A 144,179-nucleotide genomic window follows, 5' to 3' on the forward strand; every position below is an offset into this window, starting at 1 on the left:
GAGCTGCTGAAAACCAACTGCATCTGAGCATTTTAGGTCAAACTGGCTGCAGACCCATATTTAATATTAAACCCGGGCCAGTTCCTACCAGAAGAGAGCTCCCATATTCCTTACAAAGAGGTTGCTCAAAATTGGACACCCAGCAGTTCATACCATCATTAAAAATAGCTCTTTTGTAAGCAGATACTAAAATGATCAGGAAGAGGCATCCTAAAATATTATGGAACTTTTGGGACTGCAACCAGCATAAAAAGCTTATCAGATAATTTTGACCTCTGAGTTCCAAAGGCAATGCCTGGGAACTCTGCCCTTTGCAAAAAATTGAGACTTACTTTACCACAGGAAACCCTTAATAAATCATAAATGAAAGAAATCCTGCCTCTGAATTAAAGTACTTTTTTAATCAGTACCTTTACAAAAAGACATTTTTCTATTAAGTTTAATTTCTTTTCTAAAGCTAAGAAGTATTTTTCAAGAGGAAAAGCTACCCAGGAAAAAAATGCTTCACTAACTGCTGGGAGGAGCATGGTTTTTTTTAAAATGGAGCTAAAATATTCCAAATCACTCTGTGATGAGAATAAAAAATATTATAGGAATGGTATGTTTAAAGAACATTATAATGTATATGAAAGCCACACTACTTTAGTTATATACTATAATGCTATTAACTGCTATATAACTATTTTACATGCAAATAACTATTAGAATAATTTTTAATATTTAAATCTTATTACATTTCAGTGACTTTATTTTGAAAGGATTTTATGGAGTGAAATCTGGGATAGGTTTCCTGTCTTTATTACGTTCTGTAATACATTACATTCTTTATAACATTACATACTGCTGTATTACTGAAGCAAATGGGAGCTTTTTCATTGACTTCAGAAAGAACTGAACTTTATAGTTCTAATCAAAGGGAGAGATCTCAGCTCATCTTGATGAAAAGTAGGCATTTTGGATTGCTAAACACAGTTTTTGACAACTTCTGGTCAGATTAATATCTCCAGGCAGTTATCAAAAGAGCAGGCAATACATTTTCAAGTTTTTTTAAACCTGAATTTGATCCATGAACTGTTGCTGTGGATTTTTAAACCATCGTGATGTTTCGTTCATGTCATGTTTCAGTCCAGAAGTCCTGCATCTCAATACCAGAGATGCTGATGCTGTATCTGTAACATGGCTTGCAAAGTGCTTTGGGTTCCTTTTGAATGGAATATCACATAGATTTCAGATTATCAAGCTGACCAGTGTAACACGTGATAGAGCTGGCATAGCCAGTTATATTTGACCAATGAAAATTGCTCTTTCTATTAAAAAAAAAAAATTAAAAAAAAAAAATTCAGCAGGTTCTATAATTTTTCTCTCAACGGGAGACAAAATGTTAGGTTACAGAACCCTCAAAATTCTCTGCTGGAACTCACAGAATCTGCAAGTCCCACTCCACGGGGAATGCCACTTTCCAGCAGTTGCTGCACATTCCCTGAAAGAGTTCAGATTCTTTACACCAATTGAACCCATTTCTCATCTCGTTTGAATGGCAGACTGAATGGAGACACTTGAGAGTTCTTGGTCGCAGACATTCTAATTGATCTCTTGGCTGCAGTATACTGTAATTTGTATGGAAATATGCATTTCTCTGTGTAGGCTGTCCTGCAGTGGACTAAGCATAGTCATGTCACTTAACAAGAGCACTTTATGAACCATAATTTTCTCTGTTCAAATTATATCTCTCAACTTAGGAGGTACATGAAGAACCTTTCCATATACACACACACAGGAGAGAACCTGTCAAAACATGTAGCTTTGATAACATTGACTCAAAACCTGAATGCTTAACAAGAGCTCCCTATGAAAGAAACGGGGAAGAGGCTAAAAATCTTATTTTCTGAGGTTAAAGTGCTTTCCACACTATCTGTAAGGCAAATTTAGCTGTGGCATTTGTGGGACATCTCTCACTGGGGAAGCTGGAAAGTTACTCACACAGAAACAGACTCGTAAGGATTGTTCTGCAAAGAGGGGGAATTGGCAGCACACAGAGCTCTTCCCTTCCCTCTCTCTGAGCTGTGGGATCTGGTGACTCCCCAGCTGTGCTCTAAAGCAGCCCTGTCAAGTCTCATGCACTGACTCAATCTTTTCTACCAGACTCTGGCACTGCACATTTATTTTTTTTTTTACATGGCAGTATCACGGCTGCTCCCCCACTTTTGGATCCCACACATCTGATGCAGGTGCTCAGCCTGCTCTGTGATTATCTGACCAGCTGCATCTGATGTCTGGGTCAAGGAGCAAAAAGGAGGTCATGGCTCTGCAGTTGCAGCTGGGGAATGTGCTGTTTGTTCAGCAGGACCCAGTGCTGCCAGGAGCCCTGCTCCCCTCTTAAGGCTGGGTGCTGCAGGACTCAGCTTTTTAATGACCAGAAATACGTTTATCACCTCACCTTGCACCCAAGTGTGTTCCACAGCACATGGAAACTCACATGTTTGAAAGACCAGAGGCTTAAGGGTGTAAATATATAGGTTTAGAGTTCTCATGAATTTTCTGCAGGAGGAAGATACAAGGAGAACCCTGAGATCTGCCCCATCTCCCCTACAGAAACCATTTGCTGACCCTACCTTTTCCCTGATGCTGTTATTGGTCACCTCTTGAAGATACAGAAACAAACACATGAATTCTGATCTTTTTTCTTCCCCTTGATTTACAGAATATAAAGGCAGTACAGGAGTACTTATGGTGAAGGTAACACTTGTGAACTGATTTATGCCTACTTATGAGCCTCTCTTTGTGGCAATCAAAAATTACATTTCATAAATACACGTTTGTATGCAGTTACTTAAAATGAAAAAGGTAAGTATTTCATTGCTGAGATTTTAAATGTCAACCACCCAAAGAAAGCCCTGTAAACCTTTTAGCTGCTCTCAGCAGAGAAGGCCAGCAGCTGACATATTTAAAGCCTCAAGGCTGTTGTTATTTACAAACTCTGAGTTTCTAGATTTTTTCATGTTTAACTCCCTTCCTCATCACCAACCTTCCCACCCTCCTTCATTGCTAGGCTGGTTAAAAGCAATTTTGGTTATTCCTTACATTTTTTTCTCTGGCCTGATTTTTCATCTCCACCTGAGAAATACCTCCATGGAGAGAGCTTCCATATGGATTTGTGTACCATTATTCCACATGCTGAAGGAAGCAGCAGGCTTCCACTGATACACATGATCCTCTATGGGACTCCCATAAAACCAGTAATAGCAGTGCATACAGAGAAGCATAATAAATTAGCACATTTATCAATTTTCCTCACAAAAAAAAATTCAGTAAAACAAAGCTGAGAAAAAAAAAAGAGATTGTCAATAATTAGGATCTTAAAGTTTATTTGAGAGCAGAACTCCCTTTGGCAAAATCTGCATTGACAACCACAACTAGTTCAAAGTATCATATATGCTGGGACACAGAAAACTGTTCTTTAAGGCATTAAATATTTCACTGCACATAAACCCCACAGTCCTTACACATTAGAAGGACTTCTGATCTTAAAGATCAGTCGTTTCTTTTACATTGCTTGGCTCTGTATTAGTCATGTGCAATTGCATTTATTCTTTATGTACTGAACCCTAAATATCTGCTAGGCTGGAAAATCTTTTTTGATTTTATTTATTTACTTATTTCATCACATCCAGAGGTGCAAACACAAAAAAACAGTAAAATAATATACAGTCTACCCTATCCCTAGTAATCTAGTATAATTAAAGTGATTTTGTTATTTTGTATGTGATAGTGGATAAAACTCCAGGAGATATTCTGTTTACAACTTGAAGTACTCTTCTACTGAGTAAGTTTTGCTCTCCATTACATCAGGTATGAAGCAGCATCAGTGTGTCTTAGAAAAGATCTAGAAATCAAGAGTCAAATACTTCAAGAATTCAAAGGGTGCTTCAAAGCCAGGTAGGTATCAACAAACACCCTCCAGTGCATGAGAAACTGTATGAGTATTCAGAGAACTAATGAATTAACCCTGTACTTGAGCTTCTATAGCAGCCTATTGGCAATACTGCTCTGCACATTTATCTGCTTTCTCTAAGTATTTTCCTCTTTAGTTGCAGCATTTTCAGCTACTGCTATTGACTGCTATTTCAGATAGAAGTGAAATCAGTCCCTGCAGATATTGTTCACCTTTTCTTTTTTCCCTATGGTCAAATGAACCCAGGCATTCACAAGTAGAAACAGCAGCCAAAATTCCACACAAGGTCTGAATCCCTGGGTAGCAGTTCCCACCTGGGAGCTTGAGCTTTCCTCTTCCCATAACTTCCTGACTTTCACTCAGAATATTCCACTGCCTTTGGAATAATGCTAATCCTTTCACACGTGCTTTTGCTACACTTCTTTCACTAACCCTAAATGTAGTGAAATGAGGCAACCAGGTGCCACTAATTGCCAGGGAGTGAGCATGAGCTTGTGTCAAGCCCACCCTAATTAGGCACAGGTGGGCTTGACACAAGCTCATGCTCACTCCCTGGCAATTAGTGGCACCTGGTTGCCTCATTTCACTACACCTAAAGAAACTGAGCTTGGTCCTTGAAGTGACTGTAGTTGTGGAGTCTCGGGCTGTATCTACCTCCCACAACGTGGCTTCAGCAAAACAAGGCAGAGGGGCATTACCCTGGAATTCTGGCTGTATGTAAAGTTGTATCCTGTGTGCAAGAAGGGCTTAGAAAATCCTAAAAAGTCCTCCAGAACAAAACTCCCCTTCTAACAACATTCCCTACCTGTTCACTTCTCTCACCAGAGTTCATTTAACACATCTATGGTAACACCAGTGGAAGAAGGAATAGGATCTACATTTCCAGTCCATCTTTGAGTAATGCATCCACATTCTTCTCTTTAGATGAGAAAATGCTGATGGCAATGGTTGACAGATAAGCCACCTTCTGTAAAAATCATTGTTTAAAATATTAGAACTAAAACCAAAGAAACACCCCCACTTTCTAGTCTTCAGCCATCATCTCCCCTCTTTCTCCCCTCTTCCCCAGTACCTCCAGTAGGCTGAGCAGTTCTCACACCAGCACAGCCATAAAACAAACCCATGATTACACTGGGTCTGTCCATTACAGTGATGACAAAAGAGATAACTCAGTTTATTCTGAGTTAGTCAAAACCAGCTTAACTTTAAGGGTCAGATTAGGATTCTTATTACCTTCCCATCATAACAATCCAGATACTGCATCTCTGTGTTTATTAACTGATAATTTATGGCATTTTGGATGTCCAGTACTTTATTTACTTAGTTTATCCAAGAGAGAATGAAGAGTTTCATTCTTGAAAGCTCTCTGATTTAACTCCTTTCCCAAAATTTAATTGGTTTCCTTCTGCTGCTGGATGCAGAAGGGCAGGACAAAAAAAAAGAGGGAGAAGGTGCTATGATGGCTGGGACTAATTAATAAAAAAAGGAGTATATCAGTGCCTCCTACTGGCAGGTTTGCAACTCTGTATTTTGCTTCACTGGATCCTTAGGAAAAGCTGGAAATATACACAGGGCAGGGAAATGAAAAACACGAACACAGAGGCTGCTCTTTTGTCTGGATTTGATTCTGGCTTCCTCCTTTCCACCACTCTTTCAAAATAAGGAAAGAAAAGATAAACACCACATGACCCAAATTTGTACTTATTTCCATTTTAAAGAAGATTCAACCCTATTTTTTTTTTAATACTTTAAAGGCTGAACACTCAACCAACCCACTGTGTTTAGGTTTCCCTGAGTGCTTCACAGAGATTTGTTAAAGATACAAACCAGCAACCAAACAATGAAAGAGCTTGTTTCCCCAACCATCTTTGTTGCAAGCTACTTTGTATATGTTCCTATGCAACAAAAATTAAGTTTATGTGTAGGTGTTCCATGTTTTTACAAACTCTACACTCCTTAGTTGTTATATGATTAAAACAATTTTCTCCCTCAGTAAATGCTTCCCTTGAAAACCACTGGAAGCACATAATTCATCTGTCCATTTATAGCTTCTATTTTCTTCTAGGCACTGAGAAACTGCTGATTGTGATTGTTGTTTTCCCTTTTAAGAAGCCAGTGTTGAACAAGTGACAGATAAGACAATTTAATGTTTCAGTGACCATACAGATCAATTTTTCATTTATTCTGGAGTCTAAAAGGAAAAAAGAAAAAAAAAAAAAAGATAAGCAACCAAAGTACGATTGCAGAGATTTTGTTTAGCAAATTATTCTTCTATACCCAGGAAATTTAACAGGCTCTCTCATTAAACCTGCAGGGAGTTTTAAGGTAGCTTTAGTCCTAATATTTTTCAAAAAATGCATTCAAAGATTTTTCCCCTGAATCATTTTCTTCTCTATGGAATCTATCAGAAAGATTTGGAGATACAAGACAAGTCTTTAACTGTGAATAATAGGGGAAAAAAAAGAAAGAAAAGAAATGTATTACCACAAGCTACACAAGATCTCAATAAAAAGATAAATAAATGAAAAGGGAACATTGTGCAGTTTCTGTATTGGATAGAGAAATGGAAAAACCATCTATATTTGAGGAAGTGTTTGGATGGAAAAGGTACAAAGGTACAGTATCACCTATTAACACTTACCCATTCCACACAAGTCATTGTAGGGTGATGGAAACCTGATTTGCTATGTCCACCCACTTCATTTCTTCTTGGTTTTTCCTCCTTGTAGACCTCTGCCTTCTGTCCCTCCAGCACCCAAGTGTGCCATCTGATGTGCAACCCAATTAAGCAAGTGAGCATTAGAGCATCATACGTGGGCTGTCTTCCATGTGTGTCCTCAGCCCACCCGTGATTGGGTCCCATAGCAGGATGATACAGGTTCAAACCTGCAGGCACTGAACACTGGTGCAACCTCTTGTTCTTCGTGCAAGAGACCTTTCTGAAGAGCAGAGAAGGCCTTGGGTACTGGACCTGCTGTCCTCAGAAGGTTCAGCACACCTAAGGCTGAGTTTCCCTCCTTCCATTCAGTCCTAAGGAGACTGAACTTTGATGCCAGGACTGTTTCCTTGCACTGCTGACAAATAAGATGGAACACTCAGGAAGTTATGCACCCCTCATCCCACAAAAATAAAACCTGGAAGATGGCTCATCAAGAGGAAATGGCCAGCAGTGACATCTGCACTGCTGTCAGTCCCAGCCTGTGCTCTCAGCTTAGTGAGCACAGGCAAGATATTTAAAATTTACAACAAGAATTTTATAGGGATGCCCCAAGCAATCATATGGAAGTCCCAGAGATATTATGGTGGTTTATCATCATCTTATTGCCTTTGAAACTTTAAACATTAGAGACATACTAAAAAAAACCCCAGAATTTTAGAATCAGAAATGTAAGAAGCCACCCTAGATATAAGCCTGCTCACTTTAAAAATTATTATATATAACAAGAAAGCTAATAAAAATAGCAGAAAATTCCCATCTTCTTCCTTACAAGGCAAAAGGTATTTTTGCTTTTGGGCTCAGTCCTGGTTATTTTACTGACTGGAAGTAAAATTTTACATCCCAAGGATGGATGGATATCTGTGAGAGTAATGCAGAACATGGGTCTATAGGGAGCAGTTTAGCTCAAGCATTCAGTCCTTTTCCATGGCCCTAACTGCTGTTCTCAAGTTTTAAACCAGTGCCAACCTTAAACTGTATTAATGAAGATGTTTCTGGGCAACTTTTGCAATATAGTACATCACTATCTGTACTCTATAAATAATATTTGGCTCTGCTACATGCTAGAACCAGCTTTTATTGCTTCACATATACTTCTCTTGATCACTTAATTAACTGCCACAAAAGCTAATTAATTAGACATCACAGTCTCTAATCATTCTGGAATTTGCTGTATTATGTTCATCTGGAATATCCTCTTTCCTCAACAGACCCCCCTGAAGTTTAGATGAAAACAATAAAGCACTCCAAATTTTTCCTTCTCATCTTTTCAGACACTCAGGATCAGGATGGGAATCATTTTATTACAGAGTTTCCCCAATTAACTCTGTCCTTACTTCCCTGGATGATTCTTGGAGCTTGCAAGGCTTCAGCCTTCATCAGTGTTACTGTTCTGAAGTTTTATAATATAGTGTTGACAAAAAACAATTCTTAAGAAAAAGAATCCCAGCAGTTCAACTCAGTGACTGCCCACTGCTGATTTATCACACCATGAATGTCACATCCACAGAGAGGTTATGAAGCAACTTTTTGATGAAGCTACAGAGCTGTAACTCCCAAATTTAACACTGATTTTCCAAGTCAGCTTGTGTATCGTGTTGGAATGAAAGTACCAATGAGACAGAAGCTGATAAATTGGTTTGACTAATCATTAAAACCCATCCAGTATAATCGTTTTAGCTGATCTTGTTTAAGTCATTCCGTGAAGCTGCCAAGAGAGTTCAGGGACAGGTCGATCTTCTATTCACATCATGCAAGGATCAGGCAGATAAAATCCGATCAGTTACCTGAGCATTCTTGCATTTATATGTAATTATTCTCTGTTGTTTTAAAGCTTCCATCTGGAGGAAAGAAATCTCTTCGGCTCCTGCCCTTTCCAGACCCTATGCCACTGTATTTAGCTTTAACAGATGGAAATAAATGCTTGAAAACGTGAAAAGATTGGAAAAATATAGAATCATTAAAGCCTTGAATCATTGCTCACTGCAGGTCAGTGGGTGAATCTTCACTGGATTCATGGGTCGTTGAGCAGGCCTCACAGTTTTGTCCCTCCCTAAACTGCAAAAGAATTAAAAGACTCTAAAAGAGGTGAGTGGCCCTGCCTTCCCTCTACAGCAAAAGAGAGGGAGAGCAGGAAAGACTCCTGACACTCACTGTATCTCCAAGGTCATGACTGTTCCTTATAGCCAGCTACAGTCTAAAATAAGCCCCAGTTCTGGTACTGCACCCAGATCCACCTCGTGTGAGCACGAGCAGTGCAGATTCCTGCAGAAGGGCAAAATTCTTCCTATCTGTGGGTGTCTTCTTGTTATTGGTCAGACTGAGGAAATCAACCATACCTTTATTGCAGATTTGTTCATAAAACACTTCAATAAAAGGACTTACTATCCCTTCATGAAAAACAAACAAAAAAACATGGAAAAAAACCAACAGCAGTCAATAGGAAACACTGAAAGAACTTCTCAGAACAACACACACATGAACTAGTCAGTCACAAAGCAAACTTTTGGAACAGCAGCAGTCATCTTGGGCATGCATTTTATGTTTAAGGAGTAAACAGGTAAAGAAAAGCTTCTAAACCTTATAAATGGAGAGGAAATAAAGAGCAAAACCTGATTCTCTGTCCTCAATTCAATTCACTTTGTCTGCTTTATAAAGATAAACTGCAAGGCAGGATGCTTGGACAGATGTATGCTGTAGGTTCATATAACCCCACAGAGTTTGGAATAAGCTACAGCAGGACCAGTTTCTGGGCATATTCCAAGAACAGCACAGAGCAGAGGAAATTTGTTTGTGAGAGAAGTCTTGTCCTCCCTGCACACTTATCTTAAGATTCATTAATTATACATTTTAAGGCTATTTGATGTGCTGCACTATGTGACTAGGAGAAAACAGGGAGACTAAGATCTCAGTAACTCTCTTAAAGAAAAAAAAAATTGCTTTTCCTTCACAGTGCTGTGCATTTTATATTTCTTTGTAATTTTAATAATTTCTCATCACAGCTTCACCTTTCCAGAAAGTGAACTTTCAGATATTAAGGATGGATGTTTGATGTGAGCAATTTTTCAGTGAGGGATTTGTATGTTGTAACATGGACAGCAACTAACATTTTTCAGCATGCAACAAAAATCTGTTGCCTACTCTTTCAGACATAAATCCATTTCTGATATTGCTGAGGACCTGAATATTTTATGACAGCAGAAACCAAACTACATATGAAGACAGAGGACAGAATAGAGATAATTACAATTTGGTATTAGCAAATTGGCAGTTGGTATTTTTGGTACTACCAGTCAAAATGGAACAATCAAAATGGATCAATCTGGCAAAAAAGTCACTGTCACCAGCTTTCTAAAACCAGTCAACATTACTAAAACAAGGCTAAAATTACTTTAGACTGCAGGAAACTGTTAATACAGAAACAGCAAGCATTCTGCTTCATGGTCTTTGACTCCAAGTATCAACAAAAATGAATCTATATTCATAATAAAAGGAAAACTACTTAAAAAAAAAAAATATCATGCCAACAGAAAAAAACACCCCCTCTAGAAACTACCCTGTGGGCTTGCCACCCAGGCAGCCACTGCCCTGCATTCCAACTTCTTTTTATGACAATGTAATGAAAATTGGGTGTACACTATAAAGCCAGAAAGGAAATTGGGCAAAATACTGAATGATGTGATTCATTAGATCTTATAGTTAAATTTTCTCCTACATGTCCTACCATTACCTTCCTATTTCAATATTAATCTCTTTTGCAAGTTAGGAATATTGTCTTAACAAACTATGTAACACAACTTTTAGGTCTCCCTGTTTGTAATGTATTGCTGCTGTAATAGTTACCCTCACTGAAAATTAGTTTTTATTAAAATACAGGAATGGAATTACACTTCAGTTGTTGCCCTCAGAACGTATAACTACTTCTCAGCTGTCAACTCCAGTTTTCTGCTGTTTCATAGCTACAATTTTGCTAAACATAACAGAGTAGTATTTTTTTCCTCTAGAGCTGAATTTCTTTCGAGTTGTCTTTTGGATCAGAGATAAGGGTAAAGGAAACAAAGAAAAAAAGTGTTTAACTTCATTAATAAAAAAGGATGCAACTGTTTCCTCTTAGAGTCTTCCTGTTTAAAACAGAAACCACTCACCCTATCATCAAGACTACAGCTATGAAGCAATATAATTTCCTTTATTATTTCCTGTCCTTAATATTATTGACCATTACTAACCAGTTGTCTGCTGTTATCCAACTGCAACCCTTTCACTTCAGCAGTGGTTTCATTCCAGAGAAACCAAAGCAATTCCTGCACATATTGGCTTTTATGTAAAACAGGGAAGAGAGAAATTCATCAGCTTAACTTGAGAAGTCTGAAATTTATTTGCAAGATCTGAAAACCAGAACATCTTTTGAAAAATTATTCATCTTAAAGAAACCTTGAAAATTATTTCAGCCTTGGTCAGCCTAATGCATTGTGCCATTTCTTGGGAAAGCATTTATAAATAAAATTATTTATACAATGGTCAGCAATGTGTTTATGTGTTTCAAGGGCTATTTTCTCAGCTGACATTAACCAGCATAACTCAGCTGAAGTCAGTGCTATTGACTGACCAGCTGAAGACATCTGTTCAAAAAAGCCAATTCCTCAAGATGCTGATGATCTGATTTCACATTGTCAGTTGCCAAGACACCTAAAACTGGCCAGCTATCAAAAGCATGTGGCCACATGAAAGTGGTCTATGGCTACTAAGAAACAGGTGAGGTCAAAGCAAAACTTTATTCTGTTTTTCTTGGGTTTTAAGAGAATAATTTTACTACAGTAGAAATTAAATAAAATTTTAAGTATGTTTAAGGGGGGTTTTTGTGATTCTGGGAGCATTTTATGGTCTTGAGAGTTAGACAGGGTTACTGTTTTGATGGAGGTATTTAATATCTGTTAATAATAAAGAACAGTGTTGCAACAGAGAAGTAGAAAATATTTTCTTTATGGAAGGATCTGCATTTATTCCTTCTCCCTTTGCTATCTGGACTGGCCAGTGCCTGGTTTCTGGAACCAGTCCTGTTTCTGCACCAGTGCCTGAGGTTTATTTGGGGAGGGAGAAGGGCTGCTAATGATCTCCCTGAGATAAATTAAATTGCTGATTTAGTCAAGCTCATTCTTGACCTTGACACAAGACGGGACAGGCAAAGGGAAGAGCTCAAAATAGAGCAAGTGAAAGAAAGGAAGATCAAAGGAATGCTCAGGTCTGGCTAAGACCCCCCCTACATTCAGCTAACACCTGGCTGAGTTAGAAAACATGACCAGCCCAACCTTCCTGTTGGAGCCGATTGAAGCTGTCAGCTCCCGGCTTGTCACCCACTGCATCAGGAGGCCCCTGGGCTGCCACAAGAGCCCTAATTAGGCAGAAATGGCACTTGGGCAACTGACCTGCCAGGACCTTTGGCAAAGCATTTAACATCATTAGTTAACATTTTTATTAAAAAAAGTGTGAATGTAAATGAACAGCCAATGCATTTCAATAGGGTTTGTCGGTGGCACTGCGGGCCCCCCCACTCTCCCAACCACACACACACTTTTTTTTGCATGAATAGTTCACTTGTTTTCTCCAAAAGGGGGATGGGGATGTGGAGAATGTTTTTCCAAGGGAACTAGACGTGTTCAAAGCAGAGGCAAAGTCTTAAACAATCAGACACAAACTCTTGCCTTTTGGGGAGTGTGTTGGTGAATGAACAACTAAATGCAATCTTACCTGCAACATGCTTGAGGGACATTTGGAAGGGAAAGTATGCACAACCCACATGGGAGACACACACACACAGTCACACATTCACCTGATTGTTCCAAGTGTATTCATTGTATTTTTTGTTCTTTTCTGTTGCATCCAAGAATAGGTACCTAATCCAGTAAGCCTGCAGCCCACTGCAGGGACTATCAAATGCTACAGGAACGTAAAAGGATGAATGTCTAACAACATCCTGCCCTCCTCTTTCCTTGTAAGTTCTTTAATCATTGTACATTACCTTTGACAGAAGATTATAAAAAAATAACAGGCATATGAACAACCTAATGTAATTAAAACCCCACTGGCAGCAATTTACTAGTGAGAATTTATTCATAAAGATAATGCAGCCTTGAGACAGTTTTAGTACTCATTATTTCTGTAAGTTCTTTAACTGAAGATTTTCCATAACATATTAATAGTTTGCCAAAATCCTGACAACATTTTTTGGAGATGAGAGTTGCAAGAAAATGAAATAATTACAAATACTTTTCTTAATAAGAAACTGGGCAGGACTTGGAAGGGTGTCCATTCCTCATATGGCTGCTTCCCAAAAGCATGCCCAATCCATGCTCATTATATATTCTTGGAACACATTAGCTCTTTCTTCTCTGAAGGAAACTAAAAAATATGGTACTGGGGCTGTTCCCCCAGGCCAGATAAAGACTGTATTACCTTAGTTTGGGGAATATCCATCAATTTATAACAGCTACATGTTACCAGCAACACCTACATTCCACTAAAGATTTTTTCATTTATTAGAAAATCATTGTTACATTGCAGCTGCACAGACTATCATTAATGTTTTCTAAAATAAAGTACAAAAGTAATAACTTACTAAAATAGAGCATCCACATAAAATACTTGGGATGAGGATGATGAAGACGTCAGTTCAAATCCCAGCTCATCAGATTTGCTCTGCAGCCAATGGGAAGTTATTCTCTTTTTCAGACCTTAAGTAATAGAAAGTGAAATAACAGTGTTGTCATCTTCTCACACACTGACATATCAGGAGGTTCCACTCCCTGCCTCTTTCTGAGCCATGTAAATGCCATATCAGGGGAAAAAAAAAAACTTCACTATGAACATTATCCCTGATAGTTCACATTGTTAAATAAACAACCTACCCCTCAACCTTGACATGAGTACACAGGGAGAAGCACTGCATCTCTGCACATCACCTGACAGGAAAAAACTAGGAGACCTTACCTTGAGATGTCTCAGAAATCTCCCATTCTGTGACTGAGACACAGCAAAGTTTGCATCCAAGAAGCCCCAGTAAGGCTACACAAGACATATTTTTACTCCACAGTGCAGATGCAACAATAGTCAACCTGTTCAGTCTCTTTTATCTTGTGTTTGTGCCATGCCTGGTATAAAAATGTGTGGCTGGGACTCTAGGACCTCTGTGCTAATAATAATTTGCATTCACAGCAACAGCTTTAACACATGCAGAGAAAACCAAAAGAATGTTACAGTCATGTACATGGTACCCAGGAATATGCTTGCACACACAAGTGCTGTCTGCTCACAGGATGGGTAAAACCTAAAACCCTCTTCTTTGTAAATACTTTAAGATCAATAAATTACATGTCACTTAAGTTCCTCCTCTCTCTCTGTGTACACAACCAAGTGCTTTCATTCCCTTTTTAAACAAGCATGTGTAGCTTTGAAGGGCATTCCAGAAACATTAAAATAACACAGGTTTCTAGATATGGACTTTTAAGGTACAATATCAAATCTAGAAACCTGTGTAGCAGGCCTGGCTTGATCTTCTGACCCCCTGGTGAAAGCAAGTGAGCAGCTAATTTGGCAGTATTCAAATCATTGTTTATCAGAGAATTAACAGAAACAAAAGCCCTATTTTTCTTTATAGAGCAGAAATAGGAAGAGATAGATATTTTAAAATTATGACAATAATCATTTGGTGACTTGCCTGTCCCGATGACACAGTTTTTTAGAGGTTAAAAAAAAAAAAAAAAGCAGCAGTTTTAGCAAGAAAAATGAATGTTTTTTAGGAATTGCCCAAAAAGCTGAATCATACAAGGCTCAGAAAGTTGGTAACAGTGAGGTGTCAATATCTGACCCCTTTTCCCTTCACATGACTATTTTCATCTGGTTCTTCAGCTTGGCTTCTCTCCTGCTGGGAAGCAGAGGGGTGACAGCTGATTGAAAAGCCTGTGTGCTCCCTGCCCTGTTCTGGCACATTTTCTGCAGGTGCCTGGCACTGCAGCCACAATGGGCTGGGGGAAGAGAGGATTCAGAGCTGTCAACAGCTCCAGGAGGCAAGTCCATAGCCCTGCTTTACAGATTAACTTCATTGTCTGCTGTTCTGAACTCTGCAGCATAGGCACCCCTTAATGAGCTGAGCCCCTTTTCCCTCTGTTTGTTCCTCCCTCTGTTTCCCTTGCCTTGCTGTAAATGATTTAACGTGATCGTATTGGTTCCTTTCTAGTGGGGATTGCTCCAGCGATCAGATAAGATAATTGCCTGTAGAATACTGCTCAGCAACAACTATTACTTCCCTCGGCTGAAAATGTCAGAGCAATTGAAAGCTCTTAGTGAGGTTCAAGAACAGAGAGGCAAAAAAAGCAGCAGCTCCTATGTATGGACGTGGCTGCACATATAGAGCAAGCTAGCAGTGGGCAGTTCTCCTGGATGGTCTTGCTTCATAAGCACCAATTTCAGCAGACTTTATATTTTCATGATTTTCTAAGGCAGCTGCACAACAGTAACACAGAAATTCACACAAGGGAGTTCTCTCATTCACTTTGAATTTGTATGGCATGTACTTTAGCTTTGGAAGCTGTATTATACAATCATCTTTTTTGAATCCTCCCCCCCCCCCTTCCCATTCCATTGCTTAGGAACCAAACTACAGCAATTTCTTTTTAATCTTAAAATATTGTCTACACAGACACAAAGCTGAGGGAAAGCCCAGAATGGATTGAAGAAGTGGGTGTAGTTACTGAACAGAGTAGCTTAATACCCTTTTGATTTAGTCACTTAAGAGTGACTTGCCAAAGACTCAAATGAGACCATGCTTTCTGCAGCTCTGCAGCTTTATGAAGTGCCAGAAAAACTCCATACCTTGAAAAGGTCGTGTAAATATCACTCTCTGAATGCAAGTACAATTGAAATAACAGATATAGTTCAGGCAGTGTTTAATTAATTTCTTCATCTGAAACATGTGCTGTCACTTTTAACAAGCACGGGATGTTACACACCTGTGAACAACTCAGAAGCACAGCCAAAGACATCTTGCTTTTTACCACTTTTTATGTAGGCTCTAGAGGTTTTGTATGAAATCAAGATCTCCATGCACTAAACTGACAGGAAAAAAAGCACTGCTCATTTAAGACTGCACAAACCCTCATCCTTTATGATTTCCCAAATCATAATTTTTCTATGCTAAAACTGCACTGTCACCAATAACACACCATTACAAAGTCATAAGCACCAAATCTTTTTATCTGAAATCCCATAAAGAATAAATGGCTTTTGGGAGCTTCTTAGAGATACAACAGAGAGCTGGACCAGCAGCTGGATCACTACAGGTTATTCATATGCTGAGCTGCTGAGGAAGCACCATAGGGAAATTCCTTATCCTTTGGTTAGGAACTCCAACATAACCAGCTGCATGATGGCTGGCTTAGAGTATCTCACAAGATTAGAAGCTCCCGGATTAGTGTGATGGAGATCTGGAGAGATCCAGGCTCTGGTCTTGCAATACAACTGAGCCAGATTTAGGTTAGTTTAGCTACATCAGGTACAGAACCAAATGCACAACTTGTTTATCTACACACTGACTGTTTCAGAAACTGGACTGCTATTTTAGAAGCAATTTCATGGTTATGTTTTCTTAAGTAGAGCTACATGCTCCCTGATAAGCTGAGTGAACTGTAATATAGGCATCTAACTAAAATAACCACCAATTGCTAAAGTCCAGCATATAACTTACTCAGAATTACTTTAAAACTTTTGCTGGATGATAAAATGTTTTACAGCAGTGAAGGAAAAGAGTTCAGCTGATATGTGAATTACAGTTTACTCTTACTCTTTTTTTTTGCAAGCATAGTGTGAAAACTCGATAATTGCAACAGGCTCAATTATTTCTAATAGTCCTACAACTTGCTGGTTAAATATAGAGTGGAAATTCTATATAAAATTTCAACATCAAGAACTGGGACAGAGGAAATTGAGAATAACTGCTGTTGCTTTGTGTCTGAAGCTGAGGCTACCAGTCTGGCTCTGAAGCCCTTGACAAAAACTCACACTTCCAGAGAAAAGCTGGAAGTGGTAATTGCTACTGATGCTTGTCCTGAAACAACATGGCCTTTGAATGAACTCCCATTACAGGGCAGAATGGTGCAGCAGCTTCACAAGCACTTCATGGCAGTCCTGAAAAAATGACCATTTAAAAATAGGAAACACTAAAGGAAAGCTCTACTATCATCTGACAAGTAGCCAGGGAATTTCAGATGTTCTTGTGCTCTTTTTCTTGCTTATTACAGTCAAAGCTCACAGAATATGGGTAGAACTAAAACCCAGAATTGCTAATCAAGAGCTATGATGCTTATTAAGATATTTTGATGCACGCAGGCAGCAATTAATCTCAAATTAAAGCCCAAAAACCTTTCAGCTTGTAGACTGTATGCAAAAAAAACCCAAACAATGCAGTGCTTGGTACCCACAAGAGGTCAAGAGGAGATGATCTGATAGTCCTTTGTGGATTTAACCTTGGAAGTGCTAGGATACCATTTAACTTTAAAAGAGAGCAACAGAAACCACAGAAAATAAATTTCTCCATGTTATTTACTTATTCAGCTTGCTCTGCTGGAATGTGCCCAATGGTTTCTCCCTGGGAGTGGAGCCAGTAACTGAGAATTAATAAATTGTCAGAGTCAAAAACCATAAATGTTTGACACTGTGACAGTCACAGTTGTGTTCACTTAGTTCTGCTTTTGGCCTCATCACTAGACACCAGCAGCTGACAACAAATAGAACCTCTTTCTTTGCTGAGGAAAATGGTGATTTTTATGCTGGAAGTCAGGACACATGAGGTGCACTTCTTGCCTTCTGGTTGAAGCTGCCTGCATCCTGTCCTGCTCATTGCCTCAGGTACATTTCATAAAATTGCATATGCACCACTTCCCTCCAGCTCTAGAGGGGCTTCTGCCAAAAAATTCTTTCTATCAGTCCTTCCCCTCACGTTCAGTAGTTATTTGTAAGAACTGGAGATGAGAAAGCAGCAGTCCTGTATCACAATGACAGGCACATTTCTACCAGTGCAATACACAGCAAGCAGGCAACTTTTCCATGGATAACATCCATGTCTTTGAATAAATATAAAAATCCTGACAGAAATTTAGAGTCTGAGACTGAATCCTGTTCTTAAGCACAATTCCAGTTATGCTCCATCAGCCCATACTCTTACAGTAACATAATAGCCATAAACATGTTTAGATAATTTCCATCAGTGCAATAAGTTCAAGAAAGACAAGGCCTTGCTGGAGTGAAATTCTACACAGGGGACAAAGGTGATGGAGGGCCTGGACTGTCTGCCATGATAGAAGCTGAGAAAAACAGAAGGTGGAACTCAGTCAGGAGAAGCAAAGGCTCAGGGAGGTCTCATCACTTTTTATAACTACCTGATGGGAGGAAATGAAGTAGAGTGCCCACTGGCAAAAGAAGAGGTGACAGGCATAAACTAAAAAATAGCACAATACACTGGTAAGACAGGAATATGCTTGGCTGTGAATGTGGTCAAATGCTGGAGCAGGTGGCCCAGAGAGGTTATGGCATCTTCATCTGGGGAGGTACTCAACCTAGGCAAGCTGCTCAAGCAGGGGAGGTGAAGTAAATAATCTCAGGAGGTCCCTTCCAACACAAATGATTCTGTAATTCACATCATAGCAGAGCTTCAAGAAAGAAAGACCAAGTTTTGTGAAAACTCATTTGAGAGCCATACCCTTGTGCTCTAGGAACCTGAAATGGGTTAATATTAAACAGAATTTTTTTCTAAACATCATGTTAGTCACTTGACTTATTAGGGATAGTTCTCAGTCATTACATAGAATCAAAAATATTTTCCAAAAACAAATCACATTCAGAAGCAGAATATTTCTACCTTTGCCCACATATATTTGATTCCAGAAATCTGACTATCAATGTTTAAAGAAGAAAACAAAGGAAGGTTTTGTACTGGAAACACTATCTCTATGTCTGTATCAGCCACTGATTAATTTTAGGAGACAGGGAGACCTGAAATCTGAACAAATCCCCTCTGTGCAAATGCACCATGCTGGGCTGTTTCTCCAGTTGTCACATCTTTTCCAAAACACTGCAAACCCACCATGTTCATAGATCTCAGTCATTTGAAGCCCTTCTGTAACAAATGCTATGGATTTACAAAGCTCATAAACATGCAGTGGAAACCAAAGGTGTTCGAGCTCGCTCACAACCTGGTACTTTTCACACAACCAGCTTTTAATAAAATTCAGTCAGTACACAGAATTTATAAAAACAGTATTTTATGAATGAATACAACCCCAAGAAGTCATTTCAGTCAGGAAATTTGTTCTCTTTCAAAATAAGGTATATTTCATTGCATCAGCTGGATGTTATTCATATGTATAGCTGAATATCTTGTATGAAACTGTGAATATTATGTATCCTCCAGAATACATATGAATCCTTCTGAAAAGCTTTTCACTTTACAAAATCACATCTAGCTTCTGAGAAATCTGTGATATATTTTTTAAGAATATGTAGAAGTATTTCCTTTTCCTTTTTTTTTTTCTTTTTTTTTAAACACTGAGTCTTGAACTGAGTAGAACTATTAAAAATAACAATAGGAATAGGGAAAAATAGAGAAATTAACCTCCACAATCCAGACAGCATTTCCTTAGCCTCAAGGGGACTATTTAAATCTTGTTTATAGCAAAAAGTAGGACCAAAATGGTTATAATATGACTAATACAAGATCTGAAAATTTTGATGGCTTGTGTAAAAACTACCAGCCAGAGAAGGCACATTCTTTGAAAAAATTAATGTAGATTTTATTTAAAGAAACCTAAATTAGTGCAAACGAAAAAATGAAGTCAGTTATAAATTCATCTGATCTTCTGGGCTTATCCCAAAATGATAGCCAAGCTTTTGCTCCAGATGGTGCAATAGTGTTTGTGACATTCACTCTGAGCTGCAATCTAGTTATGTGTCAAGCAGAAGAGTCCATTATTCACAGCATCAGTGCTGGGGAAAGAAGGTTAAAAGTTCAAGACATGCCCCAAGTGATTAAGGTTGTAAAAATCAGGAGATATACCATGGGGGGAAAAATGCCATTCTCCCTTTTCTTCTATACTCAGTTCGTCCACAAAAAATGTATTTAAGCAAAATAAAAATAAATTTTAAAAGTCACAGGATGCTGCAAAGGCCCAAATCTTAATACTAATGTGAAAATTACATTTTTGTTTGAACTCCTTAAACCCCTCTGCTACCAGCTTTGCTTTTCCTGGAAAGAAACAGAAAGGCTTCTCTTAGAATCTCTCAGCAAGCTACAGGACCTAAGAACTCAAATATCACTATTCCTCACTCGCTGAAATATTCACATCAGCTAGTACATACTGGCAAGCAATGCTGATTGCAAACTTTATTTTTCATGTATCCCACAGATCAGCAGTTCATCTGCACTTGTAGGGTTTTATTTCTCAGTCATGAAAGCCTTTTATCTGCTAACCAGTAACATTTAACCTACAGACTGCTTCCAACTATCCCAAAAGCTTCTCTATTTGGAACTGCAAGTAATGTTTCTCAGATAGTTGACTAAACTTAGGAGCTTTCTAATCCAATATAAAGGAAAGAGGAAGATTTAAATCCTGGAGGGTGAAACTGGAAAAAAAATAATAAAAAAATATATATATAATCTCATAATTCCCTATAGTGAAAAAAACTGAAAGTTTTACCACAAAAAGGTGATTTGGTGCTCAGAACTTTTTCAAAGATATCAAATTATATTTTTGAGAAAGATATCTCATTGTAATGGAGAGGTCAGAAAAGCAGAAAAAAAGTAACTCTCTTCTAAGCAAAATATTACTTTCTCTGTTACCATTAATTACACTGCAGGTTCAAACCAGAACACCAAGTAAACCATTCTGATCATTGAAAAAGCCCAACAAGATATCAGCTAAACAAGAATAAATTCAGCTTATTTATGTATAAGTGAGTTTTTCTTTATCAGTAATTATTCAGCTTCAGAACTAGAAAACTTAAGGACCTGGTCTGTGTTTTGTAACTCACTGTCTCCAAGTTTTATTGTTATTGTGCATAAATTGGTGTTATGGCCACATTACCTTTGAATTTATATCAATTATACCCAGTAAATGATCTATGAGCACACTTTTTTTGTGTGTGTGTGTGCCATAGAAATCATTACTATGAATTTCACAAAGCCTGAAAACATTCTCTCCACATATTTGTTAGTGTACAAACATTTCAGAGCATGATATTGACAATGTACTGATAAAACCCCCATAGCCCATCCTGTCAGGCTCCCTGAAGTAGGTAGGCTTCAATAATGCCTTAAAGCTCATAAGTTATTTCAGACTGCACACAAAAAGAAATCATGTGGTAAACTCCTGATATCCGAGACTGAACCTGGCATTCATCAATAACCTCTGCATTACATGTTAAAAAAAAATTTAAATTCCACACACTACAAAAACCCTACATTATATTATAGAAGTCTGATGGAAATCTTCTGTATGCTCAAAATTCAGCTCAAAACCTTGTTTTTAAACGCTGTGCATTTCAAATCACCTTTAGAGCTAGGATGATGAAACAAAGCCCATCAGCTCTCACATCTTGGTTCAGCAGGCTCCTTTGGAGATGGCTTGGCTCACCCTCACACAGCAGGAGATGAACAGACCCACAGGAAGAATCCTCAAACTTTAGAAAGAAATTAGTACTAAAGCCCACTCAACTTGAAGTAACCATTGGAGCAGAGAATGATTACTCAAGCAAATCAACTCTTACATGAGTACTCTAGAAATTAAAATAATAATGCTAAAGAGAAAAAAAAAACAACAAAAACCCTAAATAATTATTAGAAATTTCCAAATACCCAGTATTTACATATTACATAACTAATTGTAAGCTTTCTATTTAGACTCAAAGCCCAATCTATATGTTATGTTCAGCCAAAGGACCAAAGCTTTTGTTTACTCTTGTACAGAAAGTTTTATTTTGTTTTATTACTGCAGTTTATCCTTCATAGAATACAGAGTATGAAAAACTAAAAGCAGAGTACAGCAGCCTTTTTGGAGTCAAAAGAAGAAAATTTTAAAAGTCTTTTTTATTTAAGAAATTAAAATGCCACAGAACCAGTAATGTACAAGAGAATTCATATCACCAAGCTAAAAAGGCAACCCTGATTTTATTGGGAAATGTCATGCAGTTTTTATATACTCAGACTTGACTTCAGAGAAACCCTGTCAGTGGCATGAACACACATTACTCTGCAAAATCCTGCCAGAACACAGATGGCAGTGAGACCGTGATCTTAATTGATTTAAGGGACAAGTTTATATCTTTAAAGCAACATTTCCAAACAGCAAAAAGCAAATCCTTAATGGAACACTTCAGTATGACATATTATACTTGTTTTTACAAAAAAATTCTCAAGTGAGATTTGGAGCATCTCTGAAAAAAGGAATGCTCACAATTCAATATCATAAGTGAGGAATAGATGATCATAATTTATTTCCTGGCACAGGGTTATAGTAAAGGCAAGAGGTGATAAAAAGTTATGCCCAGCTGCTCCCAAAAGAAACATAAGACCCATATTACTATCTATCCAAAATACAATCTAAAAGATACTGGAAGAAAATCTGTTGAGATAACATGAAAATAGATGTTACTGGACATACCTAGGAGAGTGATGTTTGTAAGCTTATCCAGCTAGTTATGTACATTTTAACTGTACATGTTGAGATAAATCCTCATTATTTAAAAAGAAAAAGAACTACTAAAGAGCATGATTTGTACCTGGTCCTTTCTCAAGTCACACCAACCACACGCTTTTGCTCACAGGGTTTGCTCCTTAGGGCTTGCTACATATACTTCGATTAGAGAGTTTTTAATTACACTTTAGCCTGTTAGCACCATGGGGCCAATAAAACTAAGAGAAATAGAACTAAATTCTTTTCATTCAACACAACTGTTAACTAAACACCAATTAATTACACCCACAAAAGCCTAATGAAGATAATGGGGTTGCAGAGAGTTCACTGCTGGTATGAAGTGGCTTGCAGTATCCTAACCTTAATCAGTTAACTGCTTCATAATAGGTAGGATCATAGGATAAGCCATCCTCTGCCTACATGCTTACAATTACTATTACAGTTAATGGAAATTACATGGCCATGCTGATAATTCATGTAACATTCATTTGGTTGTGAAAGAAAAATGATAAATACTTGAGGGGAATCCATACCAGTTTTTCAAAATGTGTATTTAAAAAAAAAAAAAAAAAAAAAGTGCAAGGCTATTAAATAAACTTAGTATCAATCTACTCATTGCATTCCTCAAGGCAAATCTGACAGGTCTCTTTTCCCAGACAGATGACAATTACCAACAGAGTAGTAAATGAAGCTGCTCCTCTATGATGTATTTTATTTAGAGCCCTTTAAAAGGCAGAAGGTGGGAAACTCATCTAGAGGCACCAGAAATGCCTCAGAAGGTGCAGTTCTCCCACTGAGTTGCATTATCTGGTGTATGACCAGCACCACTACCAGCAGAGTTCTGTTCTAGGAATATTTTGTTACACAGAAGTATTCTGGGCCAGGCCTGTGTATAAAGCACAGATCTTGAATTATAATCCCACACAAACCCCTCCTGAACAGCAACAGACCCTAAGGAGCATCTTCCCACTCTGCTGACCTGTTCTGAAGGAGGGAAAAATGTAATGAGGGATTTTCTGTTTCCTCAAGGAATGAGGGGGGGGGTTAGTTTAGAAACTTAGTACAAGGGAACAGATTAAAAGAGAAACATAAAAAAAACAACCAAGCAAACAAACAACAACAACAAAAAAAGAATTTAACTCTCTGGTGAGGTACCATACTATTTCTGAAGGATGTGAAAGGAAAAGAAAACGATTCAGTAGGGATTTTCCTTCATTATCACCCAACCCAGAGAAGTGAACACACAATGAGCAAAGGTCTACAAGTATTGATTTTAGAGCAGAGGAAGTGTGCAGCTAACAGCTTTTTAAGTATCTCCATTTTCAGTTACTTCAACAAAATTACCAATGAACAGTGTAACAAAGTGAAAGTTTTTGTAGGAAATTGCAGGCTAAAAATGATCGTGTGGGCTGTGAAACGCTTCTTTTCATTCAAAGTAAAGGGCTTTTAGACGCAGAAGGAGGGTTACTGAGGCATTTTGCAGCGTTATCCTCGCCAGACATTTCGCAAACCATCATCTGGCTCTCTCCTCCAGAGCGACAATCTCACACAATTTTGTTGTTCGGAGACTTTTTAATAAAAACTACAGAGCAGCTGCCCGCGGCATCCCGACTCGGAAGACGGGAGCCAGACTCTGAGGGAAGCGCCAACACCCCACGGCAATTAAAGAAAAAAAACAAAACAAAACAAAACCCCAAACAACAACACAACAAAGCAAAACCGAACCGAACCCAAACACACACAAAAGGGAGCAGGGGGTTTATTAGCGGCTTGGGGGGAAGCAAATCGCTGTTTGCCGAGCGGCCGGGCCGGCGGCTCCCTGAGGGGAACGTTCTCCCGTCCGGCGCTGAGCGGGAAGCGGCTCTCGCGAGAGCTGGGGCGGCCGTCGCTTGGCAGCGCTGCCGGGCTGCGGGCACCACAGCCCCGCCATGGATCCGGGCTGGCGGCGGGAGCAGCGGGAGCAGCAGCGGAGGTTGCAGAGGCTGCGGGAGGAGGCGGCGGAATACTACCGAGAGCAGGGAGTCCCGCAGAGGCTGGAGGAAACGCTCAACGCTCTCTTCCCCCTCCGCCCCGCGGATCTCTACGGGGAGATGGTAGCGCGGGGAGGGGAAGCAGCGCGCAGGGCGCCCGCCCCGGCTCCTCCTCAGGGAGAGGCCGCAGCTCTGCGGGCAGCACCGGGATGAGGGGAGATGGTGGGGACTCTCCTCGGCGATCCTGGCCCCGCTGCGGGGGAGATGTGGCCTTTTTTCCCTTAATGCCCGCTGGACCGTGCCTTCCCTAGGCCTTCCCAGCTACCGGGGGCTCCGTGCCTGCCCTCAGGCAAGAGGGAGGCTGCCCGCCTGCCCACCCCTTGGGTTTGGTGAACCAACAGGTTGATGTGAGGACTTTGACGTCTGTGTGATTACAGTTAAGGTTCATTAATTAGTAAAGGTTAATTTCCTGATGGCTCAGGCATGGTCTGCGGTGGTTCTATGTCTGTGACTCCAGGCCAAGTGCATTTCAGCAGCCGTGGGGCTTTTTTGCCCTGTGCTGGTTTCTTGTTTCCATACAAAACACAAGTACCTGGCCATGAGAGGGCATTGACGGGCGTCCCTAATAAAACTGCTGCTCAGCATGGGCATGGTTTGGGCCAGCGGCTGCAAGAGTCTGGGCAGCAGTGCTGCTGGCCCTGGAAAGCAAGTGGGGTTCAGTGGAAGTGTTAAGAATCAGAACAATGTTATCAGTTCCCTGTTGGAAAAATACAGCAGACAGTAGTCCTGCTGAAACCTCTACCATTGGTGATACTGGAATTCCCAATACCACAAGAGTGAGCAGCTCGTGGAAAAAAAAAAATAAATGCAGTTTCCAGTGTGTTTTTTGATATGAAAGTGGCTGTGGAAATGAAACATTTCATAGTGCAATACACTGCATCTCCAAGTGTTTTGCCATCACCAGTGGGAGGAACTAGAACTGAAAGCATCTGTTCTTGTTTTGCTCAGTGTTTGGCACATTCCTCTTCTGTATAGCTCTTAGTTTTTCTCATTTGGTAAGTCATGGGTTGGTGACTGTCCCCAGCACTAGGCTGAAGAATGAAACTAGTAAGGAAGTATGTAACAAACCCCAAGTAGCAAGTTTAATCTGTTTTTAAAGCAACATTGATCAAGATCAATGATCAAGAAGTTCATTGATCAAGAAGTTCATTGATCAAGAACAGGATCCCCAAATACATACATATGTATCTATAAATATAGTTAGATGGTGTCAGTTCAGTTGGCCCATTGAAGGCCACTTTGGAAGAAGTAAGAGTATGCCAAATAGGTGCTGTGTGAGAGGAGTCTACACAAGGAGTGGTTACCAGTACTACTGGGGAGGTGGCTGACAAGCTTAATTTTCTCCCAGATTAAACACTCTGCTATGAAAACCTTCAATATTGCATTGGTTGGAGTGTTGAGATACTTGAGTCACTCTATATATGCCTTTGATAAAGGAACCTTGGAACATTATTAGATATCTGGGATGCTAAGTTCTTTCTATAAACAAGAAGTATATTCTGAAAATACTTCTCATTTTTTCTATCTGCTGCCCATGCAAAGTTTTATGCATAGCATTTCACACCTGTCACAGAATCAGAGAAGATCACTGAGTCCAGCCATATACCCAGGAGAAAGAAAAAAATAAAAATAAAACCAAACCAAAAACCACGAGAACTTTCTCTGAGCAGGAGGATTTTTGTTAATGAAAAAACCCTCCAATATTATTTTACAGATGCTTAACTTGTTGATAATAGATAAACTAATGCATGTTCCAGGAAGTTTATTATAACATTAGGATTAGAATGGATGTATGGATTTCTAAGAGGTTTTTCTCTTTAGGAATTTTCTTCTCCACTTCTCAGAGAGAAGGGACATGTATTTCTTCCAGATCTTATCCACACAAAAACCTATTTTTTTATAGCATCTTACTGCATGGGAGAGGTGAAAGCTATGTGAATTCTGGTAGAAATTAGTTTCATGAATGAGCACCATGGTTACTATTGTTGTTATTCAATGTAAAGCCAAATAAACTTTTTCCAAAGGCCAAAGGGAGGGTTAAGGATTGTCATCACTAACTTTGCCAAATAAAGCACAAGTTCCTCTAGCCTGGATGTGGCTTTGGGCTTCAATGATTAAGTATGAGTTGGATCTGTTCCCTGGAAACTCATTCTTAAACAGATGATACAAAAGTAAATGTGCAGTGTAACAGAAGTATTTTGAATACTGGAATGTATAAATGTGATTGCTCAGTGATGGATTTGATTTAAATACATTAATGTAATAAAACCCTCTTTTCACAGAAATTCAATTTTAATAAAGTCCTTTTCCCTTTCATTTAAGGCTAACTACTTTTCTAAATTTTCAAAACCTCCAGTAATATGCAGAGTAGTTGGAAGAAAAGTTCTTGATGGACTTGGTCTGCCAACATTAGAAGTGGAAATTCACTGTACAGTTAAAAACTATGAGAAGGTATTTGCTGCTTCTTCCTGGTTTGTTTATTTTCATAATACACTATCAGAGGGAGGAACTATTCTATTCACACCTTAAGGAGCATTTTCTTTTCCATCTTTAATGAAAGGATCTGAATTCCTGTGACTTAACAGTTGAGTGTTGTAACTAAAAAAAAAAGTCATTAAAAGTTTGATAGTGGCAGCAACTATAGCAACTTCATTTTCCATGAGTCAGAGAATACTTATCTTTATTTTATGAGTGGGGTGTGACAGCACATCTTTGTATTGAATTTTTGTCTGAATGATTAAGTAGGTTTTCCTTACAACCCATATCTGATCTTGTAAGTTCATTTTCTTTAGACATTCTTTATTTTAAATATATTTTCAGACCCTTATATTTCTATTTGTATGAGAGTGATTGAGAAAAAACATAGTAAGGGTGAAAAACACAATATAAGTGAAGGCAATTTTTTTAGCCTGAGGTGATAATTAAGCTATTTTAGCTATAGGTGATAATTAAGCCACTGGTACCTGTCTAGCACCTGGATGCAAACCTGATGGTTCACTGCCATCTCTCTCCCAACCTGAAATATTAAAAAAGAGGTCCTTGCCCTTCTTTAGCTATTGTGGAGTAGTTATTTCTGCTTTCCCTCACTTAAACTATAGTTCAGTCTTGAATTAAATACCATTTCACAGATACACGAGGTAAAGTTAATACTATTAATTCAGGGAACTCTGATACTTACTAAGGCTGTCTTAATTAAGTGAATTTTCTTAAGTATCATTTATTCTTCAGCAATACAGAAAGATAACTTTAAGTTACTTAAGTAAGATAAAATATAACTTATCTTGAAGGATGACATTAAGCATGAATGCTGATTAATCACAGTACAACAGGCTATCAACAGTGCAACAAAAGATGTCATAATGCCTGCATGGTCTTTAAAATAATTCTGTTCTGATGACAAAATATGTGCATGGAGGAGAGCTGTCAGGAGGTTTTTCCCTAAGTACTTATAATTTAGGTTAAGAAAGGTAAATAATATCTGTGATTACCAGAGTGAGAAAGACTAGGAGAGGGTGCTAGATGAAGGGTGAGTGGACCACACAGTAGATCTGGAGCCAAAAGATAATACTTAGTTATTCAAATTACATTTCCAAGTTAGAAATTAAATAGTGTTTTAAGCCTTTGGTTTTTTTTTTTTGGTTTTTTTTTGCAGAGACTTAGTTCCATTGTAATATCTTCTCACTTTCAAGTCCTTGAAAATGCTTTACCTGAAACAGCTGAAGCTGAAGAGAAAGAAAGAAATGACTCTGTTAACACTGCTGTGAAATGGGTGAATGAATCACTGAACACAATGTTGAGAGACTTGGAGCCCACTGACCAGTGTCAAGTTGACAAAATGCTTGGGTAGGTCTTGCATATTATGTAAATTACTGCAGTTGAAATATACACCATTCATTTATATTTTCAATGAAAACCATTAAACATATGTTTATGTTTTCTATTATTTTTATATATTTTTTTGGGATATTATGTCAATCTCAGGAAAAGTATATGGTTTCCTGCCTTTTTCATAAGTATGATATGAGACACATGCTTTTTAAAACAAAGTTTCATACAAGGAATACAAAAATGAGGGCCCTCAAGACTGAAATGCCTGAACACATTCATGAGCTGAAGGCTCCATTTCAGAAACTCTTTCAGGGCCAGACTGCAACTCCACTTCTGTTCCTTGCACTGCAGAGCAGAAGTGGTACAAAATGGTTGAGTGTGTGCCTTCTGCCTTGAGCTAATCCACAGAAAACATGAATATGCAGTTTTCAGATTCTGGTGGAGTCATCCTTCATCTTGGCAGCATCCTGAAGTAAAAAAGAATGGGTTTTATAAGGAAAAAAGACCCAAGGTAAAAGTATCACAGATGGATCTGAATGCATTTTTATGGATTCCCTTTGGTGAAGGGAATAAAGATTCAACTGTAAAGAGATTCTGCCAACTGAATCGAGTCTAAATAAGATTTTAATGCATTGTTTACACATCTTTATGTATTTTACATATGCAGTTTGCCTGGGCAGGGTGCATGTAGCTGACTTTCAGCCATTCCTGATCTTGCAGTCTCAGGTAACCAGCATACAACTGATTTACTGGATTAGCAACCTGGGCCAAGCTGTAGCATGTCAGGAAGTTACAACAGGATCTGTTACTACTCAAGCAAAGCAACTACAGACTTCATGCCAAGATTGTCTGCAGATAGCTCACTTTCAAACCAGTGTGTTTTGAAAAATATATGTTAAGATTTATAATACCTGCTTGTGGTTCTTTTTGTTTGACCAATGCTGCAGGTGACTGCCAAAAAATAATGCCATTTATTGACTTTTCCAGCTTCACACATTGAGTCTATGGCAGAAGCTCAAATAGATGCCCTTTATCCACCTCTTGCCATGTTCTTTAGCTTGTATCCTGCATCTACTTGACACATGTTTAACAGTATTTTGAGCCAGCAATCTTTATGCCTCTTCCCTCAGTGAGTATTTTACAACAAAGGTAGAAGAACAAAAAGCAAGTCAAAAGCAAGAAGAAACAACAGGAGCAGATGCCACTCTTGCCCCTCCTTCATGCACTCCATCAGCAACATCACTACCTGGGAAAAAAAAAAGCATCAAAACCAGGTTTTATTTTATTATTTTTATATTTTCTGCAATATAGATATTGATAAAGGTGCTAAAATATTTTCTGAAGTAATCCATGGGCACTGGATACTTCAGAACACCACACAATGTCATGTGAGACAGATGTGTCCCATGTGTCTCATGTCCAGAGGGTTTGGTTACTCTCTCCAAGAAATCATCTTTGTGATCCCAGCAGTTTCTGCAGCAGAAATGAGAGGGAAAAACAGTTTTCTCATCTTTCACGTGCATTGGCTGAACAGAGTTTCTGCCTTTGTTTTACAGTTGGCTTAGACAGGAGGTTATTACTCTTCAGAATGAGGAATGAGAATGGAGGAGTATGGAAATGAATAAAAATGAAAATGATGAGGACATAAAAGGGAATCACAGAACTGAAGAGGAAAATGGAAGTAGAATTAAGATAGAAGTTGAAAAGAATGGGAAGAGGGAGGAAAGGAAGTTTCTTGCTAATGCTGAGGAAGGGAGAAATAGGGGAAAAACAAAAGAGAAATAAGGAAGGGAATGGTGGTGGGAATGATGGGTAGTAAAGAATAAAAAGAAGTGAGGAAGCAAAACCACTAAAGCAAAAAATGGTGTGAGAAAAGAGAAACAGGGTGAATACTTACATGGATAAATACATGGTTGTATGGGTAAATACATGGCCAAAAAAGAAAAACCTACCTTCATATATGCATTACCCTCAGAAAAAAAAAAAAAGTTTGTTACTCTTTCTTGGAAGAGCAGGCAATTTTTGGCAAATTATTTCTTTTCAGTTTAGGTTACAACTTTCTTACACTGTCAGTAAAACTCCCAATTAACATACTGGATGTGTGACACACAGAGCTGCTCAGTACTTGGTTACTGCTGTCTTGTGTGTAGCTCTTCATCCTCAATGTAAGAGGTATAGAATCTGTGTGTAGTATGGAAATTATGTATAATCTATTCTGCATATTCAGCTGTCATACTGGATGTGTGACACACAGAGCTGCTCAGTACTTGGTTACTACTGTCTTGTGTGTAGCTCTTCATCCTCAATGTAAGAGGTATAGGAACTGTGTGTAGTATGGAAATGATGTATAATCTATTCTGCATATTCAGCTAAGGTCATGTTGACATTTTATCATAAAATATGAAGTTGTATCCTGTCAGATTTATGTTTTGTTGAAGTCAAAACTTGTATGGCACTCCTATTAGGAACCAAAGTTTTTGGTCAGACAAAATGCTTTGGTCAGATGCTTTTGGGTACAAAGCATCCCCAGTGCATGTGATTGTTGAGAATCAGACAACTTATTTCAGTTTCTCACTGTTTGTGTTCATGTAACCTCTATAGGCAATAAAGATGCTAGTGAGAGTTGCTAGGTTTCAAGCATTTTGACAAAAAGTACTCTACTGTATCTGAAAGAAATGAATTCTTTTGAAAATTTAGCAAGAAATCCAACTCTAAGTTGGATTCTGTAAGAAAAAATGTAGATTTTTTTCACAGCCATTATTACAAGAAATCAAGTGTTTATACTCCCAGTCAGGTTATAATGTTATTTCCCAAGTTGTTTATGCAAAAGCTGAGCATATAAGGAGGACAATAAAGGATGCTGATGTCATACTTATGAAAGGAACCTGAAAAATTATGTAACATTATTGGATGTAAACACAGATAAATAAAAATACATATTTCAGTGGCTGAATGATCTCCAAAGAAATAAATCTGAAATACATTTGGCACCAGAGTGAGAACAGATACTTTGCTTACTTTTCAGATCATTTCATATAAAACTGTCAAGGTTAAGTGTAAAGAACAGATTCTTTTGTAATACATTGAGTACATCCTGAAATTACAATATCATATTTACACATTTAACTGTGATACATAAGCACATGCTTTAAAGCAGGAAAATATTTAGCCACTACCACTGTCTGTCTTGCAGGAAAGAAGATGTCAGTTGTAGAGATAATGATTCCACCTGCAGAACCTGCTGAATCAGTGCTTTGTGGCAGCTCAGCCATTGGGGCAACATCACTTGCTGTAGCTAAGGCTGGTGCCACCATTAGCCATATCCCATTGTACTTACATATTGCACAGCTGAAACATGATCAGGTACATGTGACTTCTGTAATTTTGTTTATTTTGTCCCAGGTATCACAATTTGAAGCCAGTAGTCCCTAGTGAGAGTGGTATTAAATATACTTCACAGAATATGCCTTTAAGAAGATTGCCTGTAGCCTTGAGCCTTGTGTCATAATTAAAATGTATAAGAAATTATTCTGATTTTTATTTTTCACGTGGTACTCCTAATTACAGGAATCACCTAAGGAAATGACTCTACCAATCCCCATGTTTAACCTGTTGAACAGTGAAAAAAATTCATCTGCAAAACTGAGATTAGTGAAAGAAGTTATGCTTATACCACCAGTTCAGTTATCAATTGAACAGGTACTGTTTCATGTTTCTTTCTACAAATGTATTCTATAGACTTCAAATAAACTATGTATGTGCATAAGTATCTTTTCAACAGAGTCCTTACAAAATGGTTTTCATTTTTTGTTTGCTGCCAAGGCCCAAGTTTTAACAGATGTTAGTGCAGAATTCTAACACAAGGAACATAGCATAAATAGATGAAGATTTAAAAGAAGGTTCATGAAGATTTCAAGTTAAAAATGTATGTGTTAGTACAGAGGCTAAAAGACAGTTCACTGAGGAAGATGTAGGAAAATTGTGTTACATGACAATAGGATATTTTAATTTTGTTTAGAATGTGGTTTTACATTACTAGATTATAAATAATATCATTTGATTAGCAGAGCGTATAAGCCAACAAAATTCATAATGAATTCACCAAGAAGCATAAAGCATTTGAGAGTAAATAGCATTAAAAATTAAATTGTGAAGACAGAAGTGAAAGGGGAAGAGAGAACAAGGGAAAACAAAATCCATCCGAGGGGCCAAAAGGATGGATGTGAGAAACAAGAGCAACCAGGTCATTGTTTAGCCACACTTTGCATTAAAGATCATCTGCACAAGATTCCTACATCAGGGATGTGATTTCTACTTTGTATGCTGCTGACCTGAACAAACAGCTGAGCTCGAGTCTCTTTTTTTTTCCTTTAACTTTCTGGAATTTTCACCTAATAAGGTTGCTAATTCTGGAGTGTTCAAAGACAGAAAGTCTCTGAGTGCTGGTGTGAGCAGCAAGCTGTGTGCTGCAGGGCAAACCCCGTCGCTGTCTGTGCTGTGTTGATGTGCTGTGTGTCTGTGTGACTGACTCCTGCCCCCTTCAGTTCTCTTTTCCCGGCACAGTTTTAAAAAAATCTGAAATGTGATTTTGAAAAGTTAGCATTAAACTTTGACTAAGCTGAAAAGGAGAAAGAGTCTTGTGTTAAAAGCAGTGGATTCATTTAATTGAATTTGTTCTTCCATTCCTCAATATTTAAAGTGAAGACAGTGATTTTTTTTTCCTCTGCTTCCTGGAAATGTCCTAAAAGTAAAGACATTCCATCTTCTCAGAGTTTAGAGTTAGGAAGTTATAGACAGTCACAACTATGAAAAGTGGTTATCATCTTCATACTTCTCAGCTGTTATGTACACCTAGGTATTTCTTACTTGTTAGCTTTGGGAAGCATTCCTTTTAAGAAAGAAAAGACCACTTTTCTTGCCATCTTGTTCATCAGCATAATCAACTATTCCTGTTGCTAACCCTTAATCATTGGACATTTCACTGCATTTGGGGGGGGAATTGTGTTAAGGAAGTCTATAATAGTTTTTTTTAAGAAGACTTTATATTAAGGTCTACATCTAGAATAAGTGTTCACTCCTGTTTTAAGCTGCTGAAATGAAATAATTTACCTTTATTTTGAAGATTAATGTTGTTTAATTTCAGGGCATAGAAAGAGTTCTGGATATTAATAAAGAAATGGTGACACTGTTGGATCCTCCAGAAAAAGCGGTACAATAAAAGAAGTTCAATAATAATGTGATGTATTTCATTTGATCTTTTTACTACTGCTGTCTTTTTAAGCTTAAACATGGAGCTTTTAGTGTGTTATCAGGCTTAGTCTTTTGGTACAGAATAGATGTATTGCTCTGACAGATGAATAAAACAACCATTTGGTGATATGAAAGTAACAAAGATAGTATAAAACCTTGTTGTGAGGATAGTAAAACTTTCTGTTTACCTGAAGTGCATTGGTAGTGGATGGTAGCACAGTGAATATACAATATATGGTTCTGGTCTTGCTAAGTCTCACACAACTGCAACCTGTACTATTTAAGGATCTACTACTGCAGTGGTGTATCAGTCTCAGTATGTGCATCTGCTTCTGGCAAAGTGAGGTTGTTGGGTTTCTCCAAGTACAGCATCTGGACTCAGAGATCCCCTGTATTTTGATAGGCAAGGTGAGAATCTTTGGAAAAACAAGTGATGGTTGGGGTGCTGCCCACATAGAAATAAACATTTGAAATGAGCTACAACCACAAAATAAAACTGGTTGGTTGGTGATAGTATTTCAGGCAAAACAAAAGCTATTTCCTGACATTGTTTCTTTATTTTTCATTTTATGCATAGGTCTGTCTGTCAGAGGTTTGTTTGTCAGTTTTGGACTTTCTGTGGAACTGATTTCTTTCTTCTTTCACTCCCAACAGGCCAGTTCTCAACAAGCAGATGGTAAGAAAGGCAAAGCACGTAGTGCAGAGAAGAAAGCTCCGGTAAGAAAAAAGATTTTCATCTGAAACTTTGGTAAGGAATTAAAACCAGCAGGGAGCCAAACTGTTCTTCTTAAGAAATGACACATTAACCTCCATTACTCTTTTGGAAAGGCAAGACTTTCAACTATTCCAATTGCTCCTATTTTACATCTTTTGGATTCTCCTGACTTTACCTTCCCTTCCCGTGGAACAGTAAGAGAAAGGGGAAATGGCTGTGGAATTTGGTCATTTTTCCCCTATAGAAATCTTAATAAACTATCAACATGAGCATTTTGCAGGCCTGTAGCAGCAGCAGAGAGCAAGCCCTTTTGATTAGGTAAAGCATAAAACTGTTACTGGTCAGACCCTGGGAGTGTAACTCCTCTCTTAATCATGCTGCATGAAGTTCCTAGGTCCTGTTTGGGGTCACAGGTAATGGCAGATAAGAGACAGTAGCTCTCACAGTAGTGTGCAGGACATTATTTTACATTACTCAAATGGTCTTTTCTTAATGCTTCAAAACCTGTAGCTTATAGATGAGATGGTAGTAAAATGCCAGGCCAGTTTTGCTCTCCATTATAAGATGATTAAAGTATGATCAGGTGAGAATTTTTGCCATTGTGGAGTAAAGAGGAGAAGGCTAAAGGAGTTAGCAGTGAGACTGAATTGTAAAGTGTAAGAACACCAAGTAGGGGGAAAGAAAAAATAAAAAGTAGGCAGTGAAGAAGAACTTGTTTAGGTTATACAAGTAGACAGGAAAAAAATGTTTTAATAAATAAACAATGCTTTTAGTAGTATGTAATATGGATGCCTTGGAAATCACATGAAAATGCAGACTTAACCTCCATCTCATGTCAAGTGCAGGAAGACTGCTGCATTTCTTGCAGTTTATTGCTGCATCTCAGTGCTGCAACAGGAACAAGGCAAATAGATTGTCTCTCCTTGCAGGTTGTTACAAAATCTCCTAACAATTTGACCTGCATTTTCTTCCTAATTTTTTATGTGAAGGAATATTCTGGATACTCTGTAGCTGGGCCTCTGTTCTGCCTGCTGGAATTAGTTCTCTAACTTGCCAAAATTGATGCCTTCCAATTGACTTCTCCAGTCTAACTCAGGATTATAACCTGCTGCTTTCTGAGTAATTTAGTGTCATTCTCTATAATCCAAAATGCACAGACTTTAAATTAAAAAAACCAAAACACATTGTTTGGAATAACTAGGGAAAAAAAAGCCAAAACTGAAGGACACAATAAATATTTGTTCAATATAATTCAGTTTGGGGCTGGTGTCCGAGGGACACTGTTCCTGAGGCAGACAGCTCCCCACAGCTGTGCTAGAGGTATTTTTCCTCTGAAATTTGTTCCTTCTAGAAGTGTTGGAAGATTTCTTGTATTTCTTGAAAAGTCCATAGAGGCAATATCAAAGTTCTAGTTGGGGAAAAATGAGTAAAAGCTCTTTAAAAGGGGAGAGTATGTTTTTGAAGCATAGGGATGGTCCAAAGCACTTGGAAACTTCTGTGTAGCATCCATGACAAGTATGTGGTTGCTAAGAGTGCCTTTAAAATCTTTTTGTAATCCAGTGCTGGCCACATAAGAGTGAGAACTACACGAATACACAGATTTCTAAGGACATTTAGCTCTCTACTCATTAGCAACTCGTTGCTCTTCATTCATAGAGAATTGTCCTTAAAGTTGCTAATGCAATTTCTGAGAACAGATTTATAGTTTGATGACTGAATGCAGACTGAAATAACAATGAAAATTAAATATAGAAATAATATGTATATGCTGTGTGTAAGTACAGTAATTATTATTTTTTTTTTAACTTTCAGCCACGAGCCTTGAAAAGAATATCACACTTGGGTTGCCTGGTAATAGGAAGTGATAATATAGAACAAATGCTACTCCTAATACAAAAAGCTTGCACTAAAGCAGGGCTGGAGCTAGGAACAGACATGTATTTAGCAATAAATTGTGCTGCTCATGAATTAATGGATTATGTAAGTAATTTTCAATATCTATTTTGCTGGGCTTTTTAAAGGAATGCAGTGATTTATTAATGCTATGTATTATTATATTATTATATACATATGCTATGTATTATTCTATTACTCACCTGGAAGCCTCTAACTCCATGTTTTTAAGGTACCAATCAAGCAAACCAAAAGAATTGTCTCTGCATTTATAAACTGTGGCTGAATCAGTCCTACAAGTGGTGCAAATATGTTACTGGCTGGTGAGTGCAAGGGGCTGAGACATGCAGGCATCCTTCTGGGGGCTTGGCACAGAGGGAACAGTCAGAATTTGGATATTGCTGCTTCACAGCTGGACCAGCACACTGAGGGGCACCTGGTGACAGGTACACATCACTGGACCAGGGCAGGTCCCCATCACAGCTTGTGTTCTGCTTCCAGAAAATGCTGTTACCTGCATGATGTAACTTTAATCATTCAAATTATTAATGATGCAGGAGCCTGCCTGCAGCAGGCTGCTTAATTCTTTTTTTTTCTGTTTACTTAATAAGCATTTTCAGATCAGTCTGTGTCAAATATAGCAAACTGTTTTAATGCACCTTCTATATGCTCTGTTTAACAAACCAGCTTCATTTCACATTGCACCTCAAACAGTTTTGAATGAAAATATTAAGTGGCAAATCTTGTGTGGTTTTGTTTTGTTTTGTTTTTAATTTGGCCACAAGGTATAAATGAAATAACCTGCTATTTACCTTGCTTTCAAGGATGAAGAACAAGAAAATATTTACACAAGTGTATTTCTCTAATTCCTTCACTCCACCAGGTGTTTCCTTCTCCATTTTATTACACTATGTGTTGTTTTCTTCAAACTACCTTGACCTTTCTGTGTAATTTTACTCTGGTATGTGTTTATACCTACTCACACTCATCCCGTGTATCAACATTAGGTTTTTAATTCCTATTTTTCAAGCTTTTTATTTGACAAAGTTCATTTATCTCCAGCTAAAGTCTTAAAGTTCTTGCCCCTTGTTCCATGACCAATCAGATTTGACTCTGATCAAAAAAAGAAACCCCCTATTCCATTTCATATTTCATGAGAATTAGTGTATCTGGGTATGCTATAGTGCCAAACCTTCCATTATTAATATCTTTTGGGAAAAGTTCTGCTATTAAAGCAGTAGCTTCCTGTTCCTGCATTGCTGAAGTCACTAAACCAGTGGGTATTCTGGCACTGCATGGCCTTAATAATCCTCATACACTGCAGTTCATGCTTCCCAAAATGATGAGATTACTTTTAAACTAGCCTGGTTTTTTGAAAGGGGAAAGAGGCAAAGGAAAACAATTTCTTATTTTTTGATCACTGAGGGTGCACTCCTTTCCCTTTCCCTGCACTCCTTTCCTTTTCTTTATTGTATGAAAATGAGGCAAAAAAAATTTTTTTTTCTTTTGGCAGTGAAAAGTGAGATTTTTCATGCAAGATGTTACAGAAATGTCAATTATTGCCCACTTTATGGTAAAGTAGGGTAAAACTGGCAGCATTGCCTAGAAAATGCTCTGCTTATTTTGGGAGTGGCATCTTTCAGAGACTTTGGCAGGAGCCCATGGGAACCCACTGCTCCTTTAGGCAGAGTTTTCTGTAACACTGTGCTGACCACTGAGACATAAAGTACAGAAGGGAAGGGGGCTCCTTGAGGATCACACAATCCACTGCCTCACTGGAGGCACCACTCTCACATCACAAAAGCTGGATGCTTGCCTCAGACCTCTAGGGTTTAAAGTATGACCTTCCTTAGCTTTAAATGCTTTTTATTTTGCTTCCTAGGCTAAAGGAAAATATGAAACCCTCACTGGAACCTTCAAAAGTCCTGATGAAATGGTTGACATGTATGTGGACCTGATAAAGAAATTTCCTTTTATTATTGCATTAATAGATCCCTTAAGAAAAGAGGTAAGATGTCTCAAGGTGACCCTTGAAATGCTGGTAAAGCTGCTAACTGGTGTATCAGTGAACTTTTCACATTTTTACAAAGCATAAAATATGAAGCTTCTGTTTCTGTAGTCTTTAGGCACAAAAATATCACTATAAAAATGTATTTAATGATACATCTGCAAACCTGTAATTAACAATAGCTCTGAATTTTTCTACACTTTTGACATAATTCTTGACAGACAATAATTCTGATGTGAACAGAGTCTGGTCAGTAGAAACATTTTAAAGAAGCAAGAAAATGCTTTTATTTCTGGTTCTGCTTGCTAAGCCACTGCCATTTCTATTACTTTTCTTTCTCAGGTGAACAAATAATTCAAATTTAAAAATCAAATAATAAAATTCAAGTAGCATATAAATTGTATTGCATTATGTTGTATTATATTGTATAATATTCTATTAAATTATATTCATGATGTTATATCATGTCATATGATACTAATTAATGCTGTATTATTTGGACATAGTTGTATATTCCTTAGAATCCCTCAAAAAAATGACTCCTTCTATTCTCTATGTTTGCTATTTATACCCAAAGCCAGAGCAAACCTGTCACTGTCAGCTTGCCTGTTGCTTGACAGGATTTTTCAAGTGATATTACACATTTATCACTGTGATCAAAGCTAGAGGAGTTAATTCAGTGCAGACAGTAGATTACAGCATGCAGGAGAATTAAAACAAACTGAATTAGTGTGAAACAGGACACAGTTTAGGGATGTGACTCTCTCTCTCCTCCTCATTCTCCCCCCTCATAAATCCACCAAGTTTGCCCCTGCCACATCTTTGCCACAGATCATCAGGTCCTGGAGGATTAGCTCTGGTACCAATTCAATGATTCCTTGCCAGGCAGCAGACCACTTTACTGCCTCAGTTTAAACATTTGTTCAGGTGTCAAAAACTGAAGGTGGGCTTGAAGTTATTATAGGAATGAACCCTTGTACAGGCTGCAGCTACAGAGGTACAAAAGTCTGCCTGATGTGCAGACCAAAAATTATTATGGGCAGAATTTTTAACTGGAAAAGTTATGGTTTTAATGTGAGAACTTTGCATTCTGTGGCTACAAAGAAAGGGAATTAATTTGTAAATTTCTTCTTTCGTATTATTTATATATCCTTAAATCTCAGAGGCATTAAAATCAAGAAACAAAGACTCTAAATAAAGAGCTGTGCTGGGAAGAGAGCTTTGTATTCTGAATCAGTCTTAGAGCTGTGACCATCCTGTCTTGATATCTGTCATTGAGTCTATGGCCACCTCCAATTTCATTATTTTATATTTAAACAAATACAGTGACACTTAAGATATCAACATAGGAATGATTCCTCTGAATAAAACAATAGAAAATTATTTTGTATTCTGTTAGAGTTAGATAAATCTCAGGAAGGAAACTGAAATAGCAAACTCCTACAGTTAATTTAATTTGAAATATTTTAAACTGTAATTGTGAGAAACTAGCTTTGATTAATTCCAGATTAGGATTTGTGTTCAAACAAAATCCTAGCAAAATTCTAGTCTTATGTTTCCTATAGGCAAAAAGATTTAAAGTACAGCATCAAAAATAATATGTTTATATGAACTTAGGTTTGAATCAACAGTTTATTTTATTTTATTTTTCAATTTTTTTACCTCCTCAGCTCAGGTTCTGATTGAGTTTAGTTTTCTAAACCCCAGCTATTTACCTGATTGTTTGTACAGGACCGAGAGCAATGGAATAACATCTGGTGTGCTCTTCATTCCAAATGTTACTTGATTGCTGAAGATGCTGCCACAAACATTTCCAGACTTAAAACTGATGAAAACATAAACCTACCAACGTGCAGTGGTGTTGTCCTAAAACACATTAATGAAACCAAGGTATCAGACCTCATAGAACTCACTGGACTTCTGGATGGTGAGTAGAGGGAGGAAAAGGCTGAACCCTCACACCCTGCAAGTCTCTAATTGGTTGCTACACCTTTAAATATTACATCTTTTTATTTAATTATTCTTGTTTCTAATTAAGCAAGTGCTTGTCAGAAGAAACTACAATTTGTGTTCTGATTGTCACCTCTCTGTTCAGGAGCTTGAAACAGCATCCAAGGCTTCAGTTATATTAAATTAATTCACTGTGGATGCTTTGAATGTGGGTGCCCTTTGACACTGCAGCTCAGTGTCATGCAGTTAGACACCAGAACTGAACAAACAAAAAAACCCAAATAATGTACTTGAGTAATATGAATTTTGACTAATACTAGTATTAATCATTAAGAAATCCAAACAAGTCCAAAATGTTTAAAATTATATTTACATAAATTATTGAATACATAGTACTGAGCCTTTGTGTAACAGTACTGAGGACTCGAGCAGTTTCATATATAAGATTTCTCTCTTAATTCATTTTTATACAGATGAACAAATGTAATATATCTAATTCCTTCCTTACTCCTTCCAAAAAACCCAGAATCAATATAACAAAGTGAGTAAATAGCAACTAAGAGATTTCATTTAGTTGTGATGGTAAACTTCTTTTTAAGAAAAATCATTACTATAGAAAGAAGCACATTAAAAATAGACAGAGCAACCTCCTAGCCTCTGGAATACATTACCAGGCAGATCAGCAAGAAACAGAAATCAGGGTAGGATCTTAGATATTCCCTTATCCATGCTGAAAATAAAACCTAATGTTACCAAACTAATACAATTTACATCTTTATGAGATGGGTTTTGTTGGTTTTACTTCTGTTTGTATTTAAGCTTAGGTAGCCCACAAGTAAAAATAAAAAAATAATGAAAAGTCCAAATAATTTCTGTGTCAAATATAGAAAATGTTCACTAATGAAGGTTTTACACTCCCATTATACATAGATCAAAAACATATTACCATATTAGGAAGTCCAGATGGAGAATCTTCTGATGATAGCCTTGTGGATCTGGTAAGTATTGAAAGCTGTTCAAGTGCACAATTGCCAGAACCCTGCTTTGCTTTTACCAGGAATCATTTTTAAGGAGACAGCGTGTTTCTGCTTGAGAAAGAAACATTGTACAAAAGGGGCTTTTTCTAGAAAGTTGATTTTTTTTCCCCACAGAGAGTTAATCTTTGAGTTAAAGAGAACACACAGGAAATTTGCCAAAACAGGGAGTATATTCAAAAGTGTGTAGGATTTATTTGGTAGCATTAGTTTATAAAAAAAGATTTTCTTAAAACATTTCGGAGTAGTAATGATATTTTAGGCAGAAATGTTTAACCCTGGGATGTTTAGCCTTGAATTGAAGTCTTTGTATTAAAGATACGTTTGCAAATACAATTTCATTTCATGTGCCACTGAAAATTACAGTTTGCATCAGACAAACCTCACATGAAGATATTTTATTTCCACTTCAAGGCGGGGGTTTATCTGTAAAAAGCCAAGAGCCCTAAATTAGAAGCAGGATGCCATGTTGAACAATCAAGAATGCCTTCACTTCCCCAAACCCTGGAGTTTTTCAAATCCCCACTTTCTCATTTCAGGCTGTTGGACTGGGTGCCAGGTTTATCAAGTTGGGAGGTCTTTTGCGGGGAGAAAGGGTGACCAAATGCAACCGCCTGCGTGCTATAGAGGAAGAGCTGACCAAGAATGGAACACTACGTATGAGCTTCTTTCTTACTTTGTTTTCAGCTTGCAATGAATATGGGAACAAAGATTGGAGGGAGAATGATTGAAACTGCACCACAGGAGGGAAGGGAAATCAAAAGACTTTAAATAAGCGCTGACAAAAAAAAAACCTAGGATAGCACTTGCCACAATGTATATTGTTGTCCTAATGGATTATCTGTTTACTGAATGTTAAAATAGACCCCTTCTTGAGGAGTAGCCTACATTAAGCTTTTTACAAGAATTAATTGGTTGGAGTCTTGAAGCCCACAGTGCAAAAGGAACAATACAAAACCCATGCATATAGCACGCCAAAAAGCTGCCAAAATGGAATTTTAGGCCAAATACCCCACGTCCCTCGAGCCCCTCAACATATATTGCTCACAAAACTTCATTTCAAAACCCTCTTTTTTGTGTTACATTTCCAGCAAAACGTGTTTTGGAAAGTTACCATGGGATGGGTAAGTGCTAAATAAAACCCAAGCAACCCAAAGTTGAGGATGGACATTCAGCCTTAGCCACTTGTATGCATCTGCCTGCATTTCAGGAGCTGCAGTTTCTTTTTACACTATACCAGACACTGTTAAATGCTTAACAGTTCATTAGAGCCACTCCTCACTTGCTCAGGTACCCCTCAAGACAGAATAAAGGCATATTCAGACTGCATGATGTCTGTGCAGGAAAGGCAGGGGAAGAAGGAGAGGAAGAAAGGAAGGAAAGGGATTGAAAGAATTTATTAAGCCTAAGAAAAAGAAACATGAAGGAGAATTGTCATTTTACTCTGGTTTCTACTAATTTTCAGTCTTCTCGACATGCACGTTATAGAACATGTTGGTTTTAAAAAAAATATTTAATAATAATTTTGAGTTTTTGAAATCTCCCCTGTGCTCATCCATAATCACTGTAAAAAACAGAAACATAGAAATTCTCCATTGCTACTCCAGGAGTTTCACAGAATGCCTTTTGCAAAAACAAGACAAATGAAGAGCTGTGAACTTTAACTGCCTCAGCAATATTAACACATTGCCCATTCAAATGGCAGGGTCTAAACAAATGAGCTGGAGTCTGACAAATATTAGGCCCTGTATCTCATGAAACGAACCAGCAACGATTCCTGATGCTGTTAATCATTTGGCAGAAATAAAACCCAGTAACTAAATCAACAGCAGGGAAATATTGAGCCAGCATGTCTGAGCTGCATACCAAACTCTTCATTTGGCTGGGCTACGAGCTCCAGAATACACTGGAGAGCTGAGAAGTGGAGGGCTCTGGCAGTGGCTGATGGATGGGAGGTGATCCTGGCCCATGGGAAGTCCCCACAGAGTCAGTGGGGGCACAGTCTGCCCTCTTGGCAGAAGATTTGGCCCTTGTGAGCTTGGGAGCTGAAGCCCAGCCCAGCCCAGCCACCCCTGTGCTAACCTCAGATGAGATGCTCAGTGGTGGGTGGGCAGTGTGGATGGGGCAGGAGAGGGATCCAGGTGGTGAGGGTGTCACAGCACTGGGAAAAGGAGCAGCAAAAGAAGGGTGAAGGGTTGGCTACAGGAGCAACATCTGAACATTGGCTTTCAGAAAGTGTCAAAGGCTCAGGGGGGAGGAGAGGCAGAGTCAGCTGAGGGGGACTTTGACAAGAGCACCCGTGCAGAGGATGGTGCTAGAAAAAAGGCAGCAAGGTGGGATTAGTGACAAAGGGAATGCAATGATCTCCCAGCCCAAGCTGCTGTGCACCATCCCCTAATCCCACAGCTGAGGTGCAGGGCTGTTGTTCCTCTGTTTTTAAGGACCAGACTTCTAAAGGTGGTTGGAGTCTCTTTTAAGCATCCCGTGGCATTTAAAAAAAAGTAACTCTGAGTGCACTAGAGAACACTACAAGAAACTCGATTGCAGCAAACATGAGTTTCTTTTTTCTCTTCTATTTCAGGTGAAGCAAAACTTGACTTTCCTGCTCTTGCTGAAGAATCATATTAGAAAAAAAGAAGTTTCTGGTCTACCTTCTCCTCCCAAGCAGGGTTTGTTGCCTTCACAGCTCTCAGCCACCCCTGAAGGTTCAGAACCTGCTCAGCTCCCAGAGAACAGCACACTGACCTAGGCTGTCAACATCAGCTTTTACATAGCTTGCTAAAAAACCCACTTTAGTAAGAAACTCCTGGGTTAATTATTTCTTAATCCATTTATTTTCAAGCACTTTAGCTCAGCATTTTTAGAAGCATTCAGATACTAGCTGCTTTTTTCCCCAGGGACCATTGCTATCAGCCAAAACCAAGTTAGCTGAGCAGTGGCCATAGTTTGAAAATACCACAGAATTCTGTGAATACCTCTGTGTTGAGTCCAAAGCTAAACGTTTGTTTTGGGAACATTGAAGTCTCTCTCCATACAAAGAGAAAGCTATTGACAAACAGAAAAATAAATAAATAAATAAATAAATTACAAAAAACAAAGGCCTTGACTGTTCTGCTGCTCCATCCCCCTACGGCTCCCTGAATGCTGCCCTTACATCCTACCTACTACAAGGGAAATTTTGCTCCAGTTGTAGTTTGTGAGCAGCACAAATGCATCAGACCCCAAATGTAGGACACAAAGCTGTCATTGGCATCACTGGGAAGCTCCTCGGAGGCAGGGAAAAAACAGTCAACTTCACAAGGGCTGGGAAACTTGTCAGGAGTCTTTTTAATAAGCAACAGTGAAAAGATAAATAAATAATTTATGCCCTAGGTAACAAACTGTTTAAGTAAAAGAAATGCCTCTTAAAAAAACTTCCGGGTTTTGGATAATTTGAGAATTTAAACATATGATACAGCAGCAAGAATTTGAGGAAAAATACACATATAAAATGTTGCATTGTAAATTCAGTGTAACAGATACTTAAGTGAAAAATTAACCACCAGGACCAACAGCCCTCCAGAAATGAAAATAACAATTAGAGACAAATTTCCCCAGGTTTAGGAATATTTAGTTCAGTAATTGGACCAAGTCCAAGATTTCCTCAGCAAACATGCAAAAAACACCAAAAGAGATGTGAAACTACCACACTTGTTGCTATAATTTTATTTTTAGGAAGAGCACCAGAAAGTTGCATGCAGAGCCAAACCAACAAACTCAGAACATTCATCCTCCAATAGCATCACTGTTTCAAATCATTAAATAAAAAATAATCCAAGTGCATTCAAGTACTTGACCAGCCCATTTCCACCCACCTTTAGGTAAATCCCTGATTACATTTGTTCATTATAAAAGAATGAGATATTGGGTTGAATTTAAAGAGGGGCTACAATGGAATGTGAACTGGCAGTGAAGTGAATCAGTTATGTGCTTTTCTCACTGCCTTCAGGGGAGATAGGGGCTGAGGGGAACTGGGATTTGTGCCCTCAAATACAGACATCTAAAGTGTCACCTAATAAAGAAATTAATTCCACCAGTATGTCCCAGGCTCAAAGGCTCTGTCAGTGCTGCGAGCTTTCAGCTGGCAGTTCTCAGAATATTGATTCCAAATAACTTGCTACCCTAGGATAAGTGATTCCCAGGTACAGTTCCTACTCACAGGAACCTAGAATAAGGTGGGTTTTTTTGTGGCAGTAAATGCAGTTGCAATAGTTCCCAACTTTAAGACTGAAATAAAATAAAATTAAAAAAACCCAAACCAAACCAGGAGACAACAACAACTCTTTTGGAAAGCTCTCCATCCAAACGAGAGCACCAATCTCAACCCACAAACTTTTGGTACTGAGAACCAAAGCCAGAATTCTTGGTGCCAAAACAACATCCTGCCCTGCCTCTGCTTTTCAGTCTTTGGGCTCACTGTCCAGCAGGGAATCTGAGATACAAGTGTTACACTTGTGCTTTTCACATCCACACAAGAGAGTGTGAGGAGACAGCAGTAAGGAGCCCTACAAGATCTTGGTTTAAGTAGATCTCAAAATACATTTAAAAGCAATGGGTTGAAAACCTGATTTTCTAATTATGGGTAATACCCCCATTTTTAAGCTGATGTCTATGTAATCACCTTTATAGGGTCTAACCCAACCCATCTCATTCCAGAGAGATGCAAGGGAGAGATTACTCCAGAGAGTAATGAAAAAAGCTTTTTGAAATAGTTTTAAAGAAGTAATTGACAGTATCTAAAAAAAAATAACCATACCTGCAAAATTAAAACGGGAAAAGGGTTTTGAGTGAGACACAGTCAAAAACCACTTTAATGCATGTAACAAAACTGCATAAAAAGACCATTTCCATCTCTATTACTGAAAACGGTTTGGAGTACAGACAGCAGCCCCTAGTAACACACCAAAGCATTTTACATGTCCAGATAATGATTCCTAAAAGTTACAGCCTTTCAGCATAACAATTAACAGTTAGAACTGTCTGTTTCTTTTATTTTCTCAGCATTAGTTTCTTTATGGACCGGCTTGCTTTTTTCTTTCACTTTGTTTTGATTCAGTGTGTTTTCAGACTTCTGATCCCCTCTGGTGGAAACAGGATCTAAAACTACAACAGACTCTGTCTCTTTTTCATTTCTAGAAGCTTTTCTTGTAAGTTCTGTATGACTCGTTGATCTAGGGGAAGAAATAAATACATGAATATAGATAACAGTCCACATTTTTAGGAGAAAAAATATAAATACTCAGAGAAACACTTGTATTATTAGTAGCACGTATCACCAGGACAGACCTACCAAAATAGTAAATGGATTTACAGATTTAACAGCTGTTAAATGCACTACCCATAGTAGTGCATAAAATGCAACAAATCACATTGCTCCTCCTGAATCATTGGTTAAACTAGCCACGGAAAACAGATACATGGAAAACCAAACGTGTAAACCACTGACAAAATCCTCAAACTACCGATGAACCAGTTCAAAGTCTGAAGAATTTCTTTTCGCTCTGCTCATCTTGGAGCTGGATGTGGTTCCCTCATGTCCAATAGAAAAGTTGCACCCAGGAAAAATGCTCGTGTAGGCTGTCAGTCCTGCAGCCTGAAAGGAGGAGATGGCTGCTTCTCTTCTCCACACCTGCATCCCAGAGCAGCTTTTTCAGGACTTGCCCCGTGCCACACTCCGCCCTCCGACAGGGATGCAGCAGCACTGCAACCAGATTTTCCCCTGAGGCTGGGGACCAACAGGCTGCTCGTGGTCTCACTGGGAGCAAGTGCAAATGATTTCTGAGAGAATGCACCTGCTGGATCTGCTGAAACCCAGAGGGCACCAGACCTGCATCCTGTGCAGCAGACACCGGGGTTACGGCTCTGGCTCTGCCACTGCCGCGCGGGGATTCCCGGGGAATAAAAACCCTCGGAGCGAGGAGAGAGGGAGGCAAGGTCAGAGGCCCCGGGGTTATTTGTCGAGGCTGGCATCACGCTATGAACACCAAAAGCACCTCTTGATATTAAAAAAGCTTTGTACCAGGGTTGAAAACGTGCAGGCAAATCCTTAGAACGCAGAGGAGGAGGCAAAGAGAGGGAAAGCAGGACCCCAGCAAGCGGTGGATGCCTTTCTCGCGGCACCGTAACCTGGGGAGTTGGACCCCTCCGGGGGCTCCCCAGAACCTCATGGCATGAGGTGCTGGTACCAGGAGTGCTTACAGAGAAAGCTCTGCTTTCTCACCTTTAGGCAGGGCCTCACACAGCAGTGGGGACATGGCACAGATGTCCAAAGTGGACTCGTGCAGAACACCTCAGTGCAGGAGGGGTCTCCAGGCACCAGTGAGTGGGGGCTCTGCTCTCCGTGGAAGCCTAACTAGAGAGCTGCTGAATGCTCTCTGCTCATCCAGAGCCTTTTCTTTATCTTTCTATAACTTATTTCTTTATTATTTTTTAATTTTTCACACTTATTCATAGGGAGTGACCTTCCATACTGCCAAGATAACACCCTTGGAAGCAAAAAGAATCAACTGGAGGAGAGAGAAAGAAATTCAGCTACTGGATCCATCTGCTATGAACCACCCTTTATTGTGACAGTCTTTGTCCTGAAGAAAATGACAAAGAAAAAAAAGAGGTCACCCCACTCAACAATGAGAACATGGGGTGGAGAATGTACTGGCTCCCACCTGATGGGGAGAGAGTAAATGTAGAGGTTAAAACAAATGAGTAATCACAGAAACAACAGTCCCTGCACTTCTCATTTCAGGAAGAATTTACTCAGCTTGCTATCCAAGCACTGGATACAGCAAATAAAATTCCATGTTTGAGCTTTAATTACGAGAATTGTCTCTAACATTAGAACTTCAGCATAAGTTAATTAATGCAGAAATTGGTGCTAATAGATACAGTTTCAGACTCATTTGATTATCATCAGAAGCTAGTGATTTCATACAGAAAATAATGTTTATTCTATGCAAAAGTTGCTAATCATTCCAGAAAATACAAGGTGGGGTATTTTCAATGTTACTGCAAATTAAACTTTTTAAAGCAGTGTAACCAGAAGAGGGTTATTTTTAAAAGTGCTACCTCTGAAAAGCTGATTGCCCAACACTATAAAAATGGTCAAAGCCATAAATGCCAAGTTCATTTTTATTTCACTTTGGAGGTAACTATCTTTCAAATCCCAACAGCTGGACTATTTAATACAATCTGGTGAATCAAAGTATAATTCTTCACTGGGCTCACAGTGGGGAGTCTGCATTAGTGTATGGCAGCATTCCAACAACTGATGCACGGCCAAATGCTCTGAAGCCTGTTTCATTTATAACAAAAATGGATAAAATGGCAATCATATTTACCACTTTCAAAGGACAGTAAAATGAAAGACGTCGATATAAAGAAGTTTAATGGAGAAAACCAGTGATTAAATCAGTGTTTCAAGCATAAAAATAAAAATTACTATTCAGACTTCCTTGTACTCCTGTTCCCTTCTTTGAATCCTTTACACTGTTGCAGCACCAGCCTGACAGTGCTGCTGCTACAGCTGAGGTATTGCTAAAAATTATTAACCCTACTTATCAGGTATTCAGAGCTCATTTTCTATAGTTTGTCCCCAGCAGAATACAGGCACAATAAAGTTTCAGTGCAAAAATAAAGATAATTCTGGTCCTTCCTTAAAAAAAAAAACAAAAAAGGCAACGAACTACAAACAAAAAAAGCAGGTTTTACTGCTAGCAGTAAAGCTGAGAAAAGCAATTAGTATAGGTATAGTTAGCCACATTTTTTAACAACTATAAATTTGTCCAGCCAAGGTATTTTCATTTAGCTCTATGCAAAGCTCTCCCTTCATTAAGATTGCTAATGGTGCTATCAGTATTCTTGTTACTTGTCCAACAGTATATTTTAAGCCAGAAATTGAGAGCCTACCTCTATTGTACTCCTTCATACATAAATGTTCAGAAGTCTGCATGTATTTTTATGAGTAAACACATAAAATCTGTACCATGATATCCAGACTGATCTGTGGCCCAGATTTAGATGATAAATGCATTTTATATTATTTGTATGGGCTATCCAAAGCCCCACAGAGCACTGAGAAGGACTGCTTGTGATGGAAGAGTAACAAAAGCAATATACTCCATGTATATATCTACAGAAACTACAGAAGATGTGAAAATAAAGGGTTAGGCCTGATGGGCTGTTTGTGAACCAGCACCACTACTCCCTTTGTAAATAATTTACTATAGGAGTACAAAAGGACAACTGAGACTTGGATTTTCTTTGTTTCCAAGTTTTATAACCTGGGTATTACATTTAACCTTGCTTGGTGCTCTATCCATGGTATCACTGAAGTTTTTCCATTTGAAACCAGAATTCCATGAAAATATCACAGAAAGCTTCACTGGATGGAGTCCCATCTGATTTCCTACAAGATGCAAAAGCAGAAGGCTGGGGGAAACCACTCAGGGAAAACACTGTGGGAAAAATTCATGGGATTTACAGCATACTTAGGAAACACTGGTAAAAATCTATTCCAGCACAGATGAGTTTTGCAAAGACAGAGTGTAAGTATGGGAGGCTCCATGTAGATATCCTGCCTGGAGTCTGAGCTGGTATGAATGAAGTCATTTGTGCTCCAAAAGCCAACACTTAACATGACACCAGATGAGCAGACTTTGCCCTGTAAACTCCCTGATCTAGGACACTGAAATAGCTGCCATTGCTCCTCAAAGCAAAACTGCTTTCAAACCCTCCACACAATTCCACTGGCACTATTCCTGACTCTCCAAAAGATGGGATGTGATGCATTAAGTCAATCTGACAGGTTTTCACCAGCAGTTGCTTCTTTCCAACCCCTATTGATTACAGCTTATTTGCCTGACTCCTACCTGCCCTGAGCCCAGCATTCCCATTTTCCTACAAGATTCCCATAACTGAGGACAAACATCACTTGTGCTCTTACTCCAGTTATTGTGTCCTCATCTCTCCTGCCTCAGACCCAGACTGACCATGGTGTCAGCCCATACAGAAGAGTGGGGCTCAGCCCAGCAGGGTCACCATGGCCCCTCTTGTTCCATGCCAGACCACAAAAGCTGAGTCAATTTTATCCTCAGTCCAAAAAGTTGAAAACAGCAGCCCCGGATATGTTGATTACATATTTCAGAAGTTTTAAGAAGGCTGGGAAATACAACAGACAGGACCAAAGGTTAATACCAAAGAGTAGTAAAAAATACAACAATTCCAAGTCTTGAAAGTCTTTGATGAACATGAAAAAAAAATCCATCACACTATAGTATTTGTAAAAAGGAAATTACAGGGAATACAAAGAAAGATGATAGAGAATTAGTCTGTGGATTCCCTCATGTGACAGTACCAGTACTATCTGTAACACCAGACATCTCTGAAAGAAGTCCAAGAAACCTTCTCCATCCCAGGAACTGCCTCTGCTAAATACTGCTGAGTAGAAAGGCCATTAACATTATAGCAAGCAGAAAAGAACTGCAGACAATCTCTAGCATGGAAATAGTTCCCATTTTTAGGTGCTTTTTTGAAAATCTCAAAAAGATTGGCAAAATATTTGAATGAAGAATCTTGGAGAGCTTCTACCTGCTCTGAGAGCGTGCACAAAAAGGGCAGACTAGGAAAAATGTATGACAGCAACTTTAGAAAAAAATTTAAATTGAGGACACCTCAAACTTCCAGAGCATCCCACTGTTTTCCTCATTTGTTGTTCAAACTAAATTGCCCATGTTCAAGCTGCACTGGAAAACCTTTGCTGTTCTGTCTAGCTGGGGCTGAGCTGGTTCCTGCAGAGCTGGTAGATGATTCAGGGGTACTAAGATTACAGCCAGGAGAAGGAGGACAAATCCTTTAATTGTATAAAATCATCAGATTAAGACTAACCCTCTTTGTGGTTCACTCTGTTAGCAGAGAACTCTGCTGCTCAGAGACAAAGTGTTTACAAAGTGCTGGGGAAAAAAACAAAACACCAAAAAAACGATGGGCAGAGCCAGACACACCTTTCCCTTCTGTGTCTGCACACCACAGGGAGTCAGGGGAACTCTCTTTGCTCCCAAGGGAACCAAATTGTCACCTAATCTCTTGTAAGCAATTGTTGCAGAATTACACTCATGCTGGGTTAAACATTTGGGAAGAGATTTGCAGAGGAAGTTACCTGAATACTGAGGTAAAGCCTCAATTTCAAGACATCATTCATGTCTTCCCCCTCACTGCCACCACACTGAAACTTCACACATTCCAAATCACCTGCTCAAGGGCTTTGGACCCTTTTTCTAACATTCTCCTGCACTGAAACACCACCTCACCTAGTGGTCTGAAACACAAATTTTTCCTCTAAATTCATCTCTCTGAGCTGTCATCACTTAAGTTTGACTACAGGGACACTTTAGAATCAACCCATACCTGCTGATGTTTCAGCCCTTTTTCCACAACCCCTCCTTTGGCACCTCACACCAGTGGCTCAGCTGACACAGCTGGAGGCCAAAGCTTTGGTAACATTTAACCATCTGAATAACCAGATTACAAATCCTACTTCAACCAAAGGCTGAAAATTCCTTACCTTGTCAGTATTGGGGTTAGACTATCCCTGACCTGGGTAGTATCCAGGATTTTACTCAATAAGCTGACTTTTGTCTAGGTATTATTCACAGCTATATTTTCCAGACCTGACCTCCCTTCTCCACTAGAACATATGAGCTCAACTTTTTACTCAGCATGAATAAAGAAGGATGTACAGGGCTGTTTGCATTCAAATGTCTGCATTACCTCCTCCTTCAGGTTACAAACCTGAGTAAATGGATGGTGCAAAGAGAAACATCTCCTGCACAGCTGTCTCTGAGGTTTTCTGTAAGAAGCTCTACAGTAAAATCTAGGTGCAGAAAAAAAAAAGAATAAACAGTGCACTGCAAGGGACTCCTGGTAATTATGAGCCATGCATTCCTCTACTGGGCTATGAAAGGTTTGATGAGCTGACACAAACAGCTGAAGCAGGTCACACCTTTGTCAAGATTTCAAGGAATTGTAAATGATGAGACAGCTGCATCCTCTTACCTCAGGTAGGAGGAAGGAGAGCCACAATAAATCTTTTGTGTGCCTTTGGCACATTTTGGATACTTGGTCAAAGCAGCAGAGTTTGTTTCCTAACATGGTCTGCTTTAGGAAATGGCATGGTGCAACTGGAGCAGCCTGTGCTCCAGATCAATGTCCTCAAAACATGTTTCAGGGGTTTTGTTTACTGAACTGGCTCTTGTGTGACCCTGGAGCAGGCATTAAAGACTGGATTATGTCTTCTGGTTTGGTTTCACTCATCCAATGAATCCAAGGATCCAGTTTATGCACTAAGACCACTCCATGACATACATCAAAGCATAGAACAACTGGGAGACTTGCTTCAGAAGTGGTCTGCTGATCCAAACTGAACTGCTAGGATAGATGTACCCAGGGAAGCCCAGAAAAATGCTAGCATCAGGCATGCTAGAGAAATGAACTTCCTTCTGGTGTCTGCTTCAAATGAAGCCTGCTTCAGAACAGTGTTTACACACCTTGGAGCCTGAAGGCTGCTTCAGATAACCCCTGCAGCAAACAGCACTCAGGAGGAAAAGAAAAATAATTGCACTTCAGTGTGGTATGAAGCATCTGGTTTGTTTCTGCTCTGCCCTGCCAGCCCAGAAGCAGAGGAGTGTGAGAGCCCCAGCACCTTCTCTTTTGCTGGAAAATCACCCTCAATAATGAGCCTTTCCAACTGAGCAGGTTTACACCAGTGACTTGGTGCAAAGAAGCCCTGCAGCACTCAGGAATCTGGCCCACCACATTTGTTTTAATGCTTTAAACAGATAAATTAAAGTGAAATGTGTCTTTTAGATTGTCACTGAATAGGCAAGCTGAGAAATAAATTGAGCTTCATATATGCTTTTAGTACACATAACAACTGTGACTGTCAACAGAAGATCCTTTTCACTGTCAATTCACCACGCATTCTGCAAGACCTTGGGGCCTGCAATTACTTCATTTCCTTTCTTGTAAATGCAATTTCCACTTAGTTTGGTGGAATAAAAGATAGACAAAAGGTGGTAGGAGTTGCTGTATTTTCTGATGAAGGTCATTGGTTCAAAACTGTAGAAATCCACAAACTACAAACAGTATTTTTCAGGAACAGCCTCACCTTTCTGTCAGAGTAGGTGTTCAAGAAAATGCAATGGCATTATTCATGTCAAATTGACTGCTGAACAGATATTAATCTTTCTGACTAAATTAAAATAAAGATCACCTTTCTTTTAAGGATACTTAAATAAAAGGGGAAAATACATATGATTGGAAAAGACATTCAGTTTTTAAAACTCATTGTGAATTAAATAAAACTGTAGGCACAAAAGGAAATTGGGCTCTTTATCCATTCAAAAATAAACAATAAAAGTACCTGTGGGAGAGTGAAGTACATATCAGTTCATAAAAATAGATGTGAACTGAATTTCCAGCTCATTTGTCGTGACTTACTCCTTTGAACTAAGCAGTGAGGACCTGCTAGAACAGGCACTGGTGGCATTTTGTAACAGATAGAACAGGAAATCAGAGGTTTAATTAGCCATGATTACCATATCCTGCTGATCTCATCTATTCTCTTTTCTTGAAGTGATGCTGACAAACAACCTGGCAAGAGAACTGAAGCAAGTGCACAGCCTAATTTCAAAAGAAACTAGGTATTGTTATAAAACAAACCAATCTTCCACTAGATCTGTCTGAAATAAACAATTCTGAAGCACATTTAACTCTTTGATGCTGAATTGGCACCTGGGCTCCTCAGTCAGCTGAAAGATTCCTCTGCCTGACTGTGCAAATGCAGAACTAAATGGGGGCTTGGGGTGGGGTTTTTTGAAGAATCTTAATATTGATGTTTTAAAGTAATTCAGAGCTTTTAGCAACAAATATTTAAGAATAATAGTTAGCACTCATTTCAGTCCAACAGAAACTGCCCTGCACACCTGCTTACAGACTAATATGATTTACATGATTCTGTTTTTTCAAAGAATTGCTAGAACTACCTTTTTACAAAAAAAAAAAAAAAGAAGAATACACAACTATCTTCCCTCTTCAGGTATGTAAAAAAAACCTCAACTAAACCTTGCCATTCCTTGAAAACACATTTAATCCTTTGCTTAGGGGTGGGGTTTTTTTTGGTAGACAAGATGAACTTGAACACGAAATGAAGACTGTTCAAAGATTCTACAGGAAGAGAGCTTTATTACAGAGAACTGAATTTCTACCCTCATGTGAGACTGCAAATCATTTCAGAAGTCAGTGGTAAACAGCTGCAGACTGTACATTAATGCTGCTAACCAGAGGTGATGTTAAATTACTTTCAAAATGCACCAGCTAAACAGATAAGGTATTAAAATACATATAAGAATCCATATTCTACTTACTGTAATGTCAGCTTGGAGCCCGGGACTCCCTTAGGCTGGCTGGAGACAGGACCTGAGTCGGGGACTTTGGAGCTGAATTCTGTCTCCAGGTCTTTCTTGTTCAATGCTGTTTGTGCAGCACTGGCTCCTGAACCCAGCACAGGCAAAGATTTTGATTCTGATGTAGCCAGAGTTCCAGTGGGACCTAAAACCCAAAGAAAATTTAATGCTTCTGTTATCTAGATTGACTGAGTTAGAAGCAACACGTACACACAGTAGAATTCAAACGAACTGCAAAAATCAAAGGGGAATTTTGAATTTCTTTCAGAAATATTTTCACAGTTGGCTTAGACCATTAACCCCAGTAACAGCCTCTGGTCTCCAGGCAGGACACTAGGAACTGGTGTATCTTTGGCCACGTGCACAGAATATCCTGACAGGCAGAAAACAGGGATGAAAAGCAACAAGTGCTATGCGGAACAACTCAGTACAGAAGGAAGAAGCAGGGTTCTCCATAAAGGCTGAAATGGCAGTGGTCTGGAGGGGAAAGTAGAGCTTCAGGAGTAATTTAATGCAGGGAAATGAAGAAGGCAATGAAGGATTCCTGTCACTTACCACCACTGTCCTGGTCAGTGGTGACTTTCCGGCGCCGCAGAACTCGTTCCAGCTCTGTCTCACTGCTCTCTGTTTCAAGGGACCTCAAACTCCTGGAACTCGTGGATTTATTCAGTGTTTCCTATGGCAAGAAGCAGGCATGAAAAGCTCTCTGAGGAGCTACTGTGCTTTGCCAAACATCCCACATGCACAACGTGAGAAGCACAGAAAAGGCACTGCAGTGCTAGACCAGGGTGTAGAGCATTGTCTCTGGTACAACAGAGAGCACCATGGGCTCAGCTCCCCACTCCTCCCTTTGCTTGGATTTCCCAATGTAGGGATTAACCTCCCTTAAAACATTAAAGGCTGATACCAGCTTTAAGAAAGATGCCCTGGGTCACTAATGAACAAACTGATGTTTACAGGGAACTGCCAGGCAGCTATCTCCATCTTAACATTCAGAGAATGTTAAAAATCTGTTGAAGCAATACCATGCCCACAATCAACCCCCATAAGCAAAAACAGATCCGTATTTTCCTGCTCCAGTACATTTTATATGTTAGTATTCCCCTGTGTTCCTGCATCCTGGACACATCTGCAGAAGTCAATAGGTACTAACTGCAACTGCAGCATGTTTTTATATCCTATAGCATAGCTGAAACATCCCCTGATATCCACATACTTCACGGGTTTTCTTATGGAGAATTAGAGCTCAAGTTGAAACAGTTTTTTATGCATATAAAATAAACCTGCATGCTATCATTGCCTTATCCCAAGGTTAGTATTTTGTATCAGTGAAGCTGGAAGCACAGCAGCACTTTTCTTAATGGGAGAGACAGAGGGGGAAGGCTTTAATTAAAGCCTGAAACCTCCTAAGGTTTCCCACAGGAATTTTGCCATGCAAACAGTGCACACTGCATGCATTTCCTAGCTGACAGCAGCCAGTTACTGGATCAGCACCCACTTGACTGTAAAACTTCCTCAAAATATTTATAATGCAACTGAAAATTTGGGCCCTCATGTGCTATTTCATTCTCCCTCTGAGTCCTGCCATCTTTAGGAGCCCCCACGAATCCTGTTAATTCAGTCTTCCAAAACATGCCAGGCTCATACAGCTTTTTTTTTCCAGAGCAAAAATAACATACTATTAACATCTTTTGTTGATAAGCACATAACTTCTGATCAGAAATAGCAAATGACAAAAGGAAATGGCATCAAAAGTTACAAAAACTGTACTACTTTTCAAGATACCAGCAAAGTAACTCAGATTCTTCACCTCCCCACCCCTAAGTTAAACATTTTCTTTGGCAGCTATCTGAAATCTGACTGAGCAGGTACATTATTAATAAGTAGTATGCTCCAGACCTGTACAAACATACATGTACAAAAGCAACTTGAGCAATGGAATCACTCAAACTCTGCAATTTACAGAACAAAATTGTGTTTTTCCTTGTAACAATTACATGGAGGTCTCCAGGAAATGCATAATTAGCATAGTAACAACAAATGTTTACTCCATCACATCCCACCCCCATGTTTGTTGTCTGACTGTGCATAATGATGGGTCTCAAGAATAGACTGGAAATGGATTTTATGTAGTTTGTCTTACACTGCAAATATCCTGAAGGGTTCAAAAGCAACAAGCTAGAGACAGAAGTACAGCGACTGGAGGTTTCTTCCTGCTCCCTCTGAAGCACATAATCAAGTTTCCCCTGATGTCAGTGATACAGTCACAGAAATAAAACAGCTATTAGAGAAGGAAAGGACCTTCAGCAGGATGGTTGAGTCTAACCCTGAATGATTCTGAACAGCACACCACATCCAACTACTCAGACAGGTACAGAGTTCCATTTAAAGACATAATATCTATGTTGTATTTCATTTTGCTTTTCTATTTATCTCCACACAATTATGTCTCTCTCTGATTAGTTCAGCATTTAGGTCTGGAGGCTCTCTAGCTGATTTCTTCCCTTCTTCCCCTGCTTTCACATGACTGGAGCACAGTAAGTTTAAAATGTCATTGGTGCCACACATAATTTTGAATCATAGCACAGGCTGTGGCTACACTTTGCTGTGCTCTCTTGCTTCCCTCAACACAATACTGAAGTTACTTTTGTAAGGGCTGTTTAGGTGCTATCATGAATGATTAGAATGATTAGCATGAGTAGCCTTACCTTCTGTGGAGCACACGTGAAGCATTTTGCTTCAATGTGGGCAGAATTTCACTGGTTTTCACCTTCCAAAGGCAAAATTTCACCTGATGTGCCAAAGCTGCACTTCAACTTTAAAAGCTTCAGGGTCAGAGAGCAAGAACTACAGCTCCTTCTGACTGAGATAGCATTTTAGCACTTGTGCAAAATAAACAAGCAGTTAAGTAAGAAATGCACTATATGAGCAAAAGAGAGACCAGCAGCAAATAGAGCATTGCTCTGAGCAGGAATAAAACAAAGTCTAATGTTTTTACTCAGTGATAACTGGGTATGGAGACAGCTATCCAGGTTTCTTTACATATAACTGCAAACCACAGACCTCTTGCTCTACACTTAGTCTATGTCTACACTAACAAGAAATGAGGTGCTTCAGGAGAGAGGAGTTGATGACATGAACCCTACATCTATTACATGTGCAGTTCAGGGGCCTTTGGAGTAGATGTTTTCAGCTGCCTCTCCCTCCCTAAGCATTCTCACTGAGAACTTGGGAAGTTTCCAAAGGACCTATGGCAGGTGCAGCCCGTAACATCCTCTCTAGTAGCAGGAACACACAGATCCAGAGCAGAGTTACCAGGCTAGTTTTCTCCAAAACAAATTCTGTTAGCAAGACCAAAACCAGTCTTTAAGCTGGATGAAAATGGAACCCGGTGATTCACTCCAGAACTGCTCTACAGCTTCAAACCAAAACACTAAAGCAGAATTTTCAAACACTCAGCAATTTTTTGCACAGATGGCCCTGTCATTTCAATGAGAAGGGAAAAAAACGAAATACAAACTACACATTTTCTTACCAGAATCCCTTTTAATTCTTTCATTGCACTTTCAGAGGGCTTTGGTGTTTCTGGCTGTAAACAAACACAACACATGCATGTTACAAAAACACCTGAAGGGGCTCACAACAGACTCTGTACTTGAAGACAGCCATTGCACGAGGTGTGCATTTGCATTATATTCCTCTGCTTTCTCCTCTCATGAGTCCATGGCTGACATTCAGCTGACTTTCTCATACAGAAGAAGGGAAAAGTCTTTGTGAATCACAGCCCAAACATAAAGAAAAATTGTGCTTTTGTGAAGATGGCAAGCAATATTTTACAGTTGCCACATTGAAGTATTAGTGTTGAATAAAAGGAAGCAACACTGCTAAATGCAGTCTACTTCTTGATCACCCCCTTTAACCAATTCCCTTATTGTCTCCATGATTTTTGTTTCTCAGTAGTTTACAAGATATTTGCTTTCAGTTCCTTCCTATGCCAAATAGAAACTGGCCTTCTATTTACTTACTCTTGGCTTCACTTCTTTTTCTGTTCTTCAGATTCATGCTGGTCTAAATAATTTTATTCAAAATCAAGCAAAGCAAATGAGATGGGGCAAATGCATTCCTCTGAATGTGTTACAGAAAGTCTGATTTGGTTTTCAATGTAAATTACTGTATTTAGCTACTCTGTTATTTATTCCAAACCTTTGTTTTAGGCCTGCTTGACTGGTTGACTGGTCTCAGATGAACTCCCTTTTTAATTCTGTCCATCATTTCTTCAACAGCTTGTCTCTTCAGATCTGTAACTTCTTCACCTATTCCAAAAATGAAAGAGCATATCACACTCCAGGCATGAACTACAGAGGAACAGTACAAAGAAAAAAACATGTTCAACAGATAACCTACTGAACAGCTTACTTGCCATTTGCAGACAGTTACCATAATAAAAAAATAATTTTAATAAAGAAACAGCATTTACATACACAATGTACTTGGTGATACTCCATGCACTAGGTCTTCCTGCCTGCACGTGACACATATTGCTCATGTAATACCCAAATTCATGCTTTTTCTCAGTTTTATTAAAAATGTAAATGATAAGCACAACTATATAGGCCTATTTTTCAGGATCTTTCTTACAAGACCACTGTTCAACTCTTATTTTTCCCTACCCCAAAGAAGCACTTTAAGCTTACACTGCATACATCTGGTCTGGAGTCCCCAGCACAAGAAGGACACGGAGCTGTTGGAACAAGTTCAGAGGAATGGCCATGAAGATGATCAGAGGACAGGCTGAGAAAGCTAAAGTTGTTCAGCCTGGAGAAAAGAAGGCTCTGGGGAGACCTTTGAGCACCTTCCAGTACCTGAAGGAGGGATCCAGGAAGGCTGGAGAGGGACTGTTCACAAGGGTGTGTAGTGACAGGCCAATGGATAATGGTTTTAAACTGGGAGAGGGCAGAGTTAGGTTAGACATTAGGGAGAAATTCTTCAGTGTGAGAGAGGTGAGACAACAGAACAGGTTACACAGGGAGCTTTTGGATGCCTCAGCCCTGAGAGTGATCAAGGCCAGGTTAGATGGGACTTGGAGCAACCTAGTCTGGTGAAGTGTGCCCCTGTCCCTGGCATGAGGGTTGGAATTAGATGATTTTTAGGGTTCCTTCCAAGCCAAACCATTCTATGATTCAATGTTTCATCCTGCAACACGGTAGCAGAATACAGAAACATCATTTCTAGTGATCAGGAATCCCAGCTTTGGATACCACACTAGTAGTTATCTTTGCTATCAGCTGAACTGTCACAAGCTCTCCAAGGAACAAATGCCAATACATTTACAATGCCAATACAATACACACTGAGGATGCAGCTGTAGACTTTGCACCCACCAAACTGCAGTGCCTGCAGAAGTCTGGACAGAAAAATGCAGTCCTGAAAAATGGAAAACTCCTATTATAGTTACTCCTGTATCAACAGCTCACTGCTACAGGCTGAAGACCCAAGGGCCAAAGAATACAGCCCCACTTTCACTCTACCTGTTCACTCTGTCTCAGCAGAAATTTCCACAGCTTCAGTGGCACAGGAGAAGCTGAGAATGTCCCATGGGGAGACCTATATGCAGGCCACCACAAGAGTACCAAACATGTCTTGTGTTTCACATGGGTTTAAGAACCTTGCTGGAACAATCCACCAGCATCTCAGAGTGAACTAAAATACACATTTAAAGAACACTACATTGAGTTAAAGGGCAAAACTTCAATACCATGAAAGGAAATGGTTGCTTTTTCAAGAGATTCAGTACCAAGGATGTAACATATTCAGATGACACGAGAAGCCATGTGATGAAACTAAACAATACCTGTTAACTTATCAGTGTTCTCCATAATGTAACACAAGACACTTAATGTGCCATACCAAAAAGGGGAAAAAAAAAGTACTTGAAGCAAATACATGGAGAAATAAGGTTGAAGCTATTCAAAGCCACAATGTTGTACCTTACATAACAGGAATTTTAAATAGACTTTTGCTCTCTCACTTGTCAGGGTACTATTGATGATTCACAGAAATGCAGTTTCTGTATTGTAAAGCGATTTAATGTCAGGCTTTAATTTCACAAACAGGTTGTTTCAAATATAAAAGCTTAATTGGTGGTATGGGATAGAAACCACTCATTCTCAGTCCTTAACAAGGGTCAAAACAAGCCTCAAGTTGGATATAACTAAATCAAGAAAGAACTTTCCCCCCTTTATTTTTTTTTTAAGTATAGCTCAACTATTAAGAGAAGCAGTTTATATGTGATTGAAGAAAGGTCAGAACTGTTAAAGTTTGCTAATAAATAATGAAAGAATGGGGTGTAGAGAACTTCAGTGAATTTCATAGTATTTCCTGCAATCACAGTTTGTAACAGCCTTAACAAAAAGGTGTAATCAAAACATCTAGGATGCTTCAAGGTAAGGAAACTTGATAAACGAAGGCAAAGCAATTGAACTTTTACTGAAAGACAAGACTGACTCTTCATCAGAGATCTTGGAACAAGGTCCCTTCACTAATTACTTACCAGTTACCAAAGATCCCCTAAAGACCTGCCCATTCCTGGGATCATCATCTGAAGAGTGGGAAGGATGGGAAGGGTAATACTCCCTTTCCCCCTTTTCTGCCTGTTGGTCCCACCCAACAATCCATCCATGCTTACACACCACTAGTCTGCTAACAGCAATTTTTTCTGTAGCAGTTATATCCTATTATATCCTATAATTTCAGCCAGGTCCCCTTCCCCAGCCCCCTTCTTTGTTTAAGTGGCAGCAAATGAGTTAAGCAATTCACTACAAACAAACTCCTGCTGTTTCAGATGGAATAGGGAAACAGCAAGAAAAACCTTGGTTATTTAACTTGCAGTGCCTGTCTAAGTAGCTCTGACTCTTCAAGCACTCCTGATCACTTGTAAATCTCTACTTAACTCCTGCTCTCAACCTACTAAGTTTCCAACTTCCATTAACAACAATAAAATGTAATTTCAGCTGTTACTTTGCATGCAGAGCCACCTTAGTGCAAGATTCTGTTTTGTTTTAGGTTTGCAGTACTATTAAAGGATTAGCATCACAGTCAGTTCTGAGTGGTAATTTTGTAAGATATTAATTGAAGGATGAAAACTGAAGCATTTAGCAAAGTGGCTGTGCAGAGAAGCTCTAGTCAGAGGATGTGACAATCAAGAAACCATTTGGAAACTTCTCTGTATTATCCTGTATATAACCTGCTCTGAGCTCAATGCTTTTTTGGGTTTGTTCTTCTTCCTCTTCCAGGTAATCTGTGCAAGTGCAAAGCCCAGGACATGATGTAGCTGAAACTAAATGCTGGAGTTGAGTCTCTCAATGCTGCTATAGTGCAACTGATACAGGCAGGACCAAGCTGCCTACAATGGGGTCAGCATAACAGCATGGGGCCTAAACCAAACCATCCTGTTTCACCCAGCACATCACCAGACCCAGATAAGTGCTTATCTTCTGTGAGCCTATAATAAACATGACTACTCACTCCCAAGGGGAAAGAAAAAAAAAAAAAGATACCTAATACTTCCTGCCTCATCAGGGAATGAAATCAGCTCAATGACACATCTGATAATCAGGAAAAAAGCCAGAAGTAGGAAGACAAGAACTTCTTTCAGTTACAGCAAGTGCTAGGTCTTCCCTTAAGGTTTCTGAGCTGCAGCATTGAAGACTGTTCATTCCAAAATCCATTTGGAAAAATAAATTGGATGCTGATCACCAGCTCGGTCATGGGGGTGTAGATGGCTCCAAGGGATCTCAAGGAAGCTTGCAGTACTAATGTTACAGTGCCAGAGATTCCACTTCCCATCTCAGAGCACGTATGACTGAGCTGCAGTGACATTTCTGGTCTGCAAGGTGGATGAACACGCTGGGACAGTCTAGAAGCATTCCCATCACTATCTACACCCAGCTCAGCCTCATTAGCTTTATCTGCAGCACCCAGTGAACAATCCACACGACCTGTGAGAGGATGAGCTGTACCTGACTCCTGCTGGGGAGGTTTCTCCTTCTTGCTCACGTTGGTGTTGGAGTGAGATCTCTTGCGAATCATTGACATGAGAGACCTTGGGGGAGAAACTGCTGTTAGGATCAACCTGAACATGACACACAAACAGCTTGATTATACAGATACTTACAAAAGACTCATTTAACAGTTCTTGAATGCAGGTCTATGTACTGAATTACCCCTACTCTGCCTCCCATCAAAATGCACTGGAGAAATTTATTTCTTTTTAACAGACATTAGGCACAAATCAAAACACTGCAAGATTTGAATATTAAAAGACAGTGTCTCATTGTGACACATGATAAACTGAAGCTCCTTCAGCATAATATAAGGAAGAGCTGCAGATATAGAAGTGAAGTATTATTCTACAGAGGACGCTTAAATATGGTGATCAGTTTCTCCACACCAACTCCAAGTTTGTAATCTTCTTACAGTGTCAAATAATTATCCTGTCACTGCAGTCACAACATAAAAGTCCAAGCAAGGAAATGATTCATCCTAAAGCCCAAGTAAAGCTCCTCTGCAAAGCTGTTGTGTCAGTAGGGTCTATAGCTCACTACTGAACATTGCAACCTATAGACTGAAGTGATCTCCCTGACTTAGAGGGTCAAAACTGTGTCCTTCCAGTAAAGCTTTGACACCTGGCCTCTGAAACCACTTCTACACACACCATAAACTTCACAGTGCCTGAAGGAAATACTCTGATTTAACTACTACAGGGCTTAAAATGAATAGTGCAAGTAATTAAGGGCACAAACTTAAAAAAAACCAACCTTGAGAACATCACCACACAGCTAATTCATGCTACACATAAGTGAGAATGAAGCCAGCAAGCCAAGAGTTAACAGACATACAAGGACCAAACACAATTGTTCAGAAAATGTTTAGTTTGGACTTGTAAAAACAAAGCAACATGCACAAAGGGATGGATTTTCTCTAGTAATCATCTCTATTCATACATTTCACATAGTAGTTAATAATACTCCTGAGTGTAATTTCTTATATAAGGTTAGAAAGTGTCGTCAAAGCCCATTTATTTTTAAAACCAAGCAGCCAATAAGATTAGCTGAGTTCCTAAAATTAACAAATTATGCTTTGGGGCTCAGTTAATTAATTAATCTAATGCCTGACACATTATATATTGTTTAGTCTCCTTTATGGTCCTTTTAAAAAATTAGGCTTAACTTTGATAATTTTGTACAAAATTGCTTGATGATGGTGTGGTGATTTTCTGGGTTTGTGGTTTGTTTGGGTTTTTTTGTTTTTAACTTAGGAAAGCAATTGTGAGAACTCAGTGGAATCTGCATTTTCATCACCAAGATCCAATGGGATGTGACACATAGTAATCAAACACATCCTTTTTGTTCAAAGGGGTTTTCTTAGCAGCAGATTCAGACAAGCACTTCACAAGTCTGTAATTACAGCTATCAGGTGAATAGAAAAAAAATAACCTCTTAAATCTAGAGGAGACAGGTATCCCTCCCCCTCCAAAGTCACAGCCTAGAGAATTTGTTAGGCTTGGCAAGGCAGGCACTGCTCAAAATTGGTGTCATCCTGCTGGCAGGTTGAGGGCAGAGAGCTTGTCCTGCTGGTAAGGAGGCCAAGACAGACAGAAAAAGCATTTTTTCTTTAGAGACACTTTTCCTGCTTGGATGCAAACTCATGTAATGCATTCAGCTTCAGTAAAGCATTGCTGCTGTGAGCCTTGGTTTAAGCACTTACCTTATAGGGTTAGGAGGAGGGGGAGGAGGCAAAGGAGGAGGAGGTGGTGGGGGAGGAGGTGGTGGAGGGTTCTCAGACTGCTGTATTCGTTTTTGAAGCTCATCAACTGCACAAGATCAATAAAGCAAACTAGAGTGAGTAAAGCAAACCTCCTATGGTTTAAGGAAAAAATGCTACTAATTAACTACAAAGTAAACAACAAGACTAAACCATGCAATTAAAGTCCTGGTTTTGGCAAGCATGCTACCAAGAACAAGGTCCTAGATGCACAGGATTCTCATTAAACCAGTTGCTTCCCACCTGAAAAATAAACTGATGCTGTTTCTCATAAAGGATTCTTCATATAAAATGATAGAGCAAGGAAAAATTTAGCACATTTCTGCTGTGGTTGTACTGGAGAATGAACTCAAAAGAGATGAGAGAAATGAACATTTTCTGCTGCCAGTCTCATCTCTGTGTCTTGCTGATGGACTTTGGTGTGTTTTCTCACCCAAAAATAACCAAAATTTGGCAGTGGGCAAACCAGTTTCTTTTTCTCCTGTTTTTTTGTGTCAGATTTAAAAATGAGGAACTTACTTTTCTGTACTTGAGATGTTGTCAAATGCAATTAACTGGGGAAGGGCAGAAACAGAATAAGTCTGAAGTTTCTGAAGAAAAAGTCTGAAGAAGTCTGAAATTCCTTTTTGTTACAAAAAATTCTTAGCAATAGCTTCTGAATACAGTAAGAATTATGGCAGCAGTGCAGCATATGATTTCCTAAGTGAATATGATTCTTTGTTCTCATAACAACAGATTCCAATTAAAATGACAATCTTGAACACTTAACCTTGAAATTTAAAAATCAGGACAATCTAAACAATCTAATGACTGTACTTTTATACTTTAACATAAGGTTTGCAAGGTTATTCTTTGAGACACATTCCAGAGATGACTGTTCTGTGGCTGAAGGCAGTTGCTGTATTTTGTCTTGAGAAGCACAGGTTTGGGCCTCAGCTACACAAAAGTTGCTGCTTTTCAAATGTAACATATATAAAATTATCAGACATGCATCTCTCACCCCAACTCTATCTCTAAAATGAAAGCTATTACATTAGCTTACCTGAATGCTTTAGGTCTCTAGCTTTTTCTTCTGAGTTTTGACACTTAAGCTCTAATTCCTTTTTATCTTCTTCCAAAAGTTCTAGTTGCTGTTTAAGACGATTAATCTCTTTATGCAGTGCTTGATTCTCTAGCTGCTCTTCCAATTCTTTGATCTGCAGTTGGCAAACAATAGCATTCATTACAGGAACAGGTATTTCCTTTTGACAAGTAACCTATTATTCCTGAAAACATGGTGGTAGAGTACAGGACTGAAATACAACTCCCAGAGACAGGAAAATTTTTAATGAATTTGACAGATTTTTCTGAGAGACATCAGAATTTTCTATTATGATCCTAACTTGTTTCATGTCTTTCCAAGAATAAGTCTTCAGCTCCAAAGTACTTAGGCTACAAGATGTTCCCTTTTTATAGTTTTTATCATACAATTAGAATTTAATTTCAAACCTTTTTTCATTTGAAGGCCAAGAACATTTTTTTCTCTTACTGACTGCTTCCACTGACAGGTTGGTTATTTAAACTCCCTTGTCTCAACTCATGCAGATGCCAGTGAGTGACCTAACAGAATATCAGGTTCAGAGGCAGCATTCAGGTGCAGAGAGGCAATCACTTTCCAACTCCCTGAACATAAACATTTTGCCCTAGAGTTCAAGGATCCAAAGATACAGAGGTTTTCTGTGAGTTGGCAACTATTTTTCAAAAATTCTCATTCAGAGGTGTGTGAGATTACAGAGGGTCTTAGCAGTGCTGCATTGATGAAAGCACAGGAACTGCTTCCTAGGATCAATTACCAGAGTTTTAAGAACAGGCCTCACAACTAAGGGAAAACTCATTTCCAGTGAAGCAATGGTAATTTCTCCCACTTAAAGACTCATCTAGTCTAGTTTCAGAGAATATTTGTTTAGATTCTAGCACTTCAGATCCTATCATATCATTCTGCAGAGTTCACCTCACATTTCCCTGCTCCAGCAGTCTGGTTCTTCCCTGTGCATGGTTACTTCTTTAGCAAGCAAGCAAACATACTGATGGTAACTGCCCACCTGGTCTTAGCTCACCTCACCAAAACAGCCTTTATTTGACTCAACACCCAAAATACCCTCCTCCATTTCTTCATTTAATGGTACTTCAGGTAATGCTTGTAACTAAGCCTGTGCTTTACTGGCATCCAGAATAAAATATTTAACTTAATCAGAGCCTTCAGGCTGAAAAGCCTTCAGGTTTTTCACTCACATCTTACCAGGGAACCAGAAGGAAGGAATCACAGTATTCCACAAAATTTACTTTTCAGATTGTAAACTCTTCTAGGGGATAATATCTCAAATAGTTCTGAATGTAACAAATACATGGCACTTCTTCAATCTGGGAGGCTTTCAAAGACCTCTTTGTGAGAAGTTCCTGATTTACCTTTTGTTGGTGTTGAAGCCTCTCTTCTTCTAATGCATGGGTGAGCTTGGCATTGTCATCCAAAGCCTTCAAAAGCTGTTGATCAGGAGCAGCATTTTGCAGAAGCAACTGACTTTGTCTTTTCATCTTGTTTTGTTCAATATACATCTGCCAAAGCAAAACCCACCCACAACAGAAACAACAGGTAAGCAGAGTCTAACACTATCCTGGGAAATATGACAATTGGAAATTAAAAAACAGCATTGTGCTGGTATGGTAGGTGCAGAGTGAAGAAGCCAAGAAGGAAGGGGAAAGGAAGTTTGAGAGCAAAATTTGCAAAAGCAAAGCTCACACTGAAAGGAACCAGGTGTTTGCTGAGAGAACCACCCACTGCTACACTTCAATTACCCACATGTTGGCAGTATTCAGAATTTAACTGCATTTATGAATTTTGATTCCTGGAAATAGGAACAATCTGATCCCTATCCTCAGAGCACTGGGGAGAATAAAAGAACTCTGGGTGGAGGGAAAACCATCTATGAATTCACAAGTTACCTCCTCAGACACATCTGCAAGCCTTGGCACAAAGCCCACTTATTTGAGGGTTCCCTGGATATGTGAATGATGGAGTGGCTTTGGGAAAGAATTTCAGCTCATGTTCATGGCATCAGGGTAGGCACTTGCTCCAGGAAAGGTATTTCAGGGTAATTCAAGCTTTTTACTTCTGATTCTTGAGGTTTTTTTTTCTCTTCCCCAGTAATAGTTCTGGTGTGGGGAACAGATACATTGGGGTGGGGATAATCAAACAGTCTAGAGAAATGACTGATAAAAATGTGATCACACATTTGTCCAGGCTTCACCAAAGAGATGCAGGGGCTGTCAGCACATGCAGAATCCATGAGACAGATCTGCTCCTTCCAGACTGTTTAGGAACTTGGAAAAAAAATTCTCGTTAATTTATTCTGCATCTTGACATCTCTTTCAGACACAGGGTTGCCCTCCAGGCAACAAGGGTTTTCCCTCTTCCAGCTGACAAACTCAGCTGTCCCTATTCTTACAGGGACAGGGTGACACTGAGGTTTTGGTTGAGTGTGCTCAGGTCAGCAAAGTGTGCCACTTACAGCAGGAGAATGGAGAACAGCCTGAGAACACACACACTCCCTCAGGCTGTAAAAACACTGCTGTATAGTATGACAAAAGCAAGGAGGTATTTTAAGAATGAAGTAGTAGAAATAGAACAGTTCCAGGAGATCTTTTCGGGTTCCCAGACTATATATTCACAAACCAAAATTACAAACCAAATTTACAAGGTTTCTTCCTGCCTGGTGCTACTGCAATGCTACATGATTTATAATAAACTTTAAAATAACTGAACTTCAGAGAAACAGCAGGTGAGGATGCAGGTTTGTAGCAAGCCTTCCACCCAGTGCTTTGCACAGACACTTTAAATAAATCTTCTTAGCAAGCAACTCTCTCCCAAGCTGTACAGAGGAAGAAGGCTGCTGACCAGGCTGAACTTTTCACTCTCCATGCAGCCTGCTTGACCCTGCATGCCAGTAAGACTCAACTGATGCAGCTTTAATACTGATAAAACCTATAATGAACACCTCATTGGGCAAAGCTGTGCCATGGGGGTTGGCAATAAAGGACTGGAAATACTTGATGAAGAGGAAATAATGAACACAGGTTCCAGTACTATACTTTGTTATAAACCAAACAAAACCACACATATGGCAATACATGGTGCAAATGTGCATTGGACATCAGCTCCCTGACCCTGAATTCTGCCAAACTAATTATGCCTGCATTAGCTTAGAATGTTAGGGCTGTGGCAAGAATAATCCAAAGGCAAGAGAAGTTGAGAATCAAAGCTACCTGCCCCATAAGACTTGCCTTTGTATTGTAGCTCATCTATTTGATTAGCATTTTATCTTCTTATAAGAAACAGCATCTTTGAAACCACATGCTCTAGAGAGGCTCTAAATCACTGCTGAAGAACTCAATACTGTCTCAAAGCCTCCTGCTTTCCTGTTAAGTCAGTCAGAAGTTATTTAACTCTGACAGAAACAACTTCTCTCTAGAAGCCACCTTTATCAAATATCACAATTTACCTACTGTGAACTTTCAAAGCAAAGTGAAAACTTGGGTTTCATTTTTCTGGATGCTGAAAAATGGTTTGAGGTGATACTTCCAGGTTTTTGTTCCCTGAGTTTCTGCCACTGAAAGAAACAGAACAGAGCTGTTCTAGCCTGAGGGTACAGAAAGCTGCCAAAACAAGAAGAAATCAAGTAAAGCAACTTGATTGTTTCATTTTGAGCAGATACTTCCCCAAATACAGAAAATGCATATTCACATTTTTGCTCCTCTGCAAAAAAACCCAAAAAAACCAAACAAACAAACAAAAAAAACTTCTTGAAAAACTCGATGAAAATCTTGTCATTCAGAAGTTTTAACAAGCATTTGCAATTAGCTTTATAAATTACTTTCATGCTTAGAATAGATGTGAAAGTTTTCTTTGCCACAAGACTGCCACTCGTAACCTAATACTGTAATCAGACACAGAGGAATCAATTTCTCATGGGGAGTCCCATTCATTTCAGAAGTTAGTTACACACATCCTTGAAGTACCAGCATACTCCAAAGGGAGAGACAAAACTAGACAAGAATGTCACAGCAGATAAAGCAGAAAAAGAGCTGGTGGTAAACTGATTACCAGTTTTTAAAAGGTTGCTCCAGGTGTTTGACACGGGACAAAAGAGACCCTTACAAATTAATCTTAATTTAAAATTAAAACAATCACTGGCTGCATTAGCAGCACAGAACCCTGACTGCCTGAACAACCCTGTATATTAATTAAAGTGACTGCTGAAAGGGCAAAACAGCTACTAACAGGATTATTTGGACTAGGTGGAATTTAACCAATTGATGGATTAATTCCGACTTTGCCACCTGCGAGACAATTATCTGCAGAGTATCCCAATCAATGCTAGAAACACAAGTCAGTGCTGGAGGAACCTAATGAAACCACGACTGCAACTAAAGGCAATTCACAAAGGACAACAGTTTGCTTACATCTATCATTCATATTTACAAAATCTCCAAGTGTTATGCAAACCAGCACATCTCTATTTCCCATCTCTATTTCCCTGGTGAGTTTATGAACAGAAACTTCTGTTGAGAAGGGCAATATTTTTTCCTGAGTCTTACAAAATGCAAAGCCACCTTTTAGCTTTCAGTAAGGGCAGATTCAATCCCATAGCTGAGGTCAGCTGTGCTCTGGCCCAGGCATGGGAGTAATTTTGAGGTAAACAAGTGAAATTCAAACATGTTGTTGTGTCACGGTCATTCAGAAACACAAAGGTTTGGTATGCTGGTTTAATGCATCTATAAGTACTGAGAACTGGAGGAAAAGTCATGAATCATGCACATTTCAGCTTTTAATCCATCCAGATCACAGTTCTTTTTAACACAGCCTTTCAACCTCACAAACTGCAAACTGTTTTACAGATAGCCATAAGCACTTGGGAAACTTTTTGGTTGTTTTTTTTTTTTTCTCCAGTTGTGTGTTTTGAGATAAAGCCTATTTTAGCCTCAAAAGTGAAAGGAACCCCAAGAACCCTGCTCAGCAGTTTAACACTCCATTTCTATTTATCTAGGATAAAAAGCAAACAGCTCAGTCCTAACTTTGAGAGCACTCTGCCTCTTCCCTGGGAGGCTTCCAGAGTAACTTTAGGTGCAGGGGTTGTCTCCATGCCAGCACATAGACAGTAATACACTGTTCACTTTACAAAACATTGCTGCAAGGCAGGACCTACGCTTAATAAACCATTTATGTCGGATTATTTTGTTGAACTCATGGTATTTTTACATCCCTAAGATTTTCAATTTACTTCTTTCACTGTGTTCCTCCCTTTTTGGCTTGCTTTGGCTGCATGTATTGTAGTTTGCTCATCTTTGTGGAAGAGCACTTTTCAGGGGTAGCCTTTATATTGTTGCGATGGCCTTCAAGGTACTCTCTGCCTTCCTTTGTTTTCTTATAAACTGCTCCACAAAGAGCTGAGAGATCTTAAAGTGTCTCTTAAAACATGACACTAGAATTCTGGTTAAGCTTGCCAAGATTCCTGTGTTAACAACCCTGTTTTATTCAGGTAGGTACAGAATTTTCCATGCCCCCGCCCCTTGCACACTCTATTTATTTAGTGCTTTTATGAAGATTCCTGTACCTTTCACAATGGATTGTGACTCACTTCAAACCTCTTTTCTTTTTCTTTCCCCCTCCCAGCACCACGGCTGACAATATTTACTCAGTTTCTTTAGAATCTCTAAAGAGCAAGAATTCTAATGTTTGAAGTTGGATCATTTTTGATTAATTAAATATATATTAAGGTGGTGCCAGCAGCATGACTATAATTAAAGCCATATTGGATTTTTTTTTTTAAATCAAAAGCTCTGATTTTCAAGTGTTCTCTTACTCCTCTACGTGCTTCCTCCCTCCCTCTCTAGCTCTTTATCTTTCCTCTCCCTCATCTGTGTTCACACACATGCTCACCCTCACACATCCTCTCTCACACCTGCACTCCCAATTGCTCACATTCTGTGGAAAAACCTCCTCATCCAGGCCAGGATGCAATGGGAATCAGCTGCAAAAGCAGCACACATCAGACACTCATCTGCTCTACTACCCTTGCAGCCACAGTGCGACCCCAGGAGAGCAAAGCTACAGGATGAACCCACACCATGGAGAGAGGGGCTCATCCCAATCCAGGGCCCAACTCCCTCCATCAGTGAAAGCATCAGAAATCTCAGCTCATTAGAAGACAAGGGGCCCATGACCAAACAATCCCCTCCACAGCCAGCAGGTCCATATTTCAGTGAGCTAAAAGGCAGAGCTAAACTCTGCAAGATGTCACAAGCTGTAGAAAAATGTGCTGTCTGAAGTCTATGCCATGGTGACACTGGCAATGCTTGGAGCTTTTTTCCTTTTTTCCTTCTTTTCCTGTCACTCCAGGGTCTCCAGGGTCACACTAAAGGGTCACATCAGTGTGAAACCAGGCCAAAGATAACAGAATTTTAAAGTAACTGAACTGCCACTTGCTCCCCCAAACACAACTGAGCAATGCCTTTATTGTCATGTGCTCCTGTATTTTAGAAAAACTTTCCAAAAATCTTTCTGAATAGCATGATACAGGAGGAAGAGAAATATATACAAAGGGAAGACCAACACAGGCCTGAAGCTCTGTTGTAAGCAGATCATTTTGGACTGAACTTCATGGAATGAAAAGCCTCAACTGAAGAGCTACACTGTCAGTCTGAAACATCAGGAACCTGTATTTTCTAAATATGACAAAAGTACTTGTTTGCAAACAATCAGCATTTCTTTGGCATTGTACTTAACAGCTTGCCTGTCAGTTTCTTATTCAAATACAAAAAGTACTTTCAGTATCATCTTTCAAAATGTCTGTGTCTGAATATTACAGTTATGAAGAAAACAGAAGCAACATTTGGGGCCCAGAGTATCAGATTACACTCTTTTATGATCTGAAAACCAGCTTAACTACATCTTTATAAATTACTCAGTTCTGAGAGATGCAAAACCTTTCCATAAATTCTTCTGTTGTCAGTTAATGAGCAGAAGCACATAATTATTCTCTACTTCAGAAGATAAAGCAAAGCAACAGGAGGAGATGCAAAAGAGATACTGTAATAATGCATGCTAAATGAACATGCTTAACCTTCTACAAAATTTGTTTCCTGAAAATAACAATTCTGAAGGTATTAGACACTACTCAGACAAAGCTGACTCTCTGAAGGCTAAATACCTGTTTGCTGGTAGCCACGGTTTCAGAAGTTCAAATCCACTTCATATCAGAGTTTTTGTGCATTTACAGTATTTCAATACTGACAACTCATGTAACTATGATATGTAACAGCTTTCTTTAAACCTGAGCTCCCTAAAAAATGCTTACTTAGGGAGCCCAACTTTTATTAAAGAAAATATTGATGCATGGCTTGGAATACAGAAGCTTGAAAATATAACTCAAGTGCATTGCTCTCAAAATCCAGAATGCAAACAGAAAAAGCACATGAGCTAAAAAAAAACAAAACACACCGAAACCAAATTTATTTGGCTTCAGATTATCAACAGCTTTGTCAGCAATTTCTAAAGCAAATATTATCAGTCACAAGCCACCAGAGCAACCACAAGGCATTCCATAATGCCACCTAATCTTACTCTTCGGGACTTTCTGCCTTTTCTAGAACATGGAAATATTTTTTTTTCAGCTTGAATGCTCCCTGCACTAGATTATTCAAAAGGCACATGTTAAATAGCAGCCAAACTTGCACAAACCTCAAGTAATACTGTATTTTGCAATACCTTTTTGTGAGTCCACAGATTTTTCAGGAAAAACACGGTGCTTCAAATTGTATCACTAAAAAGGCACCTAATCTATATTACTGTGTCCAGTTCTGGGCCCCTCAGTTCAGGAAGGAGATTGAGGTACTGGAGCAGGTCCAGAGAAGAGCAAGGAGGTTGTGAAGGGATCCAGCACAAGTCCCATGAGGAAGGGCTAAGGGAGCTGGGGGTGTTCAGTCTGGAGAAGAGGAGGCTCAGGGGAGACTTCATCACTCTCTACAACTCCCTGAAACGAGGTTGGAGCCAGGGGGGGGGTCAGTCTCTTCTCCCAGGCAGCAACCAGTAAGACAAGAGGGCATGGGCTTAAGCTCAGCCAGGGGAGGTTTAGGTTGGATATTAGGAAAAAATTATTTACAGAGAGGGTGAACAGGCATTGGAATGGGCTGCCCAGGGAGGTGGTGGATTCTCTGTCCCTGGAAGGTTTTGAGACTGATGTGGCACTCAGTGCCATGGTCTGGAAACCACAGCAGAAGGGGATCAAGAGTTGGACTTTATGATCTCAGAGGTCCTTTCCAACCTGAATGATTCTGTGTGATTCTGTATTCCTTCCCAGACTGAAGCACTACGTATAACACACTGAAATCTTGTGGCTGAGAAAGCCCATTAGAAATTTAAAACCTCACTTTAAAAGGGAAAGGAGGTAAGACTGCACGGATAATTCTGAAGTGCTTTTTAAATGCTGTTGAAATAGTAAATCCATTTTATGGATGAAATACAGCTGAGCAGTATGGGGACATTCAAGACACCTTTTGAATGAGAGCTGGGAACTGGAATCAAGTCAAGGTTTTTGCCCAATTGCAATGTCTTCACTTTATAAAATCTCTTTTTCTTGACTACTCACCTCTTGTGCAAATGATTCTGCTTTCTGCCGCAGGTTCTTTTCCAGCTCAAAGTTTACATGAAGCTCTTCATATTCCTCTACGGCCATCACAGACACTGATCAGAAGAATAAAACATGATCAAAAGTAAAAGTGGGAATGGATCAAAGTGAGATAAAAGTACTGCTTCATTTACTCAGACAAGCTGTCATTCCCCAGCATCATGAATCCCTTAATGAAGGTATAACTTAGCTCCACCTTTCCATATAGTCTCCTTTGCAGTATTTTTCCTCTGTGCTCTAAACCTCACTATAAATAAATGCACAGTTACTGATCTCCTGAACACAGTAACATTTTTCTCACCCAGACTCAAAACTCCAGTAACACACATAGGCACAGCCTGTATTTCACCTCTTCTAGTGCAAGCAATCAAAGCCTCAAGAGAGCCTTGCTGGACCTACCCAAGATCACTGTGTTACTTTGTAGGTGCCTGTACCTATGTGCCCAGCTGGTTGGAGGGAGATTTGATGTGTCTGTTTACAACAGGGGTTTAAAGGAGCCTCAGGAAGGAAACAGTGCAATTTTGCACTGTCCTTATTGAAACTGTGCTCCCAAAATCCAGGCTCATACAGGTGGCTGAAGGTCACTGTGGGGCATGCTCTCCCAGGCCATTTTGAACAGAATCCAGGACAGAATCCTCAATCCAGGACAGCAAAGCATCATTTGAAAGTACTCACCTTAATATCTGTGAGCACTTGCATTCTCTTTATAAGATTTAGCTCTCTTTGCCTGGCTGAAGAATAGTTTGCAGGGTGATGACACTGGATTTCTAACACTGATTTACATAAGTTCCTTACTTCTTTGGAGACAAGCATAAGTTTTTAAAGCTATGTACAGTAAGTGCTACTTGAGACAGTGAGATACACATCCCAGCCCACCTCACTCTCAAAATTGTATTAATTTTTAAAAAAACAAGAAACCAAAACAAGCCAAACCACACAGAGAAAGATTTAAGACAAATTCACCAACTCTTACTGAAATGCATTGATTACACAGTTCCAAGGCAGTGCCATACACAGAATACAGTAGATATTGAATAGATACTTTGGTAGCTTATTTCAAACAAACAAACAAAAAAAATCTTGCTTTATGTTGCCAGTGCATTGGGATATATGGTATAACTCCTGGTATAACTCATTTTTCCTGGAAAACAGGCATACATGAAACAAGAGGTTGTTCTTTTGACTGTGCTTATAAAGTAGAAAACATTTCAGAAATCTCAAAAGTTTCTTCAGGCTGGTCTGTTAAACCAAACTAACCAAAGTCAGGAGTCTTCAAGTAGTGTCTGTCATAGACTCAAGCAACACAGACACAACACATGAAAAGAGGTAAGAGATGAAGACTTGCTGGAAGCTTACAGAATACATCCTGCTAGGCAAACCTCTTCTCCCTATGCTGAGAGACAGCTGCATATATTTATAGAAGATAAGACACTGTCCCACTGGACAGCAAAGGGAGAAAAAGAGAAAATTTCCCCCCCAGGTTCACCCTTTCATCTGCAATTCAAAACTCAGCTGTTTCCATGAAGATATGGACTACACTGGTTTCATATACTTTTTCCAAAGAAAAAGAGACTGTTTCTGGCAGAAGGCCACAGCATGATTACAGTCTCCACTGCTCCAAAGATTGCATTTTCTTTCTGTATTTTCACTATTTAGCTGTGGCTATTTCCAGAGGTCCTTCCATGTAAAAGCAGCAGCCCTGGCCATTCCCTACACTACCTGACAAACATTTCAGGATTCCTGGGAGATGTCCTAAAGAGTTGGGTTTTTTTGTGTGTCCCTAGGTAAGAAAGTAAAACATAATTGCAGGGGAACAACTTGAAGATAAATCAGAGTAACTGGGAATGCAGCTGAACACCTGCAGGATCCATTGTTAAGGTTGTGGTTAACAAATAACTGAGTGCCTTTGGAAGGTAGAACAAATAATGCAAAGACAGGCACTGGAGGCCAGACTCATTGTTTTTCACTTTAAGAGAATGAAAAACAGCCAAGGAGGCCTTCAATCAAAAGATTTTTAATTTTGCAAGACTAAATCAGCAACAGTAGAAAGGAACAATAATTCAAGGCACTAAAGTCTTTATCCTCCCCTCTGAACTACTTTTAGGTCAGCTATTTCTCATGTGGAAGTACTCACCTTTACTAAGCAAAAGCTTTCCTTTCCTAAGCCCTTTCTGTTTTTTTAGACTTTCCCTGTCCCAGCTTTCTCCCCTCTCTTCTCAGAAAAGGAAAGTTCTTGCTTCTCTTCCATAACATGGAAATCATATTTAATTCCCAGCACTCTTGCCTTTTTCTCATCATCCTAGGAATATGAAAGTTGGTCCAAGGTCTTTAGATAGTCAAAGTTACTAGCTGTGTCTCAACTAAAAGGAAGGCAATGTCATGATTTAGAAAAACAGGAGATTAAGGATCAAACTCCATCTCTGTGGAAGACTGCCTTCCTGTCCTAGCTTGCTGCTTGTGCCACAGAGCAAAAAAATTTCCTATTCTCATCCAACCTTCTATTTCCACTGTCACATTTTCCTGGAGCAGAGGCAGTCCATGTGTTTATTCAGTGCCTGCACCAATGAGGCCAAGTGTCAGATCTGGACCACAGTCACTGTTCTGTAACCTACTCTTTGTACTACAACAAAGTTTCTGCAAAGGATGTAGGAAACTGCTAGAGAGCCTGCTGAGACCACACACCTCTGTTACATTTGTCCAATAGTTTTTGCTGCTGATTAATTTCTGTTGTCAAAGCAGCCTTTTCTTCTTTCACTTTATTCACCTAGAAAAGCATAGAGATAAACAAACGTTAGTGGCATAAGGCATACAGCAAAACATATCACGAGCAATATTTGGCTTTCAGCAATTTTGATCTTCAGATTTGGCTTGATCTTGGGGTTTCCTGTGCAATGGAAAGCATTTTTACCCCAACTTAGAGACCCCATAAGAACTGCAATTAAAGGGTTATGAACTAATCCTTCAGATGGAGCTCCCATGGCCCGTTCTCATGGCATTTACCAGCCACAGCTGCAAATATCCCATCTTTGGAAAATTTCAGGATGAGGCACCATAGCACCTGGTTGAAAAGATACCAGCATGCTCTTGACTGTTTGTGCTTTAATATAGTTAGGCTGCTGTTTTTCTTTTTTTCCTGGGCTCTGTTTATTGTCCAAGAGCTGTCAGCTGTGCCTTTCTGAATGCCAGTGTTGCACAGACAGGAAGAGCCACTAAGTCCTGATTTGCATCAGTACATGGCTTACCCAGTTTTCAAGCAGGAATGAAACTCTGCTGGCTCAAAAAGCCAATTTGCTGGTCTAATTACCATGACAGGGCACTGCCAATGGCTAAATTCAAGGATATGCTCAATGAAGTAGCACCAGTGATTAAACTACACATTCTCCAAAAGTATTTCTTGCACATCCACAGGTTTAAGGAAATCCAAAATAACCCACAGGCTGTGATGGGGAAGAGGCTGTCAGGAAGGAAAGATGAGAGTAATATTATGGGCATTACAGTTCCTAAAAAGTCATGTGCCAGCAATAGCAGCAGAGTGGACTCTGATGTCAGAGGCCCCTTCTAGGTGTATGCCCTAAGTGCTCCATCACATGGGCAAGTTGGCAGGCCCTGCGATTAGATAGTATTCAATTAACTTCACAACTGAGCATTTTTAGCAAATCCAGACACAAAAAGTACTGACTACACACTAACGTGGTCTCGCCTTCCATGGTACAATACATACTTCTTCAATTACTTCTACAAGTTTGCACCTCAGGTTTTCCAGTTCAATGGCTAAGGTCTTCTTTTCCTCATGAACAGATACGATTTGATCTCGCAGCTCTACAGTTTGAGGAAAGAAATGAAAAATATATTTTATTATTCTTGGAAGAAAACAACAAAGGAAATGTCACAGATGCAAGTACCATCAAGCATGGAACACCTTAACTGCATACAAAGCATCATCTGCATTCAAGGGGCATCCTCAATAATTTAGGGACTTTGTGGAAGTGTCAAGTAACAGATCTATAACTGGGCCACAGTTTCAGATTTACTCCACTGAGGCAAGGTGCCTTGTTCAGTACTGCTGTCTTTATTTGCATTCTGAATGATTCATTTCCTGCCATAACAGGGCTGATCCTGCCACCACAAAGTATCCTCAGTCCTACTCAGGAGACTGGCACATCACAGAGGTTCTGCTACAGATGTAAGAGAAAGCAATTTTTAATGGGCACCCTTTAAAACAAATTAATGCACTTCAGTGCTTTTTGGATCATGAGTTCCTGTCACAAGGGAAATAAACAAAACAACAGGCAGTTAATACTTGGGAGGTTTTCACTGAAGAAATTGTCCTGAACAGCTGCCAATTTATAGTCTCTGTAACATTCTGTGAACAGAGTCAGAATTCAACCTTGACTGGTGGAAGAGCTAATGCTTGTAATTTTCCCCTCAGATTTTTTTGTTCCTCAATTATTAAAATATGAAGTAAATTAAATTCACAATGGAATAAAACATTTTATTATAATCACTTCCTAACAGGAGATCAGTTTGCATACATAATATATGAAGGTTTAGGTTAACATAAAATCACCACAAAAATATAAATTTATTGATATATATTAGCTTTCTGTAAGTGCTTTCATTTACCACCCGATTCCAGCATTTCATAGCACTGCTGTTCACTGAACACCAACCACAAGTTGAGAAAATTGTTGCTGATCAGTTGCAGATGATGATGACATGCTGGATGTCATCCTGTTTGGTCTCACATCATGAAAAATGTTGATTCTGCTGCAGCCCACCCCTCCCAATTCAGGAGCCTCAGATTTATTTTCCTCCAAATTAAAGGCACACACATTCTAAAGTAAATAAAAAGCATTTGTTTTCCTAAATGATTCTTGAACCAAATTGTCTGGTTTATAGATTTGTGCTTTCCAGTGAAATTAATGGAAAAAAGGTTTCACTGAAATTTATGGTAATTGGATTAAGTCAGGTCTTACAATACATACACCAACCTCATACAGAGAAGAAACTATAAATGTGTACAAGAAATGTTTCTTCTTAGATGCAGGGTATGCACTAAACTGCTTGACCAACATAACAATTTTCAGGTCTTATTATATCTGAAAGGGCAGCTAAAAAGAAAACCACAAAGCTAGCAATGAATTTCAGGTACTGCTCTGAGACCACTCAACATTTCCATTACAAACTAAAGCTTTACTATCACCTGTCCCTAATGCATGAGATAGCAAAAATAGAGGAAGGTACCTGAGGGGCAAAATTTTATCCCTTTAATAACTGAGAGGCTTTTAATCAAAGGAACTTAGACTGTACTACCTTATTTGTATATCCTTACAGAAAAGCAGTGGGAGGGAAGAAATCATTCCAAGAAACATCTACTATTTTGTTGAATGGTGAGAAAGCAAAAGGACTTCCAAGGTTCTCAACACAAAACACAACTGCTTGGAATCATAAACATGCATACAAGAGTAGATTTGGGCAACACCACAAAACATAGGGGAGTTTTGAAAGCACACCTTTCATAGCATTTGGTCTTTCTCTTAGCTGGTAACTTTTGATTTTTCCCTGAAGACAAATGCCATGCAGCTTGGGCTCAGGCAAGGGCCACAGCCCTAACTCTGCCTTTTGATGGAGATGTTATCAGATCACTCTGCTACCATAGATACACACATGCTGCTCTCCAGGCACAGAGACGGAATATTCTCTCCTACAGCACATGAGATGCCAGTGTGTTCTAAAATACTCAACACTTGTAAAAGTAAGGTCATTAAAATTTAATAATAAGGCCAGAGACAGAGCAGAAGCCAGGAGTTCTAAAACCTTTAAACATGCCTCATTTTGTTCTTGTTTTGGTCCTCAAGACAGAAAGCATATACACCAGAGGTCTTCTTGAAATATTTCTCTCATTTGACCCTGCTACCCTCTTAACCACATTCTCTGATCTGCAGCCAGTCTTTGCTGTCTTTAAAATGTATCCTTGACATCTTTCTCCAATAAAAGACAGGAGGAACTCAAGAGACACATTTCCAACTCAAATGGATTCTTTGCCTCCTTTCTTACACCTAGAGGATAGAAAACTATTTGCTATAGAAGGGTACTATGACATCTTCTTTCTTGGGTGGGATTTTTTCAAGCATTTTTACAACACTCCTTTTTTTCTCAGTGATACTTTGTACCACTTCACTGACCAGGCTGCTTTCAAACACAAAACAATTAACAAGGTCAGACTGAAAGTTCAGTAAATCTGTAGTCAGACGTAATTTACTATTGTAACTGACTATTAGAAATGTGAAAGCTTTTTAAAAAAAGTTAACCACTTAATATTTCTTTCACCAAATGCTGAATGTGGGCATTCCTATGATTTACTATGGTATAACAGCATACAGAATCATGATAACTTTGTCGCATTTAGATGAGAAATTAGATTGAGACTGGACTACAGAATAATGAACTGCCTTTCAAAACAGAAGCAGAAATTTCTTAACAAAGCACAGACTTCCCTTATCAATGTGTTTCCAAGTCCCCAAGCTTTGCAGTTTTACCCAGTATGACAGTTTGGTAATAGATCTGACACAAAGTTGGTGCATACAAAGGTACAGAAATAGAAACAGAAATGGAGAGTCCTGCCTTACCAGCTTTGAAATAGTGACACTGCAGCTGAAGCAATGCCATGATGACCTTGTCCTGCTGCTTAGCTCTTACTTTGTCAGGGATCTGAGTAAATGTTTCTTTTTCCAGCTCAGTAACATTGACCTTTCTTACCTGCCTGGGTCTCATTTGCTCATTGCATTGTAACTTACATTCCTGGTGGCATTATTCACAACACACATTACACAAACATCACTACCACGTTCTTAGAGTCTTTCCTGTCAAAATTCTTTCAATCAGAATTCTTTCCATCAAATTCTTTGATGACCATGCTCAGCAGCATGATCTTTGGTCCACACCAATACTGCCATTCTGCCTTGCATGGTGGTGCAGGTTCAGCAACAATGCTCACCTTTTATTTGCTGCTGACAATGCACAGAGTTGCATGATCCAGAGTTAGCTTCTGTATCTGTGGATGAATCATCTTCATCAATGTTAATCTCTTCAGTGATAATTTCTGGGCCCAGTTTTGCCATATAAAGCATACTAATTCTTTTCAAGGTCTTATTTTCTTTGTTCAGCTGAAAGTTGAGAAGCATAATCGGTAAGAAGGTAGTTAGTCTCTGTAAGCTGCTGTGCAAAAACAATAAAGTCAACTGTATTTTTTTCTCTTTTATAATTAAAAGGTCTACCAAACAAAGAAGACAAAGTAACATGAGATTAAATGCTCCATTCAACACTAAAATAGTCGTAACATGGGAAGCTTGTCCTCCTCTTCTTCTGAGGAAGCTTGAATTCAACATAATGCTTCATCCATGCCCTTCTTTCCTCTGTGGTACTTCTCACTAATAAATACCCTATAAATACTATTAATATTAATAAATACAGGTTGCAATCAAATCAACTATTAACTTAAGCACATACCAGTACCAACAGAAGCCCTAAATGCATGACCTGAAGAAAAGCTTGTGCTTGTGAAAGCTCATCTGGTTTTGCCAGCTGTATCAACTGGTCAAATAAAAGCTCTTACCTCCTTCTATGCCCTTATTTTGCTCATAAACTACAAATATGACAACTACTATACCCCTAGTCACAGCAGAATCACCTTCAAATTTTTCTTAATTATCTTCAATTCTCACTAATTATTACTGCAGAGTCAATATACGCAAGATGAAAGTCATATATATTAAAAAAAATGCCTTATGGGTCAAACCAATAGTCAGAAAACACTCTGGACTAGATGCTTGGCTGGTGGATGCTACAGAATACGTTCTGTAAAGCACCTCCAAGACTGCACAAGAGATTGCTGCAGGTGTTTAACCATTTCTTTCACTGTTCTGCATCTACACACCCCATGCCAGCAGCTCTCAGCAAGCTCACCACAGTCTCAGGATAATTCAGGAATATCTTGGGGTGACTGCCCACCCACCAGAAAAGCTTTCCCTGCATTCAGGTTGAGAATGAAGCTCAGTTATCTACTAATGGTGTAGAACATGTTGAAGATCTCCCCTTTCCTCAGTTCCCCAGCTATGGCAAGGTTTACTCAAGAACTTCTTTACTTCATTCCCAAAGAATGAAACTGAGAAAGTGGGAAGGGTGGTGTAAAGAACCTTATTTAGTCAGCTCACAGCAACAAATAAATGAGCTTTGGCAAATCAGCTACATGGGGTAAAGCCAGTCTTTGAAATGCCCCTGTTTGTGTATCACAGGAAAAACGCAGAGAAGAAAACTCACATAAATACATTCATTTTCTTACTTATATGCTGATTGTCTAACTTATGAATTCTAATATAGTGTCATTATGCAAACAATTAAGTAAATACCTCCAGAAAGTACATTGCTAATGCATCTAAATTAAAGTGATTTCTTGCTGGTGTGATTTTTCCCATATCTAAGGATGTACTTTGGGCAGTAGGTGGGGAGGGGGGACTGGGGAAAAAAAAAAGGAAAAAAAGGCAGTCAGCATTGCTAATGAAATTTGGTTCAAAATTGCTGTAATCCATTTTCTGATGAAGTGGCTCAGATGCATTTTACACAACTAAAAATATATAACAGAGAGATAAAAACATTCTTTAATAATAATGCACTTCTGATGAGATGGAATATAGAAAATTACACACTTGCTAAATTCATCAGACCAGATGCAATCAACAGAGCAGTGGAGGTCACCTTTCCCCTGCCCTCGCTTTGCTTTCATAAACAATCACCTGGAATGTAATGCAGTGGTTGACTTTTTCCATTTGATTTAGACACTGAAATGCTCATTATTGCTTCATATCTCACACAGTACAGTTCTAAAACTTGTTTTCCATTTAACCTAAATGCACACAAAAATTAGGTATCAAGATGATGGTCCATGACTTACTGTTCTAAAATAGAAACTAAATTAAAACAGGTTTTTTGTCTTTAAAGGAAGGAATTGTATTTTGTATCCTACATAGGACTGGTAGTTTGTGCCACTTCAAAGCAATTTCACAGGTCAGCAAGATTATACAACAACATATATGGGATATGTGTACAATCTCAAGTTAAAAAAATAAAAACAAAAGAAGAAATTGGATGAAACAGAGTTGCAGGAATTTTTTCTCACCTTAGAAGCCAAAGCCTCAGCACTTTCACGGCACGTCTTCTCAATTTCAAGATGGTTCTGAATACAGTTTACTTCCTCAATAACCATGTGAGAAACTAGGGGAAAAAGTTTAAAAATTAGTCAGTATTTTCCTGCATTTGATACATGCATCCCATGGTCAGAAATATTACATCTTTTTCCATTAACTTTCCATGTAAGCACTTCACATACAGGGAAGTACTTAGATAACCTCCTAGATAATCTCCATGTTTCATGGAGAGGAACTGGTTTGAACACTGAATATCTGGTTTACTGCCTTCAGCAACTCTCAGTCCATGCCTGGTGCATTAGTGGGGGAACTGGAAAACAGAACATAAACTTATGGAAGTAGGACAGCAGAAGCCCCTCTGATCATCAACACTCACCATCTTTATTTCATTTTTACTTGAGGAACCAGAGTCAGATTACTAGGATTGTCCCTCTCGAAAACTTGGTACAGATGCCACTTTTAGAAGATTGGAAATACTGGAAAAGCAATATTTTTAAACACCAAGACTACCTGAGCTGTCTTAGAGATTTTTTTTCACCTGGTCTTCAGGTTTACATAGTATTTTAAGAATCATTACACTTGCAAAACACACTGGACAAGAGCTGCAGGATGGACAGAGTGCAGGCCTGGGGCAAGTTTACTAAGAAATGGAGAAAGGAGTTAAGTGGCCAAAGCCTCCATATTTGCAGTGCCTTCTACAACACATCCTCCACTGAAATGAAACCATTAGCACAGCACAGTTCCTTCTGGTTCTGCCCACCAGCTTCAATGCCAACTCCAGCAGCTGTGAAACACTCTGATGGATGCATTCCTGAAGGAAACTCGGTACTGCTTGCACCACTTGGTTTTTGACAACCTCAGCTGAAAAACTCAAGTTCTGTAATGTCCAAACTGTTCAGTTTGGTCTTATTTTGTAACATCAGGTACCAGTGTGAGTCAGAGACCATTTGAAAACACAGATGTGTTTTGGCTTACAGTTCCTCTCAACCTCCAGCAGTACACAGGTACTTAGATACTGGTGAAAGGCATCTTCATCATGTGCAGAAAGGACTACTCACAGCTGAACAATAGTTTGGAATAGGAGCAACAAGGGTAGAAGAATACAGTGTAAAAATGGAGGACTTTTTCTAGTATTTCCTTTCACTTTCATGAAGATCAGATTCAAAAACCAGTGATTTCATACCTCTGGGTAGAAAGTCCCTCATACTCTCCCCCAAGACTTTTCCCTAAGTATGAAGAGAGATACTCAAGTCCTCCCTGATATCCAAAGGTCATCTACAAAAAAGGACTTCAGGATAGGAAAAAGCAGGCTGTTGACAGATGCTATTTATGCAGCTTTACTGATACTTAGTCAATATTAACTAATGTTTTCATTATTATAACAGGAAAGAAGCAATACATTGGAGTTTGCTGTCAAATAGTAGCTGCAGTCAAGAAACAAGTTCTACAAGATAATGAGCAGCCAAAAAAAAAAAAAGAGCAGGGCTGAGTATTGGGGAATCTTGGTCTAAAAACTATAGTCACATGAAGTCTTTTCACAGCAGAGCAACCTCCTTTGCTTGTCTTTTTATTTCCATTTTTTCTGACTTTGGAGATACTATCTGCTCCAAGTGTTCCATACCAGCTGCTGTATTTAATTTGAGAGAAGGCAAGATTCAAGTAGCACGTGTCCAGGTCTCTTCTGGTTTTATTCTACACTGCTCTGAGAATTTGGAGAACTGAAATCCTTTGGGCAGAAGGAGGGACCAGTGGAGATACAGAGCTGCTCCCATTTTACAGACAGACATCTAAGCAAAGCCAAAGTTAGGAAACAAGGATCAGGCTCTCATGGCAGAACTGGGGATTACTCTTGGTTCATTTAAACTTAATTAACCTGCAATTACGATTAACTCAGGGGGAAAAAAATAATCTTTCCAAATTAAAGACAAAAATATATTATTTCCTAAGTCTGTCCAAAGTTCTTATTATGTCAATATTAAAATTCATAAAGCAGCACTAAGTGGCCTGAAACATCTCTAACCTTGACAGTTTTTTTCAGGGGTAATAATAATCCGCAGCAAATGCAGGCCAACCAAAAACCACTTAACTAATTAGTAGTTGCAGTCACCGAGAAAACATGAATCAACACTGTTATTACAAGTGGCACATTTGAGTGGCATCTAATTATGACTTGATGAGCACGATACTTGCATTATCAACATTACTACTGCATCCCATCAGGGACTAAAAGCTGCTGATGGCATTGACTGCGAGAAACTCCCACTCAATGGTCCTGCAGCACCCAACAATCTCCTTGGCAGGGGCACCCTCTCTAAATGACATGTTAAGCGTAATTACTGGTAGACATTGTAAATAAACAGGATTGGAAGTGAAAATTGTACCAAGTGCATAAGACACAATCTGACACATTGGAAGTGGCAGGCTTAATTGAGAGTTTCTTTGACTGCTCAAGATCATTTCAACTGCATTTCTCGGAGGACAGTGATTATAACTGTGGAGACAGACGGCATAATGGTATCAGCACTGCTGACAGAGCAGTGAATTAAATTGTATCTGCTGTTGTGTGAAAGCCTTGATGAGAGGTACAGATCCTTAGTGGTCTTATCATTATAACACAATGGTCATGTTGTCATCAACCTTGCTGGCTCCAATTGAAAAGAAATGATTGTGTGTTGAAGCTTTCCCCCCCACCACCACCTTCTATCTCTTGTGCTCAATAGAACCAATTTTCAGAGAGCTATGAAATCACGCAATAGGGCCTAAAATGCAGCTGCTTGGCATACAAACGGGGCCCCATTAAACTGGAATCACACACAATATGTGTTTATGCCAGGAGAACAAATAGAAGCTGAGTACAGGCCAAGTTTATTCACAGACACAAAGCCGATGTAGCTCTTCATCAATATAATTGCCTTTTATATTGTCGTTTAAATAATGGGCTCTATTATTGCCTTAAAATCCTAATATTCCTAGCATTTTATCACTATGTTTACAAGGTATGTCCTTTAAAAATGTCAAAGGAAGATTAAAGAAACCTATAAAATTTTACAACATCAAATATTACTTCAAATTTTAAGTCTTAACTACTTGACATTTTCTGCCACACTCCGGTGTTCCTTGTATCATAACAAAAACAAAACAGGCTGCAATTTTTTTCCAGGGGAATTAGAGAACACACTTGCCTCCCAGAACAGTTATCCAAGATCATTTAAGGCAGTGGATGATTCCTGTTGATTTTTTTTTCCCATAATTGTATTACACGAACAAATATAAAACAGAAGTGAGCAAATTTTCTATGAACAGCCACACAAAAGTACAAATCATGTGATTTCCTTCTCCTGCATTAACTTCATCCACATTTCTGATGCTTGGCTGTGCAGTTCACCCCACTGGCACAAACCAGAATCCTACTGTAATTGTCTCTTCTATTCCACTAGGATACTTCCACTCCCATTAGATGTGCTTTGTTGCTTCCAGACACCATACAGCTTCAATAGAACCATGACTATAAAAGTGTAAAACTCAATATTGACATCCTCACAGCCCAGACAAGAGAGAACTTGCCCTAAAAATTGTAAAGAGACATCAGTTCATCATAAAAACCTTCACTGGTGTGTCCATGCTTAAAGTAATTTTAGTTCTTTATGAAAAACTTACCATTATTACTAATCTCAGGAATAGGGTCAAACCCCCCTCACCCCAAGCATATATCATTCCAAAAAATCACTTGCAAAATCCAGGTGAGACAGAGCTACATTTTATCACTGCATTTTCACCACTTTGCACCTTCAGTATCAGGTACCTGTGTCAGTATATATAAATGCTGCCACAGCAGAATTAACTCCTTAAGCAAGGCTCTGAAGGCAAAACAGCAAGTGGACTCAGATGTCAGCATCTTTAGCACTGCTGCAGAGTATGCAGCCAGATGTTCATAGCTCTCTATTCCAAAAAATTCCCAGTAACATTGCCAACTTACTTTTCTGAAATTCCTCCAGTTTTTTGACAGCCTCATCTCGTTCCTGCTTGATTTTGTCACACTGTGGAAGACAAAATTGAAATGAAACACTGATCCCAGCTATTTAATTAGCAGTCAGTCACAACATGCAAAATCAACAAAGATCAATTGCCCACACAATGGAGCACAGATAATGATCAAAGCTTCTTTTCTTTTTGGTCTCACTCATGCAAGATCAAAGGATATGTAAATGTCAATTTTTACTATATGTAAAACAATTCATTACCCTGAGTATTTTCTAATCAAACTGCCACATTGTTCTTGATTTTACATTCCAATTCAGTGATGCTCTGAATATATTTTAGAAGAGTGTTACCCAAAACTGATGTAAATGGTCATCTATGTTTGACACAGCAGTAAAAGCAAGACCTTGAATGTCAAGAACATTCTAGTTCTATGTTCATTCTAGTTCTACCTTCAAAACATTCTAGTTTCTTTAACACAAATAGACTTGGAAGAGAAGCCTACATTTCTGTACCTACCACATGCATGGAAGAGCTCAAAGCCAATGAACAGGGACATGCTGTTCAGTTTCATAACACCATGAGCAAAGTCTCAGCCCTGAAGAGGGGAAGGCACCCATTTTCATGCTTTGAGGCTTTCCCATCATCTCAATTTTATTAATTTTGGGGTTAATGCTCATACTGCATAGGGCTGCAATCACTGACCTTATGATGGAAGGGTTTCTTCAAAGAGAGAGAATAAAAAAGACATAAAATAGATTTCTCTAAGAAAACCCCTGCTATAAGCAAATGAAAGAACTCAAAGAAATGAGTAAACTTCACAAGAAAGGCAGCCAGTGATCAACCCCACTGTGAAAAACACATGACTTGGGGGGAAGTATGACTGGCACACAATGTGTCTAAAACACACACTATGTACCAGACATCCTTCCTCACACACTGCTGTCTACATTCACAGTAATAAATCAAAGGTCATGAGTAAACTTCTGGAAGAGATCTGTGTGACCAAGCTCCTTACAGAGTAACTGCAATGACAGGGTTGCCAGTCATTGGAACAGAATTGGGGGAAAAAAAAAAAAAATAGCCCTGAAATGATTTTGCTCAATTTTCAGTTTTTCCACATGAGGACCCACTTTGAGTTAGCTGGGAAAGGAGCCTGCTGTTAAGTAACAAGAAGGGAGAGAGTCCAATTAAAATGCAGCCTAATTCCAGAGTGCCCTTCTATCAGCTCCAGAGACCTTGGATGAGGCTCAAAGAAGGATATTCTTCTCTTGGGCAGGGAGAGGACTTCATTGATGTCACCTCAGGGTGAAAGGCTTTGGAAGATGCTGCTGATGCCTATCTGAGGGAGCAAAAGGAGCTGAACCCAACGAGCAATGTCTCTTCTCATGGCAGTGGGGTGAGATGAGGCAAGGGGCAGTGGCTGAGCAGGGGGGACAGGTGAGGCATCAGCTGCTGTCAAGGTCTGGGAAACAAGGAAAAGCTGCAGAAGGAGCAAGAGGTACTGGGCAAGGACTCCCCAGTTCATGTCCCTGTTCCCAAAGAAGCTGTTCAGAGAATCTTCCACAAGAGAGGTGGGGAAGGGAAATCTGTGACTCAATCTCCCTGCCCTCCCTCTCAGATCTCTCAGCAGAAACATGCCTTACCTTGCCAGCAGAAGCACAGCCTAGGGAAGAAGGCAGTAAAAGAGGTGGAAGGGAAGCAGTTCTGGTTGTTGCTGCAGAGCACAGCTCCCCGGCAAAGGGAGGATGGGTGCGAGCTGCTGCCTCTTTGTATTAGACAAGAGAGACTCTGTAACCACTGGAATACTTCACCCACGGATTCCTCTGCATGCTGCAAGCTTTCAGCCCACTGCACATCAAGCCAGCAAGTGCTTTTAGTGCTGGGTTTTAGAGATCAGCATTTGTAGGGATCTGGAATCTATTGCCTGTGCAAGTCAACAAGAAAATTCCCTACTGATGGCAACTTTGATGTAAGGGATGATTCCCTATCCCAATCAGAGGAAAAACTCTCTGGAAATCCTCCAGCAACACTCAGCGAGGAGTAACAGCTTTCCCTGTGGCAGGGGAAGTTAAATGCCCTGTTCCACTTCACCATGAGAGCTATTTTAGAGGAAGCTCCATTTGGACCACAGCAAGCTGACTGTTCTCCTGATGGTTCCACGGGTTTCTCTGCAGGCTTGGGGCTCTGCAGAGCAATTCCTGCTCTCCCAGCTGCAGTTTTTTTGAATATTTTCCTTTGACTGCTACCCTGCCTCAGAATGAAAGAGCAGGAAGAAAAGGAGAGTGGGAGATCTTTGCTCTTGCTGAAATGATCAACTGAAAGCACTTTGCCTTTTGTCTTGCAATCAGACCTATTCCAAAAAAAAAAAAAAAAGAAAAAGAAAAAAAAATTATCTCCAATCTCCAATTTAGCTAAAAACCAAGAAACAAAAAAGTCGAGATTGCCTTTAACTACTTCCACTATTTCAAATTAGAAGCTTAATTACTTTGTGTTAATATTTTGTTTGTTAACTTTCATAACAAAACCACTGTCACCCCTTAAAATAAACTGACTTCCCTTTTAAAATAGGGAAGTTCAAAAAAAATATTAAAATTTACAAGTGCTAACTGCTCTCAAAAAGCTGCATGGAAGACTTCAAAATTCACTACCAACTCATTTTTCAAAATAGCAATTTGAGGCATAAACAGTAGAATTGGTAATGGTCAGAAATATCACTAATTCTCAGTTGGTCAATAGCATAATATTACTTAAAAAAAAAATCTACTGCTCACTTTTCACATTCAAGCACAAGCAATTGTTGAGAAGAAACAGCTTTCCAGTATTTACTAAGCTGCCACTTGTCAGCATTGACAGATAGCTCCATACTCAGGAGTACCTTCAAATGAAAAACAAAACAATGAGAATGAAAATAATAACAAAAAAAGCCCAAAATCCAAAACCACACACCAAACAAAAAAATCAAAAGCCCAAACAAACAAAAATCAAAACAAAAATCAATCCAAAAAACTTCTGGATTGTCAGTCAATTTTAATTTTTAACTTTCTTCTGTTAAGAGTTCCAGCTTTTCTGCAAGGGAAAATAATGATTTATACCATTTTATTTACTATGCTTTTAATCTAATTTTTATAGCACCATTATCCCAATAAAAAAACCAAAAGTAATAAACAATAGTCCCAGCCCAGACCTGAACTATATGAGTCAACCATAATTTCTTGCCAATAAAAAGACAGCTCATCTGTATTTTTACAAACAAATGAACAGTTCAGTTTCCAAAAATCTGCTTGTGAGTAACTCCTTTCAATTCTTCACCTTTGCAGGAGCAACACGGGGAGCTCTGCTGATACCACTTCATTTGAGATGTTTCCCTTCCAGGTACAGAAGACACAAGACAATGCCAGCAGGGACTTGGGCTGTGCTTGCAGCCAGAAAACCACCAGGACAGTTCCATGCCACGATGGGAACCTGACACTGGAAAGTCAGTGCACACCCACTCCCACCAGCCTCATGTCCCTTGCCACTAATTCCAGGGAGTCCTGGGTTTCTTGTCTATTCTCTACTAATGCCAACTATTTTGCACATAAGCTCCTACTGACTTCAGTAAAGGGCCTTCAAAGGGCAAAAACAAGGAGGAGATTGTTCAGGCCAGATATTAAGATGCAAGAAGTTTGCAGCAGACATATAGGCACTTAAGCCATTGCTAAGCAACACAAGATACATTCTTCCCTGTTTACACACATTGTGAAATTTATGCAGATTTAATGCTTGTTCTGAAATCATGAGGTTGGTACAGTGCTCAAAAGTATCCTATGACATTTGCTATACCCTGCTTAGAGAAAGGAGCATGTCACCAAGGCAGGGATGCCTTCTCCATTCCCATTTGGTGACAAAACATCATCCACCCTACACATGTGCTTTAGCAGAACAAACACCCTGAATGATGTATCAGAGATACAGGATCACACCTACTATTTTGGAGAGCTGTCTTGCTTTTTTATCCCCCTACTGGCAGCATGACAAAACACTGTCAAACCAGTGTTCAGAGTCATTTCTGCCTGATTAGCAAGTAGTCAAATATTTATTCATGATCTGACTCTGAATACATCAGAACTGCATATTGTTATCTGCAACTGATTGTTAGTGATCTGGTTTTTGGGACTGGTATACAATGAAAAGGATGAACTAAGGGAGGTAATCTGCCAATGTAATTTTTGTAATTAAGTATTTAAAAATACTATTTTAAAAAAAATTCTGCACCAATTTTGTCAGAGACCCCACCAAGAAGTATCCAAATGGGCAGGTTAGCAAGGCAATGAGGAAGAGACACTCAGAGATCTTATATTTTGCTCCTGAGTTTTCAGAATCTTTTTTCAACAAAGTAACCAACATGAAAGTCTATTTACCTTCCAGTCTTACAAAAAATATGGAAGAGAATATTTTTTTAAAAAATTATATCTTAAGTTAGCTGCCCATTATGCACCAAGTTCCTTGTTTCTGATATAACCTTGGATCATTTTCCCATGACATAGCTCATTTTTCAGAGCCATACAAGTGTACTAGTGACTTAGAAAAAAATTCCACTAAGTCAAAAATCACACACACAGAGACTGCTATGTAAATCTGTGTGGTTATTTCCACAGATAACCTGCAAATCTTTTTCTAAAAAAAAAAAACAAATTCCCTCTTCCTCTTCTTGACTAAATGACATGACCACAATTGAGGAAGCCATTTGCTTATCCTCATACTGACAGGCAGTGGCAGAAACTGGAGCAGAAATCACTCACAAACTTCCCAGAGCCACAGGCAGAGACAGCCTGTGCTGAACTTCCTCCAGTACCACCTTTGATCCTGCAAACCATAAACTAAGATACAAAGTTAGAGAGACACTAGTGAGCTGTCAGGATTACCCAGCCCTGCAAAACCAGGAGGAATTGTTAAATGCACCTAGGGCTCCACATTTAACCACTTGAGTCCAAGCACTTAAACAATTAAGCAGGACTGCTTACCCAGGCACACCAATTTGCAGGATGGAAGTGCCTGGATGAGGAATATTTGCATTACTACTGAAAATCCTTCAACCCTGAGCACGTGGTTAACTAATTTGCCCAACTAGGGAGGTAAACCCCTTGCTGAGGGTTGGAGGATTTTCAGTAGTTATGCAAGTATTCAGAAAAACATCACACCAACTTTCAAAAGAAACACACAGGATGTGTGTTTCTTCTTCCCAGTTGCAGGGAAGAAGTCCTGTGAGAGTGTGGGGGAAGGAAGAAAGAGGAGCAGAAGGCAAGAAACCACCTCAGAACACCTTGATTAATCTCCATTTCGGTGACAAGGTTTTGCAGCCCAATAAAAAGCTCCTCATTCCCCTTCCAAGCTAAACAAAGCTTTGTTCAAGAAACACCAAAGTGAGCAGGATTTGGATGCAGGCCAAAGCTGGACAGCCTGGTTTTCATGCAGAGGACAATCCTGGTGCAGAAGTCCCCACACATAATGGAAGCCAGCAATCAGCATGGGCTTGGAAGGGATGGGACAAATTCAAGGAAAAGAGCTGTGGAGAGCAGAAGAAACTGGAACCACATGGAGGTGAGGAATTCCCCAGGCTGCAGGTGGTTTGGAGATGAGAAGAGTAATCTGTGGAGGTGTCATACATGCTGTTCCACTCCTCCCTCTTTGCTGATGTCAGAAAGAGGAAACTGGGTTAGATGGATTCTTGGTCTAATTCATTTTCATTCTCTTTCCGAGCACAGAGGTAAGTACCACAGACTTAGAACAGTAAAAACAGAGGACAGATCTCCTGGGATATGTGAAATCCTGGTGTAGGACAGCAGAATGGGAATGCAGCAACAACAGCAAAAAAGAAAAAGTCACTGGGTAGGACAGAGTGAAGATAGGCACCAAGTTTTCTTCAGTAATGAGAAAGCAGACAATGTCTTCCTGACTGCCTTTAATTTGCAACATTTATAATTACTGGACTAAATATAACCCTTCAGAAATTACTTCAGAAACAGCTAAATTAAACCTACATGTCTTTGCAGCTAAGAGGGATTTGAAAACCACCATGTTTCCTGCACGTTCAGGTCACCAATAACCAGAGAAAGGACAATTTTCTGTTTACAGTAGAGCATAGCACTGACTTCCCTGCCTTCTCTAAAACTGATAAGAGACTCACAGTTTCTTTTGGCAGATATCTGCTAAAAACCTTTTGCACATTGACATGGATTTATGCAACAGAACACTGCCATCAAATCCCTCTGTTCCTGTCAGCTTCCTCACAGACAGGAGGTGTGTTGCATCAACAAAAGTCCTGAGTGGGAAGAGCTACCTCAGCAAACATGCTTGATTTTACTACTAGGAAGACAATGAGGACTCTAGAAAGTGGTCATTATTTCTTACTCCAGTATCTCTGAACATTAAAAAAATGAAGCCTGTGCTAATGTTTCAAGTTCAGCCCATACATTCAAAGCTTCTTTTTAAGTTGGACAGGCACGCAGATTTCACAGAGGAACGTGATGCACTGCAAATCTCTTCTATGCCACAGTGCCATTCTGCAAATTGAGATAAGACATCTTGCTCTCCTATTAAAGAAACATTGGGGGGCTTAAAGGGGATGTCAAAGGGAAAAAGACTTCAGAAATCATATTCCTACATACTGAACTTTCAGAGGGGCTGGGTGAGGGGAAGAGTTTTCGATTTTCTTTTCACGAAGTTCCACTGTGCAAATCAAGTTGTAATAAAACAAGGTTAGGATCCAGGAGAAAGTTTTGTGTTTGAAACCTTCTTTTGTTCCAGGCAGAAAGGGACCTGGGAGTCTGGATCAACAGGAAGCTGAACATGAGCCAGCAGTGTGCCCAGGTAGCCAAGAAAGCCAATGGCATCCTGGCCTGTATCCGGAACAGTGTCGCCAGCAGGTCCAAGGAAGTGATTCTGCCCCTGTACTCAGCTCTGGTGAGGCCACACCTCGAGTTCTGTGTCCAGTTCTGGGCCAGTCAGTTCAGGAAGGATATCGAGGTCCTGAAGCAGGTCCAAAGGAGGGCAACCAGGCTGGTGAAGGGACTTGAGCACAGACCCTATGAGGAGAGGCTGAGGGAGCTGGGGGTGTTGAGCCTGGAGAAGAGAAGGCTCAGGGGAGACCTCATCACTCTCTACAACTCCCTGAAAGGAGGTTGGAGCCAGGGGGGGGTTGGCCTCTTTTGCCAAACGACTTTCAACAAGACAAGAGGGCATGGTCTTAAGTTGTGCCAGGGGAGGTTTAGGTTGGAGATTAGAAAGAATTTCTTTACAGAGAGAGTGATCAAGCATTGGAATGGGCTGCCCACTGAAGTAGTGGATTCTCCATCCCTGGAGATATTTAAAAAGAGACTGGATGTGGCACTCAGTGCCATGGTCTAGCAACCGCAACGGTGGTTCAAGAGTTGGACTTGATGATCTATGAGGTCCCTTCCAACCCAGCCAATTCTATGATTCTATGACTCTATGATAAGTTTTCCCAAAAACATCTAAACACTTGAGTTGGTCTATGCTCACACTGTAACCATATGCAAACTGGGTATAGCAGCAGTCATTCAATATATACATTTATTTAGAGCAATGTTTCTGGAGTGGGATAGCTGGAATAGCTGCTGGAAGTTGATTGATATATATAGGGAGTCCTTAATACATGCAGGCATGCAAGTAGTACTTATGAGTGACACTGTAGTAAGCAACCAGATGAGCTCAGAAAAGCAGCCAACAACCTCCCACATCCAGTAAGGTATTCTGATAGTTAGCATTTCACTATTAAAGAAATAATCAATAGATACAAACCTCCTCTTTCGTTTTCTTATTCTCTGCTCTAAGCTCTTCATATTCACCAATAGCTACACAAGGAAAAAAAAAAACAAAAAAGTTAATATTGCAGCATCTCCTTTACCCAAACCATTGTATTAATTTTAAAGCTCTTCTGGCTATCTACACAGACTTCTTTAATAACATGGGTCATAAACTTCATTAATAGCCTATGGATGAGCTGGATACCCTTTTAGAACAGAAATAATTGGACAGTGGCTAAAAAAGATGGTGACTGCCAAAACAATCAATTTTTGATCAATGGAGAGTTAAGCAACCTTATTGATTGAGTTCAAAAATTACAAGATGAATGTACTGGCTTGCAGTCACCATTTTAAACCCACACTGGCTTAGGTTACAGATCAATGCTAGAAAACATGGTTAATGTAATACCGTTACACATTTGTACTTCTAGAGTAGCTGAGCACTTTAATTTATTTATTGATTTATTAACATATTCTTCCTAAGAGTCTTATGAGATATTTTTGTATGGTTTACTCAAGATTACCCAAAAACTCAGCTATAGGGATCAGCTGGGAAGAGAACCACCTCCAAAATGCTGGAGGTTTCAAACCAGTAACCAATATGCAGGATTTTGAAATGCTGAGGAAGGGAAGAAAGAGAAACATCATAACAGTGTAATGTGTAACTTTACTTGTAAGAGCTTCTTGTTTGAAAAGGTTTAACTATCTAAATCTAGAAAGGGAGAGTAGGTTTTCAGGTTCTACATGCTCAAGTCTTCAGATGTAGGGTACCACATGTCAAGTTTAAAACAAAACCCCAGCCTGTTACCAGCTGAAAACTATTTATTTCTACCCTTAATCCACTTTTAACTATGATGGATTGAAAAGGCACCTGTATGCTACTGCTGCTTCTGTTAGGTACAAGAAAAAAAACAAACAAGAAAAGAGGAAATACTGGGGGCTGGTATGAGATGTGGAGTAAGTTCAATAGCCATCTTAATTTATTCTTGCAGTATGTATCTTAGAGCCTGAAAAGTGTTCCTTTCTAGCAAGGTTTTGTTTCTCTAGGGTTTGGAGGTGCATTCAGCTTTTGTCTAGTGACAATAAAATTTCTATGGTCTCAAAGGCCAAACAGCACATATGAGACACACTGAAAGAATAACAGAAATGAGAAGTTGGGGCAATGAAGGCACACACCTAAGGCAGCAAAATAAAAAGTTTAAGAAGGGCACACAAAATTCACAATGAACTGGAAGCTTAACTGGTAGCTGATTGATTTTTTTTTTTTTTTTTGCATCTGACTGCCTCTCCTTTCCTACCCCCGAGGCCCCTGCCCACCTCCCATACTACAGAAACAGAAAAAACAACAGGTAGGTGAACAGAGATGAAACCACACTGATGCAAGTTGCTCTAAGGGCACCTAAAGCCAAGCAACAGATTTCCTACACAGTTACATAAAAGCTTTGCCTCCTGATCACTCTTCCACTTCTAAGCCACTTCCCTGTTACCTTTAGGACAAATGAAAAGATTTCTAGCATCCAAATGCAAGAAAATTAATTAAAATTGTATTAACAGATACAAGTAAAGCTTCTTCATACTTGAAAACTGCTCATATTTGCTCACATTTAAGGCAAACTCATGCTTGCTACTCAGTACTTTATAAATGTTTGCCAAGAGTAAATACAGATTTGCCCCACCCTTGACAGCTTTCCTCACATGCCACCTGAACAGAGGACTCTGAATCATCAGCCCTTAAGGCACAGACACAAAAACAAGCTACCAAAAAGCAAGGATACAAAACTTACACAATGCTCCAGCAACCCCCAGTAAGGGCTTGCATGCATGAAACTGGGAATTAAAGCTCCTGTTCTGTGTAGCACTTCCCTCTTTCTCTGCAGATGGTAAACCTCCTTTGTCATGGAATGCAAAAACAAAACCATCAGCTACTTCATGCTGCACTCACAGCACCTTTCTTCAGTGCCTTTTTACCTTGCTCACCGTGCCCTTACTGTTGTTACAAAACTAGGAGCTCTTCCTTGGACACAGCTAATGCACAGCAAGGATCTGATGTCTTAAGGTTGCTCTTCATAGCTGGCAACCTCTAGATGATGCTCCCACAGAGATCCCATCATTCAGACTTTTAGGTATGATTTATTAAACACTAAACCTAATGAAGAATGCTGTTTTTATCAGGCCTGGAAACAGAAGCAATAATTTAAAATTACTACACATTTTATGCTGTGTATCAGATTGATGGCAAAGGCAGAAGATTATTTAGAAACTATGAAGTGTGAGGGTGTTTTCTCTCTCTCTCTTTTTTTTTTTTTTTTTTTTTTAATTATGGGATGATACTGGGAAGTTTTTACATCAAGTTTTTCAAGTGTTTAAGTGTTTTATGTACAATGAAGTTATGAGGCCACCTCAGAAAAAGTCAAGAGTCTACATAACCTTCACTGAAGCACTAAAAGGCATAAGGATGGCAATGACCTCTTTGCCAACAGACTACCCTAGAACAATTCATATCAGCAGCACTAGACAATACCTTGCATGTCCCAAATCCCATGCAGATTATTTAGCTGTAAAATCTCTTTGGTAGAATAGGAAGTATCATAAGCATTCATTTATAGATTGACAAGCCAATAAGGACTTCCCTAAACCTTATTTGAGAGCCAGGACCATTTTGTATCCTTTAGCTATGCTCAATGGCACCTGAGCATCTCAAAACATCTCACTGTGACTCATTCAGATTATGCTATTTGTAAATTACCCTATAAAGATATCTCTTTCCAATAAATTGAATAAAACAACCAAAGATGCTTCACTAAATGTGCTACTGAATTCCAGAACTATTATTTTCCCAGAGAAACAACATTGTGGCATACATTGATAGTAAAATATCTTGCTCTCCTCAGTCTCCAGTGAATCCTGAAGAAATATAATAAATATGTATCAGACACCTCCTGAGATACTGCTGCTGTCTGATGCTAATTTAAGTTTATCCTTATCAGAAATATTCCTGATATACAGCAGCATTATATAAACAATGGATACAAATCACAGTTCTGTGATCAGCCTATCTTGATGCAGTCTGAGGGCAACACTACAACTTCACTCATTAAGAAAAAACCTGGGGGAAAAAAAAAAGTGTGGGGAGAAAAGAACAGAATATTTTAGGTTACAGCTCCTAACCCACCCAAAACATATTTCCAGACAACACTGCTCTTACTATAAACCAGTCAAACCACAGAATAGCCAACAGGAGTGAGCACATCATGCTCCTTCATGACCCCACCAAGCTTGTTCACCATCTCCTCACTCCTCAGCTCAGATGGGCAGCAGAGATGCTCCTCTCAACTGTACCAATGCACATTAGCTGTGTTAATTAAGCTTTGTAGTAACTTTGTAGACCAAAGCTCCTTTCATTATGCCTTGGTTTATTGATTTTTAGTTGTAAACCTCCTGAACCTGGATTTGCTAACAGAAGACATGTATTATCTAAATTAGATGGTTTATATATTAGATACTTATTATGGCTAAAAAGCACTTATTAGTAAAACAAGGTCATAAGGTAAAAGTATGTAATGACTATAATTCATACTCAACAACAGAAAATACACCTCCATTTACACAGAGTGAGGTGGTGAGACTTTTTCCTACTCTTTTTATTTAAAAAAAATTCATCAACCTCATTTCTAAAGCATCGAAAAATGCAAATTAACAAAACAACCTGAAAAATGCTACATGTGTATGCTTTAGCATTTACACTGTAAACCAAGGTGGCCTTCAAGGAGATTGAGAGCCCTTCCATGCCAAATCAGTGAGTAATGCCACTTCAGCATTTCAACCCTACTTATTTAAACAAAAAGTAAGCAGAGCTGTCAAGGAAACCGAGTGTCATTCCACTACTTATTCTTCTAGACTACACACCAGGCATGTCTTTCATGGTGCAGGAAAAAGAGCTTACAACACAAGAAATCCTTAGCTCTTCAATGAAAGAAGCTAAAAAAAAAAAAAAATTCTTTCACTAGGTTTGTTTTTTTGTTTGTTTGGGGTTTTTTTGGTTTGGTGTTTTGTTGTGTTTTTTTTTTTTTATAGAGGTAAATTAACACCTGGCTTTTTTGCAGGTACAGATCATATCATTAGAGATATCATATTATTTGTATCATTATAGAGAGAATTATCCCTGATAGTAACCCTGCACCAGAAGCTCTTGTGGGAACGCTGCCATCACTCCCCTCATCTCAGCATATATGGAATAGGAAGAGCCAGGCCAAGTTGTATAAACCACCTCTCAAATAGCAGAGGACTCCCTACAAGCAAAGCATACACAAGACCTTTAAATTGCTGTCAAGAGTAAAACAAAAGTAAAAAAAGGCCTTATTTTTTTTCCTTGTTTCCCATTTTAGGCTCAAAGATACCTTCCACTAAACCCAGGTGATCTGTATGTTGGCTTCAGCAGCAGCACCACACAGATGCAAACTGCTTCTAAGTGATGCCTGGGCAGCATTTTAACATCTCCTGAGCCTGCACCAAAGAGAGATGGAGCTTAAAAAGAAGCACTTATGGGCTTGTGTAAAGGTGATTGTATGGGATGGCATTGTATCAGTTACTTGACACAATTACTCCCAATCTTGAGGCAGGCAGAACATAGGAACACATTATGAAGATTTACACAGCCACACAACCTTTTTTTTTGGTCACGTATCAGTTGCACTAGCCCAGACCTACAAGATTCAGCTACCAAACAGTTCTTTTAAAAAATAAACACATAAAAATCACGTGCCTAAGTACATAGAAGTGTTAAGTACATAAGTGTTAAGTATACATATTGTAAGTCAGATCCAGTCTGTGTTTCCACATGCTTTGATTTTACCCAAACCTGTAGAAATGTGTACAAAGAATTTTTTTAATGAGACCCCAAATTTGCATGCTGCAGCCTTACAGCTTCCTGATTGAGATGATCAAGCCTAACCACTAAAATCACACCAAAGACTTTGCCTTTGCAAGTTTCTGAAAAACAGGTATGCTTCAACACAAGAAACTGAAGTGGGAAACACTTTTAAGCTCTAATGAGTGAAGAAAGCTTTCAAAGACGATGGGTTCTGCTGCAGAATGATGGCTGCTGTGTACAAATACCAACACACAGGTATAAGGGGAAAAAAAGATTAAAAATTTATGTAGCTGATAACTCCAGAGAATGCAGCAGTCAAGCAAGATATGCTACCTTAAACAAAAAAACTCCTCAGGCCATAAAAATTACCCCTCTACCACAACGAAGAATAAATCTGACAAACCACAAAGAGCTTGTCAATAGCATATACTTAAAAAGTACTGCTCTGAGATATTGCTGTCAGATTGGCAGTCTGTTCCTTAGATGATGCATGGTATTACCTTATTCAAAGTTTCTGGCATTTTTTATTTTCTTTTTTTTTTTTTAGAGAGACAAATACATCTCATACAGAGCCACAGTGCTTGGGGCTGGAGACTGGAAATCATCACATCAAATCCAGACAACAGACACAGAACGAGACCTTCAAGACTGATCAAGAACATCCAGGTAGTATAGACATGTTTGGTACATGTGTAATTAACAGCAGTTGTAAGCCACATAATTTATTTAGCAAAGTGAGCAGAAATGTGACTGTAGAAGTGGTACCAGAATAGTAGTTTTACCTACTTTGTAACTCCAGATGTTTTGGTTGCTGGTTCCTGTTTACACTGAATGACCACAGAGGAAGAGGAGTATCTTTAAGGGTAAAATGCCTGCAGTGCAAATAATCCCAAAGACAAACCAGGTAATCTTCCAGGCAGATAATCAACTGCTATTACAATGCAGCTTTTTGTCAGGTTTGCTACAGCTCCCCAGGTTCTGCAACCAACCATTAATAATGCAAGGTTTTGCCCACCTGATTTTGGTTTGTTTCAATTTTAAGTGTTACCCAGAGGAATTACAAGGACCAGCTGAGCAGAAAAGTGAACTGCTGGAAACAGCACTTAAAGAGTGCAGTTAGGTAGGACTAATATTTATAGCTGATCTGCTTTATCTATCTCAGAAAGGCATCCACAGGATTAAAACTCAAACAATACTTTCAAGTCCTAAATATCACCAGTACAGAGATCACATTTCTTCATGATGCTCACCTTAAACTTGGTAATGGAGCAAGCAGAAGAATGATCAGTATCAGATATCTGAGTCTAACACACAGGGACTTGGAAAATTCAGCTTGTGTGAAAGATAAACATATCTTGCACACAGACAGCTTCAGTGTCCTTGCTGCCATTCAGGGCTCTTCCAAGGGGCCCTGAGAATTTGCCCAGACACCAGTCAGTGTCACAGCTGCCACTGGGAACTGAGTGGGCAGCTGGGGAACACCTGCCTCAGGTTCACTCTACTGACCTTCTTTAGGAAAAGTAGAAGCAGCCATTGAAATGTGGCAGCAATCACTTCTCAGCCAGTTTAGACACCTGGTGTCAGGCAAGTTCCTCAAGATTAGAAAAAACACATCCTGAAAGAGAAACCAGGGCTACTGAACAACTGTTCTGTGAAATCCTTTCAAATCAATAGGTGTTTTCCAGAAATCAGACTACAGACCACGATGTTGCAGTAGTCTGAAGCCATATGTCTCTTTAAACACAATAAAAATAGGATTCCTGAAAATACATATACTCATTCCCCAAATATTCAGAGACAGCAGATCCTTCCATCAACTGCTTCTGCTTCCAAAGTAATACTGTTATCTACGCCTGAAACCAATAAAGAGGAGTGATAATATAATTTATTTTCTCTTTTCTAGAGTTGTTAGTGTCTCAAATAGTCTTGTTTTGCTGTCAGTAAGAATGGAAGGCAAACTATATATACTCAGGATATAAAAGGGAAACAAATCACCTACAATAGCAATATTTACAGCCTTACTGTTAAGATAATTTTATGTCTCATCACCATTTTATCACTTGGACTCTTTGTCTTATCAGTTAACATGACTTAACTACAGTGTGCTACCATAATTTTGCATTGGTTTAGATGCAAAACAGCACCCAGAAGAAAGTATTCAAAAGTTTTGTACTTGGTAGCTTTCCACTCATGAAAAAGAAACAAATTTCCTTGCCAGCCAGAAAATGACAAAAAAAAAAGGAAAAAAAAAAAAAAAGGTAGCCTCACAATAACATACTAACACTCACACATTTGGGGACCAACACCCATCAGGAACAGTCCCTGACAGAACAGTCTTCAGTGTACAGTTTCTATTTCCACAGCTTAAGTGGATCTGGAACAGCCAGTCCTCAAGTTACAGTATCTTTTCCTTGAGCTAATTCCTGCAGTCCATAAATTCTCATTAGACATTAAAGGATACTCAGTCCACTGGAGCAGAAGAGTTCCAGATATGGGAACTGAAGTCCCAGTCTAGCCAATTAAAAGAGGATAGGATTTCTCTAAAGAAGAACTCAAACTTGCTAATTTTGTTTTGCAACTGATTATTGTCATTTTAGCAAATGTCATTTTGGCACAGACAACTCCGCTGGAGCCAACAGGACTGGATGGAAGCAGACTGTCAGCAAAAAAACAGCTTATTAGCCTTATTTTTTGGTCCTATATTATCAAAACACTCTTAGAAGAAGGAAAAAAAAAAGATGTAAGATTATAATTAATTTTGTACCCACTGAAATCCTTGCAAGTCAGAACACACTGAGTGCAGCCAACGATAATGAATTTACAGTGCTGAGTGTACAGGAACAGCTACAAAACAAGTGCCAAAGCAGGTCACAAATATCCAGCTGAAATTTGTTTAAGAAAAACTTACACCACCGAAGGTGACCGAGTGCATTTATGGTCAGAATAAGTAACAGATCACAGACCCATAATCTCATTCTTTCACACCACTTCGTCCAACAAGTCTCTCCAAACAGCTCCTCCCAGGCCCCAGGGAGACCAAAGGAATGCAACCGTGGAAATTAACAGCTGCTAATTACATCACTGATGCTCTGCATCTACTGCACAGAGAGCTGGGAGACAGGAGAGACACCAATCAATCCCTTGATGTCCCCAAACCCAATGGCTGCTAACGCTGGTTCTTCAGGTGCTGTCCATCTGCTTAACCAGATGAGGGAGAAACTTTGCTGGCCCAACTTGGTTTGGGGATGGACTGACTTTGGAGGCAGGCTGCCTTTTGAGCATGTCATTCAATTTAGTTCCCTGCCCCTTCTTACAGAAGACGAAATATTACAATGGTTTGGTTTCCTAACCCCAAACCACACGCTCCTGATCACCTACAAAACAGAAGCACCGGGATTTTTCTACAGAAAGCCCCCAGAGTGACTCACACGGGGAATCAAAACCAACCCTGACCAAACGCTTCCTTTCATTTACATTGGAACTACAAAGGTTCTGGAGAAACTTCGGGCGCTATCAGGGAGAGCCTGGCGCTATCAGCAGGAATTTCACAGGATGGAGGGTGCCAGATGGGTTGGTTGGGTGAGCATGGGATAGATCCCGAAACGCTGAGCAGGAGACGGGACGTGGTGCCAGGTCCCAGCCAAGCACCTCAAATAAAGCGAAGCTCCACAGAGAGGCCCTGAGTCTCTTTTTTCCCGACTGTCACCCCCTGGAGCCGGTGACACCAACCAGGGGATGGGGGACAGCCTCGCAGGGCTACCAGGACATGGGCTGGCCTAAACCCCGGGATGGAGGGGTCAGGGTGACAGCAGGGACAGCCCGTGGGCCCCTCACCCCAACCCATCCCCACGACGCCCACCCTCACCCCGCTTCAGCTGAGAGCACCTGTGGGGAGATGAAGCAGGCGGGGCGGCCACCGACAAACCCAAGAGCAGAAACGTTTCCCTCCCCCGATTTATTTTGTCAAGGCTGTGTTTCGCCTTTTTTTATATATATAATTTTTCCCGTGGACAGAGAAAGCGGCCTGGGAAGCACAGGGGGCCTGAGGGGCGGGCCGGGGGACGCCCAGGCCGCAGCAGCCCCCGGCGCAGGCCGCGCCCGCCCTGCCGCGCCCCGTCCCCCCGCGCTCAGCCCTCGCCTCACACCGCCCCGCGGTGGCCGCGGTGGCCGCGCTGCCGTCGGCCGAACCCGTGCCCGCAGCGGCGGAGCAGGGGGAACGGCTCCCTCCGGTGTCGGCGCCCCCCGCCTTTACCTTGATCCTTTAGGCTGGCGAGGAGCTCCAGCTGCTTCTCTTCGTCGGAGCTGTTCATCCTGCCTCTCCGCCGCCGGCCAGCGGCTCCCCCTCTCCGCCTCACCTAAGGCGGCTGCACACCTGGCAGAGGGCGGGCGGAGGCAGCTCCCGAAGCCCCGGGGCGCGGCGGGCGCGGCGAGCGGCCCGGCCCCGCTCTGCACATGCCCAGACTCCCGCGGCGCCCCAGTGAGCATGTGCGAGGGTGCGGGCACGGAGGTGCCTCAGCCCCGGGCGGGCACCGGCGGGCGGGAGCTCGCAGGTCCCGCACGGCCGCCGCCTTTCTCTCTGCCCCCCTCCCCTTCCTCCCCAGTGACCGCTCCTTGGGCTGCTCGGGGTGTTAGCGGGAAAAAAAAGAGGGGTAGGTCCTCGGTGCCACCATGGTTTGGGCAAAGACTGCAGAGGTACAGGGAGGCCGTGAGCATCCAGACCCCCGGAAGGGTCTCCCACGGGATGCACCTGATTCCCCCGGGAAAGGTGCGTGGGTTTTTAATAAGGTCTTTGATAGGGTTTGCATAGGGCAGGTTTCTGCTCCAGGCTGAGTGCACTGCGCAGAGGACAGCTCCATAGACTCCATAGAGCTGCTGTTTGAGTATGGAGACAGCTGAAAGTTGGGTTTGTTCTTTCCTTAAAAAAAATAAATAAAATAAAATAAAATGGAGGGTTGCCTTGCTGTTGGTGAGGATGTGAGGAAAGGAGCTGTGTGCCAGCTCCGGTGTTCAGCAGCTTTGGAACAACACCAGGACAGAGGACTTTGACAGGGACCCCTCTGTGTTCATCTTAGGGCACAGTTTGCTCTTCTCCAGTGACTACTGGGTGAAAAAGGAGAGGATCTGGAGATGGTCTCACTGTAACAATGGTTACCCCCACCTGGCTTATCCCCATTGAGTGCTCTGAAAGACTTATTTCTGCCTCTTATTTTCCTAAGCTATCTTCAGATTTGCATGGGCAAAGGTATAATCCATACTCATTCCTCCCTCCTTTGGCAAACACCCATGGCTCACTGTGGCAGGCAGGTCAGAAAGCAGCATTGCCACAGGCTTGGCAGCATTAGTTAGAAGTATCTGGGAAAGGAAAAAAACAAACAACTCAGTACAAAGAGTTACTCAGTGCCCCTGCCTCCTTCCTCCCAGACTCTATACTCCAGTCATCTCAACTAAGTCAATCTTTAAAACACGAGAAGACTCCATATTGAAGCCTTGCAGCATGAGCGGTCCTAGAGGTGGTTAATAACAGGTGGAAACTTCTTGGAAAAAACCCAGAAGGTCCGTGTGAGCTTGAGTGGTGTCCTTCTCAGCCAGGTATGCTCATGTGAGGCAAAGGAGGCCAGGCAGGGACATTCATAACCTAGTGAGCTTGTTTGGAACTCATCAGCACAAACCCCATCTAACTGTACCATATGCAAAGTTATAAATTCATACTCCTAGAGGTAGAGTCAGAGGCAAAGAATGGAAAATTATCTTGGAAAACAAAGCCTCTGTAGAGGAAGTGGGAGGTAATGTGTTCAAACCTGTGTGCTGCCAGTAAGGCACTGCAGCAAAAAGGGATGGACACTGGCAGAAGGGAAAATATTCTTCTATGACATAGAAAACACCAAAATAAAGTTACAGTATCCAGTTCTTGAAAAGATAGTACAATGACATTTATGGAGAAACCACAAGAGAAAAGAAAAAATTACCTAAGATTTGAGGAGAGTGCTTTGCAATGAGAAGTCTCAACGCCTTTATCTTTTTAAGTGAGCAAAAAGGGAAAAAAAGGTTTATTTAAAATACACTAGATAAACTCTTCAATACCGAAGGGCTTTTCAGCCTAGTAGAAAAGAGTCAACCAGAATCTGTCTGCAACCAGAAGCTGGGTAAAAACTACAAATAAACTCACACATCAATAAATGCCTCCATTTGAAGGAACAGAGAGGTCTTATTTAGGTCATTGGAGCTCTTCTCTGACCTCAATTTCAAATACCCTCCACTTTTAATCAGGGCCCTTTTACAAGTATTTTACTTTTTGGTGTTCTTCCTTGGGCTGCCCATTGGCTTCTCTTCAGCCACAGGTCTCATTCCAAGCCCTGCTTCCCATTGCTGTTATCACCTCCCTCTCTTTCCAAACTATTTTCTTTCGTGCAGCATAACAGCAGGGTTTGCAAAAGTCATTTTAGAGTTGCTCACCCCTGCACCATGCCAAAACACCCAACACCTTTGTCTTGCAACAATATTCTGTCTGTCAGAGGCATCCAGGACACAGCAGAAAATCTCTTTGTTATCTGTAGTGGCAGTAAAATGATTCTTCCATTATTTTATTTATTTATTCAAATTTAAGCATTATGGCTCTGTCAAAAGAATTCCATAATTTCAATATTGGGTTTCATCTTTGTTCTTATTGTTGTTATTCACTTAGACCTACATCAAGTTACAATACCCTGACAAGTAAACATTGAAAATAGGGATGTTCCTGTCCCAGACCCTTTGTTTGCAATAGAATGGGATCCACCTCAACATTGTTTCTCAAACGTATTAATCAATTGTCAATCAGATGCTGCTTTCCTTTTTTCTGACTTAACAGCAGAAAAATTTCCTTCAATATTAAGGTTGCTAATGGTTCCCTTCTGCTCGAAGCATTTAACATCCCCAGAAATGTTTTCCTGGGTCATGAATTCAGTTCATTGTTTCAGAGTTTTTTAAAAATAAGAATTAGTCCATAATGTCTCTTTCTATATAATAAACTGTCTACATTGTGGTTTGATAATCAATGCCATAAACCATTAAGATCATAAAGGGCTTGAGCAGGCTATGCAAGCATCCAGTAAGGGATTTCACTATGTTTAAACTGCATAGAAATTACTTCCTCTATCCAAGAAAAACAACATTTTACCTTCAACATATATAATATAACCAGTTTCTAATGATAGCATTTCAAGAATACTATTTCTTCTTTGTTAAATGGGAAAGCTAAGAATAAAGGTGCCTGAAAACTTGTCCAGTACACAGTCAGTAGCAGTACTAGGAAAAAAATCAAGGGTTTAGTTACTTCTACTGGACATGATGTGTCTTGGCTAATCTGTTTCCTTTTGGAGATGAAAATTGGATGAATTCACCATATTTTTAGGTTCCACCCATGTGTGCCTGTTCTAAAACCTGTCATAGCTTTGTCACAGGCCGTGAAAAGTTTCAAGAATCACAAATTATACTTCTCAGGAAAATGAAAAAAAGCCATGATGGGGAAGGCTAGAAACACTGGAGAGTGGGATTGAAATTCATCTCTTGGCCAAGTGGAGCAGTGCTTTCAGTTGGGATCATTCTACACAATGCTCTGTTATGCTACACAGAAAGGGTGATAATCAAATGCAGTCAGTTCAATAAGTGCATCACTTCTGGAAGGTTGAGTAAATTCAGGCAATATGGGGCTGTGAAAAAAGACAAAATCTGGAATATAAATGCTTAAGATACTCGGAGGTTTCTTCCTGCTGTGCTTGGCTCTGGTTTGACACCAGGCAGAAGAGGATCCCAGCTCCTGTTACCACTCATCAAATCAAAACACAGCCCAGTTGGGGAGAGTCTGCAGGGAGCCTGTGATAAGAGCCATGAGTACTAAATGTAGCCTGGGACTGCAAGAAGAGAAGAAGGTGTGTTTGGGAGGGTTGATTCCTGTAAAGAAAACCCAGGGAAAGAATAATTAAGGTCTTGATATTGATTAAAGACTATCACAAGGTTTTAAAAAAGCTGTTCTCGTTGAGCTGGAGGATTAATGCAGAGTTTAAGCTATAAGAGGTTAGGTATTAAAAAAGTTTTTTTTTATTAGTGGAAGCACTGGAATAGGCTACAAAGAAGAGGGAAGAAATCTTCAGAAGTTTCTGACAGGTCTGGGTGACCTGTGAGAGCCTGCCCTCCTGATAACTTCATAAGAGGCCTCCCCTCCAACCTTTACAACTCTTTGAGGGCATTTTTTAACATCCAGGCAGGTTCACATCCACCCAGGAGCTGACTAAGAAGATAGGAGAGAAAACTAGAACTGAAGAGCCATACCTCTTCCCTGCAGAATGTCTCATCACAGCAATCCAAATATTTGTAAGGCTTTGCAGAGCCTGTGCTTTGATTGATGATTCAGTCTTCCATCTCTCTGCCCCCACCTCCTGTTGTTCACAGATGATTATGTTTATAAGCTCTATTGGAAATAACACTCTGACCCACTTGTTCAAAATCCTTTGTTGTTGTTGCCCTCCTTGCAGCAGGACAGGTTTTTATTCTTTGCATCTGCTGCTCCCTGAGCTGTGGAGCTCTCCTGTGGAAATGGAATCTGGCCGTGGCTCTGCAGCTCCTGGAGTGGGTGAAGAGAAGCACCAAAAGCAAAGGGTCACAGCCTGGGCACACCATCCAGGGCAGCATCCCTGAGCAACAGAACTTATCTTAAACACAAGCCACATAATGCAGATGGTGGTTTATTCCATGGAATTTCCAGAAGGTGAGTTACAGCCAAAATGGAAGTGAAAGAGCAGGTGATAAGCAAGATAGCAGAAAGCTCTTGCAAACAGACTGGTCACAAGGCTGTCCCCAAGTCTGCTAATTTAAGAACAGAGCAGGTCTGATGTTTGTGCAATGGGAGGGGCAGTTCCAAAGAGCCAGGTACTTTTGAAATGATGATGCCATTCCCAGAAGACTTTTTTTTTTTTTTTCATGTGGCCATACCTGTACTCTCCTAATCACAAGATAGTTTGGCACCTTCATTGCTCATAATTTCTTCCTGCAACAATCAGTTTTTGATAACGTTTCAGGAGGGGTTTCCTCACTAACTTGGGAATTTTTCCAAATTTTAATTTTGCCAGCTGCAGCTCTTCACTGATTTGTTTGTACTCATGAGGTATTTAATATAAATAAATGCATATCTTTTCACCAGGGCTGCCCCTGTCTGTTCAAGCTGTGTGCAGACAGACAACAAAAATACTTGTTTACATGTTAAATTTTATATTGCTTATATTACTTGTTAAAACCTCTATAATATTCCAGAACTTCCTATGACTCTTACGCCCTTGCATAGAAACATAATAAAGATTAATAAAAGTTAAAGGGGAAAAAATGCACATAAAGCATTCCGAATCTGCCTAAGATCAATATTTCCTATTAGGGGATCTTCAGTCTTACAAGAAGTCTTTATAAAATATCACATCCATCTCCATCAAAACATCTGCAGCCAAACAACCAGTGCACAGGGTGGAACAAGAATAAGATTCATAGTTTTAATGAGCTATTAAAATAGCTCATTTAAAATTAAAGGAATCACTGTTTTCACTGTATCCTTTGCTCTGGAGACATTCCCTTGTAATGCCTGCAGAATAAATGCTGAGGTGGGTAAGGGAAGATACTCAGAGATACCCAGCATGAAGGGAACTGAGCAGCTGGGTCCATATCAAAAAGTAAGAGAAGAACAAAGAACTCAGAGCTGCAATGGGTGTCACTCTGGCTGATATTCCCAATTTCACAGTCACCATCAACTGTATGAAACAGGATAATTATATAGACAATTATGAAGATAAAGGAAACTATTGAGAGGTTTAATTTTCTTTGTTTTCTCTTAGGACTGATCTTAGTGAGCTGTAGGACACCTCCTGTTGTTTGCACTAATGCTTGAACATTATGTTATAAACATAATCATGAACATAATGAAAATGAACAGTTCCCAACACAGATGTGTAACTCAGACTGTTGTACCTGTGCAGAATCTTACTAATAATTATCTTGCATATCCTCTTCGCAAAATTTTTTCCCCTAGTTAAGAAGATGCTTTATTCCTCTTCTCCTCTTGGATGGGACTTTGATGAATATTCATAGAGATGGACTCTGCAAGTTGAAAATATCACAGAATGACAAATGAAGCAAATGCCAGTGATTACTCACATAACTCTTAAATTTATAGAATTTAGGGTGAAGAGTAAGGAGCTGGGTACAGTTATCTTGTGAATGAGTCATTAAGTCCTGGAATCATCTACAGAAAGTAGATTGTGAGCTTTATCTGTTCATACTTATAGATTTTATTTTTTTTTCTCATAAACTAGCTATTTAGAAGAACACCTCACATAACTGTGCATGCAGGAGTGAAGGGTGTGGTGCCTTTTCAAATAGGTATCATTACCATGCATAGGTATCATTATCCATGCATATTCCTATCCCACACTTGGGCTAAATTTACCTGGACTTTTTAATGGACACATTAATTTTACTTCTCGTTTGTAAATAAATAAAACCCCAACATCCCCAACAACAAATGGCAAAAAAGAGAGCAGTGGACTTCCCCTGGCTGGGAGAGGAGACATCCTTCTCTTCTGAAGCAGTGGCATCCAGGAATGCCTGCAAAGCCTAAATTAATCCTTGAGGATTCACCAACCTCCTGCTGAGGAGAGCAACCTTGAGGAAACCAAGGGAGGAGGAGCAGCCTTGAGGAAAACAAGGAAACCAAGTGCCTATGGACTGAAGTTGCCCTCAGGACATGACCACAGCCAGGTGTTCACCAGACATATTTTGAGGGAGGGGAAAGAGGGGGACAAAGAGGAATAAACCACATAATCACCACAGAGATAAAGAACTATCAATAAACTCCATAAAAAATGAAATGTTTGAGTATGTAATTAACACAATGAATACAGCTAAGCAGCTTATCCGCTGAGGCAACATATATTTTTCCATCAGACCAATCAGTGCTGAATAGTGACTGGCATAATATAAGCTCCCCTTGTTTTCCCACAGTGACAATGAACTAATCAACACACATTCAAACTGAAGCATAAGTATGATTAAAAATAAAAAACTCAGATAATATGTATTCAGTTGGAAAACTTAACCATTTGATTAGAGACACTGGCATGATCTTCACCAGTTCTCCCCATCTAGCATGGCAAACGTCTGTCTGCACAAAAAAGGCACAAAATTATTGGAGGATAAATCAGAAGATTAAGTATTTAGCATGGTGTTTTAAAATGCTCTAATTATACCATAATTAACAACTCTGAATATTAGATTTGCAACTATATAAGCAGGAAAATTGTATCTATCCACCCTTCATAGCAGTACATCATACTTTATGGATGCTCACCTTGTAATAATTTGGTTGAAAAAGGTGTTTCCTCTGTCTGCAAGCACAGACAGGTGGTGGGTTTCACCCACTGAGATATGAACACCTGCCAACAGGTGCAAGGACACATATTTAGAGATAAAAAATAGTTCAAGAGTGCCTCACTATGTCCCTACCAGAGAAATATGAGATCTTCTTTGCTTCCAGCCTCTCTTCAATGGTACTCTGCAAAGAGAAGAGATGAGCTGCTACTACTGCATGTGAATTTATCTGCTTGAAAGAAAATCTGATGTTTCCTACTACAAGAAAAGTTCCTCCACAGCCTTAGCAGCACGCTGGAAATTTCATAAATTACCTGTTAGCAAGCACCTGGTCTGCATACTGCTCATCTGGAAATACTTTAACAGCATTTCCTCCCAGTAGTCCCTACTCTGATATCTTTAAACATTTACAATGTGTTACATATGATAAATGACAACAGCAAAGATAGCTTTGTTTGTTTTTTTTTCTAGGAGGAAGAGATGATCTATCAGATTGCAAGAAAAAAATAAGCCTCAGCTATGTAGGATCAAGTATCTCCGTGATCATAATTTCATTATGAAACAGAAACATGATCAGATTTTGATGTGGATAAGTGTTTATTGTGGGAGAAATCTTAAGGAAAGAACATGCTGAAATCTAATGAGGTGTCACTGAAGATAAAAAGTTATTCCTGGAGATAGCAGTGCTATTTTAGACCTTGTTCTTTGATAAACAACTAACTTCATGTCAAACTAAATAATAAAATCAGTTAGTTAGAAACTTAACTATGTTATTATACAGTAGTCAAGGTCTCTTGGTACTGATCATAGGCATGTTAACAGACCATTCATTATGCATAGCTTTTGAATTCAATGCCACTGTTATTTTGCCTACATCTTTATTACACTGCTCTGTAAAGTTGCCTTCATAATTAATTTCTACAAGAAGGGCAATTCATTTCACTTACATTAAGCAATTTTGCAGCATATGAGAAATAACCCATTGCCCTGCTTCCTCGGCACACTTTCCATCAAGTATTTATGTGCAACTGGAGCCACTTTGTCTCCCTCTCTCTCAGCTGAACTTTGCATCCAGCTCAACAGCAGTTGATGCTTTTGTTCCCCTTGCAGGCTTGCCCGTTTTCTGGTGCTTGCATTCCCTTCTCTTTCCCTTCATAATTAGGGTCAGATGCTGGTTCCTTGAATTAAAAGGCATTTGGACTCTCCTTCCAACAAGACCTTCTACACCCTTCTTGCAAAACAAAGCTGTCACATTCTTTTGGATGGTGTTGGATTACATTACACCACTTGACCATACTTGCTACATTAAGGTAATTATGCCAGGTATTTTGCTGCTAAAAATCACCATGGCATTACTGAATGCTGTGGAGCTCTATCAATACATGCCAGTAGAAAACTGGGCTCTTTGTAAGATTTTAGGGACAGAGACAGCCTGGAGTTGCCGTAAGGATTCTCACCAGGTAAACCAGAATTTCTGGAAATCCTTCAACAAAGCAGAAGTAAAGGGACCAAGGTGGGAGCAAATTTACTTCCATAAAAAGGTCAATCAGACTTTCTCCCACTTGCCCAACTGTTCATCACCAGGTAAGAAAGAGATACAGCCTTTGCAGCACTTCATTTTGGTGATCTGCAGTACCATAGATCAGCTCCTCCAGCTCACCCAAAGGCTGTTAATGGCAATACAATAAACAGATAAAGAAATTGTGTAATGAACCTTGCACTAGACACCCCAAGAAGGTCATAAAGGGCTGTTCAGCAGAAAGGAAACACTGATCACAGTGGAGTTTTACTTGCTCTGAACTTGTCCCAAAGCAGCTGTTAACATTTAAGAGGATTCCCTGCTCTTGGAGATGATGCAGAGCAGCTCATTCCTGCGAGCCCTTGGCCACCCCAAGGAGCTCATTGTGTGGGTCAGCTGAAGCCAGGGTTGGCCCTGTAGTTCCTCGGTGTTATGGGGCCTTTTAAATCTGTGAGTTCCCACAAAACTGAGAATCACAGGCAGAGAAAATGGAGCAGGACCCTGCGGGGCTGCACATTCGCAGTGATCACCCAGCCAGGCCCCAGGGAGTGGAGACCACTCCTCTGTGTCTTACCTTACAAACTAGGCCATACAGGAACTCCTTAGAGTGAATATCAGGGTAAAAATCCTGCTTGTCAGTCTTAAATCAGTTTTCAGTAACCACCCTGGCTTTACATATTTTCTTAGTTCACCCTATTTTAACAAAGTGAAGCTTTTTCTGGTCCTTGGATGACAATATATGCTGTTTCCATCACCAATAATAATATAGATAATCTTCTCACTACGTCTATTGCCAGATGTAATATATATCATATTCTCATCTTGCCAGTGCTTTTTCTTTGGATAGTGATTCTACATTAAAGCTTATTAGTTACAATATGTCAAATTATGCATTAACCACATCTCTGGATCCAATCAGAAGATTATTTGGGGGTATTAATTGCATCCTTTTAAACTCACTTCCTTCATGTTCCACACATCAAGTATATGTTTACTCATATATAATAAAATTTCATAACACTATGTGAAAATGCTGCTTTAAGGGGGGGAAAATGGAAGTCTTAAAGAAAAGGTTATTCACTACATTGTGCAAAACTAGAGCAATGCAACAATCTAATAAGTCAGAGTGTTCTCACAAGGTGAGTTGTTTTGTCAGTTGAGTGCTTGAAATGCTATCTAATGTCTCTGTGGAAATGGCTGAAAGAAACAACAGATGTCTCAGATTTTTTGCCTTTCTTGTCTCATTAAAATCAAAAGATGATGGAAAGGCAAACGAAGGGTTAATCATAATTTTTCTCTCCCTGGAAGACGTTCCTATGAACACAGCCTACGAGAAGAGGCAGAGATAACTGAAAGACAAAAAGCAATTTAGATGATGATGAGCATTAACAACCCAAAAGGTTCATGGAGAACACTATTCCCAAGGAGAAAAGGTAGAAAGGAGCAGAGAAATTCTGCAAGCTGCTCATCCGAGTAATGTGGCAGTGGCACTGCAGCCTTCAGCATAGCCATCTTCTATTTATTCCCCCCACCAAATGCATTCAGCCACGAGACTCAAAATGAGATGCTTGTGATCTCATTTGTGCTGGACTCTTGACCTCACGTCTCATTCAGACTCATATCTGTGGCTTCTGAACAGCATCCCTGCCCTGCAGGACAGAAAAGCTGTTACCTAAGTGAGGCTCAAGCTACTTGGAGCATCTAACCCAATTTTTACAGTAGATCTTTCTAACTGGGTTTCTCTAGGATGTCTCCATCTCTTGTTTTCATCAGCTCCCCACGCTGCCTTGGGTATGATGCAGCAACATTTGCCATTGTTGATCATCTGCTAAAACCAAGGAAATATTAAAATTAGTTTCACATTGCTATGGTAGCCACTTCCACTTCATACTAGAAGCCAAAGCAGACACCCAGCCTGATTCTACCCTCCTTCTGTTCCCTGGAGGAAGATGGGGATGTAATTGGCAGTGCTTATACAAAACACTTCTTGATGAAATAAAGACACTGAGAGAAAATTCATATGCAAAGTGTGACCCAAGCAGTGTTTCTGGCCCCATATTCCAGCTCTGGGAAGAGTGGGTGAGCACGCTTTGGGGATCAGGAGGTGTTCAACCAACACTACTTGTGTGTCACCCTGTGTTTGGCATCACACAGACCACTGCCTGCTGTACCACACACACCACAGCTCCCTTAGGGTGCCTTTTCCTACACTTCCATAGGTGAGGGGTCGAGTATTAAACTCTGAATCATACCAGGCTGTACCCAGCAGTGCTCAACAAAACATTAGAGAAAAAGGTGCCAGAGCAGCAGATCAGACTGTTCTCCAGTATAAGCCACTTAAAGAAATGCAGAAATCCAGCTGATACACTTAAAAAATAAAATAATAATCCCGCTTTTGCATTCCTGAGCTGAAATTCTGCAGAGGATTTCACACAGAATAGGGTAGCTTTGATTTAAAAACACTGCACTTCAAAGAAAGAAACTGAAGAGGCAATGTTTCTTTGCTTGTTTGTTTTCATTTAAAGTCTCAATCCCAAGGTGTTGACACCCATGGACTGTGCCCATGCCTAATGCCACTGAAAAATGACAAAAATCAGTCTTTAACCCATTCAGTGAATGATCTATGTAATGCCAAAGCTACAGACACTGAAAATGGTTTGGTTTATGGGTTCTATATGTGAACACATCTATCAAGTGGGCTGTGCTCAGGGACCATGAATAAGAGGGCCACAGAATAATTTTAAAAAACAAACAAACAAACTATAATTCATTGATTTTTGGATACTCCTTGCAAAGATACAGCTCTATTTATTTATACACAAAAGCATGGAAATCAAGACAGTTCTGTACCTACTATAAAACATCTCAGACTAACTGTAGAGCAGGTCTAATGCTAGTGAAATGTCACTGTAAGGACTGGTTTGATTTTGTTCATAGCATTGCCAAAAAATCATAGAATCATAGAATCATAGAATTGGCTGGGTTGGAAGGGACCTCAGAGATCATCGAGTCCAACCCTTGAACCACCGTTGCGGTTGCTAGACCATGGCACTGAGTACCACATCCAGTCTTTTTTTAAATATCTCCAGGGACGGAGAATCCACTACTTCCCTGGGCAGCCCATTCCAATGACGGATCACTCTTTCCGTAAAGAAATTCTTTCTAATATCTAACCTAAACTTCCCCTGGCACAACTTAAGTCCATGCCCTCTTGTCTTGTTGAAAGTTGTTTGGTAAAAGAGCCCAACCCCCACCTGGCTACACCCTCCTTTCAGGGAGTTGTAGAGAGCGATGAGGTCTCCCCTGAGCCGCCTCTTCTTTAGGCTGAACAACCCCAGTTCTCTCAGCCTCTCCTCGTAGGGTCTATGCTCGAGTCCCTTCACCAGCCTGGTTGCCCTCCTTTGGACCTGCTCCAGAACCTCGATATCCTTCCTGAACTGGGGGGCCCAGAACTGGACACAGTACTCAAGGTGTGGCCTCACGAGGGCTGAGTACAGGGGCAGAATCACTTCCTTGGACCTGCTGGCAATGCTGTTCCGGATACAGGCCAGGATGCCATTGGCTTTCTTGGCCACCTGGGCACACTGCTGGCTCATGTTCAGCTTCTTGTCGATCCAGACTCCCAGGTCCTTTTCTGCCTGGCTGCTCTCCAGCCACTCTGTCCCCAGCCTGTAGCGCTGCATGGGGTTGTTGTGGCCAAAGTGCAGGACCCGGCACTTGGCCGTGTTAAACCTCATCCCGTTGGAATCAGCCCAACTCTCCAGTCTGTCCAGGTCCCTCTGCAGAGCCCTCCTGCCTTCTAGTTGATCAACACTCCCCCCCAGCTTAGTGTCGTCTGCGAATTTGCTGATGATGGACTCAATCCCCTCATCTAAATCATCAATGAAGATGTTGAACAGAACTGGGCCCAACACTGATCCCTGGGGGACACCACTAGTGACCGGCCGCCAACTGGATGCAGCCCCGTTCAGCACCACTCTCTGGGCCCGGCCCTCCAGCCAGTTCCTAACCCAGCACAGGGTGCTCCTGTCCAAGCTGCGGGCTGACAGTTTTTTTCAGGAGGATGCTGTGGGAGACGGTGTCAAAGGCTTTGCTGAAGTCTAGGTAGACCACATCCACAGCCCTCCCCTCATCCACCAGTCGGGTCACCTGATCATAAAAGGAGATCAGGTTGGTCAGGCATGACCTGCCCTTCCTAAAACTGTGCTGGCTGGGTCTGATCCCTTGCCCATCCTGCAGGTACTGTGTGATTGCACTGAGGATGATCTGTTCCATGACCCTGCCAGGCACTGAGGTCAGGCTGACGGGCCTGTAGTTTCCTGGGTCCTCTTTCCGGCCCTTTTTGTGGATTGGCGTGACATTCGCCAACTTCCAATCATCTGGGATGTCCCCAGTGAGCCAGGACTGTTGGTAGATGATAGCGAGAGGCTTGGCGAGCTCTTCTGCCAGCTCCTTCATTACCCTTGGGCGGATCCCATCTGGTCCCATAGACTTGTGGGGATCCAAGCATCTCAGTAGGTCATTGACTGTGTCCTTCAGGATTACAGGGGGGCTGTTTAGATCCATGTCACTTTCTATGAGCTCCAGAAGCCATCCGTCTTCAGGGTAACCTGGACTAAATAATTCAGCTGCAAGTTTCTGGTTAAAGCCACATTGTGGGATGGTTTCAGCAGTTCCACTGCCACTGATTTTGGACACCTTAACAGAAAAAACCACACCTTACTGACTGCCATTTGATTTGGGAAGCTGTAGCACCTCACCACCTTGTGGCAGCTCTCAAAAACCTGCCAGAGACCCCAGTGGTGGCCAGGAGACCTCTTGGCCACAGAGTTTGGCTTTGCCAAGGAGAAGGGTAGGAGAGACAGGGAAGGGATGTCCCAGAGAGGACCTCTGCACCATCTGAATAACCTGGAGATGGCAGTGACAGAAGGAATATGGTGTGAGGAGGTGTTGCACACTGAGGCTGTGGTGTTAGGTTTTCTGATACTTACCTGAGATACCCTCAAACTTAATACCCACTCTGCCTTTGACTCTGAGCCATAAAGGAATGGGAGGCAGAGTGATGAAATGGCCACAGTCCCTCTTATTTTTGAAGTAACTCACATTGGGACCAGAAGATCTGCAAAGTCACCACTGCAGAAAAAGCAGCCCCTCCTGTGAGGGGTCAGAGGGCTCAGTAATGCTGGTGAAGAACACTTTGCTAGGAAGAAAACATCAGAGCTCCTGTGTGACTTCTCTTCCTGGGGCTTCCATTTTCAGAGCGTCCGGTTAAGGAAAAGCCTTAAAGACTGAGATCTGCAGAAAAAAAGCTGAGTGTTTATCAACCCGAAGTCAGTTAAGGCCTCTAGGTGGTATTATAGGACAAACACAAAATAACCACCCTTTTGAGGATGGTAAGTTAGGCACTCAACTTTGCAAAGAAAAGATTTAGGCCTGAGTGCTCTGAACAAAGGCTGTAATCTTGACAATTCTTATTTGCTGGAGCAGGAATTTACTGGAGCAGGTGCAGGGAGAAGGAAGAGGAAAGGGAATGCTGCAAAGGGGGCATTAAGCTTGCTATTAGCCCAGGCTGCAGGAACACACATTCCTGTCTCACAACAGGATTACAGCTACAAGTCTGAGCACTTCCATCCCCTCCAGAGAGGGAGAGCTACTTTATTCTCTGCTAACACTGAAATCAGGTTGTCCATGCCCATGGCACATGAGGCAGGAGAGTCATCCCTAGGGTTCTGCAATGCCACCAGATGTTGACAGACCAGCTGTTGAAATAGATTCTGTGGTAAAAATCTCACAACACTTGGCCTCCAGGTGTTGGTCCCCACTCCAAGTGAGCTGACATACAGACACATCACCTATTGCAGAAACTGCTCTGCCCTCCAGCAGACCCAGGCACACACCTCTGAGGCAGCAGAAGAGCCAAGAGCAGGCAGTCTTTATTGAGCAGAACATTTCTTTGGAACAAATGCCTGGCAAAAAAAAAAATTACATTTTTACTTCCTACAGTGCCTTAAAAATTATGCCTATTTAACTAGCATCTATTTATTAAACTGGTGGAGAAGGCATTCTGGGGTGGGCAGCAAAAACCAGGCAACTGTGTATTGTGTGGGACTTGGTCCAGCTTGTCTTGCTCTTCTGAACAGCCTGTTTGGCCCTGTCATAAATGGGATTGGACTTTTAAAAGGAACCAGCCTATTTTCTGGAAGTAAGGGCAGGTTCTCCAATGAACTTGGTTGGCAGGAAGAGTCTGGAAACAAGGGTGGTGTGAGGAGGTGAGAATTGCTGCCTGGCTGGGAAACCTGAGGCTGAATGTCTATGACAACTCCTCCAGTTCTGGTTCTGACATAAGCATCAGAGTTGGAAATGGGTCATAAGCCCATCAGGGTCTGATGAAGTCCTTGGTATACACAGATGGTGATTTAAACCCCATTTTTTATCTTTTTGCTGAAGAACAACAGACTGCATTTAAAAAAACACTATAAATTGTTCCACTCACAAATAATTTATACAGTTTGCCAGAGCTGACAGCTGCTAATGTCCTTCTGTCTCTTTCTAGAAGATATTTTTCATCAGCAAATAATTCTTGACCAGGTCTGAGCTGGCAACCTAAAGATGAAGTATGAATTTCAATCTCTCCTCTTTTGCTGTCTCACCAGCAAACATTCCTGCACATCCAGAGCTACAAAAAGCAGCCACACATTCAGTAAATATAAATTTTCTAGCTCTGCTGCTTCTAATGCTCTACTGTTGTCTCAAGTTTCTTTCCAACCCAAACCATTCTATGATTCTATAAGGCTTTTGAAACATGTCTTAGCCTTGGGTTCCAAGTTAAGAACCAACTGGTTTTTGTCAAACATCAGAAAATCATCCTCCTGTCAGAAACATAGGAGGAAAATAACCTCAAAATACCCAGCACCTTCCATTTTTCTGATGTTTAGGATGAAGCCAGCTGCTTCAGTGGGATTACATCAAGTTCAAGGTGTCTACAAAAGGCCAAGAGGTACAAGGAGGACAGAAACATACGAAGGAGGAAAGTGGTGGTGAGGGAGAATAGAAAACAAACAAAAGACCAGATTAGATGACCCTAGGAATGAGAGTTCAACTAGTTGGGCAATATGACATTGTCAGAATCAGCATTCTTGTATGTACTCTGTATCTCTCTCTGCCTTTCTGCCCTCTTCATTTCTTTCACCTGCTCAGCAGATTGGAAACTCACATGGAATGAGAGAATGGCTTGGGTTGGGAGGGACCTTTAAAGGTCATCTTGTCCAATTCCCTTGCAGTACTAAGGGACATCTTCATCTAGATCAGGTTGCTCAGAGCCCAGCCCCATACTGCACTGGTCAGGTGTTTTCCAGGTCCCTGCAGGATGGCTCCACTCACAATGCCCACCACCCATCCTTAGGAGCAGGGATTCCCCATCTGGAATTGCTGAGGGTTGTAGTCAGTGTGTTTGCATTGCAATGGCACCCAACCAGCTGTAGCTGAACTTTACACTCATCATCCTGCCATAAAAAATCCTGGAGACAATGAGCCATTTAAATATCTCCACCTTCATCCCTCCCTCCCCCCAAAAGAAAAAGAAAAACCAGATAATGCAACCAGAGAATGGTAAAAAGGAAGCACTACCTGTGCTGTCATTAGACAGCCTCTGGTGCTGTTTTTCTGTCTCCTTTTGCCTATCAGGAGCCTCTGGGCTCAAGGCTCTGGGCCTTTTGTCCTTGCCTTGGCACATTCAACATGTGGGCTTCATCACCCTCCTAAGGGTAGCATCTGCTTCTAACTATGCAGGAATTGTATAAAGCTTTGTTACCATTGCTCCATGAGAGGAAAGCTATCAGCACAAATCATAGAACTGAACTGAAAGAAGATTTTCAGCATTAATAGGTCTGAAATGTTCCTGACAGATCAGTTAAAAGATGCATTAAGGCAGAATATAACACTCATCAAGCCCTAGAATTGCTTTCCTTTCCTTGACTTCTACCCATTGGAGCAAAACCTGAGCTGCTAAGTCTGTTTCTTGACCTACTGCAGCAGGAATAACTGAAAAACAGTAGAAAAACACATCACAAAAGCTCTGTAATAACACTCTCTATCTTAACATTACTAATATTTACAACAGTCATTCTTCATAGAGTTGTTCAATATTCTGGGCAGTCAGGAACCACACTCATTTTAGATTATTCTTAAGGCATGAGTACGTCTCCATTAACATCAGCTTGGAGAACTATATCCAGGGAACAAAAGTCAGGTTTACTTTCCAAAAAATTAAATCAAGAAGGATGACCACAATAGAGGATGGGGACAGAGAGCCTGCTCTTGACAGATTATAACCAGAACAATTTTGTGTTCCCACTTAGTTTTGATACAGAATATGAGAGAATCTAATGCTGCATTTTCAAGTGAAAAGAGGGGTGGTGGATGCCCTGGAGGAGCATCCAAGAAGACATCAAACATGTCCTTGCCAAAGCTCCTGTAGCAGTGGAAGTGTTGTTCCCACCTCCTGGCTGTGGGGTGGACTGGGGAGGATTGGGGTCTCAGCCCCCACCCCATGAGCTGCAGGGCTACCTGAAGGGGTTGGAGAAAAAAAAACCCAGGAAAACCTTTTGAGCTGGTGGGGTCCTGGTGGACTGGAGTCAGGCCTGTGGGCTTGTTAGTTAAATAAAAGACAATTTCTTCACTGGCAGGGCAGTCTGAATGTGAGATCTTCCCACAGTGCAAGACCTTCCCAAAGGGGGATTGATCTAAAACTGCCTTAACTAAGACACCCACATCCCACATCCCTCCCCAGCCATCAGCAGATGGTCCCAACAGGAGCCATCCCTTCACAGGTGCCTAAACATGGGCAGGGACTGCAGCCCTACATCCTCCCTTCCCCTGTGCTCAGAGACAGCCTGCACACTCATGCTCGAGATAGCCAAGCTGTCAATATTTCACTTTCCCTAAATAACACCACTTATCCTATGCATCTGAGTTTACTTATTATGGCATTATGGAATACTTGGGCACTTAGAGATATAAAGACAGCATTGACTAATGCTTCAGCCCTTGTTACTTGTCTATTGCTCCAAGTTAACTGCATGACTGATTCATGCTGAAGGAAGATGGCTCATTATCCAGCCTGGGAATAAATGTAGGTGCTGCATAAACACACTTAGTTGCCAAAACCAAACTGGATTATGGCTTTATTCTTATATAAATAAAACACCAACTCACTCCCATAAAGGTAAACAGGAACAAAATTTAAAGGGTCTAAAGTACATGATGAGTAGCCTCAACCATCTTACAAAAACAAATGTAATAATAGAGGAAGAGAGGGGTCTTATAAAAATATTATAATGAAAATGGCATTCAGAAATCCATTAGCAAGTGGCTGTGCTTCATCACAGCACTGGGAAAATATTTTAGACGTAAGCAAAGATCTTTGCTTTTAAAATCCTTAATGAAGATGTTAAGTACTAAAAGCCATGGGAAAGTCTTAAAAAATGAAAACAAGACCATGCAACAAAGCTAACACCTTGGTTCATAATGGATTATAAGTCGATACTGTTGTTCTTGCCTACATTACTGCAGGCTGCCATTATCTGAGTGAATGATACTACAAAACTCACCTACATTTTTTTCCCTTGGCCTCCTTCTTTCTGGTAAGATTTGCTTCATTTATTGATCTCCCTGATGGGTACCATAGCAATGGATTAAACAGAACCATTTATTTAAGCTGCCTTTCATTAATATAAACAAAATGCATTCAGGTGGAAACTCAGAACACTAAGAAAAGATAAAATAGGCACTGAAAGAAAAGGTAAAGAGAGTAGTTGTAGAGGACTCACTTATGGAACCAAGCTTAAAGGCTGTATTTTTGACAGGAGATGCTGTATAGGTAAACTCCCAACTTTTTTTTAAGGCCAAAGTTGGGGTTCACTGGGTGCTGAATCTCCTAGCTAGGCAAAAGGATACTGTGTCCTGTAGCAGCATCTGGAGTTCAGAGTCTCCCAGTGCAGGTAGTGAAAACACTGCTACTTAAAGACTTCTTTAAAATGTCTTGCACCAGAAGGGAAGTTTTCCCTTTAGACAAAACCTGTGATATTTTTATATGACCACTTTTGCTTTTGACAAGCACTCACCTTCCGTGATTTTGTTGTCAGGTGTGGCTATAACATGGTGTGTTGTGCAACCACTGAATGTCTTTGAGGAATGCAAGGGCAGTTTGTAAAAGCAGAACTTCATCCCAAATAACTCATTCAGTAGCACATTGCTTACTCTGCCACATCACAAAAAAAGAAAATGCCCTGGAAGCTGCAAATACCTGTAGTTTGTAATTTATCCTTTGCCAAGAAATAGTGTGAAGAAAACCAAGCTGATGTCTTATATTTGTTAATGCAAACCACTACTAAAGGAAGAATAGCTTCTGAGATAGCTGGTATCTGTGAAAAGGGTATTTTTAAGTCTGCATCCTTTGTTTTCATATTTGGAGCATCACCTGCAGCAAGAACAACTGCAGTGCCTGGGCAAGTAATGCTGTGCAGGTCTCAATAAGCCATCTCCTACTGCTCTGCTTAAATCAGGGAATTTGTGCTGCAGGTCCTGATTAATCTACATTTCATATGCAGAGAGGTGAGCTGAGAAGAACCAGGGAAGGTGGGGATGTCCTATGGACAGACAGCAAGGCACATTCCCCTCCATGAGCAAGTATTTCTGGAATATTGCAAGTTTCCTCTCTCATCACTGGCCTGTACAAGAAAGTTATGTATTTAGTGGCAGTTCTCTATCATCCTTTACTCACTGGTATCCTCCAGATATTGTATTTTTGTTTGCAGGCACACTCAGCCTGCAGCACATTACATTGTTGGGCATGTTGAGAAAAGCAGCTGTACAACCAATAACTGAAATTAACTGCTTGGCTAGGACTGAACTCCAGCACTTTTATAATGGGAAATAAAATCCCTGAAAATAATCAGTTGTAAAACAGTCCCCAAGGTCTCACCTTTGACTGTCATTCCATCAGGCATCCAACATAACCCTGGACTCCTGGATCCCTGTCTGCTGCAGGCAGCATCTGCTCCTGTTTTGCACTTTCTGAGTAGGTATATGAGTGGCACAGCCTCCTTGCACCTGCTCTGCAGTGCAGCAAAGGTTAATGTTTAACCCCAGATTGAAATAACCTGGCTTTGAGCTCTCAGTTATCTTACATGCAAGCAAGGAAACTTTTCAAAGGTGAGAGAAGCTGACAGAAGAGCACAGAGCTGCAACGAGGGATGAGTGATTCATTTCCCTGTGCCTGATGGAAAAGTCAGTATCTTAAGAGTAACAAAGTTGATGAATTATGAGATTAAAGAGGTGGATCTTGCATTTGAATAAAAGAACGGAGCAGGCACTCAGGGTTGTGAAAGCACTGTGTATGCATGCCACAGCTTACTGAGTGGCATAACTATCTGTAGGCACTGATGCTATAAATTAACATAATGATTTCATACATCTTAGCTATTGTAGAACAGTGAGTTGTTTGTTTTCCTGGCCATGTCCAGCAGTAACTGGTTATTTGCTGTCTCCCTGGGCAAGAGGGAAGCTGACAGGATTCTTACCCTGAGGTCAGTCTTAAGACCCAGTGTTAAATGGGTGGTAAGAGGTCCTCAGATGTGTTACTTAAACCTTGTGAATATGCATTTCTTCAGAGATCTGAATTAGTGTAGCTAGTTTTTAACTTTCCAAGCCTCAGTTTGCCTTTCTGAAGTCAGGATGGGAGGAGGACTTTTTTCTTGCACACCAAAGCTCTTTCTGTACAGCCACCTCTGGCAGGATCTTTTGCTGCTCAGGGAACTTGAGCCAACAGAGAACATCCAGGAGGTGCTGTTCAGCATCATCTCACTCAACACTCTCATACAGTTATCCAGCTCCCTAACTAGTAGGCACTACTCACATTTACTCTGATTACAAGTCTACTCAGATGCTAAACTATAGGTTAGACAATATCTAACTACCTATTCATGGCACCAACTTTACCTTATAGCTTTTCTCCCTCAGGGCTCTTTTCTGTACATATTCACAAAGAACAGTAATTTCCCCTTTTCCATGCTCATTTTGATAGGATGAGCAAGCAAAACTCTTTTAGTCTCTCTGAATCCAAGGCTTTCTTTTCCCAAACTGTAGCTCTTTACTCACTTGTCCCACTGCCCTCCTCCTTCACACTGTACAATTCGTGGCTGTCTTAGCAGTCAAACAGAAGTGCAACTTGTTCCATTAACTCTACACAGGTATGATGACTGCCATGGAGGTGCTCAAAGCTTGACTTTAATAGCCAAGTTAAGCCCCTGTGTCTTATTAGTGTCACTGTGGCATGAAGCCCAGGCTCCATCTTCTGCCTTTATGCTTGGCTCCCAGAAAGGTGCTTCCTGCTTAGGACTTCTGCACAAAAAAAATATAATAAATTCCTGTCCTAATCCCCAAAGCCAGGACCAAGGAGAACCTCATGATTTAAGCAATCCTTTCCAGCTCTCAGTCTCCAAGTACACTGCATTTACTTCTACAGATATTTACAGAAGTCAGTATGGTCCTGTTCCCGTAGCTCTCACCCAGCCCCTCACTCTGAGGACAGTGGCTGTATGGTGGGACAAAGACTTGCCACCCTCTGAATGGGGCAGAAATGCAATGAAAATAAGCATGCAAAGAGTGACATGACTTGTGCAGACTCACCCAGTCAGTACAGATGTGCACAGTGTGGGCACACGCATGAGCTGCCTCTCTCTGATCTATGTCATAGTTTAAGTGATATCTTCCAAACACCAGGCCTGATCCTTCTTCCTTCTTTGAACAACTCATGTCCTTTTAATTTGCAATGTCTTGGATTGCAGCAGAGAGGATTCAGTGTTCCAAAGAATCTTTATTTGTGTGATCTACTGGATTTCCCATGAAGCTGCCTACTCTTGTGGGCACTGGTAGAATCAGAGCCGTGTCTGTTCTCCCTCTGTAGTACCAAGGAATTAGAATTTCTACATAAGATTTGGGGCCAGAAGACTTTTATCCTAACTCCTATCAATGGAGTTATTCTGGCTTGTAGCTTCTGAAGCTCTGGTCTGGTAGTTCTGGCTCAGCAAGGAGTTTGATACTGCAACCTCAATGGACTCTCTTTATTCTTACTATTTTTTCTGCTAGAAAATAAAGCTCTGAAGCTGGTCCCATATTGTCAGACTTGCCTTATCGTGGGTAATTTTGAAGCATTTGTTCCAGGCACACTACAATTTTTTGCCATTTAGTGATTACCTCTAAATTCTGCAGAGCCTTTTCTCACGTGCCCTTGTGCAGCGCTTTGGGAGCCTGTGTGATGTGAAAGGCACTATTACACATTGAACTGATTATTGTTGTTTTGTTGCTGTTAGCACAGACAAGAAACCCTCCTGGCAGGGAAACAACTTCTTTGCTAATAAGTATTCATAATTTGTATCTCAGCAAAAAGATGTAAACATATATTATCATTAAATAGGCTGTAATTTTAATTGCCTATAAATGTTATTAATTCTGATTGTGATTATTCAATAGGTAATAAAGATAAAGGCTGTCAAAATTAATTAAGTACATATTCATTAAATTCAAGGTAGCTTCAGTTTCTTTATTGCACAAATACAATTAACACTTAATCTGAATCTCAGTAAGTTACATAATCATGTGACTCAAAATAAAGGGAGGATACAACCTTGGCCTTTTACTTTTTACATGGGAAAACATTAATGATGCTGACATTGGAGACAATTAGACAGTGTCGGGCAATTGTTTTTAGTCAGCTTTCTCTCACATCTGTGGTGTCTACAAGCAAGAAGGGCCATTGTTTCTGCAGGCCTCCGTCGCGCTTTGGCTCTTTGTGCGAACCGTCAATCTCTTGCTGAATATCAAAGCTGTGAGGAAATTAGAACAGACCAGCTCTACTGCACCACACTAAAGCTTAGCAGGGTGCATCCACTATGCTACTAATTAGGCAGTGGCCAACAAAATAACCTGTCAATGTGTGCTTGCCATTTCCCACACACCTGCATTTCATACACTAATAAGCGGAGAGCCGGGGAGAGAAAGGGAGAACTGCTGAAGTGTGAAAAATGAACAAAATATAACAATGTTTCTCTCCCCACCTATACTACTGCCAATTACCATTTAACATTAGGTAGAATCAACATGTCGGAAGAAATACAATAAGGTATCTGAAACTAAAGAGGGGCTAAGGAAGGGGCAAAGCCACACATAGCGAGTGTATTAATGTTTGCTGCAGAACCTCGTGCTAAGTGGAATCTCTCCTTGTTTGTGTAAACCAGGAGGGTGAAAATGATCATGATTAGGGTTTTTCTGTTCATGTCAACCCCGAGAGAAATCCATATTTTAGTTGCTTACCAAAAATACAGGAATAAGCACCATGGCAAATGTCACCCCGTGCTCTTCTAGCAGACTGCAGCAGCTAAGCCAAGCCAGGCTGACTGAGCTCTTGGTCTCCCTCTTACTTACTTTCAACCAGTTAGTTCCAGGCTCTCAGAAACTTCTGTGCACTGTTCTTCCACCCTATAATTCCTTTGTTTAAAATCATCAATCAGGATGTCACTATCAGCTTGTCCCGTGGACTTCATACACTTGTGCAGTTATTTCCTAACATTAACATTTTCCCTATCAAACACATGGTTAGAAAACTTCTAGAAATGGCTTTCCAGCCTCGATGATAAAAAATATACAAAAACTGCCCTGTTATTACTATTATGAAAGGGGGAGGAGGAATGATTATGCTGTGATTACAAACATTGTGTTTTAAAACGAATCATCCTCAAAATACAGAAATCAGTTTCATTACAATTTTTATAACATGGCATGGCTCCACATTCACACAACTCCCACTTACAAGCCTTTGTAAATTGCTAGGTTCCCCACAATAGTAATTCGCACACCATATATTTCTTTCCCTTTCCTTTTGCTTTAATGCCTGATCAGATTGCAAGAGTGATGATTTAGAAGTGATATGTGCTGAAAACAAAGCAAGGCAGAAGTAAAGACATTGAGTCAGGTGCAAAATACCTGGGGCCAAGCTGCTAAGGCCATTGCCTTTGTGAGGATCTGGCTTGGCTTCATACAACACTTCAGCTTTGTAGCTCTTTATTTTTTCCCCATATGAAGCCCACTGACTCCTTCTTAGGACCTCCTCCCCCTCCATCCTGATGCATATATTTAAATTTTCTCTCTCTTTTTTCTTTTTTTTTTTTTTTTTCTATGTGCTTGAGATCGTGGACAAGGTGGATGAGTGGCACAATTCCTTTCAGAAAGAAATTTATGGACATTTATGGGTCCTGAGCAGCCGTCCTACCAGATGTCTTTAATGTATAGCTGAATTTAAAACAAGAAATGAAAACCAGAAGGGTTGTGGATGAAGCTGTTTGCCTCTACAAGAAAAATCACTTCATCTCAATATGTCGGAGAAATGACTATATTGTTATGCTATCCTTGATGGAAATCATACAATGAAGGCCAATATTCAAATGGCATTTGTTAGATACTTTTGAACACCACTCTGCCTTTCATTAGACTTTATCCAGGAGCAGCATTTTCAATTATAAATAAAAACTTTCTCCGCCTCTTCCCACTTGAGCTCAAGTACAGAAGGCCCCTATTTAAAATGCAGCTCCCGAGCAGGCCACCAGGCCGCCTGTTCAGCTGCCAGTGGCTTTTGTGTACAAAGATGTTAATTGGTCCTAATCCCCTCCTAGAAGCTGTTTTGGTAGCCTGACCTGGCACCCCAAAGGACACCTTGGTGTGAAAAACTAAAGGGCCCATTGAAAAGAGAGTGAAAAGCAGCACTGAGCATTCCAACACATTTTAATTTCAGGAATTAAAAAAAAAAAAAAAAAAAAAGGGAGGGTGTAGGCAGGGGAGGGGGGGATGGCACACATCAACTTGCTGATTCTGAATCAATCGTACAAAGCTTTAGTAACCCTGAAGTAAGCTCTACAGACACCCCTTCCCCTACACACACATAAATAAAATAAAATCTACTTCTATTTCAGCTTCAGGTTTGGTTTCTTCTTCCCTTTTGTTATTTCTAATTCACAAACTGTGCTTTGGAGGCTGGAGGTGCTCAGGGGAGAAACCCAAGTGCAACTCAAGGAGCCCACATCTCCTCTCCCATCCTTCTCAGGAAGAGTGGGTAAGTCCAGGCCAAAGTCCTTTTCCCTGCATATTCTGCTGGTCCATTATGTGGCACAAATAAACACCCAGGATCTGAAGTAGAGAAGACATTTTTATTAGGCACTTCCAGAGCAGCTGGCAAGGGAAAAAAAAAAAAAAAAAAAAAAAAAGGTGTAAAAAGGGGTGAAGAAAAAGCAGCTATTATGGCAAACTTATAATCAAACATGCACAAGAAATGTTAGATATAAACACTCCCCCTTAGGAAGTTGTAAAATGCTATCTGTTCAGCATGCCATTGTACAAAGTGTACATTTACAGCTTGGGTGGTAAATTATGCTAATAGAATGCACAAACCTCAGCCGTGAGGTTTTGAATTTTTTGACACAGTTCACAGATCAACTTCATAGGTCAAAGGAGTTTGCCTCCCACAGCCTGATAAAGTAGAAAGATATAAAGTGTGTGTGTATTATTATAATCTTGCTGAATGCAAATTTTCAGATAGAATACATTTGGTGTATTTTCATCCCCGCGTTTGCTCATAATGAATATTTTTCATTAGACACTGCTCTAGGCAAGGGCAAAACACTTAAAAGACTCTTTTCACAGAAGTGTTTCAAGGTGTTGAATGTAAAAACCCAGTAATAAAAGCTTGCACAACACATCAATATACACAGAAATGAAACTACAGTGGCAATTCTTTCACCAGAGAACAGCTACTCAGATGTACTTTTCCATGAGTGTTTACAATAAATAAGAATTTTAAAAGTCATATAAAATGATAGATTCCTTAACCAGCAGAGACTTGTTGCTCAAAGGAAAAGGACTCATCCTTAGAGATGGAGGGTCAGACAAAGACACTACACTTGCACAATTATTGTAAAGCAAACAAACCAGCCCTCTGAATGCAAAATGCCAAATAAATGCAGAGTTCCTGGAGAGGAGAGGGAAAAAATGGTGCAATCTCCTTTTGATCTCCTAAAGAACTTTTGGAGATGGAAGGGTTGCAGATGAGGTTGCCAGAATTTTCCTTACTCATATTACAAAAATATATACATACATCTCTTCTTTAAATGTCAAAAAAGAAAGTTTAGCTACCAGAAATTAATCTTGTTCTGTTATCTCAAGGTGCATTTTTTGTATGAATGCCTGATTCACAGCTCTCATCAGGATAGAAGTAACTCTTTCTCTGGATTGTCCCTTTATAGGTTGGCTGCTTAAAAATGTTAAGGTAAGGTATGTCTCAGAAAAAAAGGAGGACCACAAAATAACCTTTTGGAGATGAATGGAAAAGCAGATGATCAAGACAGGAAAAAATATTTCCTCAGAAGGTAAAAAATGATGGAAATATCACAACTCTAGTGAATGGTTAAGAAGGCTAATAACATCCCCTTTCCCACAATATAGTTGTAATTTTAAAGCATACAGCTGACTTGGAATGATTTTGGATGTTTCATAGGTTTATTTCTGTTTCAGTTTGCCTCTCAGCAATAAAAGCAGAGACAAGGAATTCGAAGGGACTGAGGGAACCAGAGTTTAGTTGAGTGGCAGGGTGCTTGCATGGCTTCTCCCCTGTGATGTGCTAGAGAAGCTGCACAGCCAAGGCAGAGCATCTGCTGGTGGAAAAGGTGGCAGATTTGAGGAGATACAACTGGAAAACAAACAAGAAAAAATCAGCTTTGCAGGTGTAGACCTCAACCCCTGAGTCATCTGCAGGTGAATTGTGCTCTGTCTCCTGAACTGAACTGATTATTCACATGAGTAAGGTGAGCAGGGCTTGTCCCAGGGTCACCCACCTCCAGTGCTCATTATGAAACAGGCCTGGAGCTGCACGAGGTGAGGCAGCAGAAGAGAAAGATTGAACTAACCCAAGAAATCCTGCTGCAAATCCCTCTGTGACTCCCCCAGGCTCTTGCCAGCTTTGCTGGAGCTGCACAGGATCAAAGCAGAAAACAGTTTACCTCATAGCAAGGGCTTTCCCTAGGAAAGGCAGCAGATCATTAGGAGAAGAAAAAAAAATAAGTGTTTATTTTCAAGGTGAGTAAAAAGTAAATGTTCTGGAGTACCAGATGGTTCTTGGTTTTTACTGGACAGCTCAGAGAAAGAGCTTTCAGATGAAATCATGCTTGTGAACTGCTGCTGGTGTGTCTGAACCTGTGGTTTCCACTCAGCATTACACCATTAAAAAAACAACCAACCAACCACAACAACAGCAACAGAGAGAGAAATAGCCTCTGGAAACCACCCCAGCCTCTTTGGGGAGGTATAGTGAATATGTTGAACTTTTTTTCCCTCCCCATTCCAATCATTTCTCTCCACTCCCCCTCACGTTTACAGCTCCAGTGGCATTTCAATCCTGTTAATGTATGTGTGTTGTAAATGTCACAGGGGTTAATCTCTACCAAGCTTTTAAGAAAATAAATCAGCATTTTGACTGATTTGATACTTAAAAAAAAGTTTCCACCCACTCTTCCTTTCTTCTCTTGACGTGGCAGGAGAGGTATTAAACTCTGGGTGAGCCTATAAGAAACTGTTGGGTATTTTCTCTTATCCCTGCCAGGTGGCAAGGAACCATAAGAGTGTACAATTCCTTTTTCCAGGAGATTAGTAAAATAGAAAGATGCCTAAATGAGGGCCTGATCCTGCTGAATATCATCTGTCTCCCTTGTGTTCTGGGGAAAAAAAAATAAAATTAAAATGAAGAATCTAAATGAGAGGAAAAAACCCAGAAGGCAGAGCATGCAGTGGGGTTCCTCACCCCTGTTGTTGCACCCACAAAACCTGGAGCTGCATGCTACGTAGCCCCTGGGGAGTTCTGAAGTGGTATTTGTTGTCTTTCAAGTTACATTTGTGGGTGGTAGGGTTTTTTTGTTTGTTTGTTTGTTTGTTTTTTAGGGAAACAGGTGAAAAACGCAACCAGGCTCAGAGCTGCTTGAATCTGGAGTCAGCTCCAGGAGAGCTCTGCTGACTCCAAACGTAGCTATGGCAGCAGGGCTGGATGGAGGCAGGGGAGGGAGAGATCTGCAGAGAGCAGAGCATTTCCAGGGAGCCAAAAAATGTCCTCAGTCCCCCCTTTTTTTTTGTGTGTCTGTCACCAAGCAGCAAAACCAGGCGGCTGGGAAGGGTGGGAAAGGGGAGGGTGGTGTGTGCAGGGATCCCTGCTGCTGTGGAAGGAAGAGAGAAACATCAGGAATAGCAGCCCCAAAGGGGCCTCTTGGAGGGTCCCACTCCATCCTGGGGAAGGGATGAAGGGCCCATGGGTCAGATCTGGAGAGCAAGGGTGAGGAGGGACACGGAGTCAGGAGAACTGCAAATTCTCACCTGACCTTGTCAGAAGGATGTAAAATATTGGTCCTGTGATTTTATTGACAGAAATGCCTGGAATGATTGAACAGGTCAATACTACAGGTGTTCTCTACACACCCCATCTGCATCAATGAGATAGGCTTCTCCTACTGGAAAAGGAAAATATTGGTATCCTCATTTTAGAAAGGGGATGTTTAGTGAGAGACCTGGCACATGACTTACAGACATAATCAATCACAAAATCAGGAACAGAAAATTAACATAATAATAAACATAACATTTACAACTTGGGGGCTTGACACCATGTTCAGGATGCCCTTGGAAATATGCTGGCATTAAACCCAGGGCTAACAAACCCTGTTAAAGGAGGTGTTTCAGAACTCCAGAGTGTTCAAGCTCTCACATGGGGTACACTATCCCCCAGCTCAGCCTCAGATGATGACAGTGGCTTCTGTGAATCAGTTAATGTATTCTGCTAATCCTCCATTCACCTCACTTTTTACCTTTTTCTGAAAAAGTCTGGCAGTATCAAAATGGGCAGTTTTGCTGAAACAGGTTATGAATAAAGAGCCAAAACCTCCCCCCCACCCCGGCCCTTGTTCTCTCTAAATAACTCACATGCCCAGAAAACAGTGAATACCCAGTGAATACACAATTTAAGGAAAATGAATCTCCATCTCTCCCCAAAAGCACAGCAAAGGTAGCGGATGTAGATTGGCTTCCTGTATTTGCATTTCCCTCACACAATGAGTGGATCTAGTTACATTTGTTTCACCTTTCAGCTATTTCTCCAATTTTCCTTTCTGAATGGAGGAATTTATCCCTTTTTTTCCTCCCAGAGCCAAAGCTGGGGAGGGAAGGAAAGAAGTTATCAAAGGGGGGAGGGTGGGGAGAACAGCCTAGCCAGAGCTAAGGCTGTAATTACTTTAGAAACATAAAGGTCTATTCTCTCATTGCTGAAAAAGGGGAATTACACACATAACTTCCATTAGCATTAATGGGACTCACCTACATAAATCCCTGGTGCATCAATGGGAGAATAGATCCTGTATAACTATAGGTACTGTTTACTCAAAGGAAGTGTGTACCAAAGCATGCTGTCTAAATCAGGATAGAGTGGGTGAAAGCTCTACCTTACTCATTTCATTGTCATTTGCTCTTGAAGGGCAATTATCAAGAAATTATTAGGTAGTGGCGTCTTAATATCATGCTCTCCTGCCTTTTTAATACTTGTCTGACAAAGCCCAAAGATGACAGGATGTAAAATTTTTTCATAAAGGATTTTTTTCAAGTTGTTTTTCTGGTACCATTCCAGGTTAGTTTTCTGCAAACAGGGAGAGATATAATTTGTGTTTATTTCCCTCTCTTCTCTCTCTCTGTGCCTGATTATCAGGGCTGGGCTGATTTATAGGATAGTAGTGTATTGCAGGACTTTATCTCTTTTTATTTTCATTGATAGATGAGAGAAATTATTTGGCTTTTTTTTTTTCTTTCCCCAAACTGGTATCTAATTCAGAATGTTTAGGTGAATGTCTTGCATAAATGTCATTCCAGAGACTAGAAAGGGATTTGGTGTTAATGTCATTCCAGAGACTAGAAAGGGATTTGGTGTTGCACTCTTAGGGTGCAACAACATCTTGCTGGGTCAGTGCAACCATAAAGAAGAAAACCAGAAGCGCCAGCTACTCACAATGCTTTGGATTGCTCCAGGTTTTGGAGTAGTAGGGCAAGAATAAAGAGTATTTTGAGCAATTCTGGAACTGCAAATCACTCTCTGAAACTGAATGGCTATAAAAGTTAAGCTGCAGTAATTTATAGACTTACCCTGGCAGCCTGCCTGACAGCACTGCCAGCACCAGCACGCTGGCAGGGGGTTAAACTAAAAGTCCAGGCAGCTGTCTTGCTATGAAACAGAACATCACATTTCCTATATTCCTAAAATATAGGTCCCAAAGTGATTTGTCCTTATTTGAATTGCACATAAATTTAAAAAAAAAATTATTGTTAATTTATTATTTTTTTTTCAGTGACTTTAGAATACATCCACAGAAGAAAATCTATCATTGGAGGAGGCAGGTATCACCTTTACCCAGGAATTTGGTGAAGGGGAAATACCATTCAGTGCCTGCAAGCAGGACCCCAGTTGTCTCCCACCAGTGAGCTGACTGGTCTGCTCCACACCTCCCAGTCCTTGCTTGCCCTTCCCTCCTTTGTAGGCAGCTAACAGGTTGTGCGAGTTCGGGAGGAAATGCCTTTACCTGCTTTCCCAAGGAGTCTTTACCTCTGTAAGGGACTCTTACCAGTTTGTGGGGGTATACATCCCATCTATTTCCATCACAAAATCTAAAATGTTATGTGGGAGAACTTAGCTGGGAAAAATGGAGATGTTGCTTCACCAGAATCAATGACCTGAAGTCTGAAAGCCCTGCAGCAAAATCGTCCTTTGCTCTCAGTCATTAGTTTCTGTTGCTAAAGAGGAGAATAAAAGGAGAAGGAATAGAAAATGAAATCCAGAGCCATTCAGGTCTGATACACATGCCAGGGACTAAACTAGATGGAAAAACTGCCTTTACAAAGCAGCACAGCTAATGTGAGTGGCATGAGTCAGCTCAATGCATCATATTACAAGAGGGAAATCATATGTGATGGTCTTGCAGCTCTTCCAGACATCTGCAGAGATCATATCAAATCTATTTAATTGTGAAATTTCTGGTTCTGTAAGTCAAAGTCAATTATGTCTCTGACTTTGATGAGGGTAGGGTTTCTCTCACTTCTAGAAACAGAGGATGCAGGGAGGGAAGTTCTCACTGTTGGCTTGTTTTAGTCCTCGGAGCTTCTCAGTTGATGACTCCCTGATTAAACAGACACATCACCCTGGCTGTGAGGTTTTGCAGTCCTTATTTCTACCAAAGTGTGATTGAGTCTATACAAAGTTTGCCTGAGTGAGGACTGCAGCTGTGACCCTGCATTCCAGGGAGCCAGCTTCCAAAGAGGCAATTCCTTTGGCAAGCAGCAGAGGTGGGGAGAGAGAGACCAGCCAGCTGAGAGAGAATAGGGTATAACCTGAGAAATCTAGTGAAAAGAAGAGGGAGATTTTAAAGCCAAAAAGCTATTTTAGTTAGCAACAAGTGTCCTGTAAAGCTCTTACAATTTACCTGCTCAGCACAGTATGCAGCCAGTTGAAGCATAATATATTGACTTTTCTTCGAAAGATTAGCTTCCCTTTTTTACTTAGCTGCCTGGTTTTTGTGCTGAATTTTTGCCTCTCCTGGAAGATCCTCATAGGAGCACTTGTAGCCAGATTTTATCTAGGTATGTAGTGACCAGGCAGGAGGAATACATTAGATATGCTATTTTCTTCTCTGCCTGTTTTCAGCATAGAAAACTTCGGTATCATCCACGCCCGATCATAGGACTTGGATGTAAAGTAAACTAAGGTTAGTAGAAAGCTCTGCTTTAACTAATTCAGCATCATATAAATACATTTCCCCATAAAAAGCAGATAAACAACCTCCTCACCTCATCAATAAAAAAAACCCTTGGCATTCACAATTCGGTCCACCAGGGATATCATCCTTTTAGTGTGTCAGATCCAGCAAACCTCCCAGGAACAGGTAATTCAGATTGGTTTTGCTGGGGACTGTACATGCAGCACTGGGGCACATCTGTCATAGGTGCTTATTGACAATGTAGTCCTTATCTCAGAGAGGTTTTATGGGTATGTATATGTGTATATTTCTATAAGTAGACAAGATGGGCTGCCAGATAAAGCCACCTATGGAAAAGCCTCCTGTGAGAAGGAGTGGACTAACAACTGAGTGATGATCACAAAGTAGCTTGAAGCAGATAGAGGCTCTTAATGTCATTACACTGTAAGACAGCTGTAGAGCTGACATTAATATCTAAATTATCTGAGGTTCATGTCCAACGTTGTAGGCATAAATCCACCTTTAAGCTATGAGGACCCCCAGATGGGATGTAATATTCAACATATCTATTCATGAAGTGCAGTGAAAATGCTGAAGAATTAATTTCTGCAGTGATATTTACTCTTTATAATTTCTTTTTGATGTGACTATCTGCTATAAATCATGCTCTGATATAAAGGTGAAGGATGCCAGGACTGTGAAGAAGCTGGTGATCCTTGGGACTGCACTCCATTGGACTTCTCAGAGATTTAACACCCTCAAAGAGGAGTGAGGGAGCAAGAATCGATCCAGCAGTGTCTGCTTCAAACCTTGGGGTACTGAGGCTCCTGGGCTTTGGGGTTTTGTGACTGAGCAATTCATTATATCCTCCTCAACTCAAGGAGTTGGCTCATCTTAGAACTAAGTTCTGCAGAAACTGCCCCATCAAGCTCTGAGAGGTATCCACACTCTAAAGCAAATATATGCACTTTAAAAGGCTTCTTAAAAACACATATAATCAGTTGAGTTGTGTGAAAGGAAGGAATATAGCTACTTAATTTCTCACTTATACAGTAATTGCAAAAAAGAGATTTAGCCCATGTGACATATTTTCCTATAACACAAATCCTATTGCTAGAAATAAACTACAAATGTAGCTGCTAATAAATCTCTTCTCCTCTGAGAATATCTCCTGCCACCAGACTTCTCACTGTTGCCAGCTTGGGGCTTTTGATTCCTCCTCAAAATGCCTGTGTGTGCCCTATGCATGCTACTAACATTTCTTAACATTTCTTCCAAGAGAGCAGAACCACCTCAATTTGGGGGTTTAACTCGTACAGGCAAAGAAAAGCTGCCTCACTTCAGCAATATTCCTCAGTCAACAAAGACTGTGATGCCAGTTGCTGGTCTCAGCCATAATTATTGAACCATTTTTTCCTTTAGAAACACACAATTATCGAATTCATTGCAGACATACTGTATGTACTAACTTAATTTTAGCTGTATAATCTCATAATGGACACCAATGAATAGAGGATTAGTCAAAACCTATTAATAAAGAGATATAACAGGCCCTCCAATATTTTCTTTCAAAGAGCACAGTAAGCTTCAAGTTCTGCTTCTAGAGCCAAGCTTTAGTACCCAGCCTGTGTAGTGGGAATCACAGTAGGGACAAGAAGGAGAAATCACTCCCTTTAAATTGTGGATTAGCAGCAAATCCTCCTTGCGGGTCTGACCGTAGTTTTCGTTTTATAGCAACAGCCTCATCTTAACACCTCCCTCCTTTGTACTCCCTGAGATCTCCTTAGGGGTGGTGTCTGTACCATCCCAAGCCCACAAAAGTGCCTGTTTTGTTTGGAAATGTGGGCTCTGTAAGGACTGCAGTGCTGGGGGTATGGTGAGACACCAGCAAGGGAGCAGCAGGGCATCCTCCATCCTGCACATCAGCTGTGTGGTTGCAGCAAAGGAAAGATACCCAAGGGTAAATCACCCAAATACCCAAGGGTGAATCACCCAAATGTGATCCAATCTAGGGTGAAGCAGGCAGAGAAAATGGTGCTTCCTTTATATATGTATAAAGACATTTTCCTGGGTTTAAACTTAAGAGGGATAAAAGCTTCAAAGAGTTTGTGTGGCAATTTCTTCCTGATTACCTGATTCAATGCACTTGAAGCTGATAGAAACTTACTCCTACCAACAGTGGAGGCTGGGAGGTAGGAATTTGGGGGAGCTGTTTTTAAAAATGTGTTTTAACACATATTGGAAAATTGTTTGGAAAATGTGAATTGAGAGCAGAGAAGTAGCTAGAAGCAGAGGTGAGCTGAACATCAGCTCTGTGCTACCAGCAGTAATTTAGCTGCCTGGCTTTTATGAGATAACTGAGTGTAATACACCCTGAGAACTATCCAGCAGCTTTTTCCAGCCATACTGCTTTGAAAAAAAACCCCAAAACTACTTTATATTGTTTCCATTCCCTTTTCTTCCCAACACCGAATGACTTCTGACATCCTCAGGATCCCTCACAGCCCTCACATCTGTACAGTCATTCCAAACACACACCTGGGATTTTTTTTGGGAAGGTCACTGCTAAAGAACCAGACTTCCCTATCCAGCCAGCATGAAAAGTACCCAGCAGGTTCCTCCCAGCCTGGAAGAGACAGCCCAGCACTGCAGCAGGTAGACCCCAACTCACATCCTGCAGCACCTTGGGCACCTCAGTGCTCTCCATTGCTGCCTAGAGGGAAACCTGTCCAAAGACTGTTCCTGTAGGGTTTGTAATTCCCTTCTCAGAACCCATAAATGTAGTGGACAATGTCACAGAAAAAAAAAATAATCCCTTGACAAAACCCCCCAGCCCATGAGCTGAGAGGCACATAAGCTTTGCACAGTAGTCTTACGCCATATACTGTCTGTGGCTTTCTCAGCCACAGGACTATTTCCTAGGACACTCAAGTGTAGGGGGAAGAGCCTTTCTTGCTCCTGAGGCTCAACAAGCTGCTGGCCTCTCCATTGCCTCACACAGGAATGAGCTGAGCTTCCTCCTTGTGGGTGTGTGTCCCACCTTTATTGGCCCCCTGGTAATAGGGGTCCTGCCCTAACCAGGCACAGGTGGACTCACACCCACTCTTTGGCAACTCGAGGCACCTGGTTTATCTTGTTTCTCTACACTCAAGTGCAATTTTAAGCACCATTTTCAATTTCAAAGTTATGCCAAAGAGCCATCATCTTGAAAGTGACATGAGCACACCAAGATTATGATGATGGTGATGGTATTACTACTAAGAAGAAGAAGAAGAAGAAAAAGAAGAAGAAGGAGAGAAGAAGAAGAAGAAGAATGCTTTTGTGATACAATAGATGATAGCAAAATTAGACGTAGAAACCTCAAAACCCCCATACATCAGATCACAGCAGATGGAGTCTGCTGTTTTCCTGGGATCTGGTGGTATTTTTTGCACTGTGATGGAAGCAGCTTTGTGTAGCGTGGAAAAAAGCTGCCTGGACCACAGCAGTGCTCAAGAACTGGTGGCAGAGCTGAGGGGCAATAGCTGTCACTTCATTCTGGGCACTTAACTCCTATTAGTATTAATAAAGCTGCACATAAGCAGTGAGAGCAGACCATGGCCTGCAGCTATTTATATATTTCTGTCTCATGCCTCGTATTTTATGACACTGCTCAGCAATGTCACCCCTAAGCTTCCAGTCTTTGTGTTTCTATTTTGCCACATAGAGGAATGTGCATGTGAAATTTATAAAGGCAAAAAGGAAGCAAGGAAGAACACCTTTTGAATGGAACTCTATTCTTCAGCGAGGGAAGCAAATTTTCCTCAAGTAAATGCTCCTGCAGCACACACAACAACCCCCCCACCCCCTCCCAAGTCTTCGTACGTCCCCAAGAGCTGCTTTTTGTAGGCTGCTGGTGCCCTCACCATCTTGCACAGAACTTGTTTATTTGTATTGCAGTGGCACTTAGAGCTTCCCGAGGAGTGAGGGCCATTGTGTGATGTGCTGGGCTCACAGCTGAATTGGAAGGAGCACGGCTTTCTGTGTGAGTGCTCTAGAGAGAGAATAGATCATTAAGGTCACTTGTTTTCCGTACAGAGGCCAAGGCAGGATTGATTCCTACATTATATTCTATCTGTGTATGTATTTTTCCTTCCCAGTTCCAAACAGCCAAGGTGCCAAGATATTACTCACTTCCCTCAGGAGAGTCCTGCGTTACCCAGATGTCTCGCTCGAAGTTACACTTGAATCCTTTAAGCCCACGTTTTAAAAATTTCATTCTATTGTTTCCAGGTGGGGAATATTCAGTCAGAGAAGGAAGCTTGTCACAGAGGGAAAGGGGAAGGAAACCTCAGTCCCTGCCAAAGCAAAGAAAGGATTGGAGGAGGTGGTCTGAGTCAACCTTAAGAAGGGTACTACCAGCTCTTTCTACCTCCACCCACTTCTAGACACTCCTGGCCACGTTTGAGACAGCACTATTGAATCCATTCAGCACTACAGCATTGTTGCTATTCAGAGAAATACACTTCAACAGGGCAACCACCCTTAAAAACAGCCCCATTGTTTCTCCTAAAAGCCTCATTGAATCTGTGTATGTAACTGGCTGCTGTTTTGTGAGTTCCCTATACTTGTGCCTTACTGATTTGAAAGTGAATGCTCCTTCAAGGGTTATTTTGCTTGAAATACAGCTTCTCAACCAAATGTTCCTCCTTTCTTCAACAATATCATCATGGAGATTCCTCCCCTTAAAAAGATGATCAATATTACTTTGTGAGCTGGGAGCTGCCTGGAATTTGAGTTAAGGGGATGGGATTGGTGCTTTAGTGAATCACACAGTTCTCTGACTGGGTTTGCACATTTACTGGGAAGCAGTTTTACCTGGCTTGCCCACCAGAGAGAGACACAATCGCCCACCCAAGCACCCAGCCACACTCTCACCTCTTAATGCTCCTCTTGCTTGCTGTCACTGAAACAGCAAAGGTGGTTTGACTAGAAAGAGTTGCTTCTCAGGGACAAGGAGGAGTTATTCTACATAGTGCATTTTATTGTTGTTGTTATCAAAGCATCTTGCACCAGCAAGTTTGTTTGAAGTTTTAACAATGCAAGGACAGACTGTGAGTGCTGGCAGAAACCAGACCCAGGGACACCCATTCCTCCAGGTGATGGTGCAAAACAGGGCAGGATGAAAAGGCACCACAGATCTGTGAGGCACAGTTCATGTCTGGGTTTGCCAAAGTTCTCTTTTGTTGTGGAATGTTGGAGAATGTTCCCGAATGCTCCCGAAAAGGTAAGGGGTGTGACCCTTTTGCCGTGCCCAACCCCTCATGTTTGAGGGGCCAATTAGATGGGCCCATAATTCTGTGCTACCTGCACCACGGATGGGCTGTGCTACAGGTAAACACACTGGGTGTCCAGTAATATGTTATATTGTTGTGTGGTGATGGGGGTGTGGTCACAGAAACACTACAAGTAAAAGTTACTGTACAATAAAGTTGAAGCTTGTTTATCAACCATATTGGTTGGATTAGTTTTCCCTCTCCAATCTCCGACACTCTTTTGTTTTATTAATCACACCTAGATATCATCCAAGCTATAAAAAGGCATTATCAGATGTCGTAAATGAAAGCACCTGATGTCTAAAGCAGTGTGCCAACCTCCACCCCTTTTGGGAGACCCATGTTCATCACCAGCAATGTATAATTAGCTGGACCCTTGTTGGTGTAGGTGCCTCTTCCAAGGTACAACCCCCCTTTTAGACCAGGTACCTCTGCATCTGCATCCCCACTCCAGATGACTCCTGGTTATATGAAGTTTGCATGTGTAGTTCTGAGGTCCATGCTCAGCCTTCCTAGGTGTGCTAGAAAGGGCACGTTCAGCCCTTAGTGAGAGAGAAAAAAAAAATAAAATCCCTCTCCACTTTCAAATGAAGGGTTAAACAAACCTGTGGCAAATCAGACTGCTTCACAGAATGTGGTAATGGAGTTGATGCCATGTGGATGGCAGAAAGTGTACAGGATATTGGCCACTTGTTTGATACTGCCACTCCAAAAGCCCCAAGAATTAGACTAATTTCACACTGTAAGAGGTGCCTGTTTCTCACATTTTCTTTCACAGCTGGAGTCCTGGTTACTTGTTGATCTTATGTCCTCATAAAATCTTTCCAGCTCATTTAAAAGTTGGCTCTCTTGTGCATTTCTTAAATTCTTTTTGAAGCTCAAGGTTTGAAATACTCCCTTACTTCTGAGACCTAGAGGGCAAAACTGGAAACTGAACACCTTGACCTCAAAGGCCTCGTGCTGCCAAATACAGGCAGCAAGAACTTGTGGAAAATGGGGGTACAGGATCAGGCTCCAGTATTAAGCTGTAGCAGGAGGAGCCATTCTTGCTCCTGAAGCTCGACGAGCTGCTGGTCTCTTCCAGGACTCCAGCCACCACACAGCGCTTCCAGGGTAGAAGTGTAGCAGGAAGAGCCTTTCTTGCTCCAGAGGCTCGACGAGCTGCTGGCCTCTCCATGCCTCGCACCAGAGTGAGCTGAGGTGCCTTCTGTGGGTGTGTGTCCCACCTTTATTGGCCCCCTGATCTTGCTCATGCCCAATAGGGGCCTGTCCTAATCAGGCACAGGTGGACTCACACCCACTCACTGGCAATTCGAGGCACCTGGTTTATCTTGTTTCTCTACATTAAGCACTTGCTAAATGGTAATTTGTACTCACAGGCTTTGAAATATTAGGCTTTCCCTTCAGCTTTCTCCAGTGCTTCTCTATGATGCTGACTAGAAGTTCTCCACGGAGAGATTTCCAAACTTCTCTTTATGAAATTTTACTCTCATCATATAAAATGGCTGGCCATATAAAGCTGTTATTTCCTTCCACTTAAGGATTTCTACTCTTTCTACACCACTTTAGAAAATAAAGCTGTTGACTCTGTGGTTTTTTGCAGGATAACCCATGAAAAAATCATGCTGCTTGTGTTATTTCCTCTTTCCCTCTCTCAAAGCACACCTTACCCAGACATGAACAGAGCTCAGTATTTATTACATAGTAGAATAAACCAAGGAATATTGAATTAACTATTGATCATCTAGAGAGCATTCTGATTTAAACAGTGCCCAGTGTTTCAATTGACCTTTAATTTGTCAGTTTTATAATACTTTTGCTCCTGAAGCAAAATTTCTTCTACATTTTTTAATGTTACTATATGCATGTGAACTAAAGCACAACACTTCCACTGAATCCTCTTGAGGTCTGGGCCTCAAATAATCCTGTATACAGAGGAAAATTTGTTCTTAATTAATACAAAGCTCTAGCCATGGTAAGATCTGAATTTGATCCCACAATGTTTTGTGATGCAGAACTCCCCAGTTCTGGAAAGTTACTTTCAGAGCTCACCAGCAGATTAATTCTTACATTAATCAAGACTAAAGAGGCTGCTCACTAGCATTGTTCCAAGATGTATTAAAAGGTGAGTAACTAATTTGATTGGTGTCCCAGCCCAGGCTGCCAGGTGTTAATAGACTCAATATTAACTTCCAATCAGTGGGGTAATCCCCACCCCGTGCTGCCTACCACCACCTGCCAATTCATACCCTGCAAGTACAGAAGTCTCTCATCCTCTTCATCTTAGGCTGAAAGAGAAGAAGATCACATGTAAAAACTTTATTTTACAGAAGCTGAATTATATTTTCTCATTTTTCTGTCATTTGTGACCTCTTGCTCTAAGCTTCAGACATTAAGAACTTAGAGTGGGACAACTAATAATGATCTTCATTAAAATGTCAAGCAAAGAATTGTTGAGTCTCTGCCTTTCAATCTGAAGCATTGATGTTCAGCTTAAGAAAGGTAAAAAAGACTCTGCTTTCCACCAAAGTTCACTGCACAAGAACCATCTCAGGATCCTGATCTGAGTTTCCCATCATCCACTTTAGGAAGCCAATTAGGCAGAAATAATTCTTCAGGGATTCCTCTGTGTTGATGCAGCTTTTGGGATTTAAGTTATTTTATTCATTTCTACCTTTCTTTTCTCAAAATGTCTGTCCTGGATTGCAATGCTGCTGGGATTCTCACTGCTTTGTCCAGCACAAATAAATGGACATTCCAAAATCTTCTTGGCCACTGCAATTCTTTTTTTTTTTTTTTTTTTTTTTTTTTTTTTGTGTGTGTGTGTTTGTGCCAGGAGCAGCTTCACAGCAATTAGTTATGCAGTGCAGGCTGCTCCCAGGATTCTTCTTAACAGAAGTGTGCATATGTATAAATATAGACAGATAGCAGACTTCTTGGAAGCTTGCAAACAGGTGAACTCTGGAAATATATATTTTTTAATTAATAGAGTCCCATGGGAGTCAGCAAGGGTGTTTTATAGTGGTGGTGCATCCACCCCCATCTAGGAAGAGATGTGCTCTCTACATTGTGAAAGCAAATGA

At 40.3% G+C, this 144,179-nt stretch overlaps 2 protein-coding genes across 2 annotated transcripts; one reads left to right on the plus strand and one right to left on the minus strand.

The window, feature by feature from the left end:
- The first annotated feature begins 24,328 nt into the window (after nt 1–24,328).
- Nucleotides 24,329–43,859, plus strand: ENO4 (enolase 4). Its single transcript, XM_030453456.1, is given in 16 exon segments — nt 24,329–24,495; nt 26,755–26,883; nt 28,085–28,275; nt 29,391–29,508; nt 29,510–29,534; nt 31,454–31,623; nt 31,828–31,959; nt 33,404–33,469; nt 34,165–34,227; nt 36,038–36,205; nt 38,001–38,126; nt 39,858–40,053; nt 41,007–41,074; nt 41,650–41,767; nt 43,692–43,735; nt 43,737–43,859. Coding segments are annotated over 16 exon segments (1,902 nt in total). The 5' UTR covers nt 24,329–24,330.
- Nucleotides 43,860–45,237: 1,378 nt separating this feature from the next.
- SHTN1 (shootin 1) lies at nt 45,238–104,470 on the minus strand. Its single transcript, XM_030453232.1, has 17 exons — nt 104,256–104,470; nt 95,129–95,181; nt 87,324–87,384; nt 83,320–83,414; nt 81,142–81,310; nt 77,866–77,963; nt 76,827–76,908; nt 74,106–74,200; nt 66,871–67,017; nt 65,468–65,621; nt 64,369–64,474; nt 62,622–62,704; nt 58,807–58,916; nt 58,139–58,192; nt 55,159–55,279; nt 54,565–54,748; nt 45,238–46,320 (listed from the first exon to the last, which is right to left on the minus strand). Exons 1-17 carry the CDS (start codon nt 104,311–104,313, stop codon nt 46,113–46,115), a joined length of 1,878 nt encoding a protein of 625 aa, XP_030309092.1. The 5' UTR covers nt 104,314–104,470; the 3' UTR covers nt 45,238–46,112.
- Between the last annotated feature and the right edge of the window lie 39,709 nt (nt 104,471–144,179).

Source organism: Calypte anna, chromosome 6, assembly GCF_003957555.1.
Source record: "Calypte anna isolate BGI_N300 chromosome 6, bCalAnn1_v1.p, whole genome shotgun sequence".
In the NCBI taxonomy this organism is placed as follows: Eukaryota; Metazoa; Chordata; class Aves; order Apodiformes; family Trochilidae; genus Calypte; species Calypte anna.

Excerpts from the sequence above, each read along its gene's own strand:
- SHTN1 (XM_030453232.1), bottom strand. The coding sequence starts at position 104,313 with ATGAACAGCTCCGACGAAGAGAAGCAGCTGGAGCTCCTCGCCAGCCTA. Across the intron at positions 95,182-104,255 it reads CGCCAGCCTAAAGGATCAAG|CTATTGGTGAATATGAAGAG; the intron begins GTAAAGGCGGGG and ends TTCCTTGTGTAG. Across the intron at positions 64,475-65,467 it reads TAGAGACCTAAAGCATTCAG|TTGATGAGCTTCAAAAACGA; the intron begins GTAAGCTAATGT and ends GATCTTGTGCAG.